The sequence below is a fragment of the Ischnura elegans genome, chromosome 5, assembly GCF_921293095.1.
Source record: "Ischnura elegans chromosome 5, ioIscEleg1.1, whole genome shotgun sequence".
Lineage (NCBI taxonomy): Eukaryota > Metazoa > Arthropoda > Insecta > Odonata > Coenagrionidae > Ischnura > Ischnura elegans.
Genome location: NC_060250.1, coordinates 7,904,171 through 8,032,128, shown reverse-complemented (window position 1 = coordinate 8,032,128; position 127,958 = coordinate 7,904,171). Strand labels below are relative to the sequence as shown.

Below are 127,958 nucleotides of genomic sequence, written 5' to 3'. Positions count from 1 at the left end.
TACTTAAATGACGTGACAAAATGATTGAATTGAATGAGAAAGGTGAGGTGCATGATGGATGAGTGTTTGAGTGGAAAATCGAATTAAGTGGCCTACACATTCTTTTGGTAATTGATATTAAAGAGAACTATTTTGTGCAAGTGCACATTTTATGGTATTTGCATCTGCATTGTACTAATTCTTGCAACAGTGAATTTAATTAGATGAATATAGTAAACATTGTGAGTATTTCTTCCTCTTGTGATCAATCATCTGAAGTCAAACTCTTAGTGCACAAAATATTTTGAGTGATTGGTACGAATAGGGCCTGTGTATTATTAGCAATATGCACCATAATTGTATAATCATGTAGAATTGTCATTGTGATCCAGTTTCTTTCTTTTATATTAAAGTGTTATTCATTTGTTTTCAAATACCTGTTTTCATTGAATCTGCCTCAACTTGGTATAAATGTGCAGGGATGCCGACTTACAAAAAATATTGGGGGGCCCAAACCAGGGATCTTGCCCCGGGAAATTTTATTGGTAGTTAGTTTTAAGTTTTTTTAAGCATTTTAGAAGAGTCATATGATCAACATTAGAACCCTGATAACTCGAAACTCAACATCTGAACACTCCAGGGAAAATCGACAAGTCTGGCACATTTTTTCCTAACACCCATAGCAAATTTTTGGGGGGGCTCGGGCCGCCCTCAGGCCCCATGTAGTCGGCACCTCTGTAAATGTGTTGAAGAACTTCCTGCTTCAACTACATAATTCCATGTCATGCCTTATTGCATGATTGACCTACTGAAAACTATGAATTCTCAAGTTAAAATCTCAATTATGAAATAACCAATATTTTTACATAGAAGCTAATTGCACCCATTTTTTTTTAAACAAAATGATATGTTTTGCACTGCTTGAGAAGGTGAAAAAAGACCATTTTTGTATTTTAAAATGGGGTCAAGTTTAAAATGGTTTTCCTTAAAATATGTGCAAACACATTTTAATACATGGCACATATATACGCAGGGGTCGATATAGGGAGTGGGGATCACAGGGGCCAAATTTTATCAAAAATTTTTCATTTTTATTAGTTGAATAGTTTTTTATCCTATGCATGGCTGTGAGTCCCAAACATGAGAGAATTTTGAGTTGGATTCATTGTGGCACTCCCTACTGTAAAAACACCCCTCTCCCCCAAGGAGGGAAGGTATTCCACACTCCCCAGACACGGGTCATGAGCCCCTACCTCTCCAAATTTGATGCGGAATCCACTCCTGCACATTTGAGAATGTTTGAATTTGAGAAGTGTTTAATCACTTGGAGAAAATGTATTTTTTTGTAAATCCTGAAGTAGATTTATCTGGAGTGGTACGTTGTAGAATATTGCTCGTGATCACGTTGGTATTCAAAAATCATTAATGATTCTGGTGAATGACAAAATAACTGACTGACCTAAATCTTTGTATGAGTTTAGTGAAACCATGATTGGTGGCCTGCACCTGCCTAGTGTACGTATTTTGACAACTATGCCTCTGCAAACCAGGCTAATCAATGCCCAACATGTCTTCACTAAACTGATATGATTACGTTCTATCAGCCATTTTTTAAATCTTATGTGGGCTTTGTAGAAGAAATTATGGACACTTTGCTGAAACCGACACAATGAAGGGCAATATTCTCCAACTCCTGGAGAAAGTGTATTTCAGAAAATATTATAAATAAAGTTTTTCTTCTGAAGTAAATTTCCAAAATCTATGACATGCATAGAAAACTGTCTAATATAAAATTTGATTTCATGCATGAGATAAATTTTTAGGAAAACTTTTTTCAAAGAAATTTGATAAATCCCAGAAAATGGCATACCTTGTGTATATCCCATTGTTAAAAATTCCATTTTCAGTGTTTAAAAATTTTGCATGCAAAGTAAACCAAAGACAGTTTTAATATAAAATTTTATTTTAATCTCGTAAGTTATTGATTTCTATGTGATGACAGTGAATGATGCACAGCCATAGTGCTTCCCTATTCGTTTCACAGTTAGGCCCACGTCCTTTCGCTCTAATGAGGTGGTAGCCCTGTTCAGTGGCACAGCGAGGGGGGGGGGTTTTGAGGGCTAAAACTTCCCCCCCCCCCCCCAGAGCTCAGAGAAAATTTTAAGTTTAATCCATTTTACTTAATGGAGGTGTATTACTTATAGAATAGTGTTAGGTTTAATCAAATATCTCTCATAAAGCGGTAAAACTAGTCATTTTGAACCATTAATCTTAAAAATTTTCTGGTGGAGGCCCCCCCCCCCCCCCATCATCCTACTTACCCTTGCGGGTATGCAATACCCCACACACCCCAAAGTGTTAGTTGCTTCTAAAACCCCCCCCTAGCCTTAATTCTTGGCTCCGCCCCTGGCCCTGTTCTCTTCCTACCCTGCTTACCTAATATTTTATCCTTTCCTCCATTGCTGCCTTATCCACTCTGCCTGTCTCCCAAATATCTCTTTCATAAGTTGCCCACCATGCCTATAACTCCTGTTCCTATCTGTCCAGTTCACTTTCTCCATTCTCTTCCACATCTCAAATGCCCTCTTTTCTTATCCTACTGCTGCAGTGTCCACATTTCTGTACCGTAAAGTGCTGCTTCACCTCACATCAAACTCTTTATTTGCCTTTTCTTAAACCTTTTCCTGCCTGCACCTACAGTTGGAAAACATTTTACAAGCTACGAGTAGCATGAGAATATTTTAAACTTCTCTTAGGAGATGTCTTTCTTGGGGTGAGTCACCTTGGTATTTTCGTCCCTCAAATTTGGGACCCGTCTCAATGGGGTGCCCATACCTTACCCCAATCACTGGACTACACCCTCTATCCCTTTCATAGAACAAATTCACAGTCAACTTATTGCGTTACCAGTATTTTTTTCAACCAAATATTGCAAATGATAAGATTTTAATGAGTTTCTAGTGTTAATAACCACAAGGTTAGTGAATAAAAGGTTATAAGGTTGTAAGGGCATAAGTCTGTTATTTTTAATGCTAAAATTTCATTTAAATATTGCTTATGTGCAGAAAAAATTGAAGAATCCATTACAATGTATAAAAAAATGTAGCATGCAACGAAATATCTCATCGAAAAACTATTGACAATCTAACCACTTCCCAATAGATTCTTACAGTGAGGTTAAGATCAGAGGGTCGGGCTTAATTGCCGAGGAGTGGCCCTAAGGACTCGCTAAGCTGGGTCTCAGGCCGGGCCTGAATGCATCAGACAATTGCTATGTCAGCGGACACTTCCCTTCATTCACGTCGGCTATAACTGATATATGGTTGTGTTGAAACATCCGCAACAGCCATACCCGACGTTAGGGCTTCTGTGTATGAAAATGCCCATTGGCTCCACCCGACATTTGGCGCGAAAGGGTTTAACTCTCACTTTATCATCCTCTCATCAACTGTCTCCTTTTCACAAACGCCTCATTTCACAAGACAATGCTTTTCCTCAAGTTCTTATTGCCGATTCTTGGTTTATTCTGGTTGGCTTTCTATCAACTCGAATCATGCCCAGTATGTACATGAAATATGTAGATATTAATTTTTTTATATAATTTGGCTTTTCTTTGGACTTGATTTATGCATTAAAAATATTGTGTTAAAAATTGAACATGTGATGTGCTGTTAAAAGATTTCTCACCCACAGTTAAGAAAGTCACTTTTTTTATCCAGCTCGTTCGGGCTTTTAAATGATTTTTGGATACAAAAGTAAGATTCAAGTAAGTTGATCATACTTCAAGTAAAAAGACAATAAATCTAAGTAGAATACAACCTGTAATACTTTCTTTATTAGAGTATCACTGCTGAATCCTTTCCCTCAATAAGCTTCCTCAGATTATTTCCCTCTCTCCGTGCCTATTTAGTTTTGGCCCTCTTTGTGGATTTAGCTGTGCAAACATATTGTACATATTTTGAGTCCCAAGTAAGTAAATTAAGCAATGATATATTGTGGAATTAAATATTATTTAATGAATTAACTATGTAAAATCCAGAGTGCCATAAGTCATTACATCCCAATCTTGGAAATAGGTGTTCTTTATTGCAATTTAAACTGGTGATATTTTTGTGAATGGAGATATTACTTCAGCTTGAAGTTTTAGTTGAATGAGATCTATGAGAAAGTGGTTTATACCTTCACACTTGACAATAATTCAGCAAATTCTTTACCACCTGAGATATTGTGATTATCTCAGTGAAAATATTATACAATTGGTTTCACAGATAATATTTGTTTTCATTTAAAGATTTCTCATCTTTGTACATTTTTATCTTTGTAGAAACATATGTACTTTGTTATCTTATGCTCTACTTGTGGGATTCCAAATTTATGAGCACACTGATAACAGTTGTGTAATAGCTCAGATAACATCATGTCTAATCTTAATCCCTATCCAAAATTTTCTCAAGCTTCTCTGCTTTATCTGGTAAGGTGATATCCTCATTATCAGATAATATGCTGTTGTTTGTTGCAGAACGGAATTTAGATATTGCAGCACAGAAGGTGAAGACTGCAATGTAGTATTTAATGGCTTCTGATGATGAATTCTGCTGTATTTAATTATATTCTTCAAATCAGCACTGAACATAATTTGTTTTTAGTGGTGGTACATAAATCTTAATGCACTTTGGATCTAATATCATTAATTGGACTTTATGGTTACACTAAGTATTAATTCCATGAACAATTGATGGTAACTGACTCCAGCACCAGTGCTTGTTGAATATGTATATACTTTGGTGGTATTTAATCAATGCGTTATTCCTTGTGAATCCTCTCAGTTGGAATCTCTTTTAATTACGTATTTAGTTATTCGTGTGTCTGAACTTGGGGAGTTTGGTCATCTGGTGTGTGGAGCACTTGGCTGTTGATATCTAGAGGGTCTAGAGTTCAAATCATGGGTGAAGCCTTTGGAATCGTTGCAGTGAGAAGTGGCACAGGCAAAGGGTCTGCCGTCCTTCCCTTCCCCACCACCTTGAATGTGTATGGCATTTGCAGTGGCATCAGCTCCAACCTCACCCAATCAAACCAATCTTGAGGATCAATCACTGAGTGGCAGGGTTTATGCAAGTCGGAGAAATAGAAATCAGGACTGAAATTCTGGGAAAATATCAGGAAAATTATATTCTGGTCAGGCAGAAACTCAAGAAGTACACCAATTAGTTATAGATCATGGTTGAATGCTTGTAGCATTGTTGCATTAGACCAGTGAGGTGGGTATTTTGTTACCTACTTGACTTTACTTCACAATACAGAATGAGTTAATCAGCAAACTTAATACATATGGTATAAAGGAAAGCCACACAATTTGTTAAAAAGTACTGGGAGATTAATCTAGGAACCCCCGAAGCCACACAAGTGCTAGGCTGCGATTGGTGGAGCTTTTAAACACAGGTATTTTTCAGAGCTACATACAGATCATCTTAGAACTTAAATAAGTTTCTAAGTCTGGAAGAAATGATAAAATAGGAGAGATATTTTGCCTTCTGGATAGGTATAGGAATTTGTTTCTCCCCAGAACTATGAAGGACTCCAATAAATTCTAAGTTGGACTCAGTAGTCCAACTACTCCAAAACCCACCTTTTCTTCTATTTTCTTTGCAAAGACCTGATATCCTAGCTAACACACCCACCTCACAATTATCAAGGTGACATGGAGAGCAGTGTGTACGTAGATGTACACTGTGCTGCATTTTTCCTTGAATCCATATACATACCTACATATATGGCTGATGTGCCACTGATATAAATTCAGGGTAATTTAAAAAGTTGGGACTGGAAATGAGGGATAAATCAGGGAAGTTGAAAATGGAAAGTCAGTATGTATCCTGAGTAAGCAATCCAAACAAGGTCATTCGTAGGGCACATTAGGTAGATTGATGGGTCATATTCAGAATATTGACTCATTAAAGTGCTCAGGTATTGAGTGCTTCCTTTTAGCAGATTAAATCATTTGTAAGAACAAATTTGGTGCTTGGGATTTTTGCTCCCAAATTTAGAAACTAGATAGCCTTATCAGTTGTTGAAATGGGAATGCCCGATGTAAGGTATCTATATGATTGCACAATGTCGACACAGCCCAGTTGTCTGGGTTTCAAATCATACGCAATGGTATTTCACTTCTTCAGAGCAACATATGTCCATTAAACAATGAACTTTTTTCTGATATCTATTCACAAATGAAAATCTGTATGAATAAATGAAAACAACCTATGTAATTTTCATACAAATTTGAAACAAAAAATTCTGTGAAAATTAAGGTTGCTTTTATTCATTCCACATGAATTTTCACTGAGGGAAAGCCAAATCAATCGAAAACCTGTCTTTGTAGTGACACAAAATTAAGCATCAGATGGTGTTTTAAACTTTTCTAGTATAATATATAGATAGTATCCATTCTTTGTTTCACAACCCCTTGGTCTTCTTTTTCAACGGCGTTCCCTGTAGAATGTGCCAGCTTTAATAATTATTTAGAGAAGCACATCTAGGGGTGATGAAGAATCTGAGCTTTTCCCAGTGAATAGCATGGATGAAAGCTTCTCGGGTTTCCAACCGGGTCAGGGTCTTCATTATGAGACTTTCCCAACATCCTCAGGGCTGATGATCTGCTGGCTGGTGATCATCATCAGCCCTGAGGATGTTGGGAAAGCCTCCCAACGAAACGTCGGCCCACACAAAGCAGACCCTGATCCGGTTGGAAACCCGAGAAGCTTTCATCCACATCTAGGGGTGTTTGGTTATTGTTTTTTTTATTCCATATTTTTAATCATCATGAAGGATGTATGATACCAGGCATATTTTGTGGATGGAAACGGAATTAATGCTTACTCTGGTGAGTGATGGAGGAAAAATATGGAAAAGGAGGATTAGGCTGCGAGAAGCTGGGGTATTTTCAATCTCGAGATTACCCATAATGGAAGTGAAATGAATTGGGTTAAAAAAAGCAGCTCATTTATCAATGATTCTGATAAGACACTGATAATCTGCAAAAGGTTTTTTTCAGTAAGATCTTATCAATCCTTTATAAAGGTTCGGTTATCTGCCTAGACATTTGTCCTACTCAGTGATTGATCATGGCGTCCATTACTCTTTTGGTGGTTCTTCTAATTTCTCTGGTCTCTGTAGCTGGTGAGATGCTTATTCACATATTTAATATTTTATTTTTGCTCCAGGATAACAATAAAATATAGCCATTGGGCTTGCAAATGTAAATTCCTTTGAGAAATTTATCCAGTCTTAATTGCTGAAGCCTTAAAAAATCAAAATTGGGGGTAGTATTTCTAATGCCTTCCTCAACCAATTTTGTAAATGATTTGTCTTTGTCTTGCCATGAATTAAATTGTAGTGCCTCAGAGTAGCGGCAATGAGGAGTGGGGCTATGTTGAAGTACGCCCTGGGGCGAACATGTTTTGGTGGTTGTACAAAACAACTGCTGGTCGATCTAGCAAGGAAGTGAGAGCACCCACCGATCGTCCGTTAGTTATATGGCTTCAAGGAGGTCCTGGAGCAGGCTCAACTGGATATGGGAATTTCCAGGAAATTGGTCCAATGGATGAATTCTTCAGGCCACGCAATTCCTCATGGGTAAGTTTGACTTACTTTTCATGTGCTGTTTTTTTTATACATATTTGGTACCAAAGTCAATTACAAATACTTTTCTAAGCAATGATTGGGCATTCATTAATTTTCTTCATTTTAGGTCAACTATGTAAACGTTTTATTCATTGATAATCCTGTTGGTACCGGGTACAGTTATGTCACTAGTTCTGATCTTTACACTACAAATAATGCTGAAATAGCTGCAGATCTTTTGAGCTTCATGAAAGAGTTTCTGAGCAAGAATCCTGAGTGGCAAAATGTTCCCTTATACATATTTTCCGAGTCTTATGGAGGAAAGATGGCTGCTGAATTTGGTTTAAGTCTGTATAAGGTTAGTTCATGTGCATCATTAATTTGCTTGCATCTGAATATATATTTCTTCCTCCTTTCTAATTTTCTCCTGGGCAAAAAGAGGAGACAATATTCTGAGCAATGCAGTATTTTTAGGTGATATTATCCTGCCAAAAATAAAATGTATTTTATTCATATTCTCATTGTATGGATAATCCCATTATATTATTAATTATGTATATGACTTGCATATCATCTAATTTTTTTCACTAATAAAATTGATATCCCTCCTCCTAATTTTCTACTATGGATGCACAGGTAGAGGTGTTAATACTTGTTCTTCCTTGAAGAGGGATATTACAATAGAAAAGAATAAACCTGGAAATAATCACAAGTGATGAATCTTGCATCAGGAATTTAGGTAGTTTTCATTCGAAGACAACTGAGTTTATATATTGTTGCATTTGTGATTATTTATTTGATTCATAGTATGACATGTTTTTCTTATTGGGTGACTTGAAGAAAGGATGTCAGGCTGGAATGATTTATTCTTGAGTAAGCAAGATAAACTCTCCTCCAGATGTGTACACTGTGGAGAAACCTGTCCTTGAGTTTGATGTCGCAGAATCTAATTTTAAATTTCAGGCAAAGCAAGCAGGTGAAATACAGGTCAACATAAAAGGTGTGACCTTAGGTGACTCCTGGATTTCACCCATTGACTCAGTCATGACCTGGGCTCCATTTTTGCTGAACTGTGTAAGTGCGATGTTTTTTAAATCTATGTATCTATACTTGTTCAAATTTTTCATCTATCCATGCACACCTTTTGATGCTAAAATAAAACAAATTCCATTCTACTTCTTAGGGAGTAGTTGATCAAAATGGATATGAAGCTATAAACAGTGCTGCAGAATCGACAAAAAATGATGTTGAACAACAAAACTGGGAGCAAGCCACTAATGATTGGAGCTACACTGAATCTGTTGTATTGCAAGAAACAGATAATGTCGACTTCTACAACATTTTGTATAAAATCCCTGCCTCTGCTCTGAGGAAAAATAAAATGGCACCAAAAATGATGACTAGAAAGGATTATGAAAGTAACTATCTACTGGAATGATGGCAGGCTTCCCAGCATATTGTATAGCGGAAGGATACTCGGGATTTCCACCGGGTCAGATTCTCCATCATCGCAGACATTTGGATGAACGAGTGGAAACATCGGCTGTGATGGAGAACCTTACCTAATGGAAATCCAGAGTAACCTTCCATGATAACTATCTTCTGCAAATTATCTACAGACTAAATTGTTGGGTCACAAACCTAATCCAGAGTATGCGAGCATAAGTTGCCCCTCTGAACTTCTGTTTCCTTGACTTTTTCGTATCAACCAAAATTCTTTCATTTGCATCACTAATTTCTATGATAACTCTGCAGTAATGAGCCGACAAATTCATTTCCCTATGGAGGTTGTAATTTTAAACTTTATTGGTAAAATAATATAATTCAATAATAATAAAACTGATTATTTTTGGTTCCACTAATATAAATGTAATATATTTAAGTACCTATTAGATTTATATTTTTGGAAAATTGCCAGTTTTATTATTATTTCAGTTCCCTACACTCATTCGCTTGGTTTTCATGACAACTACCTACCTTTCGTGATTTCTATCTTTAGGTGATTTTGGTGAATATTGAGGTGCGTTTGTTGATGTTAAGATGAGCTTGCATCTAAAGTTGATGCTTTTCCTTAAAGTTTATTTCTGCTGTGGTAAAAACCACTCTTTGTATCCATTTTTTCTCTATTGAATTTTTCTATAATACACATATCACTTTTTAAGAGAAAAAATTATTTATAACTCTTGCGTGTACTTGTAATAATTTCAATTCCTCACTCAATCCTTCTAATTTTAAGAATCGATTTAATTTTCAGGCTTATTATTCCAAAATCATGTGAGAAAGAGTGCTAATGATCAACTTGATAACATAATGAATGGACAAATCAGGGAAAAGCTGGGCATTCCATCAGGCGTGTACTGGGGTGGACAATCGGGTGATGTCTTCTCTGCCTTGTACGGTGACTTCATGAGGCCCGTTACTTCTGTTGGTGAGTGAGACATTTATTTTTCCATAATTAATGTGATAAGTTTATTTTGCGCCACCTGTGAAAAATAATATTACTGATAGTGCATTCGATAATGGCTTTTTATTTACATTACAGTCGAGGAGTTATTGGACACCACGAATTTGCAAGTGGCTGTTCTTACTGGACAACTAGACTTAATAGTTGACACTCCAGGTAAGATCAGTGCTGTTAAATGTTACGGCAAACTCTTGTTGTAACCGACTAACTAAACTACTTTTTTGATGAACTATCAAGAAATTGCTTATTAAGTGCCATCAATATCATTTTTATTTCCTTGAAACTGTGGCTGATGTAATGCGTCATTTCTGAGGAAGCTAAATTGACTTATGGCAATGCAGAACATTGAAATAAACGCTAACTCATCTCAAATTTTCAACCATTTGTCAGTCTTTGTCGGGAAGGAGGCAGTTGGGACCTGAACGGATGAGTGGGGGCAGAGGCAGCTGGGATGAGGGCAGCCAGGGAGAGGGAGGTGGGGCAAGGGAAATTAGATTAGGTACATTGTTAGCAGTGCAGATGGGGGATGGAATTGGAGGAAGCGGAAACGTAAGAAATTTTTGGAAAGTGATTGGGTAATGAGAATAACACAGCTTTTGCGATGGCATGCAGTGGGTGCAGTTTTGGGTCGGGTGGTGAATGCTGAGGACAGTTTGGTGGTTTTTAGAATGGGAGAGAGATTTGGTGGCCATCATAAGGCTAAGCATGGGCAATGAGGGAACGTGTTTGCAGTAGTGAGGTTCTTGGAAAGAAGAGGAAAGAGGCTTTTGATAATTCTATTCCATGACTGCACACCAGGGAAGTCGTTGGTGGAAAGTGAGAGGTTGGTGAGATTTTTTGAGTATGTAGGATTTGTGAAGGATTTTATTATGCAGATGATGGTCAGGATATCCTCGTCGAAGAAGAGATTTTTAGAAAATTTTCCAGGAATTCAGGATCATTAGAGATTCCTTGTTCTCACATGGAAAGAGAGTGAGGAAGGGCTCATTTAGTGTGAGATGACAGATGAGTGTGAGAGACAGATGACAGCTAATGTTGTAAAAGTGTTGAGTTTTTGATTTTCCAGGGAAATCGAAACGTCTAGAAATATAACTCAGGGAGGGAATGATGGAAGGTGAAGTCATTGAGTGCTGTAATGAACGAGTCTGATAAGTATCCTACATGAGGCCAAAGAAAGAAAATGTTGTCAACAAAGCAAAGTTGGGATAAGGGTCAAAGTTGGTGGCTGGATTGGAAAGATTTTTCCTGAAAGCCAAAAAATAAATTTGCATTCAAAGGGCTGAATCTACTTCCCATGGCACAGCCTTTAGCCTGTAGATAGTCTTTGTCATTGAAAAGGAAGGCATTTTTGTGAGGATGATATGAAAAAGATCAATTGAAAAGTCAGGGTTAGGTATCCGAGGTGGTGGTTGATTGTCTTGAAAGTGCCAAATGAGGCCTTTGCTGTGAGGTATAGAAGTATGTAAGGATTTTACATCAATGGTGGCCAATATGGCATTTTTTTCAATGGGGAGAGAGGTAAAGAGAAGTCAATTGAGAAAATTATAGGTACCTATCTTTATGTAAGACGGAAGGTAGTGTTCAAGAGGGTAATGGTCAGACTTCCCTATTCTTGCCCTGCCTTCTTCATTGGCTTAACAACCACTTCACTCGAAGTCCAGACCAACCACCCCCTTACACCCCCTGTGGTTTTCAAATCGGAAACATGAGAATCTTATACGTAATTAGTTGAAATCAGTAAGAGCATTTGAGGCAGAGTATTAGTCTAGAACCAATCCAATTTCTCTTTCCATTCCTGCAGTCTCACGCCCAACCCATTCGGTTGAAAAAAATTAATTTCCAATTAGGTAGTTCAGTTTTCTCTGATATCAGCTTAGTGCCCACTCCCAGTTAAAGTTGTCTCAAAAATGGTTTTATTGCCATATTCTCTCTTGGCATTGAAAAATATTTCTTTAAACTGCAATTTGTGATTATGTATTTAATTTTCAGGAACTTTAAAATGGGTCAATAACCTGCAGTGGTCTGGAAGTGGAAGCTGGCAGTCTGCCTCCCGGAATCCTGTTGTAGCTGGAGGTTATATTGAGGGATTTTCAAAGAAATATGACCAGTTGTCTATGTATTGGGTGCTTCGTGCTGGTCACATGGTTAGTTCAAAATCAGATGTGTATTCCCTTTGTGATGTGTACCTAATTTCTGTGTTTTTATCTTAGCTTATTATTTTCGTTGAAAATGATTTCCTAATTAGGGCTGGGTTTCTAGCCAAGCAGTATTACCTCCAACTCATTCATTTTTCTGCGCATGCATGCATTTTATTCTCCATCTCACGTCGTCCCCCCCCTCGACTCTTTTCTAGTGGCCCGTGGTTTCGTCACATCCTTTCCATTGTACATAATGTACTTCAAACCACCTCTTTGTCCTCAAACACTGTCACTAGCCATTTCTTAGACTCCTCATTTCATATCTTCAGAGAAATGATAGTCCGTAAGCCAAATGAAAAAGAAATTATGTAATATCTTGTTGTATCTGCCTATGGTAGTCGACAATGAGGAGAATACTGCGGTGTCAACTTGACAGGAGAAGCCTGCCTCAAATAGGAGATAAATTGGCGACCAACCTGTTCATGTCTAGGAGTAATGGAAAGTCACAGAGATGGGAAATGCCTTGATTATTCTAAAATCCAAAGAAAAGGAAAGGGAGGAAAAATTGAAAAGGCAGCAAGACTACGTCTTTGTTACATCCCAATGTTTTTCAATTATGTATCTAAATAATTTGTAGCCTTTTCTTTTAATTATTTTTTCTATCTAAAACTGGTGTAATTATAAGGCAAGAGTTTTAGCATCCCAATTTCAAGGATAAACACCATTGCCAGGGGTATGATTGAAGTACTACCAATGGCAGTTAATGGAGGGACAGCATTGTTTTCATAACTTTGAGCTCTACAGAAGGTGGAGTTTCTATACTAGAATAGATTGATTCCTAAAATTATCCCAAAGAATTTTTTTGGAGTTTACAGGGATGCTTGAGGGTTGACTGCTGGCTGAAAATAAATTTGGTGCTATAAGCTTCAGAATCACATACTCTTTTGTATGGACATTATAGATATGCTTTTGCAGTTGTTACCTAGCCAGAGTAAAATATTCACTAACATATTATAGAAATGAATAAAATATATACTTATCACAAAATCCTCTTTCAGATTCCCACAGACAACCCGAATGGCGGCATTGAGGTTCTGCGTCAAATTACTAAGTTTGCCTAAGTATGTGAATAAATTATTGTATAAAAATTAAAATGAATCCCGAATAGTAGTCCTGGAACTAATTATTTACTTTTTACCTGAATTTCTTTCCCAAATATGTACCTAGTTGTTTTGAATTAAATTTTAAATTACTAGAATATTATAATAAAAAAACAACAGTTAGTACGAATGTTTTCACAGTGGTGGTTGGACTATTGGCTGCTACTCTGAATGGGGAATTGCTATTCACTCAAGTTTGGAATTCCTCGGTTCTTTACGTACGTGGTGAATACCTATGAATTTCAATTGGTTCCATTAAGCAAATTGTGTCGTAGGCTTTCATTACATATATGCCCTGAAAAGTACCCTTTACGATTGTTTCAAGATAAGAAAATAATACCGTAAATTGATCACAAAAGTTTTAATTTTTGGAATGAAAATATGAAAACGTTTCCATTACATACGCCTCATAATGGCTTAATAGATTGTCTATGTAGCCCTGGGCCATGACCACTTCATAGACAATTTACAGACTCTGCATTTCTCTTAAATACTAAACATAGACAATCTACAGACCACTTCATGTGGTTATGGCCTGTAGTGGACTCTTTCACCAACTTTTCCAAAATATTGTCGACTTTGTTTCAGTGTGAAAAAGAAGAAGAATTGTATATTTCTGCTTTACAATCCATCACCTACTTCTTGAGTCATTCATGATGAAAAATTGATGGCCTTAACCCTTTCACTGGTATCTGGTATAGAAGGCATCAAGAACTCTTCCCCCCCCCCCCCCCCCACCCCCCCAAAATGCTTTCTCATGAGGCGACTGCTGGACATATATTTCCTTAGGAGACAACTAGCCTAGGGCTACTTACCCTCTGCATTTCTCTTAAATACTAAAAGTTGTGGACTTCATCTGGATCAGGGTCTCAAATTCAACATTTTCTCAAGATCAGATAATATCAAATGTGTATGTACTACCATCAGTGCCCTAAAGTAAAAATTTTCTATTAAAAAAATCAGGCAGATATCAGAAACAAATCAAAATAACTATGTACAGCTGTTTTCAAGAAAACCAATGATGACCATAAATTTCATCATAATGCAACTGAAAGTTGCAATTAATTTAATGAAATTTATGGTTTCCTGATGCGTGGAAATTAGAAAAATAATTGCCAGCATAGTATCATAAATAAATGCTAGCACATGACTCTTGCACCTCCTTGGGGAAAATTCTAAGTGCCTGCTTCAGGAGGACTAAGAATTCAATTGATAGTGAATGAATGTATGAAACTGTTACCGGGGTAGCTTAAAGGAAGTCGCTTCCTTTCAATGAAATACAACACTATTAATATTTATTACAAATAGTAATTATGAGTGATTATAAATGGTTACTCAAAATTGCTATGCATTTAGTTTTACCCCTTATTTTAGCAATTTTTATTACAAAACTTTACATTTTGTAATTGAAAATGTCTGTAAGCTGGATTTTTAGAGGCATTTTGAATTGTTGATTGTGAAAATATTTTATGCAATGACTAAGTATATTACTGTCTCCACCCATTCACCTCTCCTTGAAAACCATCCAACCACAACCTTTGTCCCTTCAGCCTACCTCTCCACCCTGGCTCCACACGCTACTCAACGTTGTTAACTTCATAACAAGTCACCTTCCATTTCCCTCTTTCATCCCACCCCCCCCCCCTCACCCCGTTCATCATCTCCCGTCTTACCCCATTTCATCTTTACATACCCGACCGCCACAGGATTATGCAATCAGAAAATGGCACTGACAGTCAACACCTAGTGGCTCTGTCAATATTATACTAAGTGTGGAGTAAACTATTGAGTTTCATTGCAATAGTGGATTTACCCAGATTCAGTGTGCTTTATGAATATTTACAATGCCTCTGCCTATCTAGGACATGTACTTCTCATGAGTAGGGTCTATGGCTACAGTGTGTTAATCTACCATATCAGGAGCTAGTCAGGCAGTAACCTTCATTTCCTCATGCTTCTCATAAATAGTATAAAAATTAAAAATCCATAGTTCGTGAGATATATGCCTGAATAATTAATACAAAGTCATGACAAAAAGAAGCAGTAGATAAAAATATGAGAATCAACATCTTTTACTTCAATAATCATGTAAAAATATATCACAATCTTTTCATAAAATACACAAACTGGAGGTAAAATGCCATTTTGAAGGACAGAAGTATTAAGTCATAGTTGGAGGTTCTTCTTCATCCGAGTCAAATTCCACATTTGGATCTTTCGCCCACTTTTCACTATCCTTGTCCCAAATCCACCCAGCCCTGGAGGAGAAAACACAGCAATCAGTGAATCCAAGATTACATATATCACCTTTAAAGTCACACGATTACTTGAACACAAATTCAAGGAGTTTCAATACAAAGGATACACGAAAGGATTCTAAACTTAGGATTTTAATTAAACCCTAGGTATTTTATTCAGCAGTTCATTCCAGTGTGATTTCAAACACAGCAGTTTGGACAAGAGACAAGCCATTTTTTTAAATATTAGAAACACCTGCTGCCGAGGCAGGAAAATGTTTTTGCATTCATTTTACTATGAAAATATAAAATCATTAACTAATAAAAAAAAACTATCCACTAAACACATCTTATAACTTTACAGGTTTGTTAAGTCCTTACTTTAAATTTTAATCTCCTTGAAGAGAACGTTCAGTTGCATTGAAACTAAAATGATACTTCTTTCAGAAATTGAACCCCAAAATAAAAGATCATATTTATAACCTTTAAAATACACGAGGCTGTCCCTCACTCATCATAGTTCTTGGATTAATTTGGCTGAGAGGGAGGGGTGAAAACTTGGTCAGTGAAAGGAAAGGAAAAATCACAAGAAAACCATGTACCAGGCAAAACACATATGTAGTACTTAGAGAATGTTGATTAATCTTTAGTTGTTGGATATCCATTGTCAATGGTTTCCCTTTATTTAATGCTAATCCATTTAAATTAGCATGCCCATACAGCCATGTCAGGCACTGAGTGGAGCATTTTTCGTAGGCCTGAATGGGCATGCTAAATATTTTGGGTTAATACTACGAAGAAGAGTAAAAGTTGTCTCTCAGGCATCGCCTGATTTTCAAAGTATTGTTTATTCACAGAGAAAACGTTAACACGTGTTAACTCTGGGAAGGAAGACATTGTGGGTGACTAAAAGCTAACAAATCTCAACCTTTACAAAATCACAAGGATCACTTTAGATGAAAATATTATACTCACATGGTCAGCTTTAAAGTATGCTCTGCAATTGCTGATTGGTGTGAAAAATCTTGAACTTGCTTAGAATCACCGCTAGTGGCAGAAGTATTTAATGTTAACGGCGATTTTACCGGAGCAGGCTCCCTTTCATCAACACACAAACCGAGTCCTGCATAACATAAAAAGGAATAATATGAAGAACTATACTTTCTTCCATTCCAAATCAACCATTAATTCTTTGACATTCACAGTAACTTCCATTTCCATCTCCAAAAAGCTCAAGCCCAATTCAAGAACGCATCAGGCATTTGGAAGAAGAGACAAATTCTTTTGTTTATTGAGAACAGTAAATACTGGAGAAGAAATACCATTTCATCCAGAGTGATAAACATTTAAGTAATTTCCACCATAAAAGTGAAACTAACTCAAAATATAATAAACAAACATTTTTACATGGCATTAAACACAAAGCTGATACATTGGTACCTTGAGTGTAAAAGTGCAAAACGTGAAATATAGTGATCAAACACGAAATAGTTAAAATTTTCATTTTCATCACAATATTGATATTTTGTTCTAGCAAATATGTTGACGGATGCTCCATTCTCTTGGAAGCTTCCCCTCACCATTGCCTTCAATGAAAATCATTTTCCCAACAGTGCAGTTGCCATCTTCAAGCTGATAAGATTCAACCAATGTACACCAGCACTGCTCCCTGATCGACTCATCATTTTTTCCCCATGTAATGTACCAAATAGAAGTGACTGCCACGCAGATTGCTCAGTGTGAGCAGTCTTTTGAGCTGCTACTTGCCTGAGCAGTGATTGCTCATAGATGGGAGATCAAATATTAGTTATAGGAGGACAAGGGTTGCTAGATGATTCAAAAGCTCCTATATAGAGCTCCTTCAACTTTCCCATTCAGGGAGGACATGCTACAAAGTGGCTCACAGCGAGAGGTCCGTGTGCTCACTCTCTTCGAATGCATCCATTCTCTCTCATTGGCAGGATTAACTTGTGTAGCCACTTCTCCATATAAGAGCGCCATCTCATGATTGTGGATATCATATCCATCCTCTCAGTATACAATTTGATGCCTGAATAACATCCAATATAGGTATTAAACTACTGGCATGCTAACACAAGGGATGACATTTGCATAGAATATATGTACTTGATTTACATAGATATGCTTACCCCTGTAGAAACACCATGTATAATACAATGGTAGACTTGGCATTACGTACAATATCTCTGAAGAGGGAGCATTTCTGTGGAATCCAATCACACATAATTTATGCATATTTTATCCCTTGTGCTAGCTTGGTGATAGTCATCATATCTAGGTACTTACCAAGAATCATTCATATAACTTCTGTAATATGAAAAAAAGAGCAAAAGTTCTCCTTCAACATTATTGAAAGAAGCTCGTTTGTGCGGGAGTGGCCAGACAAATTATTCTGGTCAACACAGAGAAAATAGGCACCAAATGAGGTACAGCAGACTCACGGTTATCCGGCTGTGGTTTATCTGGACTGCGGATTATCTGTGCACAATTTTCACTCTCCCTCAATTTTTTCTCCGATCTTTATTTTTAAAAATTGGATGCAAAATCATCGGAATTACGGCATTAATGCTAGGATGCTTATAGTTTCCATTAGAATCCCCTATTCGTAAAACGGAAGCGTTCACGTGCTAGCTGCATTCACGGGAGCACCGTGTTTCCGTTTTCCAAGCCTCGCAGTGCGCGCCCGTGCTCCTTGATCACGGATACACAGCACGCAGCAGTTGCGACCCGGCCAACTTGCGTGAGACACATGCGTATGTGGTGTGGTGCCTAATAGTGAAGTTTTCAACGTCAAGCAGAAGTTTTGAAGCATTCCTGCAAACCACTTTTCCATATTCGTGATCACACAGCCACAGATGTGTGGTTTTCAAAACCAGACCATACATTAGGCTTTAATAATATGAGTACAACCATGTTATCGCCGCTGAAAAGATCGCAAACTGGCGAAGAAGGCTCTCAATGAGTCCGGGAAGCACTCTTAAATAACAGAATAACTGCATAAATAGTAATTATAGTTTGTTTTACATAAATTATGAAAATAACAAGAGTTTGGATTATTCGTACCATCTCTCCCCATTACTAGCTGGATAATCGGGAGTGTACTATGTATACATACAAGACAAGGTCCTGATTTATTTGAAACCTTATTTAATGGAGCATATTTCCAATTGTTTTCAAGAACTTTGAGCAGGACAAGAAAGTGGGACATTAAATAAGGTTTCAAATGCCGCAAACCGCATTAAAAAATATGTATTCTTGACCGAGATACATATTTAAAAAAGAGTGAAAATCGTATTTTTGATCTAGCCGGCCCTGGTGGGCATCTAGCGGGCTGGAAATGTGGGGAGGTTTGTCCTATTTGATCCCAAATCGCATACCCCAAGTACGGGAAAAATCCGGGAGGGGGGACTTTTCACCTTCTTATCCGGCTATGCTCTTTCCATAAGAAGCTCAAAACAAAATGAAAGCAAAAAGAAGCATTCCAAAGGACTCACCTTGTTCATGAGGAGGTAGGATGCAACCCTCTCTCATCCTCTCAACCAGTTTACTAAATGGTTTTTTCCTTTGAAGCCCTTTGAGGTAACGTCTCACTTCAGAATGTGCCGAAGGAGATTGAGAGGCTTCACTATTTTCAATCACCAAAGCTGCGACAAGAAATGAACTCATCAAAGTACTAAAATCACTGAATAATTTTTAAACATTACATGTACTTCACTTTTCATAATTTTTAAATCCATATTTGGAAATTTTTGATTAGGAAAAATATTCTTAAAATAAAAGTCAAGATTTATTTAATAGACACGCCTAAGGTCCGTCTGTATATTTTGGATATGTACTTGTCAATTCAGAACAATTGAGAAAAGTTCATGGTTATTATAATTTTTCTCAACATTATGGTATTTTCATGTTCTGAAGATCAACCGAGAGAATTTCTTAAGATTTTCAATCAGCATGGAAAGATGAACGTTTTTGAAATTTGATTCCAGTAAAAGTGATTTCTTGGACTCGTGTAACTGGCATATCATGATTGATACTACTGATTTTCATGAATGAGATATTATTAAATTTTTACTGGTTTTGTGAGTTTGCAAGTTTATTTTATCATTAAATATATTTTCCGATTTACACTAGAGAGCAGTATGTAGCAGTACAATCTATACAGCAAAATTTGATGAACAAATTGTCGTTAGACTTGTTACATATTTTTATGCGCATAAGGCTACTTCAAAGAGTCTCCATGTGACTAGAATACCACTCCAGTTCACACAAGAAGTACGTAATACAAATGAGCTCAATGGCTGCATCAATTTCAATTAAAAACTTAATTATTGGCAATTTTGTTATTGCAAAGGTTAATGAACAAGTGTTACCAGAAATTCACATCCGGTCCAGACTGCCAATCATATGCATCAGCTCAAAAACTGTTCATTCCTAAAAATAAACTCTTTTGACAATTTACATTTCTGAGCATGTCAGTGTCTATTTCAGAGCAGTTTTCAACATCCAAAGCTTTCATTTCCAGAGTTTCTGAGAACATAGTGGTTGTGGGATGATGAGGTACTCAAGTTTTAAAAATTAATTAAATGGTTTCTTTTATGCCAAGCAGGCAAAATGTCACAACATTCCTTCCTTGGCATACAATAAATGCATTGTTTCTAGTGACAAATTTAAAGTGACTTATGATGCTAGTGGTAATATAGTTCACGATCTTGAAGTGGTGTTTTTTGTCATAAAAAGTGTACCTGGTGCCATAAGAGCAACTGAATCTTCTACAGCAGAGAGAACATGTTTTAGAGTTGGGTTTCAGGAGACGACAATTTAACCTAAAACAATGTAAAAACAGATCGAAATGGATGAATTTAATGAAATAGTTCATTTATCAAAATTTATGAACATTTTTTTACTAATTTTTTTTACATTAATTTATTAAAATGGACAAGTTCCAAGAATTGGCCATCAGTGTTGAACTTGAAACACTCACGCACGTGCAAAAAGCTAAATTTTGTTAGAGGTTTCTTCCAGTTTTGACTTAAAAAGGCAGTCAATATGCCCCTCATATCCCAAACACTGGAATTGGTATGAAAGGGAGGCCAAAACATACATAAACTGGTCTTGTAACTCAACAATTAACGTCGCCGGATAAAATTCGAGCCCTTAGAGACAGATGGAGTCTCTGTTGGGTCCCTCTTTAAGCACCTCATAGCACAGAAGGACCCCTGTCACCAAGAGAGACTCCATCTGCATCATGAGGTGCTTGACCCTGACTCTTGGTGGCCTCAGCCCGATGCCTCCTTGTCACCTCCTCTCACGGCTGTGACCGACATCCTCGTTAGGGCTCCCCACCACCTCCAAATATTGCCCTTCCTCTCTGCCCAGCATCTATCAGCTTTTCTCTGGGCCCTTCTCCCAATGTTGTGTTTTTTTATTTGGCTTAGTTTTTGATGCTGCTTAGGATTTCTTGGCTTCCACAGTCCAACAGGACCTCACCAAAGCTCACTCCACACGCCCGTTTGAATCGGATAACTCAACCTTGAAGTTGGACGCATTCAAGTGCAACAGATCACTCATTACCGTATGGATTGAAATTAGGACACAAATCTTTAATACACGCTCAACTGGAAATGTTTTGGAAATGGTGTGAATCATTTGAATTTTTCCAACAACCAATCTCAGTGATTTGGAGTGCATTACTAACAGGGATCACCTTAGGGCTCCACTCACCCCCACCCGACATGCAATTGGCAGAAAAATGGTATTAGCCCTTGGATGGTGCAATACTGGTGGGTGACCATAAGCCATATTTTAATTAAATATCACTTCTGTTCAGACCAGAAGGAGCATGTTATTGCTTGATAACCACACAGATTTACGTGAACAATGTGTCACTGAAATTTTGACATTGGGGGAATTTTGATAGCTTTCAATCTTGCTGTATGACTGGTGGTGAAATTCATATAAATTTCTACGAGAAAAAACTTTGGGCTCCCAAATGGGGAATCGAACCATGGACCTTTGGCTTTCTTGGTCACTGCAAAGCTATCCAAAAGTTCCTTAATTTCCATCGCAATTGACTGACGGTCATGGTGGCGCGTGTTTGGTCCTTGCAGTCAATCAATGACGACAACACAAGCGAATATCGAAGCCACTACCAAAGATTAACCCCATTTGGGTGTTAATGACATGCTTTGATTTAGGTGGCTGAGATAAACGTAGTTCAATATGACCATGTGCATGGCAATATATGGCAAATTAAAAAATTCAATATGAAATCACTAATTTAAGTATATATCTCTAACTTCCGGGCCATTTCATCTCAAATCAGGCAGATAGTGCAAAATCATGTCAGGTGACCATCACCGATTTCTCTGAAATTTATATATGTGAAATCAGTATCCTTATGATGAATAATGATGCCTTTATCTCAGCTCAGAACCGAACCGTTATAAAGTTACCGTCCTTTGAACATTGCAGTGTCAGGCCTCGGAGTAAAAAATGAAAAATCACATAAATGGTGATTACTAAGGAACCATGGCCTGTAATGCAGTGGTTATTGTTTCATTTTGAAGAGAATTCATTTATGCACATTATGGCATAACTTGCAAGTCATTTGAAGCAGTAATAAACAAATAGGACTTGTTTAAACAATAAAAATTAGTCATTATTTAACAATTTATTACTAAAAAAGGCCACCTTTTATTTTCTTTAAAATTTCTCAGGGGGTAGTTTAAATGTTCTACTTTCAATAAAAAAATAAAAAAAGGTAGTATTTTTATACTTTTTGTTTTAAGGCATGTCAAAGTTAGGCATGTTTTCGACCCTTTTACACCAAGATTGCATACCTTCAAGGGGATAAAAATGAAGTTTCATTCTACTTAGCATTCATAACAGTGAAAAGTTCATATCTGAATGATTGGTTACATCTATTGAGTGAAAGCAAGTTCAATCTTGTTTACTTCCATGGCATCCAATGTGTGCAAACACCCACTGCTACCGGCTGGAAACTGTGAATGAGTCTCAATTTGCACAGAGTATTTTTCAATGGCACTTTACATAAGTCTTCTACTTTGGGCCACGTGGAACAATTCGATGGACCTTGTGGATGTATAAACAAGACACTAATGTCATTCTCTTCTAAACACACATCCTAAACAAGTCCTATTTGTTTATTACTGCTTCAAATGACTTGCAAGTTATGCCATAATGTGCATAAATGAATTCTCTTCAAAATGAAACAATAACCACTGCATTACAGGCCATGGTTCCTTAGTAATCACCATTTATGTGATTTTTCATTTTTTACTCCGAGGCCTGACACTGCAATGTTCAAAGGACGGTAACTTTATAACGGTTCGGTTCTGAGCTGAGATAAAGGCATCATTATTCATCATAAGGATACTGCTTTCACATATATAAATTTCAGAGAAATCGGTGATGGTCACCAGACACCCCTCTGCCTGATTTGAGATGAAATCCCCCTTCCATCAATTTATGCAGCACATCCTGTGATATCTAATAAAGAGACATCGTGGCCGAGACACTCCATGAAAAAATCAAGAGAATGGAACCAAAGTCACCAAAATAATACCACAAGATATTGAAACAATGCAACATAGATTAGGGTGGATTTAAAACAAAGATTCTATGAAACCGCACCACAATATTAATTCAGTCAGAAATCTTTTACACAATATATTCCAAGGACTACAGATGTTTCATTACCTGAACTGATACCTGGAAGCTTCGGTGACTCTAAAACCATTCTCCTTTGCATAGCCAGAGGAATTTTCTGGTTTCTCTTTTTGGCACAGCTTGAGTACGGGGATGCTGTGAGTAGAGGATGAGAATTTGGACTACCATGGTCCAACGATGAGTCAGCATTCCCATCACTCATACCATCAACTACATTGCTCCTGAAGTGGGACGATAAAATTATAGCAAACGTATAAAATAGAGTTTTGTTTCCACCTTATCGTATCATACCATACTTACAAGCTGACACCTGGGTTCCTAGAGGCTGCTTTCAGTTCGAATAGCTGTGACGACTTCTGCATTTTCAACTGTAGTTCCCGCTTGTGAAGCAAGTATTTGCTCAACTCTACTTGGAAACAACGAAAGAGTCTGCAATTCGATACCGTAAACAGAAAACTATTATAACTTCATATGATTGCCATACCTGCTATGTGCCGCTTCCCTTTACGGTGAATCGATAACATATTGATATTGTCGAAAATAGGTCGGTGCACACACACAACGCATGTAAGTCTGCAAAAAAGGCCATTAATAACGCACCACTAAATGAATCACTAATGACAAAATTGACCTAAAAAAAACACGATTTCCATTACCTGCCATTGCTCAATAAGCGAGCTTCGTCCTCAGGAATTTGTTGCGCTAAGATTTCGCTAACGCGGCGGAACTGTAAAACGTAAACAGAACAAGAAATAGAAATATTTATGGGCGTACTAACATACACGATGGAGAAGCCGCATTTCTTACCTTAAGATTTCTCAGCAAAGATGTATCAATGGTATCCCTTTTGAATGACATTTTGATTTCAAATTATACATGCAGAGAAGAACTGTACCTTTCGAAGTTCACTAATAAATATTTCTTAGGATATCAAATGAGGCCTGAATAAGAGCTTATCTTGGATCAAAAAGCACCTAAAACATTTTTCAGGTATTGAAATTCTTTTAAAACAAATAACAGCTTTTTCAAACGTACCGTCAGATCTAACTTGGTTCAACGCGCATTATTTTAACCCATGAAAGGTCATCCCACGCCCAGGGAAATAGCGACAAAATTATGCTAACACCAGCTAACACGCTACATATTCGCGCTCCGCAATTCCGCGCTGCCACAAAGTTCTCATACAAACAACTTTCGACTTTCTAGTTTTCATAACAACAATAGTTAGAATAACGAAAACACGGCTTTGGCTGGTTCAAATAGTGTTGTGAGTCAAATTTAATTGGTTTTTGCCATGTCATTGCTAATATGTTGGCTTTTTTACAATTGAAAATGGCAATATTAACCTAATATATTCATAGCATTCGGGTGTCTGCCCGTGGTTCTCCAGAGAAATGCTTTTGAAACTTAATTAGTTAATCCAATTAAGACGTTCGATGGGTGTTAACCCAAGTGTTCGTTTTATTTTCATAAAATGGCATGCGCGAATTCTATGACTGTTAGTACGTCAGCTGCCCAAGATGGTGTTAAATATATTGAACAGTATGCTGACAAAGTTCTCGATTTTAGTTCGCACTATGGTAGCGAAGGAAGTGTATCTTACACAGCGTATAACTTAACTGGGAAACCAAGCAAATTTCCCGACTATGGAGACTTTCCTCAGACCTTTGTTATGGTAAGCAACTCATTAATATTCTTCCTTTTCCAATTTATCATTTTTATGTTTCTTGAACTAATAATGGTCGTTGCTAGAGGACTTATGGGCGCTGGTGGGACGAGGCACCTTCGGGCACAAAGAAATTTATGCCTCAGACATTTGGGAGCATCGATGGTCGTGATTATGTTGGTCAGTTTTCAAAATATATCAATGCTTTGACTGTCCTCTAAAAGGGTCGAAAATAATTACATGCATTTTTTCCATCTCATGTCCATTTCAGATCTCTATTTCGAAGAGCCAGTGTATCCTCGGAAAGTCAGTATATTTGAAACTTATAATCCAGGCTCTGTTGTTAGAATATGGGCATTATCAACCATTGGCTCTTGGCACACATTATGGGAGGGTGAACCACAGCTTATTGGTCACACACCAAGAAAGTTCTCGCCTGTGGAGAAAGCATTCAACTTCATGTCCAAGTATGTATAACATTTAACAAATGGCTCCATCGAAGTTGCATAAGATAATTATTATGGCTTATTTTTGGCATTCATGAAGGTGCCTCAAAATATAATAACTAGCAACATTGCCAATACTCACAAGCCAATGATCAGATATAATACAGGGATGTAAGGATGCCGTTAATGCTATACCCTGAAAAATTATGTCTACTGGGGCAACTTAATGTTGAATTATTCTTGTTTTCACAGGATGTCCCCTCCAAGCTTTAACCTTGAAAAATAATAGGTACATTCAAGTTTACAAAGATTTTTTTTATGAATAAAAATTTTGTAAGTGAAAACCACCCATATATTTCCAGGATGAAGCATTATGGCTTCTAATTCATCTCACCTGATGTCTTGAATTGAAATGGCATCTTGTGATGGAGCATTACGTGGTAGTAATTAAGTCCATATGTGGAATATTTGTAAGGAAGTTTCTTTTCCAATGGAAGTCAATATCACCTGAGTGTCACCACCCAACAGCAAAATTGAGGACTTCATATTTACGGGTACATTGCTAAGTCATTACCCTCTATCATATTCTTTTCTGAGTTTTATTGGGGTGTCAATTTTCTCTCACTTCTATTGGCACTTTTTCTTCCTACAAATTTGAAAAACATGGATCACTTTCTGCAGAGTTTATTTAACCTAGTAGGTACATGTTTCAACTCATTGTTCAAAAGTCAGCCTCACTATTCTTTCATCGAATGCTAGTCCCACCACTTCTATCCCTTTACCCATTGTTGGCACTTAGATTTTTTCCTTACTCCATCTCTTACAACAACAATGCTTAGTAATAAGTTAACATAATGATTAGAAAATTAGTTGTGGGGTCAAGAATAAAATATGGTTAGGTTAACACGTTCAGCGCTGCTTCGGTCATAATGACCTGAACATGCACTTCGTCTCCACGCCGCTTCGGTCATTATGACCGAAGAATTAGCCTTTCTTTTGGCTGATCATAGCACGCTGTTGGTCACAGCTACTTCGGCAATGTGTATTTGACATGAGCAGCATGGCGTGCGTGGCCAAATGCACACAAAGACTCAAATGGAAAGGATCCAAGTATTAAAACGAAATAAAATAGAAAAACACGTCCACGCAATTGGCGAATTCGTCTAAAAGTCCACAGCAGGGAACGTGTTAAGTAATTCATTTTAAAGAAGGACTCCCCATTATATTTTTTATTTAAATATGTATGAAAAATTATTCAAATGACGCAGTATCAATGCATGTTGCAACTATTTCCTTGTGCATGATTCTTCATTTTCCTCATTTGAGGGGGTAGCTGAGTCCCCCTTACCTGCATCCCTGCCTCGTTATGATTCTAAAATCCCATACCCCCTCTCCCATCCCTCTCCTCCTCCCCTTTAACAATCCCTTTTCTGCTTCTCGTCTGGGAATGGTGTTTTGTGACCTTCCCCTCTCGCTTCCTTTAGTTGGGTATGTAACCAGTAGCATAAGAATCAGGAGCACGTCCCCTTTGCTGCATAATCACCTGATCACACTCGTAGCTTATTTGGTTAACCCTTTTGGAAATCCTCTGTTAAGCGTGATGTAACTCTTAGCATATGACTGGAGGATACATGCTCAAATCCTAGGCTAGCAAATGATTTTCTTGCCTAGAATTTCCTCTCTAGATGCTTATATCTTTGCTCCCATGTGGATGACAGTGTTGAAAGTAAAATTTGTTCAAATTCACCTACATATTGATTTAGTGCAGCTCTAAAGAGAAGTGAGAGAACAAAATATTCCAATTATTTTACATTTGATTGCTGTCGTGTGCAAAGAATATAGAATGTTTGGCATTATGTTTCAAACCATGAATAATTATACACTCATCATAATCTCTAACTACCAACAGAATATATTATTATTTTTTGTGATAAACTTGGCCTGTGTATTAGTCAGCTCATCACCTTTGACCTAACTTGATTTCTTATGGATGGAGTATCTGATAGTGGAGATAAAATTTCCTTTCCAAGGCAGTGGCGGATACATATGGGAGGCACGGGGGCACTGGAAATTGTGCAATTTGGAAGTAATGATGTGCTCATCTCCTTTAGGGTTATGCCTGCCTTATCAACTACATTCATTCCATGTATTATTCACTTTAAAATGAAGAAATATGAGGAGTTCTCATTAATTGCCTTGGGGAAAAATTCTCCTGGACCAGAAATCAAACCACGTATGTTTGGTACACAGTAAGAATAACTTTGATAAGTATTACAAGACAACCTATGTTACAATGAGCCTATTATTCAAAGTGATAAGAAAATTCCATTAAGTCATCCCCAAGACAACAGTTAAAAGATGTTAGACCTTTGTGGTCTACCATGGATGGCAACACTAGGGAGAATGGGCTTCAAAGAAGTCTATTCAAAGGTCTGTTGTTCACGACTATGCACTTGACAGGATTGAAATATGTATGAGAAGCATTAAAAAAATGTCTGTTGTTGCCTAGCAATAAATTCACTGAGGCAGAGACCTAATCTTTTGTGCCACAATGTAGACTTGTGACTTAAAGACTTTGTCGCGACCCGACCCCGGGGTAAGCCGGGACTCGAATCCAAACGAGTGTAACATGGGCTCTTGCCCTTGGCGTCGGGTATCATTGATAGCACATCGATTGCATTTTATTAAAAAGAAAAAGGAACTGTACCTTTAGTTGCGGCTTGTGGCACCAAAAAAACCCTCGGAGAGGCAGGAGATGGCTGGATACTGGGTGGCGGCTACCAACGGACTGGCAAATGCTGGCCTAGCTGTGGACAGGGCGCAAGGAATTTCCCAAGTTCCCGAAGGGGGAAGGGAATGTGAATTTTGAATTTTGCAAGTACGGAAAATTGTCGCCCACCAGAAGGGCCTGAGAGCAAGGAACGAAGAGAGTGAAAGCAAAAGCAAGAGAGCCCGTGAAGCGGGCACTGACGAGCCAAGTAGGCGAGAGACAAGAGTTTAAGATAATCACGACGTGCAAAATCACACCTTCCGTGAACGAAACTTCACCCCGAAGTAGAAGAAGACCAACCAACCCCTATTCTTTACGGTTTTACCTTTATATAGTGTCTCCCGAATGACGTAGAGACGTTCAAAAAGTCAAGGTGGGGGTATTTCGCTGAAAGATATCTTTTAAACTAAACTCCCCTTCTCGGAAGGTTAGAACCCGCGATTAGGACTCCTACATTGTTAGAGCGTTAGTCGCCGCGTTAGAGCGTTCTATTAATGGTGTTTATTCTTATTTGCCAGTCCTTCGGTCATCGCCTTCCTTCTCCCTCCTCCCAGATCTTTCATTTTATGACAAACAGGGCTGTTTGTGCAGCGTCCTCTGCCTCGCAAACAGCCCTGTCCTTTGCGAAATATTTTGTAAATGGCCTCCGAATTTCAGGCCATTACAACTTGAATCATATGACAATTGATTCCCGAGATGGCCAACTAAGCTGTCCCATCTTCTCCAAGGTTTTTAGAAGACTTCTATTTTCTCCCACTCTTCTCAGCACTTCCTCATTGCTTACTCGGTCGATTAATTTTACCTTCATTGTTCTTTGGTAGCTCCACTTTTCAAATGCTTCCACTCTTGACTTCTCTTCTGCTGTCAACATCCAAGCCTCACTTCCATAAAGAAACATGCTCCATATGTAGTATCTGATGAATTGTTTCCTTACTTCTTGTATCTTCAGGTGTAGGAAGATAAAGAATTCTCCTTTTTATGAATAGTGAGAGCAATCTCTGAATCAGCTATGATTCTGGCGACAATGTAGGAGTCCTAGCTCTCATGATCACACCATGCTCTAAATCTTGAAGTCTATAGCATTATTGGTCTTGTGTTAGGTCAAGCATCGAATGATTCAAGCTTTTATGTACACATGTTTGGTAGATGGCAATCGACGATTCCTTTGGATGATGACGATGGATTATTGGTGTAACGTGTGTGACTGCCAATTGATAGTCTGTGGGTCAAATCCATGTCAGGTGGAATGACGTTTTCTTGGAAAATTTCCTTCTTTAGTTTGTATGCGTGACAAGATTTATTGGATAATTGAATGAAAGATACAAGAATATGTTAGAAAGGTGACTTTTACTATTTTTTCATTTTCTCTGGTGTGAAGTACCTATGTACTCCTTTAATTTTTTCCTGTAATTGCTTCCGTTTAGGATCATTAAATTGGAATTTGACCAGTCTCAGCACGACTATTATCCAGAAATAGATGCAGTACTATTGGTTGGAACAAGAGAACCTATTGGATTTTACAAGGATGATGATCTAAGCCATGATAATTCTTTAATGCAACAGATTCTGAGTTTAAAAATTAACGAGATCCCTCAGGTATGTGCTTTTGTTGCACTGGTGATTAGTTTTCATCCTAGTACTTCTTTATAAGGAATACTTTTAAGGTACTGGTAAGTGTTATGCATGTATTCATATTCCCTATTTTTTATTTATGTACGTATGCATTCATATTCCTTATTTGGTAATCTTGATTTGCCAGTTGTGGAAAGTTGGCTCAATCAAAATTTAATGTATCCAGAGGGAGCCAATCCTTATTTTCTAAGGTGCCTTGCTGTGGCTTTTTTTCTGGAAACAAATAGTTATATCTGGAAAAATTTTCCAACACAATTCAGTGTTATGTTGGCACCAAATCATTGTTGTCTTTTATTAGCATTATTCATAGTTTTGTTAATGTGACTAAAAAAGTGAGATTGAAGTTGGTTCATTATTGTCCAGTGTTAGGATTGGGTAGGATAATTAAATAATTAACACATGGCGCTGTATAGGTGTGAAATCTTCATTTGAAAAACCGGAAGTGGAAACTTATACAGACAAACAAAAGAAGCACACAAATAAAATAGAAACAGCTGAAACACACTGTGCAAACAGAACTTGGCACGAGTTTAAATCAAGATTACTAATTCCAACACGCCACCTTAATCTAGATAAACGTAACATTAACATTCAAGCCTTCTCAATTAAACACAAGCCAGTCAAACATTTGCACAACTTGGCACTACTCAATCCTTTGGTTAAACAATCAGCTACCATCTCCTCAGTAGGCACATATTTTAAAACAATGTCCTTCCGTTGCACTGCATCACGCACAAAATGATGCTTGATGTCTATATGTTTCGTCCGAGGATGATTCATTGCATTATTAGCAATAAACTGAGCCGACTGGTTGTCACCGTACAATGCTCTTTTAAGCTTACAAACTTTCCCTTCTAAACCCTTAGTAACAGACCCTTCAGGCTGAACCATGTAAATATCTTCACTCAGTTTTCCATTCCAGAAAGCAGTAACAACATCCCAATGAACAATTACCCAATGAAATTTGACAGCCATTGCAAACAAAACCCGGATTGTAGAATGTCTTACTACAGGCGAGAAAGTTTCCCCATAATCAACACCATATTTTTGTGTACATCCCTTAGCTACTAGTCTTGCCTTGAACCTAGTTACTCGGCCATCACAATCCCTCTTCTTATTAAATACCCATTTACACTGAATTGCCTTTAGCCCAGAAGGTAAATCAACTAATGACCATGCATCATTCAATTTTAACGCTTGAAGTTCCTCATGCATTGCCTTCTTCCACTCAGAACTTTCACTGCATGATAATGCCTCAGTTACAGTTCTAGGCACCTCAGCATCACAAGCAACTTGAAACAAAATATAATCAGAAAAATCCTTTTGATACCTGTTCCTCAATGGATACTTCCTCTCAACTTCCACACCCCCTTCACCACTTGGAGTCTCTGATATGCCTGCACCATCAGGTGAAGTCTCTGGAATTGTTGCATCATCACTGCCCTCATTGGTGGTTGATTCTGCAGCTTGTGATCCCTCCATTTGGATCACGGTGTCATCGCCTTCTCGTACGCCTTCCCCACAGCTTCCTGTGTCAAGAGACAAATCTGTCGCAGATGGTATCCACTGCTGGTGCTCAGTGTCTCTCACAATACTGCTACTTGGGAAACGATTCTCGATGAAAATCACATCACGAGCGCGAGTCAGCTTATGTAGGTTCTCAGCATCTACTAGACGATAGCCATTTTCATGCACACTGTACCCAACAAAAATCATTTCCTTGGCCTTTGGATCAAGTTTCTTACGGCTTTCTTGTGGTATGTGTACAAAAGCTGCACATCCAAACACCCTTAAATGACTTAGAGACACTTTCATCCCTGTCCACACTTCCTCCGGGGTCTTCTCAGGAACAGCCATGGTTGGAAGCCGATTTTTCAAGTAAACAGCTGTACCTACAGCCTCCGCCCAAAGACACCTACTCAATCCAGCATCTTGGAGGAGAGTACGAGCCATTTCCATGATAGATCGATTCGCCTTCTCAGCAACACCATTCTGTTGGGGTGTATACGGCACAGTCCTTTGGTGTTTTATTCCACACTTCAGCAAATACCTCTTAAATTCTTCATTACAGTATTCACTTCCATTATCAGTGCGTAGATGAACTATGCTCTCTCCGGTCTCATTCTCCACTGCAGCCTTAAATTCACAGAATTTGAGGAATGCTTCACTTTTCCTCTTCAAAAAGTATACAAAGCACTTCCTGGTGAAATCATCTATCATTGTCATGAAGTACCTTGCCCCTCCATATGAATCAACTTGCATTGGCCCGCATAAATCAGAGTGCACAAGGTCCAGTTTTCTCATTCCTCTGGGTCCCTTTCCTCTAAAAGGAGCTTTGAACATTTTACCCTTAATACATGAAATACAAGGGTGGTCAGTCTCACTATCAACGTAATTCAGACCATCTGCCAGACCTTTCCGTAAGAGATTCATACTTTTACTATTGACGTGACCAAGCCTCTTGTGCCACAATTGCTGTGAATCCTCACTGCTCGTGAGGTTAGCCTTCTCTCCCAACTCCTTTGCCTTCTCACATTTACTAGGAGGCTTGCCCTTTCCAACTGACTTGACATCGAGTCTGTACAGGCCCCCGGTATCTGTTGCTGAAGCCACTATATCACCTTTGATTTGAGCAGTTTTTCGAAGGATTAAGCACTTGCCTTCCGTAAAAACTACAGAAAACCCATTTGCAACCATTTTGCTAACTGACAACAAGTTAGTCGTCAATCCCGGCACAAATATAACATCGGCTATTTCCTTTATATCGGACTCAGAGCAAAGTTCCACTTTGATTTTGCCACTACCACCACTGCGTACCACTTGATTATTCGCCACTTTGACCTCCAACCCACTCGAGTCTTCGGAAAAACCACAAAACCAATCCTTCCTTGGAGACATGTGCGCCGTCGCGCCACTGTCCACATACCAATCGCCAGGATTTACGCTTACAGACAGAGCTGTCAGAAGACATCCACCCTTTTTCTCACTTGTTTGGTCCGTCTGGGATGGTTTCTTTGGACAGTTTGTCGATTTGTGCCCCGGTTGGTGACACCGGTAACACTTGAGCACGAAGGGTTTCCTTTTCTTTTCTTTGCAGACAGAGTACATGGCCGTCTCCTCCGACTCCGCACTTGTCGACCCTTTCCTGCTCCACTCCTGAAGCAATTTTCTCTTAACGAGCTCAGTGGTTATCTCCATTCCTGAGTTATCAAGAGCCATAATCATGGGGCTGTAGTCGGCAGTCAGTCCACTCAAAAGAATAGAAGCCAGCCAATCGTCAGTCACTTTGGCGTCTATGTCCGCCAGTTGCTGTGACAAGGACATTACATTGGCTATATACTGCTCCATATTCTTAAAGTTCTCTAGCCGACACTGCCACAGGGACCTTTGAAGACTGATCCTTCTGCCCCATCCCTTGTCCTCGTACGCTTTGCATAAGTTATCCCAAGCTTCTTTCGCCGTTTTCGCGCTCCTGACGTGGGCATAACAGCTCGGCTCCACTAAAAGACAAATTGCTGCCTTTGCCTTCCGATCCTTCTTAGGATTTACAGTAGATACATCGCCACCTTCAGGCTCAATGCACTCCCACAAGTCTTGGTGCTCCAGATAATTGCTCACTTGGAACTTCCAATCCTGGTAGTCACTCATGCCGGTCAATTTCTTTATGACTCCTGAAACTGCACTCCCACCTGCACTTCTGCTGCCGTCATCAGCCATATCACCCTTTTTTTTTTTTTTTAGTAACTACAGCAAACAAAAAAAAGGCCACGAACTAAAAGTAAAATTCGAGAATGGCACCATGCGGTCCGTAGCGATATACATACAAGTCACTTTTCCACGAAGATAACAATCGACCTGCTATTTAACTTCGTTAGTAACAATCCCATCACAAAATGAATTAATTCACGCGACTGCTGGGCCCATAACCTGTTAGGATTGGGTAGGATAATTAAATAATTAACACATGGCGCTGTATAGGTGTGAAATCTTCATTTGAAAAACCGGAAGTGGAAACTTATACAGACAAACAAAAGAAGCACACAAATAAAATAGAAACAGCTGAAACACACTGTGCAAACAGAACTTGGCACGAGTTTAAATCAAGATTACTAATTCCAACATCCAGAATGACAATGATTTTATTTTCTGCATGTAAAATTTCCTCATCAAAACTGTGGCTGTGACTGCATTCAAGATGCTTAGGGAAGATAGATGATTGATAACCAGTTGCATACCATTGCCAGCACGCTTCTTGATACATCTAATTGAAAATTTCCATCCTGTTTGACCAATAGTCCTATTGTTACAAAAGTTGCATTTTAATGAGTACACACCACTTTTGTCCATGCCTAATTTATAAAGTATATTTTTTGTGAAATGAAGGTTTTCCAAAATTCATGGAATTGTAGGAAGATATGTAGATTGAAATTCTTCGCTGAAATGGCTTTCAGTAACTTGTTCTTCAGTATTCCTAAAATTGGCAGCTTACATAACCACAATCTTTTACTGTTAATGATAAGCCATTTTTTCCATGTGTCAAGCCACGAAGTTTTCAAACATTGCCTGTTTTGTGGGTGCAATAAGACAGTACAAACGGTTATATGATAGGTCAAAAAAGGCAATTCATTCATATACGTACATCAACTTGGGCACCCACCTCCCTACATGTGTCATTGTTTTCTGTTCACACATTAGTTATTGTCTATCTTTCATTGAATAGCTAAGGGTTCTAGTCTATGTTGTTGAGGAGCTGAAATTTCATTATTCATTGCACTTATAATCTTCTGCATTATTGTTTTTTTTTCCTCTCTTAATATCTTAATTTATATTTCCATGCTGAACAAATGCACTTATCTTGTTGAAGTAACCCTTCCTCCAAAACTTGTATTAAACATGTGTAATACAAACATAAAAGAATATAATTTATCAGAAAGCATTAAAGTGATGAACTCTATTGCAATTGTGTCGTAGTTAACGTAGATGAAGTTTTATATTCATTTGCATTGTAAGGAAGTTTTATTTAATGACCGCATTTGATGGTAATGGGGCATTAATGGTACATAAAGACCAAAAACAATGGTAGGTATAGGTACTTATTTGTTGACATAATAGGGTGGTTTCCTATTATTTTTTTATTGCCTAAATCGAAAGATTATTACTCCTGGAGTACGTATTTCACGCTTTTAGATTTTTTAATGACGATATGTATTTTTCGCGATTAAATGAAAAGTGAAAAAGTTCATTCATACTTATGCGTCGCGCGAAAACGCGACGCATAAGCATGAATGCCGGGAAATCTCTCCGTACGACGTATTTCTGGTTCCCGCTGCCGCCCTGTGAGGTGACCTTGAGGCGAGGCTTAGCGCTGATACGACGCAGGCTGCTAGCGGGTAGCTGAGTACCCTGCTGGCTGGTAGCGCTTGGCTTAAATAAGGGTTATTAATACCTTATCAAACGAAGAAAACTTTCCGACCTTAGCCAGTTTTAATAGGTGATTATTGAGACATGTTTCCCTGAGCTCTGCGCCTCATGCATGCATTGGTAACCTCAGATGATGTATAACTCCTATCTTCTCCTATAGAAACTAGGTCCCTGTGACGTCACGTGGAGTGGCATCGCATGGGCGCCAATCTGGCCCTTTTCAAATGAGGATAAAAATGGACCATTGCCATTCGTCTAAACCGGTATTTCTAAAACGAAATAATTTGTATATTATGAATACACTAATGGTGGGTAACGAATCGCAATCAATGCCTTTCGTTTTCTTTGATGAAGGAAATTACCCTATTATGTGTAACACAATGATTAGAAAAACGTGGTTAAAAGATGGGACGAGCATCTAATGTTTTTACTTCCACAAATATTTTTTAACCAAAATTAGCCAAATCGGTATAGCCATTTTCGAGTTTTAGCGAGAAGAACAAACTGCAATTGATTTATGTGTACATAGTTAGGCACGAAGCAGGTGCGTGCTGGGCCGCCGGGACATATCCCGGTGCGCCCTCCAGCCCTGAAATCTTGAAACCTATTGTCCAAATGAAACAGTTTCTGAAGGAATTCAAGATACTGTGGCACCCCACTTCTACCATTCTGTCTCTTTCAACTCTTTAAATGCAAACTTGGAAAGGGTAATTCGATGGGTCTCAACCGTGCGGCCACTTAAAGAGTGAAACAAGGGCAGCTTCTCTTGACAGGATACACGGACCTCAAGCTAAAGTAAGGGAGCTAAACGCTCTGCTCCTTATCTCGCGACACATACACGACTGCTGTAACATGCATGGTCAATTTTTTAGCATAAACCCTAAGAGAATAGAATAGAATTTATTCTCCAAAGACCATACAAACATGTGTAGATCTGGGATTCGTCATTTACAAATACAGAAAATATTAACCCAATACAAAAAATGAAATATATACACATAGACACATTTTAATACAAGTACTTTAGTAAACTATCCAGCAATTTTCAAACAAATACATACCAGGTCAAGATATAATTAATGCAAGTTATGTGTGCTGCATAAATTCGTCGACTGAGTAGAAGATATTTATTTTTAAATATTGATTAAGTGCATACTTGAATGAACTTTTCGATTCACAGTTTTTTATTTCAGAGGGTAACTTGCTAAATAGTATAAGGCCCATATTTTTCGGTCCTAGTGCAGTATGTCTAGTCCTGACATAGGTTTGGTGTAGGTTTGTAGCACTTCTGGTGTTATAACTGTGATAGAAGTCATTTCGGCTATAACTGGAGAGATTCAGTTTAGCACAGGTGATTGCAGCATATATATAGACACAAGGAAGAGGCAGGATGCAAAGTTTTTAAAAAGAGGGCGACATGGCACATTGAAGGGTGCATTGCACATAAGCCGAACAACTCTTTTATGTATTTTAAATATAACATTAAGAGACCCCTAAGATCCAATATTTTCAACAAATAAAGTATGTGCCTTAATAAAAAAATGGTGCATATGTTCCATCTATGAAAAATCAGAAGCTGAAGACCTGACGGGGTTGGAAACCCATTAACACTTAACCTCACATGTCATGCAGTTTTTATTTTGTGTAGTCAGTTGCCACTATGTATTGTGTCGGACATCAGTCTGTACTTTGTTGAGGTCCTTACACTCCCTCTTCCCCTTTGGACGTCTCTCAGCCCCTCCCCTCCAATTCTCTCAGTGAAAAAATATCCCCTAAACAGAATTAGATTGCTCACTTACCTACTGAATTAAGTGTTTTGGACCTTTCCAAATGTAAAATCATTGCTAATGAATAGTTTTATTGACTTCTTACAGCAACAATAGTTCCATAAATGTTATGTGTTCACCATGTAAAACATTGTGATGAATATTTTGTCTACCAAAAAATAAAGTCTCTATGTTATGGTATTTTATTGATCTAAAATGTTCCTTCCCCTTTCCCTTCTTCCCCCCCCCCCCAAAGTCTTCTTAAGTTGGTGGATTGCATGCAGCTATTGTTCTAAAACTTATTGAATTATTTACAGGTGGATCTGTCTTCCAACTTCTCCAGCTTTCTTCAAGATGAATTTCCCAAGATTCTTAAAGATTCGGGAGAAAATTCTTCCTCAATGCTTAACATGCCTGATGATCCATTCAGAGCCCTTCCGGTAATCCACTTAACTTTAATTTTTTAAATGTATGCATAATTCTTTTATGAACACTCTTCATTGGAATATTTGAGGCTTGCTTACTTTCATTTCCTTCAAAGTCACTTTTAAACTATAACCTGCGTGCAACTGTAAGAGCCAAAGGTCTCTGTATGCCACAAAAGAAAGTATGTAGTGAGGTTCAAATGGAGTTGAGCTGAATCTCAACCAGTCATGTTCAAGTATCACCTGCTTAAGATGTTGCGCTCAACCAGTTCTATTTTGTCTTTTTTCATGGTGTGTAAATATTTTAAAACTTTGGGTGCATATATACTCTGGAGGAGCCCATTTATTATGAGAGGTGTTGAGGGAGTTAGGACAAGTTTTAGCCAATCTCATCAGGGAAGAGGGTATAGTCTGAGGTTTCAGGCGAGATGGAGTGGAAACGTGACATAATGAAAATGAAAAAGCAGGAGCAATTTCCACAATTTTACATTTATTAATACGACCGGTTTCGCTTTTCAGCATCATCAGGTACAAAAATATCTTAAAATATCAGCGCACTTGATATTTTTGTACCTGATGATGCTGAAAAGCGAAACCGGTCGTATTAATAAATGTAAAATTGTGGAAATTGCTCCTGCTTTTTCATTTTCATTAGGGAAGAGGGTCTTGGCAGATATCAAGGTATTTTTTTAAATTGTGAGAAAATTTGTTTAAGTTAGGTCAAACATGTTTCTGCATTAAAATATGGCTAAATCCAGTACAAAATGTTGACTGTAGCAATGTGAATTCCATTAAGTAGTGCATCAGCCTCTTGATTGCTAAATGTGCGATTCAAAGAAGCTTGCCAGATTCAAGCCAGGTGACAGTGACTTACAGACAGCTCCTGCTGTGCTTACGCTCCTAAATGTTTAATTACATACTGGATGGGTCAGTCATAGCCACCAATCATTTGAAATAACCTGTGAAGATTGTTATGATGCTTGCAAGAAAAGACACATCTACAAGACAAAGAATCAATGAAGTTGCGTAATGCAGTGAAACAGAGATTTCTGGAAAAGGAAGTCTTGATGCTGCATGTAAAGCATGAGATCAAGTATGGTTCTAGTACATAATAATAATAATTTATTCACTGAAGGCAATACAATTGCATAGTTTCGTCAAGTGGAATACATTACATAAAGCATAAAAACACAAACAAATGATGGCAATAGAACACAGTATGTACACAAATGACAATTAAAGATATATCAGGACAATATTTAAATCAGTGGTAAAGGCATAATATATGTATATAAATAATATAGTTACCCTTACTCATTTAAGTTTTTCCTTACATAGAGCATAAAATTCATCAATAGAATACAGAGGTTTTTTTATTAAAAATGCTGATTTTCTTAATATTTTGAGGGAGTGAATTGTGGAGTTTGGCTCCTTTGTAATACATAATCTTAATCTCTAGTCTTAACTAATGTCAAATAAAAATAATTTGTGAGGCTCGGGCAGTGAAAGTAGAGTGGAAGCATTCAAAATGTGGTGCTACAGAGAAATGATGAGGATCAAATGGACTATCTGGGTAGGAAAGGATGAGTAGGCAAGAAGAGAAGCCTCATAATAACCTTGATAAGAAGATGAAACAGCCTAATCGGCAATATCTTGAGGCATGATGGACTGATGAAGACAATCATCGAGGGACAAGTGGATGGCAAGAACAGGAAAGGAAGATCTTGAATAAAATATATGGAACAGGTAAAGAAGGATGTGAAGGAGAAGAATTACGCAGATATGTAGAAAGGTTAGCTGAATGGAGAGCTTCATCAAACCACTCTATTGTTGGCCAGTGAAAATGATGATTTTGAAATTAATTCAACGTAATCAAGCACAGAATGAAGTACATATTCATCTTAAAAATGTGCATTTTCAGAAGGCTCACGTTTGATTGATTTATGGTCTTTGTGACTTCGGAAAAAAAACAACAGAGGCACGGGCTGATGGACGGCCAAGATTGGTTTTCTGAAATCTGCGACGTAGTTACTTTTGACGTAGTTATTATCCTATAACTCTGAGATTCCCCCGATGATTGTTGGATCTCTTGGGAAGAGTAACACTATTTGTCAGTCGTATTTTGCCTTTCTTATTTTCCACGGCTGAAATTCTCCTACGTAACCTCTGCGAGAGCTTTCAAACAAAACGGTTCATGAGTTGGGTAAGAATTGCATGCGACGGTGCATTCGAAGAGAGAATCGGAACTCTTTCCACCCTTATGGAGTGTTGCATTCACTGAAGATATTATTTAAAATTTCGAATCCAGATCCAATGTCTTCCGCGACTTTGGATCTGAGGTAACTGATCCGACCATCCCTAATTATTAACTTAAGAAACAAATTCACACTTATATCTTATATTCATCTTGAAAATAACATGGCAAGCAATATAATGGAAAATATTCCGTGTAAGTTGACAATAGCTTCCAATCTGGGGGAAAACCGCTGATTATTTGTTTGAAATAAATAACCCCATACAGCTTCAGTGCCTAGACAAAGAGTCAAGGGAATGGGTGTAGGGGGATAGAATTAGGAGACCACCCCCCCTGTTAGATGACACCTGAAGATGTAACTATATTACGAAGCCAGGGCCGTGCCCATATTAATATAATAGTGAACCTGACAAAGTTTTATTCCTTTATTTCCAATAAGGAGAGGTTTCACAAAGTCAAGCCTGAAGTTCTCACTGATATGAATTAACGAAAATCAATTGTCATGTGATCATTAATATGAAATAATTAACAGGTTAAATTTGATTTGCTAGCTGGAGCACCTATTGATTTTTCTCTTCATATCCACAGGCTACTAAATTCCAAATCTACATATTTCTATCTTTATTACATTCATTGGAAACTGCAGGTGATGCAGAAAATAATGAGTAAAAAGCAAAATATATTTATGAATATGAGTACTCTCAAAAAGTTTTCATTGGGTAAAAGGAGTGCGCATATAGGCAAGCCAAAAATAGTGTTGAAGGATAACCCAAAGTATGTATGTATTATGAAAGGCAGAGTGGAAAGGAAAACTTGGCGAATTTCAGTCAGAGCAAAGAAGAAGATTTCTTTATTTAGATGTTCTGTATCCCTAAATGCCTCTCCCTAAATTAAAAAAGAGTCAAAGTCTTATTAGTCCCAATCTCCCGGAAGCTATTTCAATGATTTTCAGCTAATGAGAAATTTCTAAATTGATGATATTCCTCTACACCTGTAAATTAAACCATTAAAATCATTTTACTCATTGGTGAGTAAAAATATTTCCGAGAGAAACTTTTCAAATGTGTATAGGTTACGTAAGAAAGGTAAGTTTGCTAGCCATTTTTACTCAAATGAAAGCAGTGATTCGGAAGACTCAAGACCATAACAACACAAATTTCATGCAAATAATTAGATCCTTGGTGCATGAAAACCTGTTGTGTGGGTAAAATGCTGCAGTTTTGCCAATACGAACAGTTGTGTCTGCAAGGGAGGAAGTAAGCATCATTGCATGGGATTAGGGTTGGGGATGTAGGCAGGGGACTTAATGAGCATCTACTTGACAAATATGTATGTATTCCAATGGTTGGTTCATTGAATGTCAGCTAATTGGTACCTACTCTGCCCTTTTATGTATCTGTCAGTGAAGTTAATACTCTATTCATACTCCAGCCGTTAAATTTTGTGTGAGCATTTTTTGGAATAGTAATTGCATTATCATTTTTCATATTTATTATTCACGTTACAAATTTGAATTCAATTTTTACTTTTTCTTTGATGAATGAAATTATAATTTGTTTTTCCACAGAATTTTTATTAAAACACCTCCACAGTTAATGCCATCTTATTTAATTCATCCTAAATGTTCAGCAAATTCCATAAAGTACCTATCGCCAGAAACCACCAAGTCAATTTTTACTGTTTATCTATTTTAGATAGCTGTTTAGTTCTTAAGCATTCTTATCACTAACCTAGTTTATCATTTACAATATGTACCTCATTAATGAGCAATATTGAACAACCTCTTTGTTTGACTTTTGTAGCATGAAACCATGATAAAAATATTTGGATATCTGGATTTGAAGTCACTATGCAGATGCTCACAAGTTAACAGCCATTTTCATAATGCTTCAATGGACCCATTTTTGTACATTGAAATAAGTTTGAAGGTATGTATTGAATAATAGTAACAATATAATAATGCATTTATTCTACAGCAATTATGTATATGTAAAAGTTACAATGATATAAGAATTATCGTAAAAAATATAAGCTCCCATGTCCATGTGCTGTGCACACTTGTCATTATGCACAAGGATTCATTATTTGTCAAGGATATCATTAACACTACTGCATGGAAAATCTAATAAATATTTTTAATCTTGAAAAAGTGGACATAATTTTATTTTTCATTATTTTCTGTGGTCCATGATTATATAGACATGTGCCCATTGTGTGAAGACCTTTGGATCATACAGTATTGGTGAAAGTAAGTGGTGCACCACATGGATTGTTTTGGTTCGTTTCTAGTTACAGTAGTCTTATATTTCTCCTGGATTGCCTCTGAGTAAAGATATCATAATCACATATTACCGTCAAATTATTCTTGCTCCGATAAGTGAATAGTTGTGGCATTAATGAGTTTGAGTACCAATGTATGTATTCTGTGAATACATTTTTACTATCTTAATGTATTGTATTGATAATTTAGATCTGTATACTTTCTGACTAGTCCCATATGTATGTGTAATCACATCCTGGTATTAGTAAAATTTATTATTGTTATGTCTTCCAAATTATTTGAAGAAATCCCAATAATATTGATTAATTAAATGCTGTGATAAGATATGTACTCTCATATCAGACATTGTAGAACAGCCCTATGCAGTCTTTTTTTATTTAAGATTCTGGTCCTTCATGAATTTAAGAAATCTGTTTTATGATATGCCTAGGAAAAAAATGCTCATGGACTCATAAATAAATTGTTTTTGTACTTACCATGAGCAAAATCTGAACTGTGGTAAGATTCATCAGTTTTTCACGTAAAATCCTTCATTTTATGTCAATCACAGAAAGGAGTCAACATGTTAGATTTTTCAATGGCTTTAAATTTCTGAGTTTGCTGTTTTAGTAAATCCTTGAAGTTGATCTCATCATAATATTTGTAAAATGTTGAATGTATTCTTGATATTTTTTTCATTCCAGCCATATTGGTATTGTGTATCTGATAAAGCCCTCACTTCTCTCCAGAGTCGATTTAATTTCATTCAAAAATTGGACCTCTCTTGGTGTGGGAATTATATGAAGATAAATCCTGATACATTTGTTGAGTGAGTACAATTCTCAGTACATAAATACCTGATGAAGTGGAAAGGATGTCTTTTCTTTGAACTCTGTCTTTTGCATCCATGCATAATTATAGTAATTGTAAAAAAATTTGGTGAATATTCTGTTTTTTATTTTGTAAGTACATACTAAATAATTTTCAATCAAGTGATTAAGATTTTCTGGGATTTAAATTGTAAAAATAATTCCATAGGAATAATGATGCACAGTGGGCCACAAAAGTAGATGTGCCTCTGATGATCCACCTCTCAGAGCTAGCGGAAACCAAGCACTTCAAATTCATTTTCCTCTGTGGACAACGCTTTCTTTTGAAAGCAAACTCAGCGAGAGTGTCATGAGGTGGATTGCAAATGAGAAGTAGTAGAGGGAAATTCAGGGATAAGAACATGAGTAAGGTTGCCCCAGTTTATTGGTTATTGCATAAAATTGGTACAATTCATATGAAGGAACTGATAGTTTTACTGCATAGGGACCTTTTGTATGACCTTACTCATATGCTTTGACTCTCCTAAAGGTGGAGCTCTGGATTTGAAGAATAAACTAATTATAAGAGCATTAAGAAATTAATCAGTCCAAAACATTGCTCTATTCTCACCTGTGTGTTACCTATTCCTGAAATTATGCTGTGACATTCGTCAGCTCTCTGCGTCTCTTAGAAGGACAAAAGTAGTGCATATTTGACAAGTGAACCAATGGTGTGGGTATGTTGCATTTGGGTTCCTTTGTAAAATCATTTACATTCAAATTGTCTGCAATCAAAAATATTTACTATAATGTTTACATTTATTCTAGTTGAAATTCTTAGTAGCTTTTCTCCTTTTTACAACTGTTGTCATGTAATACCATTTGCTATCAGTAGTCCCTTGGTTATATTTTTTCTTGTAATTTTTTTGACAGCAATGAATAAGTTTTCATGTTATAAATACAAAATTTGAGTCATAAGCCATGAAATTTCCCTACCAACTGCCAATCACCCAAAAGGTTATTTTAAATGGTAATTTTGTATGTCAAGAGGTAATCGAATACCTTTACCTATCATCATAAGTCAACAATCCTAAGATTGGTTTGACGCAGCTCTCCATTTCTCTCTCCTATCTGCTAATCTTTTCATAGCTACATATTTCTTCTCTTTTACATCCTTTATAACCTGTCCTATATAACTCATTCAGGGCCGTCCCTTGCCCTTTTTCCCTTCCACTTGTCCTTCAACGATTGTCTTCATCAGACCATCGTGCCTCAAAATGTGTCCAACTAAGTTGTCCCTTCTTCTGCATAAGGTTTTTAGGAGGTTTCTCTTTTCTCCCACTCTTCTTAGCCCTTCCTCGTTACTCACACGGTCAATCCATTTTATCTTCATCATTCTTCGGTAGCACCACATTTCGAATGCTTCCACTCTTGACTTCTCTGCTGCTGTCAACGTCCAAGCCTCGCTTCCATAGAGAAACATACTCCATATGTAGCATCTGATGAATTGTTTCCTTACTTCTATTTTCAGCTGTATAAAGATTTTTCTTTTTGTAGAAGGCCCTCTTCGCCTGCGCTATTCTACTGTGTATTTCTTTCTTGCTCCGTCCATCGCTGGTAATTCGGCTTCCCAGGTAAGAAAACTCGTTCACCTCTTCAAGCTTATGCTTTCCTAGGTTGATGTTTGTTTTAGCCTCCTCTCTTTTGCTGCAAACTAATATCTTAGTCTTCTTTTTGTTGATTTTCAGCTGATATCTGGCCATTGTCCTTTCCATCTTTGTCAACGTCTTCTTTAAATCCTTCTCTGTCTCGGCTATGACTGCTATGTCGTCAGCAAATCGCAGCATGCTAATTTTTTCTCTGTGGATATTGACACCCGAAGCTTTCTCCTTGATTTCATTGATGGCTTTCTCTATGTAAACATTAGAAATTAAAGGGGAAAGCGCACAACCTTGTCTCACCCCTTTTCTTATTCTTGCTTCTGCACCGTTTGGTCCACATTTGATCACAGCTACTTGGTTTTTATACAAACTATGAATAATTCTACGATCATTGTAGAGTACGCCAATTTCTTTCAGAATTCTAAGCATTGAATTCCATTCCACATTATCAAATGCCTTTTCTAAATCGACAAATGCTGTGTTGTCGGTATGAAAGTCGGTTTGTTTTTCTCCAATCTCTTCTCTATGATCATCCTAAGTGCCAAAATTGCTTCCCTTGTGCCCCTGCTTTTCCTAAATCCAAATTGGTCCTCATGCAGGAATTCTTCTGCTCTTCGTTCTATTCTCCTGTAAATGATTCTAGTCAGAATCTTCGACACATGTGTCGTCAGGCTTATGGTCCTAAATTCTTCGCACTTCTCAGCTCTCTTCTTTTTGGGTATGGGAATGATGGTGTTCTTCTCGAAGTCACTAGGTAAATCTCCTGTTGAGTACATATCGCAGATAGTTTTATACAGTTGAGTTAAGACCTTTTCTCCTGCATTTTTTATTAGCTCTGCTGGAATGTCATCTATTCCTGGGGCCTTATTCTTTCGCAGGTCTCTTATTGCAGCGTCAAATTCCGATCTTAAGATGCTTGCTCCAATGTCATCATTTTCAACTTCACTTTCCTCTTCGATAACTTATGAGCTAAGCTTGCTTCCGTTGTATAATTCCTTCAGGTATTCCTTCCATCTCTCGGCTTTGTCTTTGTTTTCAATTAGAATGTTTCCATTCTTGTCCCTTATGCTATTACATTTTGTGTTTCGTTCCTTGAAATGGTTCCTCACTATTCTATAGGCCGCTTCCACTTTCCCTTGTACGAGGTTATTTTGTACGTCCTCACATATGTTCCTCATCCACGCTTCTCTGGCTTTCCTCGCTTGGCGGCAAATCTCGTTCTTTATTCTCTTGTAGCAAGCCTGTCCTTCCTCAGTATTAGTATTCTTATACTTTCTCTGTTCTTCAATGAGGTCTAGGACTTCATCCGTGATCCATGGCTTTTTCTTAACACATTTTCTTCTCCCTAGAACTTCTTTAGCGGCCTCCTGAAACCCACTTTTTATGTTAGTCCAGTTATTCTCAACTGATTTTTCAGACTGATCTAATCCTATCTTGCGCTCCATTTCTTCTTGAAAGGCCTTTTGATTTTTTGGCTCCTTTAGTTTCTCTAATTGTCAGGCTTTCTTTGCTGATTTCTTCAATTTCTTGAATTTCAGATGGCATTTCATCATCACTAGATTATGATCACTGTCGATGTCTGCCCCCGGGTAGCTTTTACAGTCCTTTATCTGGTTCCTAAACCTATATCATGGGGAAATGGAGAGAATGTTCCAAGTAGACTATTTATGATCATCAAAGGCCATGGGTGGTGGAATACATTCGTAGGTTGTCAGTTCTAACATCTGTGCAACCAGGGATGCCGACTTACAAAAAATATTTAGGGGGCCCAAACTGGGGATCTTGCCCCGGGAAATTTTATAAGTAGTGAGTTTTACGTTTTTTTAAGCATTTTGGAAGTCATATGATCAACATTAGAACCCTGATAACTTGAATCTCAATATCTGGACACTCCGGGGAAAATAAACAGTCCTGACACATTTTTTCCTCACACCCATCGCAAATTTGTGAGGGGGCTCTCTCGGGCCCCCTAAAGCTCTATGGAGTCGGCACCACTGTGTGTGACCATGGCGAGCCTAAGAATGTGAGGATTGCTTGTACTTTTCATTTCTACATTTGTATCCAGCACTATCAGCACCCTTGTATCATTTCCATGCAATACCCCCTTGATGGGGTGGATCATATTCTTACTCCCAAATATCTACCGACCACTTCTCTTTCACATCATGCAAATCTACTTTTGTTATACATTTCAATGTATGTGTGTTAGTACCTAGCTGCATTGCAATATCATAAAAATATTAATATTTATTAATGGCGTTTAAAATTGAAATAGATCAAAGGTTTTATTATCTTTTTCCCAACTCATGACACTGTGCAGTAAACAGTTGAAAAAAATGGGGAGGAGGTTGTGGCTCATTTCACTTGAATTGCGATAAAATATATTTATGTGCTGTATTTTCCCCCATGCGAGCTTTCTCAGGTTAATAAGGATTAAATTGAGCTTCAGTATGTTTACACTAAGCAAATGTGTTAGCACATAGAGAATTAGTGGATACCTATGGTTCTTAGTGTACATAATTTGCATTTGTGTACATTCTCTAGGTTTATTGAAAATTGTGGAGGCAGTTTAACCAGTCTGCGGTTGAATTGCTGCAAATTTATCAACAATGCATGCCTGAAAAAAATTTCTGAAGTATGTAAGAACTTAAGAGGTAAGTTTTTAATGAAGGATTGCAATGCTCCATGGGCGAATACTTTAGTTTTAAATGAATTTCCTTATGTTCATCAAAACATCCTCTAATAAATCACTTTGTTAATGGATGGATGAGGATGGTTTCACCGCAATGACCAAAACCCAGCCTCTCAATTGCACTGTTCCCTCATGGTCTCCCCACCATAATAGGATCCTCCTCTTTTAGGGCTCATGGGATCCCATGGGATCCACATAGGATCCCTGGTTTTTTTTATAACTTGGTATTTTTCACAGGGCTGAAGCGACCCGCTTAGGGTGCGGTCCGTTGAATGCTACCAATGCTTCGGAGTGCCACCAAGCGGTCCGTTATTCGCTACGGAGCGCTACAGGTTAGGCTGTGACGTCACGGCAAACCTCATACACCCATTTCCCGCCTCGCTCCAGATGCTCCCCTGAAAACTTGGGTCAGCGGAGGAGCGAGTCAATTTTTGGCGGAAATTCGAAGGGAATGCACTGAGGCAATGGAGAGTTTACTCACGTTGCAGATGTTGGACACTGAATGTGAACACCTTTCACCTATGAAAGTGACTACGAAGTAACGGAGTAGACGCACTTACTAAATAGATGTAAATTTAATTGTGATTTAAATAAATATATAGCAAGAACTATCTATCCGCAAACATTCTCGTATCTCCCCCAAAATGAACTCAAATGTCTCTGGAAGCAGCCTTTACATACAAAAGGCAACAATAAATTATTAAAAGGGGCATGTAATATACGAAAGGATTGTAAGAACATATATCGACAAATCAACTCATGCCATAAATTAAAATCTGAAGAAAAATAGGATATACATGAAATGGATTAATGTTTTTTAATAGTCGTTAGCCATTATAAGTTAATATGTTTCAACTGAGAAAACAGTAGAGTACCTACTTTTTCCTTTACTAGGGTAATGAGTTTCATTTAGAAGGGTAGGCGAGGATTGGTGTGAGAAATACGGTCCAAAGTTTCTTCCTTTACTTTGTGGAACCTCGATATTGGAAAATAAAATTCATTTAAATGATATTCGAACACATTTATTAATATTCAATGATCATAATCACCTCAATTCGCAATTAAAACCATATCTTCGATTTCATAATCCCAGTTTGCCCGCCCTCACTCATTTCTGCCATCTTGACTTCGCTCCTGACCGGTCCGATAAGAAATTCTCGTAGCGAACGTAGCACGTATGGACCGGTGCTCCGGAGCACTTCCGTCTGTAGCGTCTGGTAGCGAAAGTAGCATTCATTGGACCGCACCATTAATGTTGCCTAGTTATGTTGGCAGGTGTACACACAAGTACTCAGAAAAACAATTGCATATGTACTCATAATTTCACTTAAAAATAATGAGAGCTTCAAATTTCCTGAGAAAATATCTCCAGAATAGTGTAGCCAGGTGTTGATCAAAGGGGACAAGGAAGAGTGTCAGATACATTTATTTCAGCAAACTAAGTGCCTCTCAACAGCAAGCTGAAGGAAAACCATTTACAACCGTATGTTGCAAGTACTCACTGAAGGAAATTTTTTTACAATCGAGGTTAGTTTTTATTGGTCAGGATAGGGCTCACCCTAGTTTAACCCACAAGTGTGTGAAATTCACATATTTAAGGTAGGTAAGGGGGGGGGGGCAGTTCCTTTCCCCGTGTCATGGTGAACTATGAGCATTGTTGGTTGGGGCTGTCTAAAGGCCTCCCCTGGGATTTGAAGCTGACACTTTTCAATCAGCAGCCAAGCACTCAACCTGCTAGGCTACCACATTACCTTCACATGATGATATCCCATAAAAATACTGTAAGTGTGAGCATTGTTCACACTATTGACAATCTCTTCCCGGAAAACAAGGAAAATATTCTTTTGAGGCTCGTCAAATATGAACGGGCCCCTAAGTTTATGTGACAAGGATTGGAACCAGGTCCATAAGCCTCTATTATTTGAATTCCTAGAGGAGACTTATAGAATGAACAGCATCCTGAAATTATGAGAATAAGATATAAATGGGGAAGAGGAAAAAAGCAGTGAATTCAGTAACAAGGAATTTTTGGTCGATGATAAGTGCAGAGAAGTTGGAATATATACAACAGGAAGTATATCAATGAGAACTACGTAATTCATTCACAGAGGACTGATCTTCCTTCGATGCAAATCTACAATGCTAACATGATCATGGATATCTGGTTGTGTTTTTTTTTGACCCTGGGGCACTGCTAAGATAGGGTGGACGAAGGTATGGAGATTAGGTAAGCCACTAGGGAAGTACAATGGGGAAGTTGCATGAAATTTTTTTCATCGAAATAATTCTTGATACTTACAGCAATTTTCACCAGGAATCCATTTTCACCAATGAAACTTCTCGTAAACCATTGATTTTATCATGAAATTCATTTAAAACAGTGAAATCCGTCTGCAAACGCGAAGTTAGCTTTAATTGTTGGTGACGTCATTTCTCCCGACGGCGTTTTCGTTTTGCGTGCACGGCCACAGAAGCTACAATGAAGTACTCGTTGAGTAAGTTAATATTTCGACATATTTTTAATCCGTGTTTTCTCTCAGACATTTTATGATGGTGTTTAGTAACGTCAAGCATATTTTATCCATTTTCTGTACTCATATAACAAGAATATATCGAACACATGCGAAATGGAAGACGGTTTCGTGAAAAGACTGTTGCGATAATCTCCCAAAGGTGGATTCCTTAATGATGGCATTATATTTTAAAAGTAACCCGGACTTTTTGGCTGCAGGATTTAAAGAAGTGAAGGCTTCGCGGTAAGTTTTTCTAGTTTATTAAGCCGTTACTGGACCAGCTGTTACGAGTACAGAAGTAGCCACTTGGCCTCCGTTGAAAATTTATGCATGAAATATTGATGCATCTAGTTAGTGCAAATATAGTTAATATGGTACGAGTTATGATTTTTTGCTTTCAGTATGATATCGGATAGTTGATTCAGTATGTTGTGAAATACTTTCTGTGCACAGATTTAAGGTAATTTTTCTGTACACATTATATTATGTACAGTTTTAAGGTGTGTTCTGTATGCATACTGTCTGAAGTGTGTGCAGGTTTTGACAGGTTATGTGCTTTTGGAGCCACTTTTATAATGGCTGTTTAACGATTAGCATAAGATAATACAGCTTTTAATGTTAGCTATGAAACTTCTATTAGATGACTACAAAATAATTATAAGCTATTTAGCAAACTTATGACAAAATTCAATCATTTATGTTAAATAGTATTAGGTGTGCAATCGTTGTTTTTTAAATGAAAAATACATCTTTATTTTTTAAAATGATTATAAATGTGTGCATTGGTTTTAAATGCATTCGAAGTATTTTCCGTCGCTTCCTACAAAATTTCCCCATCATTGAGGCAGAGCCCGAATATCGTTATGGTAGAAGTGATTGTTTTTTAAAGCTATCCTCTAATCCTACTTTTGTGCACCAAATGGTTATCAATGCAGGAATGAAGGACAAGCAACTTGTATTCTCTGACCTTTCTTACTACTCTCTCCACATGGATCCTAAAGCTTTCTATTTGCTTAGTTAGCTTAACTTCATCTTTAGTGCTCTTTACATTCTTGGAAACTCTTGGTGGTCTAATTAACTCTCAAATTTTACCTCTGAATGAGTGAGCAGTTAGTTCGAACGCGCGATCTACTTTTACCCCACAGTCTTTTGGAATTTGCTCAAGAAATCCCGTCTATGCGAATGACACTATCTATTGCCCGGTCACCATAACCCCTCGAAATGAAATTTTCTAAAGAAGAATCAAATGACTTATTTATTTTTTGGTTGAGTTTAGATAGAAATATTTGAGCTATAAACAGTTCATTAATTGTATAGCATTGTTAAAAATGATTCCTTTTGAAATAATTGCGTTTGAAAAACATTATTTCTATTTTTCTTCACTATCAGCAGTATAATGCAATGATTACTGTAAAAAACTATATTAAGAAACATCTTATTTTTGTCAACCCAAAAAACCAGATTTTTCAAAAGAGTAGCCATCGGAATAATGGAAGCAGAAAAATATCGTGCCGCTGTTGAGGGCGAGACATTGAGATCTTCTGAGCTAAAATATTGAAGAATTTGTTGTGTCTAATTTTCTTGAATATAACATTAACAGGTAGCCCAGTCTTTCCTGATAGCAAATTGACGATAAAATAATTTTTACAGTCTACTCTTAAATACAATGCTGCCTTTTTTTCCAAGAAAAACAGAGTATACTGAAGGTTTTTTTTTCTGAACACCAACAGTTTTTGATTCGGGTTTTAATTGGCAGGACTTTTCCTGAACTCGGCTTTCCATCACTTCCTCAGGTTGTATTTCCTCCTATGGCTCTAAGTCAGTTGATTGGAGGAGGTGGTGATTATGCATCAGTGAGTTTCTTACAAATTGTACACTCCTAGGTAGCAAATATGGTGTTGAGGTAGTTCAGTTGGAATACTATGCATGAGAATCAATTGATTTCGGAGAGGAGGGTAGCCTACTGTATGTACCCTTTAAGTATTATTATCATGATTAATAATTGATAAATTCAAAATATAAATAATTATAAGGCATCGGGTACTACGAGGGCCGTCAACCTACGCTAGCTCAGCAAAAACAGCATGCAAGCGACAGGCGGGTACTGTGCGAACAGGGCAACTGCACGCCCTCCGCACCACACGCTCAAGTCATTTCTCAGCATAATTCTGTTGTAATTACTTAAGGTAAAGTGATCTTCACGAACATATCCCGTCATTTTCGTCGACAGATCGTTCTTCCTCTTCATCGCCTTAACACACTTCTTCCTTCTCGCTTTATTATTCGACATAAGGACAAATATTTTATTAGAATTTCTTGATGTGTTTGAACACATAGGCACCAAGCAATATTTATTATTCGACATTATTAACAGCACTTCACGTAGGTAAACATACAGTCTTCCTGGCGTACGTATACCGCAACAATCTCCTAACTCCACGCCTCGGACGTTAGCAACTCTGTTTGGGGAGAAATGACGTCACTCCTCTTGGACACACTACTTTCGCTCGCTCCCCCCACTCCTTCACTTTGACCTTTAATATCATGAAAACTACCACTAGTATTGAAATTTCCCCCGGTAGATATTCTTTCCTAGAGGTTTAATACATTTTGACAGAGTTTTCAAAAAATGTGAAAATTCCCCATTGTAGGGTTGTTGTCCAATGGTGTTGATGCTGTCAGTATTGTTTTTTTAAGAAACGTCTTTTGACCGAGAAACATATTTGGTGTCAATGTATTTCCAAATACATAATCATTGCCCGTGGTACATAAATTGTATTCAAATTCTGAAAACTATATTGGTCCATAAATTTTCCTCAAAAGCAACTTTTAAACAATTGTTTTCATTTTTGAATGGCATACAATTTTATTTTGCTGTTATGCAGACTCTTTCTTCAAACTGAGTCCATTATTTTCAGACTCCAATATGTTCATAAAAGCTGACATTATATTTAAAATAGTATATTTAAATATCAGTAATTATGTACATTATATTTCTTACAGAGCTCAGTCTGCAGAATTGTGTGGGTGTTGATGATAGAGGATTTTCTTACTTGGCATCATTTTCAACCCTTTCCCATCTCAACTTCTATCGAAGCCCTATACAGTTGCCTCCCCTTTTGGAAATATTGAAGTCTTCTCCCCATTTGCAGCATTTGAATTTAGGTTTGTTTTAACTTTTCATTTATCATTTTCCTTGCAGATTGTATTAAATTAATGTTATAAAACTCATTGTTTACACATATTGATTTTTGTATTTGGGATTCGTGTGGTGTGGTGGCTTCCCACCTAAATTCCAACATGGGTATAGTTGTGGCAACTAAGTTTTCTCTTAACAACAGGCCAGACTCCAAATCATAGGATTCATTAGCCTTTTTTAATACTCCATGACGGTCCTTGCATTACCTCTTTTCTGTTCATAAATGCCTCCTTTGCTGAAGCAATTCGCTCCTTGAAATCCTCAGGCAGCGGCTACGTTTTTAAACGGTCTGCATGGTGAGTGCGGGGAAAACATTTTTCTATGTTTGACCAGATTTTCTTACCCCTGGCAGCCTTTCCTTAAGATTTTATTGCCATCCTTTCCACTGTTGCTTGAACTCGGCCCAACCTAGTGGCAGAGAGCACGAAGGCATCTTTTTTTAGGACTGGGCACCCCTCACCACGGGGAGTGCTACTCGGATTATCCCTTCTCCGAGAGAGAAAGAGCTCCCTGCTCTCCACGGTGCATTTACGATGAAAACAATTCCAATGAATCCTTGCATTTCCTAGGAATTTATTTATCTTGCTGTTGTCCATTAGCCGGGGAAACTTATTTGAATGCATTGGTCTCTCTTTCTTATACATACTATCGGTGGTGTTTCCCTGAGTAATTACCAAGGACATATTATATGGACATATTTATGGTCTGTCGTCAGGGGGTAGGGTGGGCAGTCCTGGATTATGAGGGTCCACTACCTGCTAGACACACGCCCGGGGTCGATGGAAAAATATCTTCCCCACTCACGTCCCGCATACAGTGGCAGCAAAATTTTGACGCTCCCGCAGCTAAGGGATTATTGATGGGTCAATCAACGAATATGATGACCCAATAATTGAACTGCTCCTCTTGTTCCAGTAATCAGTTGTCTCTTTTACCCTGAGCCTCACATTCCTTGCTCACAATGCTTTACAAAACTGCATTATTTTGGTCATCTTGTGATCATTTTTGTGACGCATTATTTGCATCTGATTTATCACCGATGTTTAGTTGGGAATGACCTGCATTTTCATTAGTCTACCATGCATTGAACACTTTCAAGTTAACGATAGTTTGTCTTAAGACTAAATTCACCACCACTGACATCAATTGATGCCAACTGGACTTCATTCTGACATTAATTGACATCAGCCTGACTTGTCTCGATTCCGATGCAGGACTTCAGGGGAAGGCATTTCACAGCCTGGCCTGTTCCAGTAGATTCATAATGAAATGTGCCAACAAAATCCCATTTTAGGACATACCATCCCAGTAGCTGTCTCACTGCCGGAACCTATGTTTGCTACATCTAACAGAATAAATTATTCCAATAGAATTAATATTTTACTCTTGTAGTGGGTATTTTTTGAATTGGTGCAAGTTTGTTATTTAATGCTATATAAAATGTTTTTCTTTTTTCAATACAGGTTCATGTGATAGCATTTCCAATTTAGATGAAGTTGCTGTCACTATTTCAAGGCACAACAAAGAATTAATATCAATAGACTTTTGGAAGGGCAGCTCTTTGACAACCATTGGACTTCAAGCATTGTCTCAGTGTAAAATGCTACAGGAAGTGGATTTTGGATGGTGGTGAGAGTTAATTAAGCCTAATCAAATCATGTAGTTATACTTCATAAATGTAATTAGACATGATGCTGTGATTCTTTTTCTCCAGCTTTGGCATAGGTGTGCCTGGTGAAAGCCTTCGCAACTTGGCTTCCAATTGCCCACATTTGCGAAAGGTTTTTTTAGCAGCTGTGAGAGGAGTTTCAGATTTAGATATAAGTGCATTCCTACAATACTGCCCAGAAATACAACAACTTGATTTGCTTGGTGCGTGGGAGCTAACACCTGATATGTGCCTTCAGTAAGTTACTCTTACTATTTTGATTTTACGAGAAGTGCATTTCGCATCCCGCAAGGTGGTTATTTATGAGTCTTGGTAGTTTGCATTTGCTCAGAGGTGCTAATAGAAAAAACTAAATTATTATATTTATGGTACAGCCCAAATCTAATTTTACGTCGCTGGACATAAAATATCCCCATGCAACATGGTCTTACCGTGTCTCGAAGTGATGCTAATTAATGTAATAAACCCAAGAGAAATTCGTCTTTAGCTATTCTAATAAGTTATCTTTAAGTTATTTAGGATTATCTTTAAGCATCCCTGTGAAGATTCTGCCAAAAAAGTTAGGGTGATAAGAACTTTCAAAAAGGGTGACGGTTGAACTTACACACGCCTGCTATCTTATCTATCCAGCACACTTAAGTTCCTTCTATTTGCAGGTTACTCATGCATTGCAAGAAATTACGGTTGCTGGATGTCAGCTTTTGTGATAAAATTGAAAACTCCGACATAGCTCACTGGAAGAAGATATTTCCCCACGTCAGTCTAAAGAAGAGTTTTCAATTGCGGCGGCAGGACCATGGACAGAATTTGTAAAATTTGTCTTGGAGTTATATACATGCCATTAATATGGATTATTTGGAAAATTGTATTTTATTTTAAATAAAGTTTATCACTTTAATAACTGCTCATGACTCAGTACGTATCCATATCACACTTTTCCTTACGTTTTGAACCCAAGCGGGAAACCCGGGAATATATGACCCAACCAGCACTGAAATTCATGTTTACCGAATTTCCTACGTTATTTCACGTTATATTTCCATTGCAAGTAAAGATAAGCAGCAATACAAACTCAAATTTGATATCTAATACAAAGTTTTGTTTACATTTTAAATAGTCAACGATGAAATCAGTAGTTCAGATTTCAACGCGTGGGGGCAGCTGCGTAGCCTGTACGGAATCGTGGCGGACTGAGGTGCATCAACTCGTTTCGCGGTTATTTGCAAGTGTTAGTTGTGATTTGTGAAGTTAAGAAGATAGTGTAGTGCTTCTAGCTAGTATCAGTGTTGTTTTATCCAATAATTTCAATCTTGTAGAATCTGTAGTTATGGGTATGTTTCTTGTTAACGTGTGAGGTCATATCACAACAGTGTCATGGAAGCCATAACATTCGTTTCAAAATTGGTGACAGTTAGGTAGAACAGTGTTGAGAACATTATGTAGTGAGTGGTATGTTGCTGCTGAAGACTTCAGAATGTTTTGTAAGGTGGAATTTGGTATAATAGATTGATTTTAAGAACAAATGAAGGCATGGTATCACCCTCTAAGAAAGGAAAGCTGAAGTCGAAAGTGCGAGATAGTGAAGCTGGGCAAAGCAGACCTAGTACAACAGGTGAGATTTCCTTTAATATTTAGTTCTTAATGTGTAATACCTAAGAATCACATGAAAACTAACCTATAATGGGCTACTGAGTTGCAGGCGTTAAGCCCTCTTTGCAATAGTAGTTGTTGTACTTGTGGTCATGCAGTGTTGGCCATATATTTAAATTTACCGTGTTATTACCTTTTAGGTCATTGCATACTTAGAAGAGGATCTAAGCCTTTAGTTGGAAAGAAATTCTATTTGGATGTTAAGAACCATGTATTATCTTCGAGGTTGGAAGGAAATTTAAAATCTCTTGGAGCGGTTAGTCTTTCATTTAACTCACTAATTTTAACTGTGGTTAAGTTTGAGGTCTCAATTTATATGAGCAGTTGCTCAGCTGTACAGTGCCAGGTGTGTACTTGGGAATTCGCGACTATTAGCAGGCTGTGAATTATGAGACTAAGGAATTAATTACTTGTTTTCCCAAAGATTAGGTATATTCTTGTTGTGATTATTTCATTTGTAATATTGTTAGTCCATTTTAACTGCAATTACGGTTGGAATTGCGGTTTGAGTGATCAAGTCCTGATAGCAGTTAGCGTTACGTCGCCATTTGTTAAGCTACGTCCGACAACACTGCCCTCTTTTGTTTGGGCTGATAACCCCCCTAATAGAATGAGCCATTTTGTGTCAGAATTTAATTTATTGTCTTTGTCGGTCTGTGTACAAACAAAAGTTGTGATACGAAAATGGGATTTCAAAATTTAAGGCACCTGTCGAATATAATTATCAACGTGAAGTGTATCGGGTCTATTTTCATTCTTTGATTTTTTTTACGGAGGTAAATAACCCGGGGACTTGCATGCAATTATTTATCAAAACATTGTATGAGGTGCTGTGAAATAACGAATTCCGGTTGATTTCCCCGTTGCTGAGTAGTGGCATCTTTCCTCTCATTTTTACCATTTTGGATTACCATCGTTCAATTACCATCGCTTAGAAAGTTCCCGTTTCTCATTTTAGTTAATTGAGATCTTGGTGGAAATATTTTTTATTTCGTTCAATGTAATACTTACGTTATCTGGAGACTATAAATCACAGCGTTTATCATTAATAATAATTTATGCATGCTTCTAGGGGATAGAGGTTTTCCTCGTGAAGGAGGTGGATATTGTTGTGAGTGATCGCCCCGAGTGGACACAAGACGGAAAAGGTGCTGGTTGTAGTGGGGCTGGCGGCAGTGGAATTAATGGACCTCAAAGTGGATGCGGTAGCCTTACTCCGAGATTTTCTTCACTGTCTACTCCAGCGGGAGGAACAGGATCCGAGTCTCCTGCTACCGTCGATTCCCCAAGGGAGGCAGTGGGGAAGAGGCGAGTGGTAAGTGATAATTCAGAATTAACCTACTAAGCTTGTGTTGAGCAGGACGTTAGAAGTACGTTTGTTGCGAATGGGTGTATTGCTATGAATAAGGAGAGGTACAATGGCGGTCTTAGAGTATAACTATTATGCAAGAAAATTCATGCTCTAATTACGTTAATTAAGTCATGATGGTGGTATTTTTTGCTGTAAGTTATAGGGCTATAAGAACTTTGCTGTTTCATTCAACAGCAATGAGAGAATTTTCATGAAGTAAGAAATGACTGAATCTATCTGATTTTCTCTACAGTAGTTCCTAGCTCTTGCTCGCCCTAGTCATAATATTTCACTAACCTCAATGTCGAAATGGAATAAGGATCATTCTCAAATGACCAAATTGGATATATGTGCAAACTTAAGCAATTTTTTTGTGTGAGGAAATGGGGAAAATTAAGAATAATGGTCTTATGCCTGGAAGAGGTGCCAGAATTATTAGTTCATATTTAAATTTAGTAAATGAATATCTTGGTTGCTATGCAATATCAATTTTGAAATGTGTAACTGAATCTCAAGAAGATTTGTTGTGGAGTCATTTTATTTTTTCCTAAAAATAGATTATGGTAATTATGCACTTTCCGGGCACCTGTCTTTTTGCAATTTTTTTTCGTCCAATACATTCATTACAGTGTCCTGTTTACGAAAATGATAATTTTTTGTGGCGGAAAAGCCGGCAAATTACCTAAAAAGCGAAAAAATCGGAGAAAAAAAATTCCGTATAAAGTGGTCATTTGAGTACTCAAAATGTTTGTAATATTAAAGCAAACACAGTCGTGCAAATATTTTTCAAATCGAATGTAAAATAAGCTCATTATTACGAATTACAAGCTGGAACTACTTTCTGGTACTGCACCGCACGCAGCGATTCCTCGCGTACACCGCGAAATGCGAATAAGCCGAGGTGGGTTTGGGTTGGGTCAGGGCAAGGTTTTCACATAGGAATCACTGTATTTCGGACTTGTGTGTAGATTCTTGGGTAAAATTTTACAAGAGGTACAATCCGGATTTTGCCATCAAACCTTCACTTTCCTATTGTATTGTTACCTATCCCTCGAGCTGGTCCAATGCATAACAAAGGGGAGGTAGAAGTGGGTAAATCACTTTCCGGGCACATGTACGGGCTGGTCAACTAGAAAAAAATATCCCTCGAGCTGGTCCAGTTGGTAGGGTGGGAGGTGTTTGCGCCAGGAATCAATGTCACCACGTTAATCAGGAGGCAAAAATACTATAGGAAAGTGAAGGTTTGAAGGCGAAGTCCGGATTGTACCTCTTGTAAAGTAATACCGATTCTTGACATTTCGACCAGTCCACATAATTTTGCTAATGCCACCATTAACCCGTCTGTCGGAGATAGTCTACACATAAATAAGAAAGAAGCCGCCGTGCACTACCCAACCCACCCCCATGGTCCGTCGACCGCACACTGATTTAGCCAAGAATCGCTACGCGCAGTGCATAACCAGAAAGTAGTTCCAGTTTGTAATGCGTGATAATGAGCTTATTTTACATTTGATTTAAAAAATATTTGCACAACTGTGTTTGCTATAATATTAAAAACATTTTGAGTACCCAAATGACCTCTTTATATGGAGTTTTTTTTCTCCGATTTTTTCGCTTTTTAGGTAATTTGCCGGCTTTTCCGCCACAAAAAATCGCAAAAAGTCGGGTGCCCGGAAAGTGCATAAATACCTAGATTATTAACACATTCATTTAGAAATTCGGACCTTAATGTTCATGGGATATTATTTTGTATGATTAATTGTTGATAAAATTTGTGAGAATGAATCAGACTTCCTAAGCAACACTTCTTATCACAAGTTACCCTGGTCAGTTATTAATGACATCAAACGGCAGATGTATGCTAAAGTAAATAGAATGATCATAATTATCTATAGTAATGTAAGTTTGCTCCACTGTGGTCATGTTAGAAATATAGCAAGGTCTATGAATCTGGGTATTGCAAAGTTTTCTATACATGTATAGTTCTATTGGGTTGGACATCTAAGGCTACCCTTTTCCACAAGGTGACCCACGCGCAAGATACCTGTCACGGCTTTATTGAGAGACTAGTAAAAATCTACTGCACCAGTTTCTTTAACTTTAAATGCATTGTACCATGTACTGAATGAATAATTGCAGACTTTACTTGAATCAATGAAAATGCGTGAATTTTATTTTCCAAGAAGTTATTAATTTATTTATGAATGTGAAATTGAAGCCTTCAATTTTATACAAAGGGTATATATCTATAAATTGTACAAGAAATAGATGTGGTAATGTGAGGATTATTGTTGGCCTTCTTGATGGACCTGTATATATTTTGATTTTTGTATCTACGATCATCTGAATCATGCTTTGTTAATATGTATGAGTTCTATCATACTTTTGGAAATTCTTAATTTCACATAATTTGCATTTATAACTGTCTGTAACTTTTAATTTATAAGTATGCTAGAAATTCACTACATTAAGTCTAAAACAACTCTCAGTGTTCTAGTGTTATAAGTAACCATAAAAAAATTTTCTGTCTCAGAAAACAAGGGCTGAGGCAATGCTCGTCAGTGCCAGACAGCAGAAGCAGCAAACAACTATTGATCCTTTGGAAAACGCAAGGTCTTGGAAGATTCCAATTTGGCCTGTTGAGAACGTATGTCTGTTTCTTTTAAATTCTTTGATCTTTGATCGCTTTGAACCTTCGTATTTAAAAGTGCTGCCAATTCCTTGTACTTTTGCTTCTTTAGGTCTTCAAATGGATTAAAAAGATTCAGGGAAGTTTACTTCTGAGGCGTCCTGAAAACCGAGGAAGGCCTGGCAGGCCCTCAAATAAATTCAAAGAGTTGAGGACTCCCTTTGTGAAGCTTGAGACCCTTGACGTGTATGTATAATTGAAGATGATAGTTTGTTTTGATTTTTTGTGTATGGAAAGCTCACGTAATCTTTTCCTTAAACAGAGAGAGTCGTCCATCTTTTAAAGAGCTCCAAGAGTGGCCTGAAATTAACCTAGACTGCCCTACTGGGGGTTGCCCTTTCAGTGTCTCCAAACCATCAGTTAGCAAGAAACTTCCCGAGCCTCAAGAAAAAGAGCCTGAGGACAGGAAAGATGAGTCCTCCAGCAGTACTGGGTCACCTAGCAAAGAGGAACCAAAAAGGTAAATCATCCATATTTTATTATGCATGAATGTAAGTAGAACAGTGTTAAAAGTAAGAAGAATGTCTTCGTAAATTGTAATCATGCTTGAGCTAACTCATGATTTTGGCTTGTTTTGGAAACATACGAGCCAGTGGCTGTGGTGCCAGAGTTATGTAATATGCTGTCAGTATTACGCAGTACACAAAGAGACCGCTCAATTGATAGCTTTGTTGTCGTGGTACCTACTGCTACCCTTGAACAGCAATAGCAGAAGCAACAGAAAGGGATAATTTGTGTCTGCAAGGTGGCAACTGTTGATTTTAGGAAATAGTGGAGATCGCCCTAAAGATTCAAAATATGAGTGTGATGTGAAAATGGCAGGTAGTTTATGAATTAATTCCTAAATGGATGAAATATTTGTCTGTTGACCTCAAAAATGAGGTGTATCAATGGTAGCCAGAATAATTTTTCAGAAGTATCTGTTATACTTTTCTAGATAATGGCATCCTGGCCATTTGAATTTTTGGAATTACCACTGAATATACATTTATCATGCGTAGTTTCATGTATGTTTTCTTCCATCAAGTGTTAAATTTGAATAAACTTTCACAAGCTGCATTGCCAATTAAATGTGGGAGCATTGATGCAGTCTCTGCTTTGAGTTGATGTATATTCTCTTGCGTGTACCTTGAGTCTAGCGATTCACCATTTGCACAATAAATTATTTGAGTGGTGTTCAGTTGCGTAATTGGGAGTAAAACTCACTCTTTATCTGAGACTTATATCCAACCGGATATGCATGTTGTATAGTATTGCAAATTATAAACAAAAGGTATTTAAATTGCATTCTGGAACTTGACTTACTTCCTAACTGAGTAGAAGTTATTTTCTGCACAACTGTTTGGTAACATCTATAATCAGTCCATGTATTCAGTACAAAAATAAGGTAATGTGAGTGAATAAACGGGGTGAAATATCGTGTGAATTGTACATATGTAGCTTAGAAAAGCCTGTAAGCAAGGTCTTTAAATTTTCAATCTATTTAATCTTTTTGTGGGTGGGAATCTCTTTGGCTGCATACATTCTCCCAGTGGAGATGGAAGTATTGTCAATATTTTCATGTGTATCTCTCTGTGTAATCCAAATGAATTTCCAAGAATGAAATAAAGGGATTGTTTGGGCCTTCATTAAGTTCCCCAACAGGTAGACTTTTCTTGATTCATTCTGCTGAACACAAATGAGGAGTAACTGAGTAAAAGTGACAGTTTCTGGTTACAATTAAGTTTGAGGTATTTTTTACTTGGGATTCATTGCTTTGTGAAAGTACTTCCCTTTATGACCGCACCAACTGTCATGTGCCAAGAACTGAGTGTGTGAATTTGTGAACGTGCATAGCTCTTCTAAGGTCCCAACCAAAAGCAATGTGTTAAACTTGTATTTTAAGGAGATGCATATTCAATAGATTCTCCTGTGTGACTGTGGATAGATTTCAGTTGCAGGCATGGTGGTATTAGTAAGAAGAGTGTCATGGACATAAGCGATTCTCTAGCTTGAAGAGTATTAACTGATGGTTAATTTCAATCGTGTCAGGCGAAACATGATGGAACTCCTTCATGATGAATTGAAAAAGGAAAGACAATGGCAGGTTCCACAAATAATTTCTACACAAATAAATATGATGGTTAATTTTGTTGGAACATACTGGGTTATAGTAGCTATCGATGGCAGGAAGTAGGTAGTGATGCTTAAGTCTATTTGGCTCTTTAAGAGATTGGATTTACATGTCATGTTATCAGAGTTTACTTTGTATACTGTAATCTATAATGTAGATATAAGAATCATGTACAGGATAATCCATCTCTTGTGTCTCATTGAATTCAAAACAACTTTGAATCCCTAGAAGGCTTGGTTGTGCTTGCCCTATCTTCCTCATCGGAGTAAGTGAGATCAGGTTCTTCAAATTCACTTTTCATTTTCAAGAATATTTTCACTTTTCATTCACCAATATGCCATGAAATTAATATTTCTATGTGTTGATGTCAACCATAGCTATGCTCATTGTGAAATTTAGGAGTTTTATGAAAATGCAGAGAAATTCTTTGGTAGCTGTGCATGCCATTCAGTCATGCTTAGGTTCAGAAACCCTCATTTAACCTAGTAGAATCCACTTGTGTGAACAGCTCTTTTGGGAGAGTGTTCCCTTACGAGGGTGTTTGGTTCCACTCTCATTGTCATCGCCTCAATGCAACCTACCCCCACCCACACATAATGCAATTCTTTGCTTTCATTGAAATTTCATCAGAGATATACTCCAGAGAAAAGAAGTAGGTATTGCAAAGCTGTTACAGTGGACTCTTGTTATTACAAACAACCTTAGTACAAAGTTCTTGTTATTACGAAGCAAATTTTTGGTCCCAGCGAAACCAATCCAATACATGGCAAACAAAACGTTATTACGAAATTATGAACATCAATCCTGGTCCTGCCGGCCACAAAAGGAACTTTATAGCGAAGTTCCATGCATAAGCAACTGCATTTAGGTGGATATACACTATGCTACGTTTAAGGTCTTCTAGTACAGTGTGCGCAAAAGTATCAATTATGCTTCTTTCTTCAGTAGTAGATACTTCAGTATGCACGAAACATGATATGATTAGCTTCATTCCTGTGGAATCATGGCGACCCACTCATTACCGCTTGTAAATTGGACGTAAATTAAGTCCTCTTCTTATGAATACAAGATTTACGACCTTTCAGAGGTACAAAAATTGGAAAAGTTCCTGCGTGCCCAAAATTTCAAATGCCCTGAATAGCTTTAAGAGGTAAAGATTCCTAAAAGAAACGTTCATACAACCTTCCTTTGTTATTATGAATCTCCGGTTTTCCGGTCCCTGGAAACCTTTCGATTTGGCCGATGCGACGCGGTGTGGCGTAAAGAAACTTGCACTTGGGCATAATCTGAACGAAGCATCACTTAATCTGATGTGGCGTCGGGAACTGTTCAGCGTTTCACCCCTTCTTCCTTCCCGTGGACAGTGATATTTTTAGGCTCCGGCTGTGCCGCACACCCAGCTAGATCAGTTCATCACAATAGTGAGTTCATGCACTATTGTAATGCAGTTTTGCATCCTGCAGGATAGCCACACTTCTTGATGCCTTGAATAGCTTTAAGAAGTAAAGATTCCTAAAAGAAACGTTCATATGACCTTCATTAATATGAATCTCCGGTTTTTCGGTTCCTTGAAATTCGTAATAATGAGAGTCTACTGTACCAGATCGTTGAATCGACATCGATGATAGCCATCCCCATGTCGTCAAATGGGCTCGGGGATATCTAAATACAATGTAATAAGATGGTTTTCCACAGAGAAAAAATTCTCCCACCCACCATCGCGTCAGGGGAAACACTTCCTCTGTTATTTTACAGTTCATGTGTAGAAACTGACTTTGGAAAGGATTACTGTATAGGAGTCTACTGTATGTGATTTCTATTGTGTCATATATTTATGCATATCATTTTCTGGGAAATAATTGTGAACAACATGGCTAGCTTCCACTGCCACTTCTTCAATTCCTTGAGATACAGTGGACCTCAAAGGCATGGGTGAACTAAAATTTATATGCTGAGGCGATGATTTGACAGATTTTGCTAAAATATGCCTTTAATTTTTTTGCAATACTTAGTTGTCATATTATTATTATAGTATTCTACTGATTAATGTAGTTTTCCATGGAGTACTAAAGAAGTGATCTGGGAGCCTACCTTTCCTTATAGCGCTGCCTTCTTCAATTCACTGTAAGGCCTACTCCCTTTCAATCTACCTAAAAATCCTATTCTTTTCCTTCCCCTCCCTCTTTTCCCTAACATTCTACCCTCTAACACCGTTCTCAGCATCACCTCCACGCTCACCATCGTGCTCAAGGTGTAAAAGCTTTTGGGACAGAAAAAATAGTTTATTTATAGGGAAAATTTGTGAAAGGTGAAAAGATTTATGAATTGAATTTTTTAAGCCCAGTAGTCATAGGCTTAAAAAAATTGTTGAATAAATTAAAGAAAGATGTATTACCAATACAACTTCCCATTGATTTAAAATTTAACATGCTAACCACCACGCTGGTCATAGAGACTGGCCACGAAGCGGCTTAGTCCCAGGGTATTTCTTGTGTGAATGGTGAAGGTTGAATCAGTCATTTTTTCTGTCCCTCAGAGTGAAAGCTCTAGTGATATGTTTTCAGCAGTCAAAAGAGTCGTTGCTCGACCCTTCATTTTTTTAATCACTCTGTCATTCCCATCATCATCCCTTTTTCCATTGCTTATTCTGTCACTTTCCATATTTACCTATGTCATTCAATTGAACGCCAAGCCTGGCATTACAACCACTGTTAAGGCCGTTTTACATGGTACACGGAATTGTGCAGTTAGCCCCTGTTCTAATTTCGTTCATGCATTCGTGCAATTCCACACCATTTTAGAAATTAATGCAGCTCTAACCTGCGCAATTCCGTGTACCGTGTAAAACGGCATTTAGAGGCTGTGTGTTCTGATATATTGATGGATGGTGCTAGCTTTGGTTTCAGTTATGGAAAGAAGGACATGGTGAGTGATGTAAAAAGGGATGGAAAGCCCATCCTTCGTTCTTCCCTCTTCTCGAAATCATTTTCCATCATGGAAGCAGTAATTTTTGTCGCCATCAGTGGAGCGAACACTGCAGCTGTCCCTTCGAAGGGCAGGGAAAAAGATCCCGTGATTATGGATTTACTGGGAGTGATATCTTTGGCATTAACTATGTCTGAAGTTGTCACTTTGACCAAATTGCTTCAAAATATAGTGAAATTCGTTTTAGATTCATTATAACGATCTATATGTGACATGAATCTGTATTACCTAACTGGAAAAAACACCGGTGTTGTCATAGGAAATGTGTACCATGACACCATCGTGCTCAAGGTGTAAAAGCTTTTGGGACAGAAAAAATAGTTTATTTATAGGGAAAATTTGTGAAAGGTGAAAAGTTTTATGAATTGATGGTCTCACTGTAATTATATATTTGGGTATTAATTTGTATGCGTAGCTACACTACTGGGTAATGGTGGGCTGGGAACTCTTGCACTTGGCACACCATTCCGCGAATAGGTCAGCTATGTATGCTTGCTCTAAGACCACTGCTCTCATTTGGCATGAGCCTCAGAATCTGGAGAACAGCAGTTACTGACATCACTATCTCCATTGTGTATCTTTGTCAGTAAAAACTTGTTAGGTAATCATTTAAAAACTATTTGGAAATGCAGTTGATATATTTTGTTAAGTCTGGATAATATTTTTGCATGCATGTACTTATAAAATAATACTATTGGATGGGAAGATAATTTCTAATTAATTGGCTATAGTAATTATTTTAATTAGAGATGTGCGAACAGTATCCGCGAATACTCGAAGGCTAGAAAGTATTCGATATTTGAGGTCTCGAATAGTTATGCGAAAAGTACCACCTCGAATATTTTGAAATTCGCGTCGTATGCTGTTGCACACACGTCGTTGGTAGTTGACTTGGAAAAATGTTGAGAACTCTAAAAGAGTTCGACATGGGGAACCTAAATTGATCCGGGTGAAAAAATCCAAAAATCCCCGGTTTCCCCCACCAGGGAAACCTCAGTGCCGTGGGATGGTAACTACGTAGCACAATTCCCAAAATCCGCTTCCCATTCCATCCATCAGCCCTCGGCCCCTCCTCCGACGCTTTTCTCCTCTTCGAAATCAAACAAAAGCCCCCAGCTCGCGCAGGTTTCGTATAAATGAGAGGAAGTGTTTGTCATGTGTCATTTATGGCTAAAAAGCACAGGCACTTAGTTTGAATAGTTTTCCAGGAGATGAAACTATCATAGGGAGAAACTCAGTGCCGTGGGATAGTGCATTGGCGCATTTCCCACAATCTACTATCCCCCTCCATTCAGCACTCGCCTCACCCACTCTGACGCTTTCCTCTTCTCCGAAATCAAACAAAAAGGTCCTCGCTCGCGCAGGGATCGTATTACGAAGACCTTAGCTTCGAAAAAAATATCAAGTTAAACGAGGACTGTAAAGACGTGTCTCACGCCCCCCTTTTCTAACCCACTGACCTTTTTCTGCCCTGACCTGACCTGCTTCGAAGATCCCCATTTCCGGAGGTCAAATGCTGCATGAGTACCGTGGGATAGTTACATTAGCGCGTTTCCCAAGATCCGCTATCCCCCTCCATTCAGCACTAGCCCCCCCTCTGAGGCTTTCCTCTTCTTTGAAATAAAAAAAAAGGTCCCAGCTCGCGCAGGGTCATATTATGAAGACCTTAGCGTCGAAAAAAATATCAAGTTACTCGAGAACAAAAGAAATCTGTTTTGCACCCCCCCCCCCCCCTTTTCTCACCCACTGAACTTTTTCAGCCTGCCTGCTTCTAAGTTTCCAGTTTCTGGAGGTCAACTGCTGCATGAATCACCTATTAGCCCAAAAGGTGTCTAACAATGACTTTCGGCAATTGATATTACACCTTTGTTGGATTGAAATATTAGTAACATGCGCGTAATTTAAAAAAGAACAAGACCAAACGTGACACATTTCTGATTTTATTTAAGCATTTTACGTGAGGAAATAAATGTCAAAATAGGGCGGAGACTTGGCATTCTGGCAAGACTCGATATGAGCAGCAGAGCTTCTCGGAAGTTGATGCGGTATTTTTTTCTGAAATCATGTATCAAGTTACAATTTATGAGTGGTGCTATAACTCTTTATTGTTACAGTCCCAGATGAGGGGATATTTTCTCAGGATATTTGGTTTCTCCATGATGGCAATTCCAATTCATCTTCTTATCTCGTGAGAACTCCCAAAGATGGACTGAAAATAATTAATGAAAATCTGGTGGAGAAGAGCTTGTATTTTGCAAAATGCCTCAGATTGTCAGCTAGCACTTGGCAGCAGTAGTGGGGGTGAAGCGATGTTAGTTGAATTAATTATATGCCTAATTGTCTCCATAAAATTAAAATATGCCATAAATCAGCTAAATTCCTGTTCGAATCCTTTAAAGGAAATCAAAATTACTCCCCAAAATCTTGTGTTGCCTGCTGCATATGCAACCGGGTCAAACATTCCAGCATTCATCGTTTAGTATTCGAGGTATTCGAATATTCGAGCAATGATTTAATATTCGAATTCGATATTCGAATTTGAGAAATCTGCTATTCGACCCATCTCTAATTTTAATAAATTACATGATATCTATCTTCTTCTATAAATGATCACCGAGATGAATTCTTGAATCAGGATTTGAAGCCTACTCCTTTTACAGTGTATGTCTATGGTGTACTTACGATTTACTATAATGTATGCAATAACATGGCTTACATTCACCAAATTTCCAAAAAGTATATTTTGTTGTTTCCTAGTCTAGGAAAGTATAAGTTTTAATCTTGGCATTTTTATGATAACTTAGCAATTGCTGTATCAGATTAAATTCCATGTCGTGGTTGTCAGTGGCATATTTAAATTCTTTTTTCAACTGACTGTAAATCTTGGTAACTTCATCAATATTTAGATCCTGGTGACATTTCTGTACCTTCTATTTTTGTTAAAATTACTCATACTACTTGGTTCTTTAGTTTCAGTTTGTCTTTCTCTAACATGGTAGTGTACGCTTTTTGGTGGGTAAGAGAACATGCAATGGCTACATATGATAATTTTTTTCTTTTAGAATAGAGTAATAGAAACCGCTTCCATTGTTTTTCTGGTTAAGGTTTAAGTAATATTGGTGGCAGTTATTCTTTTACCCTTAATTTTTCAGCAGGGGTAAAGGAAATGATTAATAAATTCTTGAATAATTCAAAGTAATTTGAAGTAGTTTTAGTGCCTGTTATAGTTTGTTGTGACTTTATTTTATATTTCATTATTTACGAGTATGTGCTTTTTATTTTTATCATTCGTTCAAGTATTTGAGGGGATGATACCTACATCACTCTGTGTTTTTCTTTTGAACCCTTGTTTGTGAATTTTTGACAGTTTTTGCTGTTAAAGCAGCTTGTTTGGGTGCATGTATGGAGGCATGATTGTTGTGCAGCTTAAGTTGTCAACCTCTGTTGTTTCTACTTTAATACTAGGGAGGTACGTGAACTGTGTATCTTTTAGGATGACCCGCAAAGGAAGGCCAGGGAGGCCTCCGAAGGAGGGATTGCGGCCAGCCGCTGGAGCAGCTGGATATTGTGAGATTTGTCGGGGAGACTACTCAGACTTGGGGAAACACCTAAAAACTGAATCCCATGCCAAATTTGCTGGGAATGAGAAAAACTTTGTTTCTCTGGACAAACTAATAAGCAAAGGGCCGAATGTTGACGGTTTTCTCAAGATGAATGGCGTAAAAAACTGCAGGTTAGTGTTTCCTTAGCATTGCTTGGATGAATTTTTTTTGTCAGTACTTGTGTACCAATTGAGTTGAATATAGCATTTGAAAGAGGGATCCGATCCATAAACCTATGAGGTTATATTTTTTATACTTGTGCAAAGTAATTTGAACATACGGCCGTTAAAAAGCCAGCCAGTTGTTGAAGACCTTATATGTTGGTTAGGTAAATTGTGGTGAGGTCCGGGAGCATTAGCGGATACAGAAAAAACTCAAGGGGGAGGGGCACAAAAGATACCTTGAGTTACTTATTTCACATACAGCCGTGACGCAAATTTACTGTGAAATTTTTAACAATGATAAATAATCAAGTACATGCAAAGTTTAAGAAGGTTTTAACTAAAGTGATTATGTAAAAATGCAAGACAATGCCATCTTACGACATAAAAAAGTAGAAATTGTGATTCTGCAATTTTTGGCAATACGGGTTACAAGAGACTACTACGGGCGCATGCCCCCATCTGTATCCGCCACAGCCCAGGAGAAGCCCTTAATGTAACAGCTTCTGTTTACATTTGGTAATTGGATAAATTTTGATTAATATTAATTGATTTATTGAAAATACAAGAAGATTTTGTTGATACATTCATTAAATTGCAGAAGTAATCAATGTTGCATACTTCTGCTATCTATCCTTTCTTTTAAATTCTACCGTATAAGCGCGTGTAAGAGGCGCACCTTTTTTCCCAGAAATTGCAGCCGAAAATGAGGGTGCGCCTCTTACACAAACTTCTTATCTTTCCCCCTCCCCTTCACTGGTCGCAAGTCTAAGGGGAACTGAGTGGCCTTGGTTTTCAGTGTGAGTCATCTGTAATCCTAGGTCAAAAACAAGCGGCAGGCAGGGGAGTTTCTCCCTTAGTGACGTATTTTTAAGATGCTCCTGTTTGCTTTTCTTGTAAGCATCGCGCCGTCACGTCGGTACCCCAGAGGTGAACATGGAAAAGATCGCGCGGGGTTTTTCGCTCCGGAGGGCGCGCTAAATTTACTGCCACGAGTGGGCATCCCGCGGCATTTATACTGCATATAGTAATCGCTTATCAAACGTAGATAAAAGCGTATTTTTGAAGGACATACCTGGTTAATAGTCAATATCTGTCTTGCCGAGTAATATCCATTACGCTGAGGACCTGATTTTCCAAAAATCATCTTCAGACGCTAATATGAGGATGAATGCAACTGAAAATTATATGGGTGTCAAAACCTGCGCTTTAAAAAATTCGAACGAGTGTGTTCATTGTTGGACTAAATTGTGGATGGAAGGAATCAGAAATGCTTATAAGTGAAGAGCGCGGAAGGAGAGGTCCAGGGGAAGGAGCGCGATCCCTCCGTCTTCGAAGCAAGCAACGAAATACGGAGGGGAAGGAGCGCGCTCCCTCCCCTCCGTATTTCAAGCTACGAGGCTATGAGCGAAGGCAAGCGAAGGAGCACGGGAAGAACACGTCCGATCTTGCATGTGATGTCGTTGCCTTCAAAGCGAAGGGGCGAGGGCGCAGCAATGTGATATACGCAGTTTGCGTTGCCTAAAGTTTTCAGTCCATCTCGTCTTGTTTGAATGCGCTTATGCTACGCTTGTTTCTTCCGAAATTGTCCTGTTTGGACTATTTTGAATATTAGTAGCCTTGTTGTAACTATAAATCTTTGTGTCAAACAATTAGAGCTTAAAAAACTTAAATTCTGACAGATATGCGTCGCGTTAGATCTCTTTCTTTTTTTAAACCTCGTGCGTGTCATACAATTATTGAAAGCTATTGAGATATCTTCGGGCTCAGTAGATGACTCACCTAGCATTTGGCCTCCAGAAACTGGGAGATCGATCAAGGCCAGATGGTGAGACGGGGTAGGGATGAAACACGTTTCCATTGTTCCCCTGTAACTTGATGTTTTCCTATTTTCCTGTGGGGTCTCAGAAAGGAAAAAAAAAACGGCAGAGGCATTGGCTGAGTGAGGGCCGAGTGTGGTTCCGTTAAATCTACGACGTGGTTATTATCCTACGGCGATGAGATTACCCCGATTGTTGTCCAAGCTCTTGGGAAGGTTCATGCTATGTGCCTGTCGTGTTTTGCCTTGAAATTTTCCACGGCTGCAATTCTATTGCAATACTCCTGCGAGAGCATTTAAACAAAATTGTTCAAGAATAGGACAAGTGTCGTAGAGCAACGGCGTATGCAAAGAGAGGATCCGAACTCTTTCTACTCCCTCTTGTTCCGCTATTACCGCCGCAATTATCAAAATTTCCTCTTTCGATTAATATTGAAAGAGGAAAGATCGATAACTGTCGAAATTCCAGGCGTACGTCTACAACACCGCGCGATAGTATTAAAAAAATGCCGCAAAAATTTTTTCTTCATAGCTCCGATGCTCAAAATGGGGGTGCGCCTCTTACACACGCTTATACGGTAATTAACATTTTCCGCAGACAGCGGCCTTTGGATTTACATTTCTATTCCCTTTATGATTTTAACATAATTTTTATGCTTCATTTACTTGTTATCTTTCATGTTCCTATGTGTAGCGAGAATATTCCTTGCACTCTGATATTCTTCTTCACATATTATTGGAAGTACTAACACTCTCTCTTCTGATGAAATGGATATCATCATCAGTACTCACACCAATTGATATTAAATATTCAGTGGTTTTTGTAGACATTTGACAAAGTCAAATGCACAAAACCCATAATTTTTGTACCTTATTAACATCATTGTGCAACCAGTGTGACCAAGCATTCAAAATGTATGGACAGCAATCTAAGCCTCCAATGATTACTACGTTCCTGTGTTAGCTACGTAACAATATACATGTTTTTAAAAAAATGTTGGTTGTAATTTGGTGTGCAGTTTTATTATGTCCTGGGGAGAAGTTCCTGCATTCTCTCTCTCCCCCCCTTCCATGCCACCTTAGTGAAACTGTTCATTTTTTTTGTGATAGCTCCTCTAGTAAAGCTGGTATCTGATAAATTGACAGTTGTAGCCTCCCCTGGCTAACCCTTGCATCCGTATGCATATTAAAATTTCTATAATCACCCCTCTCTCTCTGCTTCATCCACCAATGTTGCAATTGGTTGTGCTGGTTCTCCTTTGAGTTGAAGGGAATGGCAATGAGAAGACCTCTCAGCTTCTTTCATGTATTATATCCTGAGTCACAAGTCTGACTTGACATCGACGACCTCTTAGCTCATTTGGCATCTAACATGTGATGCCCCTTGAGAGTTAGGGAGACTGGGACATATTCGCATGGCTTTAGATTTTTGTTTTTTTTTTTCTCTTGTACCAAACTCTGGTATGAGTTAAAGTGATTGTATGAGTTAAGTTATCGTCTCTACTAACTTAACCACTCATGTGGGGTCATATTTATTCAGGATTTAATACACCTTTAAAGAAGTAATAGTCACATGATTGGAAATAAATCTGGGTTTTAGGTACATGAAACTTAAACTATTTAAAGCTTTTCGTATTTATTTGTTGTTAAGGTTTAGTGGTCTAATATATAGTTTTACTGATAATATGCTTTTGCTGTCTTCAAAATTATATACTTCCAATCACAAATGCTCCCGACGTGTTGCAGAGCAGATGAGTCAAAATGCCAGACTATGATACATAATGGATTTATCCTGACACAAAACAGGCATGGAAAGAAAGAGAAGTACTTGATAAGATTACACCCATGTCTCGTATAGCGCAAGGGATGCGTTCCTTGGGGTCTTTGCACTATACGAATTTGCGTTATACGAGAGTGTTTTAACATTGGGAAGATAGGGATGAGTTCCTGGTAGCATAGGTCTTGGGTATTGAATTTCCTCTAAAACATCGATATTCCCATAAAAAGCCTTAGAAAACATTATTTATATAAATGTTTATAGTTTAAAACATCTTTAAAGATAGTATACACTCATTCAAAGACTTTAATTCACGTTAAAATAAATTCTTACGTGCTTTTGAAATTCCCTCCTGTCGTGCGGGTAGGCTAACATCTGCTATCTCAGGGGATCGTAATGCGTTGCCGGCAGTTGACAATTTTTCAAACTAGTCTAAAAACAACTATTATGTCACTCAGGCCCTTTTGTCGCTCATCGAAATGACAGGAAAATGCTACTTTGAATGTCATTTCATAGCTAGCGGAGTTTATGAATGATAAATCATTTTAATTTGAAGTCCTCCGAGTCATTAGCAGCTACGTGAAACAGCCTTTAAATGCCTTGAAACCTGACCCAGGTTTTCCTTCCCTGAAAATGAATGAACGAGATTGCATTCTTTTCCAAAATAATATCGTCTCGTCAACACTAAAAACTGGTTGAGGGGGAAAGGAGCCACTTTCAATCACAGCTTGGAGTTCATCAGAAAATGTTGCGGTGACTGCGCTATCAACACTTGCAGATTCACCTGATATCGCCGCACTGAAAATACCTGCTTGCTGTTTAAATTCTGGAACCAACCGGAGCTTTCACTAAATGTCTCGGAGCAATTACCACTCTCGTCTTTTTGTACTGATTCACGATGAACTTTCCGTATATGTAGACCGCTTGGTTGAAGTTGGTGCGGCTGAGGTCACTGATGTTTTAACTTCGTCTTTATTCAGAATAAGGCATCGTGCGCTTAAACTTCCGCGCAATATCGCTTTGACGTTCTCCATTTTCAAAGCAATTGACCCATATCAATTTCTCTTCAAGGTTTATGGTTTTTCTTGATAAATTCTTGATTTTTCTACCCGTATTCCTATTTTTTGCCATTTTCTCTTGGTTTTTACTGCGCATAGCTCTATTGAAATCACCTTCTTCTGCTGAACTGAATTCTTGAGACGCAGAGGGCCTATGACTGCGGGGAGGGAACGAAGCTATTGTGTTTGAGACTCTATAGCGGACCCTCTTGTATGTTGATGCTATTCATGCGCAACTCGGCCACCACTCCATTTCTCCCCCGTGAATACCGATGACCTTGAAGGCTTTAGCGTAGACCCTCCACCTGGAAGTCAATCGCCCGATAACCTATGACGGCAAAAATTACGTCTCAACCTCAACCAGTATTGCTTAAAAAAAACTCATTTCCACTAGCCTCACGCTTAATTAATGATCTAAATAAACTCATTCTGTTAAGGAGACAAGATAAATTACTTCGGTAGGCCGGCTATCTGGATCCAATGACGAGTAATACTTTTGGCCAGTGCACAGCAATGGATTTCGATTAATATATAAACAAAAAAGAAGATTTGAGGCAAGCAATAATATTAATATGCGTAAAATGATAGAAATTTCGTGTGTACTTAGCGCAAGTTCACGTTTTATCACGAGAGCGTTTAAGATTTTTGATTAGGCTACACTGTGTTGCAATGGTTCCCCGAGGAACGAATTTGCGCTATATCGAAATTGTGCTAATCGAAATTGCGCTATACGAGACATGGGTGTACATTGGATGCAAATTGTTAAAATATTTAACCGAATATAAGTTTTATTCATTAAAAAATCACTCTGGTATTATAGTCCCTACACGTCCAATTAACAAATTAGAAAAGTCCTTGTTGTAGATGAAAGTAAACCTACTGATATCAAAGAAGGAATGGCATTTGTTTCAAAGTTATTTTACAAAATAATTTTGTTCTTATCGTGGGAAAGGGTGCACGGGGTGTAAATGATGCCCCATGATTCTTCTTTGACACATTGTATGTCCATCGCTGCATCTTCAGTGTTGTTAGTTTTTATACCTTCAAGTCTCATACATTTTTACAAAGTACTGCCAGTATCCCATAAAGTTTTTATTCTGCTTTGGGAATGGAATGAGTTAAAGTGTCCTTGGGTGTCACCTACACTCCACGCACCCTTCCACGTTCCTCTACCGAGACATAGGACTTCCCCTGAGCTTTTGTCTTACGAGTGCTATTAATTTCTCTTCTCTTTTAGCATGTAGAACGCAACATTCAGCATGTTTAATGAGATATGTCATGCCTTGAAACCTAAAGTTGTAAAGTTAACATCAAATATGTTACCGAATGTCAAATAACCGGCATAGAAAACTTCAGTTGACTATTTTTCTCCTATTATCAATATCATTCCAAGGAAAGAGAAAATTTTTTCGTGTTGTGCACCCTCTCCCGGGTTAACTTTGGGTGGTGGTTAGTTGGACGGTTGAAGTCTGGCATTTGGGTAAACAGAGGGCTTAGAAAAATGTTTGACCAAGGGCTGGTCTGTTTTTTAACCGTAACCTACAATGAAGCTGCATTTTTTATTATGATGACTGGCAGATGGCATCTGATACAATGTGCTGCAGTGAAGGTGACCATGTGCATTCAATAAGAGCTTGCAAATAAACCCATCATGAGTCTGACCCTGTGAAATTAAGGAGCTGGTAGTGTTAGATTGCATATGGTCGCTGCTATTTATGATTACAATTGCCAAAGGTGGCATCACTATCAGTGTGTTATTGGCTTGTGTGACGTGTTGATGACTTGTGTTTTTTCTTTAATTTCTTTAAGCATTTCGGTTAGTTTAAACGTTAGTTAGGGTGAAACATGTTCTTGTTGTCCTCGGACATCAAGGAGGTTGTAGGTAAATATACTGGAGGGGGCACCACTGGTTCTGAGTGTTGAGCGCATAGTGGCAGGAATTGGGGTGCTTGGGTAGGATAGCCAAATATTCGGTCATGGTCATTGTTACGTTAAAATAAACTGTCGCAAACGAACACAGTAAACTTTTTTTCTATCATAATGGGAAGGCTTCGTGAAAATATGCCTCGAATATCTTTTCACAAGGAAAAATTATTGTCAATCACCAGAGTTCCACTGTGCAACTAGCTTATCTGAAAATAACATTTTTCAAGTGTAAAATATCCATTTCCCTGCACTTCTACTGGTAATTATTAATAAGATTGCAGCCAATGGAAATTTTACGATAGTAGACTGGTCACAATAATAGTACGAAAGTATGTTCATGACGATATATTGTCACCACGATACGAGTATATGGACAGTTTAATATACGCAGAAGTATGACGAACGATCGGAAAACTCTGACGACAATCAAGAAGTAATTGTTGCATTTTCATTTTATGAATCAGAGGTGATATAAGGAATAAGAGTACTTGTTTATGTACGCACACTGTTGGAGAAAATTGTCAAACCAAGATGGTGTGATATTTACGACCTCCTTGTGGGACGTTCCCTGAAAGTGAACACACATATGCATGAACTACGATGAAATTTTATTCCGGACAAAATTAATTTATGAATAGCATTTTGTAAGCCACTTGAGCTCAAACAGCTTTATTTACACAATCACCTTTCCAATACTTTAAATTTTAGCCTCCTGGTATCAAACACTTATTTTTGAAATTACAAATTCAAAGCTGCTGTCAGCAGTTTCAGTGTAAGATTTGAAATTGGTATGGTTCCTCCTGATTGAGTGGGTTACAAAGTGAGTGATTTGTTGGGCCAAGTAGGCAAGACAATGTTGCAATAGGGATTGACAGATTGTATGTGGAAGTGAATGGGCTTCCAGTCCCAGGGAGGGGAGGAGGAAAAGAGGGGAGGTTGAAATTATGGGAGGGAGTGGGCATCTGGTGGATAGTTAGCAGTTTAGCGTGAGTGGATGCATTCATTTGGGTGCAAGAGATATGTGAGGAAACTTGCGAGCAGAGTCAGTGTAGGCGCTTGGCACAAATAGTATGGCTGGAGTGGATTTTAGTACTGATTTATTCTTGTCCAAATGGTTTGAAAGGTGTTAATGTTCTTTGTTGCTAGGTTTGGGGTATGACATTTGTTGTACCTTGGATATGTGCAGTGTTTGAATGGTAAGGAAATTGAAGCTGAAGAATGATGCTTGTACTATTGCGGGTGATGTTTTCAGTTAAATTCTCCTGCAAATGTCTTCAGGCCCCATATATTTCTAGAATCTCTTGGTGAAAAGGAATAATCTGTGGGCAGTCTAGTTGAAGATGCGTCTATAACACAGTTTAGTGTAGGTATTTGCCTATATAAGATGATTGAAACTGGAATTATGCATAGCACAGAGCTTCTAGAGGCACTTGATCTTGCACCTTTGTCTTCCTTATCTATACTAAGGTGTAGTGAATGCTGGAGATATTGATAACTGTCATTTTATTGTGCTAATGGTCGCTAGCATTATGAAAATGGTTTTAATCGATATATATGTTTAATTTACAGTGAACTCTTTGGAACCAGGCGGTCTACGAGGAGTGGTGTCAACATACATCGTGCTTGGTCCATTGATAATTCTCTTTCAATCTGGAAACCAGATGACAAGGATGATATGCAGGATACCAATGAGAAGAAGGATGAATGTGAAAAGGATGATGTTCCTAGAAGAATGCTAGTTCCTAATGGCCATCATAACAACATTCAGAAAAATCTAGACAATCATTTTATGCAATCTCCTAAAAGATCTCGTCTCAGATTATCTGTGGATGAGAGAGTGACCAAATACGGTAGAAAGGATCAAAATGTTGAGGTAATTATTTTTATTTAAACTTTCATAGAGTCAGAGATTTTATTAGTTAATTTGGCTGATGTTGTGCTATTATTTCCCTGAAAATTATTTTTAAGTTGAATTTCAACTTTCTTTCGCTTCCATTCTTCTTTAAGTTGCTCAGTTGTTATCACAAAGTATGACAAATGCTTCTGAGGTGGTGGTTGAGTAGAAATTAGGTATAAAATGGATAGATAGATGATATTTATCCATTCCACTTGACCAATTATAATGTCAAACCTCTGAAAAATGATCTATTTAAAATGTGTATCTAATGGTTTTATTCAAAATTTAATTCTTCCTAATCAAAATCATTTTAATTCCTAGGTGTAATGTAAACTTAGCTAAATTAACTCCACATTCTCTTCATAGACTTCAGGTTTTGTATTAAAATTAATCTTTATGGAGGGAATCTTAAAAGGTCCACTAAGCAATTAATAACTTGAATGATGTAATGATGAAGCCTTGATCAAACAATTTTGGAAACTCCTCTTCATTCATACATGGGTTATTGACATTCATTTATAGAAGTACTGATAGAATATTAGTAGTACTTATCTGGAACAGTGCTAATTGGAGCATCATATCAAATGATGGTTTAATATATAAGAGTTAATGCGGAATTGAGAGAGTTAAAGGACTACAGGAGGAGTGTTAAACTGCAGTGGGGTCTCAAAATGTTAGCATCTATAATCTGGAACAGTGCTACTTGGATCATCATTGTTGTGTGTGGGTGTGATAGAAAATGACGGATAGACATTTATGATTGAAAAAAGATATAATATTTTGAGCTCATTGTATTAGCTGGCCAAACCAGTAAAAGGCATGCTTTGGTTATGCATTTTATGGTACAGCAGACTCCCAATTATCCTGCTGCAGTTTATCAGTGTTTGCGGATTGTCCGTGTACGAGTTCAAACTCCTTCGATGTTTTCCACGATCTTATAAAAATTCGAGTTGGACTTGAAAGCGCAAGGATAAATGCATTTTAATGCAAGGCTACACCTCCCTTACTATTTCTACTTGGATAGTCTTCATAAAAAGGAATTATTTTATTTATCTGCTGATGAGGAATATTTCAAGGTTTCTAGGACATCTGATTGGGCATTGCAGACCACGGTCTGTGGCAGGGGAAAAATCTTGATTAATTTTAGAAGATTTTTCTGTTGTTAACCTATCATAAGTTAAGAAAAAATGTTATCTATCATTTAATGTATATTTCATATCATAAATGCGTAATTAGTGCCGTAGCCTCGCACGCGGTTGAATATGGCCCACGGGAACCAGAGATTTTGTTGCACTCGGGCATGTTTATGCTGTGATTGGTCCAGCTCAAACTAGAGAAGAAGGGAATAGTTGAAGCGAAGGCAGTGGGGGTAGTGGAAGTAGAAAATTCGAGGAATCGTGCGAGATGGAGTGGAATTGATTCATAATGAAACAATGACTTGCAATTTTCCACAATAATAAATTTACTTCGACTCGAGTTTCGATGTTACTACATCATTTTCAAGGTACAACTGAGAGAGGAGAAATGGTTTGGAAAGTCCTCAAGGAGGTGGCTGGAATGGGTAGAAGTGGAAAGCGTGGGGGGGGGGGGGAGGAGGGGAGAGTGGAAAAAACAGGAGGAGGTAAAAAGGTTGGAAATTAAAGGGTTTTTTTCCAGGGTTAACAAAATTTGGGCATAGAGACGAAAGCATTTAAGTACACGTGGCGGTCTTCTTATCTTCGGGTGTTGTTTCCGAGGGCCATCGGTGAATGGTGTGGAAGGGGGAAGACGTCTTCTGTGCCTGTAGGCTGATTAGTAGGGCCCTCGAGGACGCGTTCTTCTGAGGGTGGGTAGGTGGGGTAGGTAATGTTCACGTTTAAGTTCTTTTTGTGTACTGTGCCCGAGAGCGTCAATTATGGTTCTTTATTCAGTTTACACACAACATTATATAATAAGCTTCATTCCTATGGAGTCATGGTGACCCACTCATTACCGCTCGTAAATTGGACGTATAGTTAGTCCCCTTCCTACGCACATTCAATTTACGAATTTTAAGAGATACGAGCATTCAAAATTTTCAAATATCGAATTTTGCTCCTTTCGATATCCCGATACTATGCAGTGTGGCGTAGAGGAACTCTCACTGTGGGCACAATCTGAATAAAGTATCCTTGAATCCGTTGTGAATTTAGGAACTTTTCGGTGTTGCGCCCGTTCTTCGTCACCACGGGGAGCTATTCGTGAGTTAGCATATAATTGTAATGCAGTGTTGCATTCTGCAGGGTAACCGTACTCCTCGATTCCTTGCATACAGTTCGGCCAGTGAGAGTTGTCCGATGACGGCACAAAAGGAAATTCAAGTGAATTTGGATATATTATCGATACCTTTGGAATTGCAATGGGTTCTCCAAATATTAAATTTTGCCCATTGAAGTATATTAATGTATAGCAATTCAATTGAGAAATACTTTTTATTGGCCATTGCCTTTAAACAAAAGTATGCAATTCAATCTCCCATTCCGACTCAAGGGTTCTCCTGGACAATTCTGTGGAGCATTAACGTTCTTCATGGTCCACAGCATTGTCTTCTTTCACTGAAAGATCATCTGGTAATGTTGTCACTTCATGTGGGACCACCAGAGGATAAGAAATGTCAGGATTTGATGTCATCCGTAGTCTATACAAAAAGTCTTAGCTTGTGGCTTGCCTAAACACTAATCTGGTTTGATTTTCATGATATCTTCTGATTTATACAGTTAAAGATGGTTAATCCGGCATGCTTGGGGGCAGACACATTCCGTATTAATGATGTTTCCAGTAAATAGAACCATAAGTGATAAGAAATTGTGAATATTAACTCTTAAATTTAATATAAGTAGTTGCAGCTTATAAGTGTGGAGAAAGAGTGTATTTTGGCAAAACTGCTTAACAACTTGGCATTAACTTCGTAAACAATTTTGAACCAGTCTTACGACCAACTTGAGATTTTAACCCTTTCACTGCTGTGGACGTACCTAGTACGTCCGCACGGCAGACTGCTGTGGACGTACTTTTTCTTCCTTATTGTTTTCATTGCACTCCTGCTAATCATGCAATCAAGTACGTCTTTGAACCGTGTTTCTGCGATGAAAAATAACGGTTTTGTTAACTTCGCTAAAATGGCCATTTTTCCGGTTGTCCGCAGCCACGTTTCTAGAAAAGTTAACAAAATCGTTATTTTTCATCGTAGAAACACGGTAAAAAGACATGCTTGATTGGCAGGATTGCGATGAAAACAATCATTTTTTGATGATTGGATTGAGTGATTGATTTTCAAATTGCAGTCAGAGTGGTCCCTTTTCGGGAGGTAGGCCCCCCTGGGGCTGGTCGGGTCGAAGAGACGGTCCTGCGTGGGTGAGCTCGTCAAGGATAGGGCCGCGGATTAGCGACCCTTCGGAGGGTGTACCACACCCATCCTGGAAGTACCTGCTCCATGGGCCCAGGAAACGCATTTTAACATTTTTGCCGCATGTGAGGAGAAGGTTTTCGGATATTGAACAGCAGCGAAAGGGTTAATGCAGGGTGGCCTTTCTCTCCTTGGAACTGGTTATCTGAATCCCAAGTTTCAAGCACAGACTATTATGCTATTATGAAGGACTAATAATGTTTTGAGAATGTCTATTTGTGAAAAGAGATTGACATATTTGTTATAAAAACTCCTGATAGGTTCTGGTGCTTGAAGCAACTGGGTATTTCACTTGTGGATTTTCAAAAAAAGATAAAATTCTGATTAGCAAAGATTGCTTTGACCTGGGAAAGCTGCATCTGAAGGAGTGTGTTTTAAACAAAATGTTTTGAACTGCTGCAAAATGAGTGCTCGTTGGTAGAAGACATTGAATTCCTCTTAATGACAGTTGGATCTTGGTGAATGAAAAAGTAGGCAATCATATGTCCAGGAGGAAAGTAAACAATGTTCATTCGTGCACCGCACATTTTTTATATAACTGCTTGTCTTCTTGAATAGATTCTAAGTCATTTTGGGTGTGCGGCGCGCACAATGTAAAATTCACCCTCTTCCATTCCTCTCCTATGCCCAGAAAGTAAGAGGATTAGACATCGCATTTTGGCATTCTGTTGAGTGAAATCACCACATCTCTGTATCCCAAATCACAAAATGAAATATTTTGCTGAAGAAAATGGAAAATTAGTTTACTAGCTCTTGCAGGATTAGCGTGAAGGCAGCCAGGCTCTGAGATGGCAATTAAACTGCTTAGGTAACCGTGATTTAGGAAATGCGACTAGAAAAAATTTTTTTTTTTTTCAAACTCGGGAAAACCTGTTATTTAGGTCATTCCGTTATTTAGATTTCTGTATTATCGATCTTTCACTGTATTTGCGAAGGCACCTTTGGTAAGCTGTTCAATTGGTAGAAAGGCTTGCTTTATGATTCTTGCTGCATTTGTTCCAACTTTGTAATAATAATATTATGGATAAAGTTATTCAACCAGTTTAACTTTGTTAATGCAATACTTTGAGGAAAAGGCATTTATTTTATGTCACTTGGTTTCAGCTCTTAACATTATTGGGAAGCAGGTTATGAGAAACTGCTTACCTCATATTTTGTTCCTTAACATTAAAATGACTGCGCATGACCTAAGAAAAACTACAGAGGTACAAAAAGGTGAAAATGGTGGTTGAACATTCTGTGTTCGAGTGTTATGTATGCATTTTGTCATCGTCCTGGCTGGAGGGTTTGCATTAGAGTGTAATTGGTGCTTATTAAGGTTTTTCCATTGTTTACCTTACTGCATTTTTCATTGATATCCCTTTGACTGTTTTACCTCTGGTTTCAAGTCAGGGAAATTTCAAAAAATTTTAACTGGAAATCAAGGAAATGGAGAATAGGTATTAGTCGTGGGACTGACTGTCATTTGGTCTTTCTGCTTTCACCCAGGATATACCCTCTATTTTGGACCTGATTTCTACCCCATTTAGTCTTTCTAAAAGTTGGACTGCATTTTTGGGGAAGTTCGTAAACTGTCCTGCATTGATGTTTTGAGCCATTTCAGAAGTCACCTCATTGTGGTTATGACAGGAGTAACTCCTATCTGTGCCATTGTATTCATGCTTGGATTCTCCTTTTTGTATTGGCCACTTGGCATGTCCTGATTGTAATATATTTCAATTCAATAGTCAATCTATTTTTTACTCTTTGGTGTTATTTTGCCAAGAGGTGGCCTCCCCAGGGAAATAAGGAAATTCCTGTCAGGGGGATGAAAAATATGTGTGGAACAGTCATATTTTTGCTGTGAAAGTCAAATGGTGCAATTGCCTAATATTAATTTTAGAAGAAATATGTAGCTATGAAAAGTTTAGCGGATAGAAAAGAGAATTAAAGAGCTGCATCAAACCAATCATTGGATTGTTGACTAATGGTAATGATTATTTTATCTTTATTATTTGAACTTGACTGCATGCTAATTACATTTTTCACAATTTTCAGTGGTAAAACAATTTTATATCCAACGAATTGTCCAGTCTCATTTATAATGAACTAGCTGATCTGGCAAACTTCGTACCGCCTTATAATCAATTAGCAATTAAGTTACACCATTTTAAAATCAAGTGGGGCTGTAATGATTTTTATTATTTTGGACTTATTATAATAAATTAAGAAAGAATTCGACGAAACTACAAACATAATCACTACAATGGCTTTTTGGATATTTTCTTTTATCATCAATTATATATTATCATCAATAATTAATCATTTACATTACTTTAATCAATATACATTATTATCAATTATAATCAATAAACATACAGGTAGACCGGGGCACATATATGCGGATTTATTTCAATGAGTTTTTTAATTTTTGTGACTTGGCTTAGGAAATTTTAGACATCTTGGTTTTATGAAGCAGTTAATAAAGTCTAAATTTTATTCATTCAGTTGTTGGTCTATTTTCATTTGTCACTGTGAAAAATATTTATAGGTCCAAGTCCAATACCCCTTTCTTGGGGAAAGTTTATGCAACGCTAGACCAATGCTTGACTAATGCTCAATATCTTGTGAAAATAGCCCCAAGAGATCAGCATTAATATGTCATGATCTGTGGTGCACTAGTTAGGAAAACTCAGTTTGGAAAAGTGCACTGCATAAACGTGCCTGATGTGTCAACAGGGCCAGGTCTACCGTGCACATTTGTCCTGTATTCTTTCTGATACAGCAGTTTTTGTTTTGTTATCAGGTGGAAGAACAAATAAAGCGGATGGTTTACCAAAACTTGAACATGCAACATGTATGAGAAAAACATGGCATTTCTAGATTCGGGGCGCAAACACTCACCTTTTGATTTGATAATTGCCATTGCAACACAACTTGGAAATTGAATTCATTTTAACTCAAAGGGCATATTGGTTGGGATCATGGGAATCCTCAAAACGAGAACTTCCTCATCTTTGAATTTTCCTTTGAGTACAGTCACGTGAATCACATTGATCATCTGTTTTTTTAATCAATAAATGCATTCCATTAAACTCTGTTAGTTCGTTAAGGTTTCGAAGCATCATGAACACCGTAGCTACCTTCTGTTGTAAATTGTCCCGTGGTACGCCATGCACATCCAAGGACTTGAAAAATTCAGATGGATAGATGGTGACTTTGTCTTTGTTTGTTACACAGTCAATAGATTTTAATTAATGCAGGGTACTAACTATTTGATCCTGATTTACCAACTTTCAGTCATCCACATCTTCGTTCGTAGCCGCCAAAAATTGCTCGCTCAGTCAACCATTTGTGATTTTTGTGGTTATGAGTCATGTTCGTGAACATATTGTTGATTAGTTCATCTTTTGATGCTATGAAATTGCAAAACTTGCGAGGCATTGAATTCAATCCGCTCGATTCGTCAACGGGTACACAGCCATTACTGTTAGGCAAACAATTGCTTGAAGATTTGTTTGCACTCACGGTAGATGCGTGTTTGTTGACAGCTCAATTTGAGCTGGGCTTAGCTTGAATTAAATGATTTTAATATTATTTTCATATTTTAAATGTTTTTACTATTGAAATGTTATAAATGTACTTAAGAAGCTAAGTTATTACATTGGTTAAAACAAATCATCCAGTTTTGACCTACTTGATAGCTTTTGCAGTGATTACCAACTCCTAAAAACATACCCCTAAGATCAAGAGTTATTTTTCTGTGAACTTTTACTATTTTTGTATATTTATTCTGTTATCCGGGGCTGAGACGAATCCAAGAAACCAAATATCATTCGAATTGGTTCATCCTTTCTTATAAATGGTGTAACTAACATGATTTTTGACTGTTTTATATATGTACATATATTGATGGTATCAGTGACCTTCCTGCAAATTTAAACTCATTAAATAATTAATCTTATGTGTGCAAGCATTTTCAATGGGGTGTCATGGGACTGGTTCTGTAACACAATTGGTAAAATTCTTTTCATACAGTTAGTTTACCTCATTATATTTTATTGCTGATCACTGTTTATCACTATATTATTGTTAGCAGCACTGAATCATATTTTCACTTCTGAAATGATTAAATATTCCATAAAATGCATGCATAATATGAAGCTGGCAGAAAGGTTAGGCAAGAAGCTGGATTGTAGACATTGAGAATAAAATGTTCATATCTCTTCCTTTGCATGCATCTTTGCTTACTGGTTGAAAATTTAAAGATGATAACCTAAATGTGGAAAACATATTTTAGCTGGAAAGAGTTTTTTTCAATTACTAACTACATATTAGGATAAGTATAAAAGTAGTAAAATATTATTACCTTTCTAATGTTGGCACTATAATATTCATATCTCATCAAGTAATAAATGGTGTGATTTGACAACATGACCTTTGGCTTGCTCAGGAATTGCTTATTCTAGTTTTTGATATTGCGACCATTTACCACATGAAACATTGGTGTGTACACCAGAGATAACTTAAATTTCTTTCTAATAGGTATTTCACAGCTTCTTGATATTTCCATGGTAACTGCAAAATGCATAGCATAAAATGTTTGCATAGCTATTGATAGGTGATTGAGCTCTATGGTCTTTGGGTAAAAGACTCTCAACCTAATCTCCTAGGGTTCATCTCAAAGTATTGCAGATTCCTCTTGAAACACCTTGTATTTATGAAATGAATTGTGAATTCCCGTTGGCAATTATAAGGCAATATGTTTAGCTGGGAGTTTTGGTTTGACACAATATTAGAAAGCAATGATTCAGTGCTGGGGCAGAATTGGTCGAAGATATATGCCAGTATGTCAAATGCAAGTTGTCCAGCTACATGCATTATCTATTTAGGCATGTTTGTCTAAACTTATCTTATTAAACACACAAATGATGTGTATTCTCGCAGAGATGATATTGATCAGGCACATGATTTTTTCATTGAGGATATCAGAACTTGATGGTATTATGATGAGATGGGATCAGCAGATTGCCTTAGGTTCCTTCTTTAATTATATGAATGTTATTGATAGGATTTTCATTTCTCCTCTCTTAATGAGGAGACTTTTGGGGATATCATTTTTTACTTGTTTTGGGATTACGTTAAGAGTAAACTGGGGTACATTTTTATTAAAGTGATTTTAATGTGCTTGTGTGTGTTTCTTCATGATTACAGGTGGTCTGCAATGGTTTTCCTGAGAGTCTGTCTCTTTCCCCAGTATTAAAACCTACCATCAAGGCAGAACCAGATTCAAGTGTTAGGAAGACCACGCCCAATGCGAAAGAGTCTTTAAGTGGCCAGCAGACCAAGGACACTGGCCACCACCTAAGGTCCCGTCTTGTCCCTACATCTGAGGATAATGCCAATCCCCTTGAACTTCAGCCCCGTAATCGACGGTGTCGAAGTCAAGCTGAAGAGAATTTAGACTTGGGTGATGTGCTGTTGAATTCCGCAAATAAGGATTCATCTGAAAATATGAGGAGCAGTGGGAGATTGTGTTTAGATAGTGGCTGCCAATTGGCATCATCACCACTAGTAGGGAACAGTAAAGTTGGGGTGGTAGTCAGGCGTAAGCGCCTATCTGTTGAGGAAAGGCTTTTGGAAGACAATAAAGGTCAATATGGTAAGGAACTCATTCCTGCAAAGCTACGGTCCAGCGGTTACTTCACTGTTAAAAAAGAAACTCAAGATGAGAGTGCTTCAGCTTCTTCGGCACCCATGCCAGTTGTGGATACCTCAGAAAATAAGAATGATCCTGGTTGTAATGGAACAGTGCCTGAAACAGAAAATGTTGTTAAACCAAAAAGAACAAAGAGGACAGAGCTTAGTCTGCTTAGTGTTGAAGCAGAGAGTTTCATGTTTGGTGAGACAGCATCAAGGGATGCAGAAAATTGTGTGCCTAGTGGGGTGGTTAAGTCTGAGCGTCTGGGACCTGTTGTAGAATTAAGGGATTTCAGACTTGTAAATAAGGGTTCTAAGGGCGAGGCATTTAATCAAAATTTTAAGACTGGCATTGCCAAAGAGAGGAAAGATCTAGGAATGCTGACCGATGTCAGATTTAAGTGTGAAACACCACATTGTGATGGTAGTTCTTTGGCTTGCGATGATAATGATGGAGGTAACCATTCTGACGATTGTATACATAGGAGAAAGAGACGAACTCATGCTGAAGTTTTTATGAATGACAATCTTGATTATTATAAGTTTGAAATTTCAGATCAACGCTTACCGTGTGGGGAAGCAGGGGATGGTGGGGAAGGTGAAGTCGGGCAAGGTCTTTCTGACCTACCTTTTGTTGAGGGTGTTAAGGGGAAAGAAGGCAATTCGCCTGTAATACAGGGTGAAAATTGTGAAAGTAATTCTGTGAAAGATTCAGAGGAAATATGTAAGACTGTAGCTGCTGATGAGGTCAAGAGCGTCAAGTTCTCATTTGAGAGTATCCCGTTCAGTGAGCCCTGGTATCAAACCTATCAGCGACAAGATGAGGGTGAGGAAATTCACTTTACGTCATTTAGTGAATCGTCTCCCTTAGCACCATTTTTACTACCATCTGATTCTCATGTTGACATAATGGGAAAATTTGGGCTGAAAAGATCAGGCTATCAGAGGAAAAGAACTGCAGGTGGAAAAAATGCCCGGAAATCACCCAGGTGCCATGCTTCTACTCTAGCCATCATGTCAAGTCTGATGGCCAAGAGAAGGAAGGATGGCAAATTACTGAAAACCCCCACTCCTGAGAAAGCTCTTGTAGTTCAAGTACCTGTTCCTCCTAGTTCAGATTTTAAATCAGAGTCTGATAAGGATTTGCGGGACATAGCCAAGAAAATTGAGGTAATGCTTGATGTAGAATGGAAGGATGATGACCAGACTGAGGAGTCTTCACCTGCCGATCTTCAGCCTGAAAAACCTGTTACAGTTCAATTGGATGATGTGGAGTTAGAATTGAAGCATTTAATTGGGGAGGAGGAGTTGATTAATTATGCAGTGAATGATGCAGTACCTGATGTAGTTTCTCTCCTTGATAGTTTTCCAGATTGTGAATGTGTAGATATATCTGAAGAAGAAAAGAGTGCTATAAATGAGGCTTATGAAAGGGGTATACAAGAAATGAGTGAAAAAAGTGTATCAGCAGTAGTTACAAAAGTTAAGGGTTCTCCAGGAAGGCCCCGTAAACAGCGTATAATCGAAGAGGTGGAAGAAAACAAAGACAATTTAGATTGCGATTCTGCATCTGAATCAGTGTCAACCTGTGGCACTGTATCTGAGGTTGGCAGTCATAGTTGTGTAATATCTAGAAAGAAAAAGAGGAGGAATAGGACAGGGTGGCCACGGCAAATACCTAAAAAGAGGAAAGTGGAATTTACCGTTGCTGGTGAGGTAGCATCAGGAAGTGAGCAGACTTCAGATCCCCCACTTCTATATGTTCCCGTTACACCAAGACGCCGTGGAAGGCCACGGAAATATCCTCCTAAGGAGAGTCAAACTCCTCCTTCTAAGGTTGAAAGCAATCCTTCTAGCGCAAGTGATGACAAGGATCTGCATAAAGTTATTAAGAAATCTACTAGGCAATCGAGTAAAGATTTAGTGTTACCTTGTGCATCTGGCAGTGAAAAAATAAGTGAAGGACCAGCTCCTAAAGAAAGTTGCAAGGTAATGGTGGCTGAAAACATTAAATCAAACAGTTCCCCTAATTATTCTTTTAAAAGTGAATGTGCTAGTAATAACAGACTTACAATGTCAAGCCCTGAGGGTGGGATGAAGAAGTTTTCACCATTGGGAAGACGTTCCAAGTTATTGAATGCAAATAGAAGGGAATCTCCGCGTAAGGTAAAACCTCAACCTGGTACTAAATGGGATGTGTGGTCAATACGTAAGAGAAAATGATAATTTGTTGTTACATTCATCTTGGTTCCTTTATTTTATTGCAACCATTGACAATATTTAAATAATTCCAAAGTAAGGGTGCCTGTATAAATATTTTAAAGTGTATTTCCAAAGTTCGTCCATGTTCATTTATTATTTACTATTTGTTTGTATTTAAATTTTCATCCTTTTATCTATTGTAAGGATATTCCTTGTAATGATAACTGGCTTGTGTTCCTGATCAGATTTGTTATATTTTTACACTGTATAATAATAAATGAGTCTGACTTTTGTACAAAGTTAATTTCCAAATACTGCCACAGGAATACAAGTGTACCATCCAGTATACTAGACACATTTCTATGTATCTAGTTTGCAACTAGCCTTAAATTAAAAATAATAAATGAAATATTTGTACTTTTACTTGAGTTTTATTTGCTAATGATTACCATCACATTTCGAAAACCTCTAATGCCTGGAATGGAGTTAATTATCATTGGTTAACGGGAACAAATGCTTCGATTAAATGAATCCATTATGTGATTTGCATCGAGATTGTTGAGTAACCAATGAATGAAGGTATGTGTGGTCACGTGACCCGGCGAAAGACAGCCGAAGATCGCAAGTGACAGGACGTGAAATTGTCCTCGGAGTAGAGTAGTTGCGCAGGAGGGGCAGCACAAGTGGTGAACGTCAATGGATGTTTGGTTGTGTTTGAATGTGTCAAATTAACAACATATCATTATCTTGCGTAAATTGTAGTAAGAATTTCTATCATCTACATGACAAAATGTCCGGTCAGGCAGCGCAGCGGGTTAGAAAATCATCACCGTGTTCGTCAAAGCAAGGCCCATTGAGAGCTACACTGCCCATGTCTTCGTTAATGAGACAAGGAAGCAATTTAAGAAAAAGTAAAAGTAACAGCCCCACGCTGTCGCCAACTTCATCATGGAAAACTCGAATTTCACCAGATTCGGTATTATCTGGTCAAAGAAGTCCCGGATCATTGAGTTACAGAGGTAGGTTGGCCTTTCCTCGTACTATTTTTTTCGCCGTGAATGAGAAATATTCACTTTTTGGTAGAGTTTTCGTGTTAGGATGTTCCTAACTTATTTGTTTTTGCCTATGTATTCTTATTTACTAAGAATTTCCTATTTCTATTCGTAGCACGAAAAGGTACAGAGGTATACAATGCGAGGGGATCTAATGTCACAAAATGTATTTTATGCCAAGCTACGTAATTGTAAATGTTGAAACTTCGCAAAGAGAATAATGCAATTGAATGGTGACGGTTTTGTTGTGGCTTTTTCCGCATAAAACCTTTTAGGTGAGAAAGCGATTTTCGGCCTATGTGATCATGGCTCTCATTCGTATTTTGTTGTTTTGGTGAGCATTGTGGAAGAGGTAGGATGATTAATTATAGAAATTCAATTTTCTGCTTATTATTTCAAGTGAAATTTGTACTTTGTTGCAATCATATTCCTAAACGCGTGGATATCTCGACACTTTGAGCCTAGGGTCGCGGCAATGGTGACGATGCTAAGTGAAGTTCGTCTGCTGTAGATTATGTTTTTCGTCTGTGGCTAAACACTGACACACATTTTAAGATTTTCTGCTTGCACTGCGGAAAATACATTTCTATCACTTCAATTTGGTGATGCTGGTGTTTGTCAATAAGTTATGGATTCGCGTAGAGTTTGCTTCTTGTATTAAAATGAATTTAGGACGATTTCTGATTTTGTTACAGGAAAATCGAAAACCTTGAACAGTCGTACAGGAAATGGATACAATAGTGGAAGCAGCAGCGGTGGGGGGTCAAGTTGTGTGGGTGTGATTTCGGCAGGAGGAAGCACTGGTTGTATAATCAGGAGAACAGCCTCTCTTGATACCATTTACCTTAAAGGACAATGGCCCAGAGATAGTTTCTACATGTATTGTGGCCATTTACTTGTTGATAAAGCTACGCAGGTATTTGAAATTTTGACATTTTGACTTAATAAGCTCATGAAATCTGGTATCTTTAGTGAAAGGTAGTTTAGTTTGGTGAAACTGTGCTTTTATTGTGAGTGTCACATGTATGACAGATGACTCTTTCCTAGCTCGAACTCTGATGTGGTATTCAGGCATGCATTTATTCCTCCTGTTTTAAAAGTTCACATCAAGATGGCTGTAATGTCTTTTCTGTGGTGATTGAGCTAACATACATGCTGCTGCATGCCATTAATATTTTGCATTATATATTTTTCAGACCACCGAAGAATGGAGCAGTGAACAGAGGAAACCCCACAGATATTTGGACTCTTGTGGCAACGAAGATAAAGTGGAGAAGTATTTCAGGCATAGGTAATTATTAACTTTCAAGCATGGTAACTATGGCTTTTCTTAGTGGCAATGTATTTCGTCTTGGAGTTTGTGCAATTTATGTGGATGTTAGGGCCTTAATGATAACACCTATGCAATTATATTAAAGTTAAAATTAGGTTGTCAAGAAACCCAAGTGCACATCTATTGGGTCAAGTATTTCTAATGAACTGAATTGGTACCATATCATCAGTGTTAGTCTATTTTACTAGAACGTGTGTAGTCTTTTAATGAAAAGGTGGGTGATCCATCTTAAGTGGCCTTGAATATTGACAAAATATCATACTTATCAAAAGAAAGAAAGTTATATTGAAGATGGAAAGTAAAATTTATGATATTTGAATACCATCAAGAAAAAATCATTTTTAAGGCCTAAACTTTGTAAAAGTTTTACCTCATTTTTGATAAGGTTGGATGATTATATAAGAGGTGGTTGGGTCATTATAGTAGCTCAAGCTTAGAAGGATGTAGGTATGTATTAAGTTTCATGTTCTCTTGAATATATTATGGGAACTTACCATGAGGGTTAACATTACAAGAGCTTTTACAACAAAGTAAAAGACTCACTTTTATAAAAGTACAAAAATAACTTTATAAAACAGTAATAATCCCGAATCCTTATACCTGTTCCCCTCCTCTTCAGCCTAACTCCGTTCCTGGGAATTCCACCCCTTGCCCCTCTCCTCATATGGCTGTGTTTTTGAGACTTTTAGTAATAATTTTGTGTGTGACTGTTTATTCTGTCTTCTGTGTATTTGTACCAGACAATAACCTGCCACGTCAAAGACCTCCATCATTGTTTTACATATCTGGTAATTTCACTATTATTATTGGGCCAGTACCCTGCTTGTCAAGGCCATGGCTTTGGTTTTTTTTATTCCCACATGACCCTCATACAATAATTTTGGCATATGCTGTTTGTTCTTTTTTCGTGATCAAAGAACACTTATTCCTTATCTTCTTGAATGTTATTTCTAATTTTACGATACTGACTTAGTTCACACTTTTTAAATTGCTTCCTAGACCAACTGACTTTACAGAAATTCATAATGTTTTTCAAGAACTTGTCCCTTGCAGTTTCAGGTTTACATTCCAACTCCCTCTTTTCACTCATGTGCAATTGATCACTCACACCAATTACCTGTAGAAACTCTGTCAAACTAGGTTCTTCATGGACATCATCTTCACAAAATGGTCTGTGGAGGGGGTCTGTAATATACCTATATTTGTATGGTAATTACCTTACGTCTATGTCATATTTCAATAATTTTATCCTCATCCAGTAGAGAAATAGAGTTGTATTAAATACTAATGATAAATCAGAAGTTATGATCTTCATTCATTAATGGTTGAATTATATGTATAAAAAGGTTAATTGATATGCAGGAGTGTGTGTCCTAAACAACTTGCATGATATAGGGTGATTTTTCAATGGGTATGGGTAAAGAGTCTTTCACACTGACCCAAAATCACAATTTGTTAAAAGAATTTGGAGGGAAAGGTAATTTAGAAGGGAAAGAGAGTCCGACTCATTCAGCCATTCTCTCATGAGTTTAAAACCAGCGACCACAAAAGATGCTGCCTCTTTTTCATGAGGTGGTGATGTCATTGTATTTAATCATGTTGCTTATTCAAGGAGAATGGCTTATTGAGAAAAGGAATCACTCAAAAGAGTTTGCAAACAATTTGAGACTGAGGAGTAGTGGAGAAGTGTTGACCTGTTCAATAGGAATATGCCTCATCATCCACTTATTGATGAATGTGTTAACAACTGTTGATTTTTCCTACCACCTCACATTTTGATAATTTTTCCAGTATATAGTCACAACCTTATTTAAGAAACATCCAAAATATTTTTTCCTGATACCAATACTTATAAGATATGAGAATTTTTATGTACCAAGTCACAAAAGAAATTTATGCCTGATGGTCAAATTGTACCTACCAACCATTTTTACATTACAATGTATTAGAACAGAAATTAGAAAGCCATAGCAATCAAACTTTCAAATACTGTAGTCAGATAACTCTAGTTTTTAGAAATCATGTTACAAATATATTTCCACGGTTGAGCGTTTTCTGTTATTAACATTATAACACGGCTGTTTTTGATATTTTCTTCAAAAGTCACATTTTCATATCCAGATAAAAATAACATTTTATATGGTAAAGCTATCCAAATTAGAAGGACAATTGACCACAATATTCACTTTTGAGCAGGTATAGAATTTGAAACAATTTAGGGCATATTTTTTTTATACATTTACTGAAAACCAGGTCTATGTACTGTAATGTTTTAAGAGTTATTTAAAAAAAAATTTCTGGATTGCAGGTTACAGCGTACAACCAACAAAGATGGCGTTGCCAGTGGGACAAACAGTGGTGGTGGTACAAGCACCAGCACCGGAAGCGGAGGAAGGGAGAGGTCGAATAATCCTGTGCATGGCGATCATTCTGTTTTGTCTTCAACGCAAATCTCATCTCTCTGTGGAACCACAAACTCTTCACCTGCTGCCTCCATTGTGCCTATGCTGCAGCAACACACAAAGGTTTGTCCAGCTTCCCTCTCATTTCCTCATCTTTCATCTCAATCTTAGGACTGTTGGGTCTATGGTGGCTTAGTGGTTAGAGCTCACGGCTACCTACCAAAGAGTCTGGGGATCAAAAAGTGCCTTTGGAGTACCCAAATGAAAGTGCAGGGTGCCTCAGGGATAGAAACTGGCACCCTTAACCTGAAGGTGTGAATTTCACATGCCTGCAGCTTAGTTTGAGATGAGATCTGCCTTCATCTGTCCAAACCTACATTTTGAGTTGAAGCACTGAGCACGTAAAAGCCATTGTGTAAATTTGGATTGTGATTTTTTTAATTATCATTAACGCTTAGGCTATTGTTAATATACAGTTTCCTCTATATATTCTGTCAAACGAGAAACATAAGCACCATTAACAACTACCCAGTTTTAATTGATCTTATAATTATATAATTATAGATGACTAATAGTTTTATTATCAGGTCTCCTTTCTCCATAATTCTTCTTTGAATGCCATTTCTCAGCCTACTAACATTCCTGGTTTTTCAGCATTTGCTGTTGCAGCGTGATTGCGTGTACCAACTTTATGTATGGTTTGAGATGTATGAAAAAATGTAATTTTACGTATGTTTTAACATATGTATCTTGCAGTTCCAGCTGTGTGCTGTCTGATGGGCAATTTCATTCCTGAAATTCAGCAATAATATTTTTTTACTTTTTCAGTCTTTCTTTCAACCTCTTCTTCCTATTCCATGTTTTCCTTCTTAGCTAATATCAAATGGCAAAGAACGTTTTTGCAGAAATCAACCTCTTCCATTTTATTTTCTGTACATTCTTTGCTTAGTACAGTGAAACCTCTCTTAAACAAAACTCAAGGGCCAAAATTTGCCATTTCGTTGATTGGAAGTTTGTTCCCCGGAGGTGATTTGCAAGTTACATCAACCTAGGGGCACAAAAGTTGAAGCATGTCTGCATACGTTGTCTTCATTCTACCTTCGCATTCTTCAATATCTTGGAAAAATAATGCTGATTCCTTCAAGTACAAAGAAAATCGCAGGCAATAGACCACATTTAGGAAGCCTCAGTTCGTATTATTCCATCACTTCATGCGCTTTTTAATGGGTTTTCAAAAATGTATGCAGCATTGTGATGAGTGTGAGAGGTGATCCTTTTATTCTCAATATGAAATACGGTTTACAGTACGCGGTTTACATTGAAAAATTATGAATTAGATAGATTTTACCATTACTAATATAAATTTAAGTCAACAGTGCCAATTATAGCTTCATCCCCATGCAATGCGTCCCCATCATTTCCACCCCACTCCAGATAGACAACTGCATATAAGGAAGCAGTTTGAAAGGACTCATGCAGAAGTTCTCGAAGTAAAATAAGTTGCGATCTTGAAAAATGGGTTTTCGAGAAATTATTTCTGCAATTATCTGTTCGATAATTAAATTTGAGTCTACTTTGGTGAACTCATCAAACGATGAGTATTCATGTCTTTAGAGAGACACTGCCAGAATTCACAGATGCCATTACTCTCCATTGTATGGTTGTAGGTTTCACTGTTGACTGCAAACCTGGCTTTGGCAAAATAATAGTACATGGTGACTAGTGTGACACACTTCCAAGCTTCGCGAAGCCTCTGCATTACCTGCAAAATGGCCCTCTTCAACTTTTGCCAATCCCTTACATCCATTTGGAAAATAAAAAACTCCACTAAAATGCTACGGTAATGCCGCTTCGTTGCAGAAATGATCTCTCGGTCGAGAGGTTGCAACTTTGCTGGTGCAGTTAAGTGGGAAGGAAATGGTACACATGTTTGTTATTGCAAGTCCTATATTGGGGGCCATGCAGTGATCGAGGAAGAAATCTATTTTCCCCCATGAGTGCATCAACTCCTGCCAACCACCACGGAAATAATCCCACCGTCATTCATGAGTTTTTGCTGCTACCACAGGAGTAAGTCATCGCTCTAACATTCTTAAAGCAGCGGAGTTTTGCATACTTCCCCACCAAAAGTGGAGGCAACTAATCCAAGCCATCACTATTGGTGCACAGGAGTACCATGAATCGTTCTTTGCTCATTTATCCCACGTGGCATGACTATTCCTTGAGAGAGTATGGTCTGGAAGCAAATTATAAAAAAATGCTTCGTCACCTTTAAATATGTCCTTAGAATTGTTGCCCTCTCCAATTATAAAATGCAACTTCTCTCTTCAACTCCCACAACATTAGGATTCACAGGAGCCTCCTCCCCACAAATTCACAATGTCAGGTTCCACTGCCTTTAAAATTTTTGTAGCTACCCATTGGATGCCGTGAAGCTATCCATTCCCAACTTCAGGGCCTCCATTATTGCTTGCTCCTGCACAAGAAAGATAACATCTGGAACAGTGGGTAAATGTTGACTTTCATCACTTAAGCGTGAATATTTTTTTATTTTCGAGAATTTATTTAAGAATGCGGCGAAGGCAAAAATTTCTCCTAGTTCTGAGATGATATTGAAATAAACTAGGAAAATGGAACAAGAGTTTTTGCTGGGTTATGTTCAAGGTAATTAAGAGTGGCAAGTGTTGGCTTTCATCTTATAGGGTGCACATTGTATCTTACGTAATTTAAAGAAAATCTGCAAACGGCTCGTTGATGAATGTGGCAATATGAAGTCGTAATAACGTTAGCATTGTTAATCCTCAGTATTTTTGTGTCGGAGTGAAGACTTCCAGAGCAGTTGAACATGCCTCTCGTTTTCCCTTCCTGGTGCATGGGTCAATTTGTCTGATGACAGTTTTTACTCTGTTATGAGTCATGTCTTCAATCCTAGTGGGAGATAATCCTTCCACTTCGATCAAGGCCAAAGTGGAAGGATTATCTCCTTCTAGTAGACCACACCATAGTAGACACTTGAACACAAGAATATGGAGCCTATCTGATATCGCTTCTGTACTTTCCCTCTGGTATCTGTTTGAGTGGCTCATGAGAAATTTTACAACCCCTTTTGTACCTAGGTAATTAATTGATTCCTGCTTAACTCATTAATAATTACCTATGTTTTTTAAATGCCAGCATTTTTTTCTTTGTATTTATTAAATATTTTTGCAGGCTGAAATTGCTCTTTCTTATGTTTCTGTTCTTTTTTAAGTTTATAAGATTGAAACAGCTGAAAGGACTTGCATGGAAAAAGTAAAGGTTTTATTTTCAACTCCACATTTTTATTTTGGAATTTTTGAATGATGCAGTAATGTCATTTTTAACAAAGAGTTCATTGTTTTCCTTTGTCCACTCTTCAACAGCATCCGTCCATTTGGCATATGATGAGCGTTTCTACTCTCTTAAACTGCGGTTAATGGAGACTATTTGATTGGGCTGCCACCTGGGTAGTGGGAGGGAAGGTGCAGTCCTTTGTATAGTGTATGTGCTGGAGCAACTGAGGGTGAGATGGCGTCCCAGAATTGGTGAAGACTCTCCCTTCCCTTTGTGTCATCCTCTCGTACAGTCAAGGTATCACTAGACCCCTTTGTGGCCGTTTCCTATCATTGTTAAGGTAGGTACAGATCAGGGAATAGCTTGTTTGAATGAGTAGAGCAGGTTCCCATTCTAATCATTCCTGAAACGAAGCCTTTCTCTTTAACGAACAGTTTAATGCTGTTGCATCCATAAATTCATCTACACTTGTGGGAAAACTCTTTTGTGGAAGAGTCATTTGCCTCTATGGAATTTTTCCGTGGACGTACACTTGTGTGTGACTCCCTAATTGTGTGGAACTGGCTTGTCTGGATTTATTTCCTTGAACTATCAACGTCTATGGTTAATGCCTTATCTTCTGAAGTTCTGGCTTAAGCATTGTGACTTTAGGGCCCACAATCATCCTGTGTAGTGGCATTGCATTCGTGGCTTCAAATACCTTGGCCTTGTTCTCTAAGGACAACATAACTCAGAAGAGGAATGAGATGGCTTTATAGTTATAGAGTCCTTTTAAATTTAAATGGTTTTACATTTCTTTTAAGTGATTGGCACGTGGTGCAAATTTGGGATATTTGGGTTTGAATCTTGTACAATGGTTTACTTTATACAGGCTGAAAATCAAATAATAATAGTGTAAGTTGTATGGAATGAAAAAGCTACGAAAAGGGATAGTTTGAGCAGGGACCCTTTTAAATTTTAAGTTTGCTGCTGGCTAGTATGCAGTTGCTTAAATTGCTAGGCTAGTATACAGTTGCACCGTAAATGACTCATTGCCTCAAAGAAGTAAGCACCATCTCCATAAGTCCAATTGGCTTGGCCCATCACTGGTCACTCAGAGACTTGTGCATTGTGCTCATGGCTTAAGAATGTTTATGCATTGGTAGTAATTTGTGCATAAGCAATCCTTCGAAGAAAGTCAATACGTGTGTTGTCCTTTGTGCTTAAACAATCATGTAATGAAAGTTGCATTCCTGAGTTAGCATTTTGAGCCATATATTTCTTTTTGATTTGTTCTTTCAAAGCCAAAGTTTTCTTTGTACAGTAAAACCTCTATGTAGTGAACCTCGTTATATCATAAACCTCCATACATCATACCACCCCTACGGTCCCGTCTGATTTACATGTAAATTTATAGGCAAACCTCTATGTAGTGAACCTCTTTATATCGTAAAACCTCCGCTTATCATACCAAGGAGATACCGAGACGGCCTAACTACCTCTGCAAATCGTACCGAGACAACAAGAGACCATTAATGCAGCCGTGATTACCTACATCGAATGACATTTTCAGCAATGAATGTTTCACTCTTTTTTTTCTTATATACCTTTAATATGCTGTTATTTTCACGTTAACCATTAGTTGTGGCCATTTTGTTCCATATGAGAGCATACCTTAGAGTAAATAAGAAAAAGATATCAAACTATCCTAATCATTTTAAGTGACTGTTGAATTGAGAAAGATCACATAATTTTCTCCCGAATCTTAGTAAAAATCATGCGATAGCACTCGCTTTCTGTAATTATTAAATAGTAAATATATGTTCACTGATGTATGCATGTTTGTTTAAACACATAAATATAATGGTATAAAAGACAGTAGTGCCTTTCATTTCCAAAGGATATGAAAAAATGGTGCCTATCACTGAAACCTCTCTAGTGAACCTCCATGCATCAAATTGCCCAAATTTTGGTCCCCTCCATTACGATGTAAAGAGGTTTTACTGTAATTCATTCGTAAGAGTCACAAAAATCCTTTTCCTTGTTGGGCTCTCTAGTATTGGGAGGTTAGTGAGTCAGGTGGATGCAGATTTAATCACCTGGGAAAATAGGAAGGGATTACTTTCACCTAGCGTGTATTAAGCAACAGGGGGTCAAATCAGTAGTTTATGGCTTGACTTTGTGCAATTACCTCGTTTGGAAATGAAAGTACTTTGTGACTTTCACATGAATATGTTACTGGTATCATCGTTTGTGGCATCCAAAAAAAACTTAAGAAATTTCATATGTTTAATACTAACCAACCGATTTTGTCTCAGTGGGACATATTCTGGTTTCCAGAGGATGTTGTGCAGTGTTTTATATGAATTTTTCCGAGTTTCTTATTTTTTTAAATCATAAGGGGCTGCTCTGTCATGTTTCTGACTTCTATGATGTACAATTTTGTTTCGGAATTCTCTTAAAAACAACTCAGGAGTCTTTGCTGAAATGAAAGAATTATGTGGATTTGAGAGTGTGCTTGAATTAAAGATGTTGATATAAATTTCGATATGTATTAACATTTGTCTATATACATATTGAGTATCATTACACATTACATAATAAACTAATATGTATTGTAGAAAGGTTATGGACTGATTGTTAGTGAATGTGCACGTTGATGGTTGTGATGTAGAATTTGCTCTGTGGGAGCTTATTTTATTTGAAAAGTGAGTGTGTGATGCATTATTGTGCATTATTGTATTACTATTAGTGATGGGTCGGTTCGATTCCTCGATTCTTCGATTCCTCGATTCTCGGCCAAGAACCGGAATCGAAAATGAGTACTTGCCAAGGTGAAAAATCGATTCCGATTCCAGTAGTACTTCAAACTACAAATTTATATACGACCGCGTTTCCAACAGTCATGTTCGCGCCACGTAATCGTAATAACAAAACACGTTATCTTCTAGGGATGTGCGAGTATTTGAAAGTTCGAGTCGAGTAGTTGGTACTCGACTCGAGCGTTTTTAGAAGCATTACTAATGTCGAGTACTCGACTCGAGCGTTTCTAGAAGCATTACTAATGTCGAGTCGAGTAGTTAAGGTTACAGCGCTTTCGAGGCTAGCAGGTCCAGCAATCTGCTGACAGGAAGCGCTATCATGAAACTCATGTTATAATACAATTTTTAAAGCCGATAAGTCATTCTAATGCCTTGGCCTGGTAGTTTCAGCTTGCCAAATACACTATAGTTGTCGACGTGGGCGCCGAATACCTTTACGCCAGCCGCGGCGGCCGATCGTATTCCGACCCGGCGCACACTGGTCCGAAATCGGAAAAAGCTGGAATGAAGTCCAAAATTACCTTTTTGGCGATAGAGACTTGAACTTGGCGTAAATACTCATAAATTATTACCAGATATAAATGTATATGCCATTTTACATAAATAAGGCCCTTAGTGATGATACAGTGGCCCAAACATGACCAACTTTTCAAAACCACGCGCGATCTCATTTTTCCTCGAAAATCTTTGAATTTATCGAGGTGTTGTTGCGTTGGTATGATTTTTATGGAATAAAAAACGCAATATTCCTTTGACCTGGTGCCTACACGCCGCGGAACTCTTGAGACCGATTTTTCAAGTTTTTTAAAACTTTAGTCTTGAAAATCGTCATTTAAAGCACGGATAATCGTCTTCATTGACCTAACACACTAAACTGAGTAGTTAAAAAGGATTATGCATGGATCGACTCGATCGTTTAGTGCATTACTCGAGTGAAATTACTAAGGATTGGATATTTTTCAGAACCATCCTATACATAAGAAATATGGCTCGGGTATTGAAGAAAAGTGAACAGATTAAGTCGGTTTGCTTAAGAGAGAGAAAAATTAATGGAATTCTTGAAGAACTTGAATTCCATGAAGATTCAAGATCCATTAAAACGTTGATATAATTTTTAATAGAAATTCCAAAGTTTCCGAAATCTTGCAATTTTTGTTGGAAAGTACTTACCACGTCACACAGGTGTGTAGCAAAAGGCAATTTTCTGCAGGCAGTAATACTGTAACATGGAGACGTCAAAACCTGAATAGTTGGAACCCATAGAATAATTGGTTTTTCTGCTTGAGAGTTTGAAAGGACCAAATATTACATGACTCATATACGTTGTATGTTATCTTTATTATAGCTGTGAAAATTACTATACTCAGGGCTCTCCCTTGTAATTTGGATACATATATCACTTAAATGGTTAACATATTACTTGGGGTTAATTAATTTCAACTGTGCCTATGGAACTATTGAAGACAAATTAATTTTCATTCATCTCCTACTTCTGAAAATAACCATCAACGATCCTCATTATATTTTGCTTCTTACATTAGGCTATTCATCATAGAAAATTGGAGTAGAATATATTGTAGTATGCATTGCTGTATTGCCTAGTTCAGAAATTATCATACTCGACTCGTCACTCGCAAGTAATTTTTAACTCGACTCAAGATCAAGAAGTGCTACTCAGACTTCCCTATTATCTTTCGAAGGAGAAAATTCAGACTAGGGAGCCTGTGACAGGTATATGGTTAAGATAGAGTGATGCATTTGGAAAAGTACCCTAAGTTACCATAGCAAACACTGTTGAAGCTGAAGTGGAAGCTTATTTATCAGAGATGAATGTAACACCAAATTCCTACCCTGGGAAATACTGGAAGACTTGTATATCGTACTCAAGGCAGAAAGTATTAGCAAAAATGTTTCTTGCCATGCCGCCATTCACTGTGTTCAGTGAAAGACTATTTAGTTCGGCAGGAAAAATATGTGATGTAAAACGCAACAGGCTTTATCCTGACAGAGTGAAGATGCTTTGCTTTCTGAGCAAAAATTTAAAGTCTGTAAAGGAGACTAATTTTGTGAGACATTATTGATAATGATAAGATATTTTCAATAAAAAAATAGATATTAAAGGAGATACTTTTATTTTAAATTTAAACATGAGAGCCAATATTCTAAAGTAATACCTATGAGGTAACACCACTTATCAGGTATGTTCTGTTTTGAAATTTAGGTATTATATTTTAATTACATAGTGATGATATGAAAGATGCGTTTGTCAACTGATTCTTTCAAGGAGTAATAATTTTTTAAGTGGTTATCTTGTTGCCAGGAATTAAGTGATATTTTTCATGGAGCCCCTGGCATCAGAATCGATGGAATCGGTATCGGTAGAATCGGAATCGAAATGTCAGAATCGGAATCGGGATCGGAATCGATAAAATTTTGGAATCGACCCATCACTAATTACTATGTTATTCATATACCACTAATTTTGCTTCCTTTATTGAACATGAATGAAGTTTGTGAACGACATCCATCTGTGAACATTAAACATTCAGATTGCCATCAACATCATTTTACAAGCAAATTTGACATTAGCATTTCCTCTTTCTGTGTTTTGTGATTTCATGTCGAGGGATTCTTCTATTTTTCTTAGAGTGAGGCAGGTAGTGGGCTGTACTTCAATACCAAAGGGCCTTCTTCCTCAATATCATAGGGTATCCTTTCTTAACAATCATCTCTTTGAATGAACTTGCTGGTTGTCGGCTGTGATTTCCTCAAGACTTAGATTTATGTGCATTTAGTGAATCTAAAATGGAATGGGTGGGTGCCTTCAATGGACATGGGTGCCTGTGCAAGGAGGGATTTTCTTTTGTGGTATAAGAATTTGAAAAAAAATTTTAATCTCGAGTGAGATTCTATCCAAGATTCAAAATTTTCTTCCTTATTCTATATTTTTCCTCTAGAATACTGCTCACTTCTATTTCTCTGTAAAAAATATTCTATCCATATCAAAAGTCATCCATTTATTAATGGTACCTTTGGGGCAAAGATTGTTGCTTGCCGCGAGCCTTTAATGGTATGTGCTCTTGCAAGAGTGGTTTTCATTTTTAATGTGGAAGTTGGTCAGTTTAAGCAAAGAAAAAATTAACATATTAGCACACACCAACCCTTGTAGTCATCGTATCTCTGCGTTTGTAATGACACTGCTAAAATACCTAAACGCCATTATGATGATAAAAAAATTGTCTCATGTCAATGATTGCTGCAATTATAATTAATGATAAACTTGACGCCGTATGATCACAATGAAGACAACAAAAAACAATGCCATGGCGAAGTCTTGAACCCTTATCCTTTTGTGGGAATCTTCCCCTGAAATCGTACACGCTACCACTACCCCAACCGACTCATTAAGAGCATGAGGATATTTTGGATTTATATATATGACTTGTGAAAAGTAACGCATGAAAATTAATTAATTACAGCCTAACTAAGGCCCTAATTGAAAAAGATGGAGCAAGGTACGTGGTATCCCCTTGTTAGCCTTAACGTCTCGCATTTCTATGGAGCGTTGAACCTGTCCTCCTTTTTCAAAAATTCAGTGACCATAAATACATCAAACTTTGGTACACCATTTATAAATCGTTGGAATTTTCCTTCTCCCAACCAAGATTATCTTATCTTGAACCCATCCTGGACAGCGAACCATTGCAACAACCAGCCAACATGGAAATAAGGCTAACATCCCATTATTCTAGTTGCGAAGGGCGAACGTTCCGGGTGGCGTGAATGCATGCGTAACGAATAAGTCTTGCAGCAAACGTCTGAAATAGGTTTATTAGTTTGACTCAGTTCTTACAAAAAAGTCTTGGCATGATAAACGGCATTGTGCCAAAATATACCCAGCGAAAAATAAATACCATCATCTATTTATTAAAGATTCAATGTGCTATTCGTACTACTCTTTCCAAACTTGAAGTTGACACGTAAATGAATATTAATATATTACGCAATGATGAAGTCATTTACTCAAAAGAGAAGCAGCCACATATATATTCTGAAGATATTTTATGACAGCAAAAAACGGATACCCTCAAATTCAGTAATTTTTCTATGCAATAATAGTGGTAGAACTAAACGGTGTAGAAGCTGCCTTGTGACGTCACGGCCAATATTCAACATGGACACCCGTTTTAGCAGCCTTTGAATTTTTCCATATTTCGGACGGTCATCTCGAATCAAGTATTCACTATTAGGATTTAAACTGTGGTTTTACGACAATATGTTATTCTGAAGTCTAATTTTAAAAATGTGTTTGGTGCATTTGAAACACTAGTGCACTTCCCTATTCGCTGGAAACATCGAAGAGTATTTCCAAAGCACGATGCTAATTAAAAGTGAGCTTTTATTCAGCCAACTCCGTCATTAACGTGCAACAAAGTTAGTGGGGAAAAGCTTTCAATGACGCAATATTCATTTACAGTTGCACACAATATGAGAGAACGAGAAAATGCAGCTTAATAAAATTTTCCGCCAGAAACATGTAAAAAATTACGCTATTAATATCGTGTGTCAACTTTTTCTTAACTTTTTCGCGGCGTTCACTGCCAACACTTAAAATTTCAATGCCGTTATGTGGGTTCCAAATAATTCTTTTCCGAAATAAAGATTTCTGCTTGAACTTCATTTTCTTTTAATTCCACAGATGGAAATGTCCAAACTTAAGGATACAATTTTTAAATAGTTGAAAGTCGGAGCTCGGGTGTGCATGCTGTATAACAAGTTGTATCATACAGGAATGAGCGCAACCACATCCATTGCTAGAACTGCAAATTTTCACGTTAATTGTTGACTTGGGATTTATAAGCGATTATTCTTCAGAAATAAATGAAAATTCCTTCGAGGAATGACAAAAATGGGTCACTTTGTTATTTTTAGCACATAAAAAACTCAATAACTATTCGATATTTTTTCTACCATAGGTTGGACGAGCGAATATCTACTTCTTTGCGCTCGCATTCGAAAATTAGCGTAATCATTTGAAATACGGTTATTGCTTACGTAAGTCGAGACATAGGTAACTCGGGGGATGCCTGTATAATGAATAAATAATTTCTGTTTAGGGAATTCAAAAAGTACATAGGATTAGAAATGTAACCCACTTAAAATATACTCTACAGTAGAATGCCAATCTACTGAACATATTTTCGAATGATTAATGATAATTGGACTTTGAAGTGGTATGTTGGAGAGAAAAATGGTTCGAATGCAAATTAGTGTCCACACACTCCCTAAGTAAGGCTCTTCTACTTTCTTTAGTGAATGAGTGCTGCGCGCTAGGCTTAGATTGCTTGAACAATTGAGAATGGATATCTTTAAGAGCGACACAGTGAACATAATATTAGAGCCACACTATATTTCCAGGTCCGATAGAAGCGATAATTTACGAGAGGTATTTTGTTGAACGGATAGATATGGGAATTTGTTTTTCCCCCGAACCATTAAGGACTTTAATAAACGCTAGTCCCAACCTCGTTAGAGCACTTCATTTTTTTTTTTTCAGTTGTAAACGGCTGGTTTCCTAACACCCCCCTGCCACACGCCTTATAGGCGGCTCGCGGGGTATTATGTAGATGTAGATGAGTGCTTAACAAGCTAGGTTTTAGGTGAATAAGATACAAAATAATCCTTAGTTTATACTTTTTATGTATTTCTGGGTAAACCGCACAGTTAATATTGGGTTTTAAGGTGTGGAAATTTAAAGATAAGTGCGAAAAAACATCATAAAGTGTGTAATTTGCTGTTTATTTGGCTCGTTATTCTGCATATTATATCAGTGTAGGTACATACATAAAACAATCATGTCATGGGTTGGCTACTTCCAGAAAGTACTGCCAATCCTGGGCAAGCACTTTTAAAATGAGCATAACTTATAGCCGTGGCATGTAGATTTTTGATTTTCTTCACGTTTGTCTTGAAAACATTTTTAAATACTCCATCTCAATTACTTGAAATATGTATTTTTTAAACAGTATTTTCATTATTTTTCATGTGAAAAGCCTCGTAAAATTGATGCCTGGTCTTTTGCAATTTTAGGACACCCAAAACTAGCATAATTATTGGAAAGTTGTCAAAATAAAGACAAGGGATTATATTAATAGATGTAATTTTTGAAACCCATGAAAATTTTTCAGTAATATCAGCAGCTACATAATCTGCAATATTTCTCAAGAAAAATGAAAAACATTCCAGCTAGCCATTTACAAAGAAATTTTGTCATGCTTGCATGTCTGTACATAGACAACAATGAATGCATGTGGCAATGGCATCTGTAATTGAGTGACGCATTTCAGTCATTATCTTAACTTGTTGGAGTACCAAGGGTGCTGATGGATTTTCTTTAATTAGCTAAAATTTTTATCTACAGCTTCTCAATGCATGGTAATCGTGCAGAATTGTACAATTAAGAATATTTTTAGTGGTTAAAATATTTTTTTACGAGCAAAAAATTAATTTGAAAAACGTAAATTATATCAAATAGCAAATTAATCGTGATTAATGGAAACATTTAATTATCAATTTGAGACTTAATCTAGTATAGGAGACAATTAATATTCAGCACTTCAAAATTGATGTATTAAGACTTATGGAATGTAGTTTTGGCAGTGAAAGACAGCATAGGATCCCACCGTGATTACTTCATTTCCTTGTATATATGTAGCTGAAATATATTTGTATGGGTTCTTATATTGGGAATGTTTTAGTGAGAAACTGGATGAAAACTTTATGATAGCAGTTCTATCTATGTCACTCAAAAAATCCAATTCATCAAAAAAGAGGGGAAGGTAGGGGATGGAAGGGGAAGATAGGGGATGGAAGGGGAAGATAGGGGATGGAAGGGGAAGGAAGTTGAATGCATACGTGCTGTGTTGTGGAGAGAAGTATCTGTTGCGTGTCTACTGAGCACTCCCATCAAATAAGCATCGGCATCAAAGAAGACAGTCTTTGAATTGGGTCAGAAATTCGATTCTGTAAATGGTGTTCTAGGGAGACAAATGTATATATCATGATGACGCACATCATCAGACTGATGATAGTGGTGTGGTCACTCATGTGATAATTTCACACCATGAGTTTGCAAACATTTTTCCACCAAATGGGACAACGACTTTCATGACCCATATTTGCATACATCAAAATAAAACTTAAAGAATTTCATGTATTTTTTCGCAAAATGTTGTACATTAGGTTTAAAAATTGAAAATTCGCACAAAATTTCACACTAAAAGCCAAATACTGTTAAGTTTTGTGAATAAAAAGTTATTCGCAAAATTTTGGTTAGTTTCACTAATGTTAAAATGGCAAATTTTAACTTATTAGGGCTTTAAACATCAAAATAACAACTTTCAGGCTCTCAAAAAACAATTACGAAAAAAACTTATTCGCGAAATTTCAGGGTCCATAAAAATGGGTGAATGTACGAATATGGATTTACATGTTTTGAGTGAAAGGGAAAAGGAAGTATAGAATAAATTGGTTCTATTCTTTTTTTGTAGGCCAGCTAAATACTTGGATCAAGTGATTTGAATAAGTATCTGCTAATTTGTCACCTAATGGCCACAATCCTCCCCCCCCAGCATGGAACCTCAACAAAAGGGTCGGAAAGGGATTAAAAGAGTCTTAGTTTTCCTTCTCTGCCCCTCTATAGTTACTGCAAAAATTAAAAGACTTACCCTGGGAATGGCTTTCACAGCCATGAGGTTAACAATATTTTATCTAGCTTTGTGTGAAACATAGTTTTGCCTCTTAAGAAAAAGTTTTCTCTACTATGAATACTATTTCTAGAAACTCGTCATCTATAGACATGGGAGTGCATGTAATGGAAGAACAGACAATTATAAATCCATAAAATTTATAGTGGTGTAGGCTCCATTTATGCACATGCAAAGCTCATGAAAATAAGAGCAAAAAGGGCAGCAGCATAATATTTTTTGTCAGAGTGGCAAGCGTTAGTAAAATTAGGGAAAGCCTGGAATTGTTGGGAAATTTCAATTGGAATTAAAGCGATGCAACCCTTCAAACTGGACTGGTATCTGGACAGTTTTTGCTGGGACTATGCACTCCAGATGTGTGTTCATATCTTTGAGGATTTCTCCGTCTCTTCGTTGTCAGGGCATTCCTATTCCGAGCATTTCGAAGCCGCTGGTGCCGCGCATGAGGAATTCGATTGAGGGCCTTAACCAGGAGATCGAGAGGCTGGTGCTGAAGGGGATGAGCAGTGGGGGGAGTGGGCGCGTGGGCAGCAGTGGGGGATCAAGCGGCATGGGGCTGGCTGGCGGAGGAGGGGGAGGGACCGGGGGCAGCGGACATGGTGGCTGCTCCTCTTCGCACGAGCTGGAAAGGGAGGAGGACAAGGTGAGATTGGCATGGCTACTATGAAAATTATCCATTTAGATCATTATCATCAAGTGCCATTAATTGGAGAAATGCCTTTTTGTTTACTAAAAGAATAGTGCTTGAACTGAATGAAATTACTCGACGAAACAGTGCCTCAAAGTGTGAATGCATTGCCTATAAGTCAAAGGTTATGAAGCACCCTCGAATGGGTACACCTTCTGGAAGGACGATAGATTTATAGATACTCCTTGCATTAGCTACCTTTAAATTTTTTTACCAGTGTTTACCAGTCCAAGACTTTACTTAGATTACACAGGTCAACAGTGGTTTTGGTGCCGGAGCTTTTAAAGCTGATTCCAAGTATGATTGGGGTGCTGAATCCAAATATGATATTAGTTTTTTCCTATCAGCTCTAGTTTTCAAGATACAGATATGTTGTTACTTACGTAAAAAAATTTTCAATATGATGATATTACATAAATGATAAAACCCACAAAATATAAAGACTTGATTTATTTATAGGAATGTTAAAGCACCTACAATTACAATAGTTTTACAATACAATTGAATACAAATAGTAACATTTTTCACTGAAATAAAACAATTTAAAGAAAAAAAAGACGTAAAAACGTCACTCAACACTACGGAAGCTCCTTTTCGCGATTTTCTTGCGTGCACTTTGTTAAAACAGTCTCGTTTTAAGCACCAGCAGTAATCTGCCATCATATATTTATCCCATATTCCTTGGTAGCGATCTTACACTGTTTTGATTTCCTGGTGAAATCATTCGCCTTGTTTTTCACTTGTGTCGCCTAAATTTTCAGGAAAACAGTCTAAGTGACTGTGTATAGTGAACTTTTATGCTAATATTACATCCAAGTGGTTTAAAGTTAGTGAACATATTGTTTACCAGCTCAAAATAATTCCTCTCGCTTGTGATTTCCCAGAAAAAAATTTATTACCTCAACAAATGAAAGCCAACTGTTTTTTTAAATCTCATTCAATGGCTTGACAAAAGCAGTTTTGTGGCCCATCTGTGTCTGATTTGTGGCCCATAAAAACTACCAGCTTTAAGTTTTTCTATACTTACTTATCTGCGGCATTTTTATTCTTATGTAGCCGAAGCATGGTCCATCCTTGTCAAGAACCTTTACAAATTGCTTCATTAAGCCTAGTTGAACATGAAGGGGCGGTAAGGTGATTTTTTCCCGTTCACCAAAGACTTAGCAATAATGTTTTTACCCAATAATTAAGTTTTCTCCTTTTGACCACTCCTTAATCCAGTGGTTTGTCTGTCCCTGCTAGCACAGAGGCACCAGAAACAAGGATATTTTGTGTTGCTAAATTGCTGCCCAAGAAGAAAGTTCACCAATTTTAAATCTACACAAATCACCTAGTGATGTCCCTAGTATTTTATCTTCTGTAAGGCCAATACTATTGTATCATATTCTTCTTTCATTTCAGTTGAATGAGCGATTGGTATTGAGCCAAACTTGTTAACATTGTGAAGAACACATTATAAACTACGCTTGGAGCTATCAATGAACAAACGCCAATCACTAGCTTCATATTGCGGTAGTCCCATTCCTTTCAGAAGACCTCTAACGTCTAAACAAAATGTAAGACTGTCTTCTTGAGTAAAGAGGGGTAGCAGATCCTTTTCAATTGTGGGATAAAAATTAATTTTTTGTACCTTGTTCCATTATATTCTTTTCATGCATCCTTGAAGCTAGTATTTCACATGCTTCCTTCGGTAAGTTCAATTCTCTAACAAGTTTGTTTAGTTCATCTTGATTGATGTTGAGGATTTGTTGGTACTGCCTCGTAGTCACTGTCGTCAATAGAATCAGGCTAATATTTATCCTCACATACATCTCGTACTGTCTGAAATATTAGGATCGGGATTTCTTCTGAATGGGGTACCGGGTGTCTAGCTGAAGGCAAATCTGGATATTTCCATTTGCGGCGATTGTTTCGATTAATTCCCGAAACATTTACCATGCAAAAATAACAGTCGTCAATATGGTTTGTAGGTTCTCTCCAAACCATTGTCACACCAAGCTTTAAAATTTTCCTTTTTCCTGTAGTTCAATACCGCTGATGTTCTGTACATGTTTTACACACAACATGCGGTGCCTACTTTTTACCTTGGTCACCAAGCTGAACACCAAAATATCCTAGGCATGCACGTTTCACAAAGTCGGTAATGTTTTTCCTATTTTCTTTTAAAGTATATTCCCCGCAAATGTAACAAAACACATCACAATGATTTACACAGCTTCTTCGAATTGAGCTCACTTTTAGAGGCTACTTTACAAAAACTTTGAGAATTTGACCATTTGTTTTCGGAAATCCCCTTACTGCTTACTTACTCCCGCCTCTCCATTTTCAAAGACACACTCTCTCTTTACCCTATCCCCCCTTTTTTACTCTTCTCCACCTCTCTGTGATTCTTCCCACGTGTCGTTATTCTACAGTTATGACTAAGGTCCTTTTCCACCGTGGGTTTCCCACATCCCTTAGTTGTATCTTTTCCCACTGCCTCAGCTCTGTGCGCCTGTCTCCCCCTTCTTCAAACACGCCAAATCCTCCCCAACCCCTTTCTCAAAGGTATAAAGGTGATTTTCAAAGTAAATACAGCAGAGTGATTATGAATTAGTTTATTTATAGATTGATTTAAATTTTTAGATTTTAGATTTAGATTTTCTGAAATATATCAAAAATTTGAAAGAATATAATCATAAAATGTACCGTATCTAAAAAAGTAGAGCTGTTACATAAAAACGTATATCATATTTGGATTCAGCACCACTAATATTGTTAATATCAGCTCAAAAACTCCCGGCACCAAAAAAAAAGTTTTTTTTTGTTGGCCTGTGTTATTCTTTACGGTATGTAAACTATTACGATTTTTTAATGTTTATTCTGTTATACGGGGCTGAGACTAATCCAAACAACCAAGTATCATTAAAATCAGTACAGCCCGAGTTATAAATGGTGTAACTGACACGATTTTCAACTTTGTCTTATATATAAGAGATAATAAATAGAATTAGTGCTTTCCCTTGGGCTACCACCTTGTTGCGGTGGAAAGGCGTGGGTGTTCCAGTGACCCCTGGAGCTGCATTTGCGGTGAACAGGAAGGATCATATGATTGGATCGTTTTGTAAGTGTTTGAAGAAATGGTTAGTTAAGAGTCTGTTTTGGAGTGTATTGCTTTACAAGGAAACATGGACCCTTAGGAAGGAGGACGAGAGAAGACTTCGAGACGTTCGAGATGCGGGTGTGGAGAAGAATGGAGAAGGTGAAGTGGACGGAGGGGAGGAGGGACGATGAAGTGCTGGACATGGTGGGTGAGGAGAGGCAGCTTATAAGTAAGATACGGAGGAGACAGAAGGAATGGATGGAGCAAGTTCTTAGCGGGAAGGGGATTTTGAAAACAGTGTTAGAGGGTAGAATGTTGTGTAAACAAGGGAGAGGAAGGAAAAGAATAGAATTTTTAGATAAAATGAAAGGGAGTCGGTCTTATTGTGAATTAAAGGAGGAAGTCCATGAAGAAACAGAAGTCTGCCCGAATACTACCCCTATGGAAACCTACCATAGCTCAGGCCTCCCACTGCAAACCGTGAAAACCTTAAAACCGTGAATAAGCCGTGAATATTGTCCACCGTGAAAAAACCTGGAAAAAGCCTTGAATTTCGTCATTAAACCTTAAAAAATCTCTCAAACTTGATTTTAGAACTACGATTGATATTTCAACGTCAGTCATGCCGAGACACTGTCCACGAATTTATCTGCACACGTATATTTGAAGCGCAATTATTAGTCCGTGTGCCATGATGACACATTGACCGTAAGTATGTACCAAACAAGACAGGTAACCAAAGTATCCATTAACCCTGGCAAAAATTCAGATACATACTTGTTAACTTCCCTCCCACCCTGCTCCCTCTATTTTCCCACTCACAACCTTTTTGCTGGAGCTGATTTTACAAACGATATGTGACTTCAGGAGAGAGAGCACGTTCATTGCTGCGTTTGCATTCACAGCATCTGTTGCGTTTGTTAAATTTTTAATTTACCTGCGGCCGATGATCGTTACACGATCAATATTTCTGCCTAAAATGGTTTATCTGAAAACCGTGAATTTGACGACATCTAGGCCGTGAAAACCTGGAAAAAGCCGTGAATTTTATACTTAAGTTTGAGTGGGAACCATGATAGGGTAATCGGTAGAATACAATAATAATTAATGGAATTGATAAAAATGTCTGTTAAATTTAAAATTAACCATGAATATTTTTTTGCAATAAGTTGGAATGGTATTTGCATGTTGTTTGTTTGCAGTACACCCACTGCCACGCTCCCACACCCGAGGGGCATCGAGCTCCGCTTGCTGATTTGCTTCGGTCGACCACTCGGTCGGTGAATACGCAGACTCCTGGGGGGAGAGAGTATGTGAGCTGCGTGATGGGCAGTGGCGGGGGTGGTGGCAGCAGCGGGGGTGGCCTTGGCTCGGAGGGAGTGGCTGGGGGAGGAGGGGGCAGCAGCTCACAGTCATCGGGCCCCCCATCCAGAGACTCCGTCTCTCCCCTCATCCCTGGCCAACTCGACATCTCAAGGCCCCCGAGCATTGATCACGCAGGTAAGTTCTCCTGACTTTCAGCACTGGGGTTGATGAGGTGGAAGTGTTCCATTAGCTTCAAAAGTGAGTGGAAAAAAATGGGAGACTACGTTGAAAAATAGGCAAAAGGCTTTTCAACGATGTGAAAATTAATAGCAATCAACAAATTTTTCTATTTGTAAAAAATATGAGAACCTTACTTTTGGTACAACCATCATACTCGTGAAGAACATGGGACAGACACTCGCTCATAGGAGACTGCCAATGAATGGATGCATTGGAATCACTGAGGAGGATGATTGGTCCTAGGTTTGTGGCTCTCATCACTGACAAGGGGAGACCAGGAACCTTTCTCCGCCTTTTTCAATGCCGTATTTTTTATGGCCTTTGGAATGGTGAACACATCCCTGAACTAGTAGTGGTTCCGTTGAATGGGCCTTAGTTTGGCTGTAATTAATCAATTTTCATGCGGTACTTTTCACAAGCTGCGTATACTTCCATGATATCGCACCACTCAGCAGGTGGGTGAGGTGGGGTAGTGGTAGCGTTTGAAGCTACCACCCAGGGGACCAGGGTTCGGGGCTTCGTGATAGCTGTATATTTTGTTGTCTTCATTGTGATCATACGGCGTCAACTTTTTCATTAATTTTAATTGCGATAAGTATAGACATAGAGACTATTTTTTTATCATCATAATGGTGTTTAGGTATTTAAGCAGTGTTATTTCAAACACGGAGATACAGCGACTACACTAGTAAGGGTTGGTGTGCGCCAAAATGTAAATTTTTTTGATAATGATGTGAAAACATTGAATCTGGTTGAGCACACTAAAAGTGTGGAAAATTACTACAGCTGTTTGAATTATCTTGTATGATGTGAGGCACGATTTGAAGGAAGTTCTTAATATTGGTAAAATTAGACATTGCAATGTCCAGTGGAAATATTGTTATGTCTAATTTTACTAAAGTTTGAATTATTACTATCCATGAATTTCCACAAAGTGGACACGTCGGCAATCAATCTGACTTTGGAAGGAAATTTAAAATTGCTATTTGGAACTTGGAAATTAGCTGGGGATTAAGAAAGGAAGTCTGTTTAAAGTAACAGTTGGCTCAATAATAGTTTGTAATTTCTAGTAAAAGTTTGTTTTTATTGCAATGCCATGGATATATGTACTCGGTGTATTATTTCAATGACGTTGCGGGCTTGACACCCAAAATGGAACTTTTTTTTTGATACAACAGCAATTTTAATCAAAACATTATGCATGCTTAGCAGACTTTTTAGTGTAGATAATGAAGATATTACATTGGATGATGGATCAAGTCTTGCGAGGCAGGATCATACTATCACCTTCCACCATTTTCATCTGCAGAAACAAATGTGATACGTTATTTCACACAACTTCCGCAAAACTTACAGGAACAATAAACATACACCAATGGAAGCATTTGAGACATTGAATAACCTTGTAATAGTTTCATCAGTTCTTGTTCACATTTTCAGCGAAAAATACCAAAATGATAGAATGATCACGTAAATGCACTGAGTTCATAGAAAAGCTGCTTCGTAGGTTGTGCATTGGGATATTGATTGACAGAGCAATGCTTTGCATGATTTTTATTCAGTACGGCACTTATAAATTGAATGGCGTGTTTGTTATTTAGGTAAGGAAATTTAGTGATGCAAAAAAAAACATCACTTTTTGTCTGGATTTATGCTTAAGTTGATTGGATAGAAATGTCCCCATTGGCACAGCAATCCTGTTCCTATATTCAATTGGGGTTGACAATAGATTTATTGGCTATTATTTGCTCCACCTCCGGTAAAGCAACAATTCGCTATAGCGAGTGGTAATTTTAGCACGGTGTGGTCTTGTTTTATTAAGGTTGCACTGTACATTGTTTTCATCCTCTTTTATAAATAATTTGCTTATAAATATGAATATATAATAACAACCAATGAACTTGAGGTTTTACCTCAAGCCTTTTGTGGATACACATTATGTATTTTCATGCATTCTGTTGTGTTGCAATTGGTATAACCTTCAGTCTTTTTAAGTCAATAGTAACTTAAATGCTTAGAAAAATATCAAAACGAAGAAAAGATAACCATAAATCACAGAAAAAACAATGACTCAATCATTTCACTTTCAGGCTCAAATGGGCAACGATGCTTGTGTGGTAGATGACTCGATGGTAGTTACAAGTATACAGTGCAACCTCGATAAAGCGACACCCTGTGATGCTCCAATAAACACTCGCTATAATGAATTGTCGCTTTACCGGAGGTGGATCAAATAATAGCCAATAAACCTATTGTCAACACTTATATACGAACAGGGTTGGTGTGGTGACTGAGATATTTCCTATACAATAAACGTATGCATAAATCCTGATGGAAGGTGATGTTTTTTTGCATCACATTATTTCCTTACCTTAATAACAAACTTAATTACAAGTACACTTTATTGCCTATTGTCAACACTTATATAGGAACAAGAAATTTGTGGGGATGAAGATAATTCTATCTGAGAAACTGAAGGATGAATTCAGAAAGAATGTGATGTTTTTTGCATCACTAAATTTTCTTACCTAAACAAAAAACTAGCCGTTCAAATTATAAGCCAACTGAAAAACTGAATGAAAATCATGTAAATCATTGCTTTGTCAATCATTTTTCCGATGCACAACTGACCAAGCCACACTTTTCTTCGCACTGACAGTACTTACGTGATCAATCCATTAATATGGTATTTGTTAACTGAAAATTCAAAGAATTATTGATAATGCTGTATCCCGGTTGTGTCCTTCATCCAATGTTTCCGTTGGTTTTTGTTTGGTTATGGTAATTGTACCTGTGCGTTTTGTTGAAGGTAGGTGATAAATCATATCGCATTTGTTTCTGCAGGCGAAAATGGTAGAAGGTGGTGGAATGACCTTGCCTCGGAAAACTTTCTCTTTTATCAAGTGCATGTATCTGCATTATTGACGTAAAAAAATTTGCTAATCATGCAAAATAATGCTATTATAACAGCTGTTGTTTCACAATAATAAAGTTCTATTTTAGGTGTTCTGCCCGCGATGTTATTGATATAATATATTGAGTGCATCCACTGCAATATGAACGATTTCAATCAAAATTAGCTATGGTACAAAAGATATTAACTTGAAAGTGTTTCGCGAAATATATTACGCTAATATAATGCCGATGTCAATTCAGTAATACAAAAGTAAGCTGCAAGACACAACGGGTAATATAAGATGCATGGGAAATAATATGTAACAATATGAAATGAAAAGCATATTTATTTGATGAACCCTATGGACAACAAATCTTATTAGTATAAATTTATTAATTTAACATTCTCATTCTCTCATGACTGTGAAACATTAAAAAGGATGTAGAAGTTTTGAAATAAAATTAAAGCGCACCATTAACTTTTTACAGACGCCCTTGCTAACAGCATATTACCTGCATCTAGAATTGGAAACGAATTATAATTTGCAAAATTCCTCATAAATTATAAAATTAACTGAAGAAAATGTCCAACATTAATAAACAAAATATATTATTCAAATAAACTTGTTAGAGACAATAAACTTGCCGTTATTTCAATCCCCCACGACTTGGGAACTCACTTAGACTCAATCACAAAATCAAATATGTAGTAATAACAGTGAGTCCTTGTTCTACGTCACCCCGGTTAAGTTCATTTTGCGACAACGTCACGAAAATTTTGAGATCGTCATTCGATTATCACACCTTCGCTTCGCGATAACGTCAAGTCTTTTAAATTTCGCACGAGGAAAAAGGCAAAGTGGCAGGCGTTACAGGTTGTTCGTTTCATGGGCGGTAATACAGTCAGTCTATACAAAGTGTAAAACGGTGTGTATATTGTTAATTGCGATTACGGTTTTAGCAAATTTTAGCATCAGAGACATTTCCACGAAAATGTGCAAGAGAGCATGGTTCACATTAATTTTGGTTCCTGTTGCTGCGACGATGTTTCAGTGATGATGATGCCCGCCCGCTTCAACTTGCATTTAAAACCATCTCTTCGATTTCATAATCCCAGTTTGCCTGCCCTCATTAATTTCCGCCATTTTCATTTCGCTCCTGACCGGTCTGAAAAGAAATTCTCGTAGCGAACGTAGTGCCTTTGAACCGGTGCCATGGAAGAAGGAGGGGCTTCTTCCATGCCGGTGCCCCGGAGCACCGTCTGTAGCGTCTGGTAGTGGAAGTAGCATTCATTGGACTGCACCCCATAGTGAAACCGAAAAGCAAATGCGGGTAAATACAAAAAAGGAGGTTTTACGTCACTGCTGCTATTGTCGTCAATTAAGACAGGAATTCGTATTTATGCCATAGTTTGGCATTCCCATTGTAAAAAATGCCCCAGATACGATACGCTAAAATTTTTTCACATAGGAATTGTGAGGTCTAGGAGCCGATATTCACTTTTTACAGTGTTTTTTATGGGACATAATGCTTCGATTAACGTCATTTTGTTTATCGTCACATTTTTCAGGAATGGTAAGTGATGTTAAACGAGGACTCACTGTACACATTTAATTTCAACAAAAATTAATTTAAAAAAGAGTCCAGCATTGCTTGCTTCAATTTTCTTTTCGTTGCACGCATTACATACTTCTCAACAGCAGTAAATGAACCAATATCGTCTGCTGAGGCACTGCTTGCCCTGTACACGTCATTGATTACTTCAAGGGCCTTTAATACATCGTATTTTGGTGGGAGAGCAACAGCACTGTCCTCCAGATCCTCTGAATCAGAGCTCGATTCAACATGTCCTCCAAATTATTATCAAGCTCGATTTCATCATCTTGATGAGCTGAAAAACCAGCATGTTTAAAGCATGAGGCTATTGCATCAGCTGATATTTTGTCCCAGCTACAAACAACAGCATGCATTGCATTCAAAATATTCCACTTCATCTTTTTGAAGTTTTTTAATTCCAGTTGCCTGACTACAAAATTCACAAGCAAAGTTCTATAATTATGCTTCAACAATTTTATTATTCCTTGGTCGAGTGGCTGCAGTACACTAGTGGCATTAGGTGGCAAAAAAAAGTTCTGTATTTCTAAGGTCGATTTTTGGGTGGGCCGGGCAGTTATCCACAAATAAGACGACCTTCCTATTTTTACCTCCTATTCTTGCGTCGAACACCCTTAGCCACTGAGCAAAAAGTCCGGAAGTCATTCATGCTTTGGAATTATTCTCATATGTGCATGGAAGATTCTTGATCCCTGTAAAACAGCGAGGCCGACCCCACTTCCCAATAACCATTGGTTTTATTTTATCTGATCCGTCCATATTGGTACACAGAAGAACTGTTAATCGCTCCTTGCTCCTCTTGCCACCTTTGCAAAAATCACCCCTTACTGCAAGGGTTTTGTCAGGGAGTAGATTATAAAACAGTGCAGTTTCATCTGCGTTATATACATCTCGCAGGGAATACTTCTTGAGATATTCCACTAGTATTGGAGTCCACTCTTCCATGGCCTCGGGATTCTCAGCGCATGCTTCGCCACTAATTTTATGAAGGGATATACCCTCTCGCGCTTTAAATCGGCCAAACTTCCGAGCACTTGAAGTTTTCTATTCTTAATCTGTCGCTAAAATACTCCGCCTTAGCCATTAACCATTCACGGAAGTTCCTGAAGATCGAATTTGGCAAAACCATTCAAACAAAGCGTCTTCCAACTCTTTATGCTCACCATTCCTTAAGCGCTTCTGCTGCAATGGTTTGCCCTCCCACACCACGGCAGACCTAATCTTATCTTTGTTTTTTAAAAGGTTGAACAGCGAAGAGGAAGATAAATTATGTCTCCTGGCCACTTCACATTTGGACAACACGCCACTCTTGCACTGATCTATTATTTTGATTTTATCTCTTAGATTAAGTGTTCTCTGTGTTTGAGCCATGGTGTCTGCCTTTCAAATCCTCTCTCCTTACACGACTCACTGATGTGCGGGTGTGTTGTCGACTGCCTCCTACCGCTCGAGGAGCAAAAGAAGATCGAGCATTCGCGCATGTAAATGCCAAAATATTTTCACCAAAATTAACTACTTATTTATCGAACGACAGTTTACCACATAAATTTGAGACTGAGCACTCCATTAACTTCATTTCTAACAGATCGCTAGCAATTACAGAGATTAAGGAGTCTTGATGACAGTTTTTCCGGCGGTTAAACCCTCGCTATCGCGAGAGCCAATGCCGAAGGGGCCTTGTAAAAACAGATTTCTTTACATGCTAATCATAAGGTCAGTTGTCGGTGCATCCGCGAACTCTCGTAATAGCGGGGGTCTCGCAATAATCCATACTCGCTTTACCATGGTTCCACTGTACCTCATTCTGACTTTTATTATTTTAAGAATTAGTAAATAAAAAGCAAACATAGTAGGAAAAATTGAAAGAAAAAAGCCCTCCATCAACGTTTAAAAAAAATAGAGAAGTACGAGGGAGCACCATGCCATTGTCAAGCTGTCGCTAGAGCTCTAACTTCAATCCTTGTGGTGCTGTATCCCTCATCAGGAAGCTTAATATAACTCATGCTCTATTTTTAACAGGAAAAAAGGAAGTTAAAACTTTGGATTGAGCACTACATTTTGTAGAATGACAGAACATAGTTGAAAGGTTAGCTAATTGAGAAATAACTTTATGATATAATGACAAAAGCCTTGATCAGAATGGTTTGAGAATCTTTCTTCCATCATACATATAATGTATTATTGACAATATTTAGTGATAAAAGTTTTAATTGAAGGATTTTCGGTGTAGAAACACTATAAACTGGTGGCAGAATACATTTCTGGTTGAGGCAAAAAGTATCTTGTGCAGCAATCTCAAGGTATCGTGGAATTATCGGGAGTATTAATGTGGAACTGGAGAGTGTTAAACTGGTATAGGGGCTAAAAATATAAGCATGTTTTATGCGAAACAGCACTAATCAGAACAGTTGATTGAAGAGAGTGTTGATGAGGAAGTGGGTGGAAGCAAACTGAAGTAAGGGTGGCTAATATTCATTTGAGTACAAATCAGATCAGTGGATTGAGTTGGGGAGGATGACAAGAAAAACTATGAAATGAACAGACAGAACAGAAATTATGTATATGTTAAACAACGTCAGACTTCACTTTGTGGAAATTATTTATATTCATAATTATACATTCGTAATAATAATAATATATTTATTTATTTTCTGTGGCAAAGCAACCTAAGAAATACAATACATTTACATTAAAATATATCAGTCGGCACTAGTGAATACAAATAATAATATTATAGATGTGCACATTTACATTACATATGATATTATTTAATAGTGTTCAAGAATATACAATATACAAAGGTGGGAAAGACTTTTACAAAGAAAATTTGTACTCATGTACTAAACTTTATAATTTGTGCAACATGCGGCTTAGTAGTGAAATATGTTGTACAAATATTAAAGTGTGGTAGAAAAATCTTAATATATTTTTTAATGTAATGAAAATTAATGATTATAAAAAATTTCACAATAATTGTGGACAGAAAAATTCTGTTTGTCATGCAAGGCCATTTTCAGGAGGTCCGAGTTATCTTCCTGTAATTCTCGTGTGACTGCATTTGAAGCAGGTTGTTATCCTTGCTACTTCCACTTTATTTTGCTTTTATGCCATAGGGTCATTCCATTTCCTTTAAATGGACACCTAGCAGGAATTGCAATGGGTGATTGAATTAAATTAAATTTTTTTATCTAAATTGTAAGAATGACCTCTCAATTTTTTATATACCGCATAAGCGCATGTAAGAGGCGCACCTTTTTTCCCAGAAATTGCAGCCGAAAATGAGGGTGCGCCTCTTACACAAACTTCTTATCTTCCCCCCCTCCCCTTTACCGGTCGCAAGTCCAAGGGGAACTTAGTGGCCTTGGTTTGCAGTGTGAGTCAGTCATCTGTAATCCTCTGTCAAAAACAAGCGGCAGGCAGGGGAGTTTCTCCCTTAGTGACGTATTTTTAAAATGCTCCTGTTTGCTTTTCTTGTAAGCATCGCGCCGTCACGTCGGTACCCCAGAGGTGAATATGGAAAAGATCGCGCAAGGTTTTTCGCTCCGGAGGGCGTGATAAATTTACTGCCACGAGTGGGCATCCCGCGGCATTTATACTGCCTATAGTAATCGCTTATCAAATGTAGAGAAACGCGTAGTTTTGAAGGACATACCTGGTTAATAGTCAATATCTGTCTTGCCGAGTAATTTCCATTACGCTGAGGACCTGATTTTCCAAAAATCATCTTCAGACGCTAATATGAGGATGAATGCAACTGAAAATTATATGGGTGTCAAAACCTGCGCTTTAAAAAATTCGAACGAGTGTGTTCATTGTTGGACTAAATTGTGGATGGAAGGAATCAGAAATGCTTATAAGTGAAGAGCGCGGAAGGAGAGGTCCAGGGGAAGGAGCGCGATCGATTCGAAGCAAGCAACGAAATATGGAGGGGAAGGAGCGCGCTCCCTCCCCTCCGTATTTCAAGCTACGAGGCTATGAGCGAAGGAGCACGGGAAGAACACGTCCGATCTTGCATGTGATGTCGTTGCCTTCAAAGCGAAGGGGCGAAGGCGCAGCAATGTGATATACGCAGTTTGCGTTGCCTAAAGTTTTCAGTCCATCTCGTCTTGTTTGAATGCGCTTATGCTACGCTTGTTTCTTCCGAAATTGTCCTGTTTGGACTATTTTGAATATTAGTAGCCTTGTTGTAACTATAAATCTTTGTGTCAAACAATTAGAGCTTAAAAAACTTAAATTCTGACAGATATGCGTCGCGTTAGATCTCTTTCTTTTTTTAAACCTCGTGCGTGTCATACAATTATTGAAAGCTATCGAGATATCTTCGGGCTCAGTAGATGACTCACCTAGCATTTGGCCTCCAGAAACTGGGAGATCGATCAAGGCCAGATGGTGAGACGGGGTAGGGATGAAACACGTTTCCATTGTTCCCCTGTAACTTGATATTTTCCTGTGGAGTCTCGGAAAGGAAAAAAACGACAGAGGCATTGGCTGATGGAGGGCCTGGGGATGGAGGGTGTGGTTCCGTCAAATCTATGACGTGGTTATTATCCTATGGCGCTGAGATTGCCCCGATTGTTGTTCAAGCTCTTGGGAAGGTTCATGCTATGTGCCTGTCGTGTTTTGCCTTAAAATTTTCCACGGCTGCAATTCTATTGCAATACTCCTGCGAGAGCATTTGAATAAAATTTTTTGTGAATAGGGCAAGCATCGTAGAGCGATGGGGTATGCGAAGAGAGGATGGGAACTCTCATGCCGCTCCCTCTCCCCTCCTACTCCCTCTCATGCCGCTATTACCGCCGCAGTTATCAAAATTTCCTTTTTCAATTAGTACTGAAAGAAGAAATTTCGATAACTGTCGAAATTCCAGGCATACGTCTGCAACACCGGGCGATAGTATAAAAAAAATGCCGTAAAATTTTTTTCTTCATAGCTTCGATGCTCAAAATAGGGGTGCGCCTCTTACACACGCTTATACGGTAATATGATTGATAGTATAAGATATCATTGGTAAAAAATTTAAAGTTTAAAAATTAACATCATTTAATGTTTACATTTTTCATGTTTAACAATAAATTGTTTGAACTATTAAATATTGAAACCAATATTTTGGTTAACTTTCTAGATATGTCACAGAATCTAAAGTAAGATTAAGCCTTCAACCACCTTTTTTCATTGATTCCCTTCTGTAAAATGTGGCGATGAAAATGTTTGGCAAGTGAAAACTGCCAATTGAAAATAACCACCTTACGACTGTATTTGCTAATTGATTCAAATGGTATTTCTTCATATGTGGTGTACATTTTCTACAATTATCATCAACATCAGAGAGGTCAGGGATCAACTCCATTCCTAATGTTTGTATACTTTTAATGGTTTTCTCTCTCAAATTTGATCTGATCATAATTCTTCATACGTGGTGTATGTACATATTTTTTAAATTTTTTTACAAGTAGGTTTTATTATTCAAGCATTTTCCTTTGATTTTGACGGCAGTGTTTGTATTTCTGTTTGTGTTGCAGGGTTAAGAGGTGGTAGCCGTGGATCCAGTCCGGATCAAGAAGCTGGCAAGTTTGGCACATCACCTCACATAAACAAATTCCTGGCACGGGAGCCTCCCGATGGCTGCGAGAAGGTCAACCTGAAATTTGTTGAGGACACCAGGTAATTGACAATTTCTGTTGTTATTAACTTCATTATTTTACGGTGCTTCATAAATAATATGGGCAACTTTACCCTCATAAATCATTTAATACAATCAGTTTCACTTTTTTCACTGTAAAAAGCATAACCGGTGGTATTATTATTTCAAGTGTAGTCATCTCGCCTAGTGTCTCTTTCTCAATTGTTTTCATTCGCAGTATTTTAATTTTAATAACCAGGATCATAGAGAATTCCTAAATTTTGCCTGTGACTTAATTACTTTTTAAGTCTGTCATTTTGCAAACAAATGTTGCCAATTTAATGCCAGTGTCAGCAAAAATCGGATTTGTTTGAAGGGAGGAAGTGAACCAATGGTGAATGATAGACAGGCAAATGGTGGATGGAGTTTGTTGTGTTTGCTACTCATTTACATGTCGCACACAACTACCTAGTGCCATTTCAAGGGTAGTCTTCCATCATTGATGGTGGATGTATTGATGGAGCAGACTTTGTTTGATATAAAACTGCCTTTTGATTGAGTAATCCAACTAATTATGAAGCAAAAGCATTTTTACCAAAAATTCCCTTCCGTGGATGGGGTGGGGGGGGTTCATTCAGGGTCTGACGCCATTGCATTGCATTGCGAGAAGACGCTCACGTTGGACTCGTTGTTTCAGGAGGCCAATGATTGACCTGAGTAAGATGGACTACTGCCCACTCAAGCCGTGCGTCACGTTCCAGCTGAAGCCCAGCCTTGGCTCGGCCTTCCACCCCCTCTCTTCCACCTCCTCCTCCTCCTCCCTGCACACGCCGTCTTCCAGTGGCCCCTCGACGTCATCCGCTGGCGCCAGGGAAGGGGACGACGATCGGGGAGGCGACGACGACGACGACGCCAACGGCGCTGAGGCGGCAGCCGCCCAGGTGGACTCTCCGGGAGCGGCAGCCGCAGGGGTGGAGCAGCCCGGGGTGTGATGATGGCGTTGCCTTGCCACCCCAATGTCTTCGTCGTCACCCCTCTGCTCTCCCCTCCCTCTCCCCCACCGCACTCCCCCCCTCAACCCCCCTCTGCAGTTCGCAATCATACAGAGATGAATGGGTTCTCGATTGAGTGTTTGAATCAATTTTTTGAGTGTGATGCGATGGATGAGTGTGTGCGACATGATATGAGTGTGGGTATTTGCGACTGAAATTTTTTTTAATGCGTTGGGATGGAAGTGTGGAAGGCACTGCAGGAAGCCTTGTTGTTTTAATTTTTGTATGATCTCTCTCCCCACCATTTTTCTTCCTTGCTACGAACCCTTTACTGATTCATATATCTCCCATTTGATCTCTGAATCACCTTCTCGGAGATTGTCTGCATTTAATTTCCTTCATATACTAGGGGTGCATTTACTTTCTGAGAATGATTATATTTGAATATGAGTAATAGTTTTTAGTTGTTTTAAAAACAATCTAACAGCTCAATCTTAAGGAAAGGAAGATGATCTACACAATATGAATGTGTAACTTCCCAATATTATAAACTTGGTTATGAGGAAATTATTTTTAGAAATAATATTACTTAATGGTTGATGATTGATTTCCATAGTGTGATAAATATATGGAACATTTCTTTTCTTGCAAAATGCAAGCTTTAACTTTAAGCATTGTTTATTTCTTGTGATAATTTCTAAATGTCTTTCCAAAGGATAAAAAGAAAGGATGTTGATTGTCATTTTAATTTCTAAGTGGTTGAAAAAGACCTACCGAAATAGAAATTTTTATATATTATTTTCTTATTCTATCATGTGTTGAAATGCTACCTTGAAGTACTAAAGCTGCCTCGGAATGTGAATATTTGTAACATTTCCTCAGCAACCAAGTCTGTATTGTTTTTCAGGGTAACATGAACTTTTTCATTGTTAGGGAAATGTATAAGCTTTGAGGGAGGGAGGAAGGCATTTTTGTATTTGTGTGCGTATGCGTGTGTGAGCATGCACTTGTGCAGGATAGGCGAGAACCCCTGCAACGATATGTGCAAGTGGCTTTTTTATAGCAAATGAACCATATTTTTTGCATAAGTTTGGGAACTAAATGAAAAATGAAAAGTAAAAAAATATTTTAATACAGAACCCATGCTAAACTTATGCAAAAAGGAATTGTTTCTGTAATCAATAGCCAACTTTTGAGTCAACAGTGGTACTTGTAGCAGAGGTTGATCATTAGCTTAATAGCATGTGGCCCCAGTTACTGGCCACAAAAGCAGCAGGACCTTGAACCCCTGTCCCCACCTAACCCTCTCCCCCACCTCCAACGCCTCCTCCTCCTCCTCCGTTTTACTTCTGGACATACAAAAAAAATCAAATCTTACGCTTGATCTGTGTCAATGGAAAAAATTTGTAACAACAACGATTATACAATGATTCTGTGTTTTGGAATGCTACGTAATGAGCAGATTCCCCTGTTAGAGACACATTGGAGAAAGTGCTTGTGTCTTTAATCTTTGGAAGAAAGTTTTTAAGTTGAAACTTTAATTTGTGATAAGGACTAAGCACTATGGAATGATATCTTTTGCTAATATTACAAAACCACAGTGTGTTTCAATGTTTCAACAATTTATTACTTAGTATTGGCACAAGAAGTGTTTTTTGAGGACATGAAAAAAATTTTCACACCCTGTTACCACATATTGTGTGTTTGCCTTTTGGGTGAAATGGGTAAATCATATCCAATGCATTTAGCTCATGTGTGAAAAAGCCATAGGAACTAATATTGAAGTATACCAAAGTATCAGGATTTACATAGCAGAGCTGAGCGCTATAACAATAAGTTTGGTAGAATTTTACCGGACAAGTAGATACATTGTTTTTATTTTTTTTGCCTTTTCGGTGGCAACCTCTCTTTAACTTTGGACCAGAATCACAGTGCTCCTCGACATGATTTTCCTGCGACTCAGCGTGGAGCATCAACCCAGTTTGGATGCTGTTCCTGCTCGAGAAGTGTTCCGTAAATGTTTTATTCTGTATGTTGAAGCATGATTCATGTACTTCTGAAGTCATCACCAGCATATAGTGCACCTTGAACAATTTTTTGTACAATTCAAGTTTGTGACACACTGAAAGTTTCACAATTGACTGAATATCAAAATTATGGCTCAACATTAGATCGCGTCATTCGTTTCTCGTTGTGGAAATTGCCAATAATCAGAGACTTAAAGTGAGCTGGGGAGAAGGGTGTGCCTTCGCCCCCAAGGTGATAGGGCACTCCCGTCTTATCTTTTTCCAGGTTTATAAAATGTAAGCATGTATTGCCATGGAGCCACAACAACAAATTTGAAGTGTACCTTGATTTTGCAATTGGTAAACTGCAAAGTTTTATTTTTCACGTCTTACCTGAACTCTTTGTCGCCCAATCATGGAACCCCTCTTCCGTCCCTAAAAAAAAAGAAAACTGTTGGGTGTGTCATAAGAGAATTGTGCAAGGAAAGGAGGGAGGATGTTTTGACCAATATAGTGAGTTCTCCAAGTGTGACTGCCTTTTTGTAATTCCTGAGAAGGAGTTGGGTTCATGACATTTGGAAGTGGTTGGGGAGATGGAACAGAGTTCGTAATGGTAAGGAAAAGGAAATTGTAGTAGAACTGATTGGTGTGGCAGACTTTTGTCCACACCAATATGACTGTATTACAATGGTGTCTTTGTACTGATATATTTGGTGAGCTAATGAGTTTATAATGCTAGGGAAACGGTTGAAATTAAGATAAAAATAAAGATCTCGGATTTGTATGTACAACGTATGGAATTTTGCAATTAAAAAAGAAAGACTTTTTGTGTGAGTATGACTAAAATGTTTGTGGAGAATGACAATACTAGTTACCTGTCTTACTCAGATGGGTATAATTTCTCCTCTGCATAATGGGGATCCTATTCTCAGCATGATTATATACCTGTGTTTTTTGTATTCCCTGAATAAATGCAATAATAATTGACAATGATAGAATTAATTTTTATACTCCTTAGGGGTGAAGGTGTTTACAAAATATTTGAAATGATACACAATTATTCCATTTGAATTATGACTATGGTTCGCAGATATTACCCAAGAACCGTCTTTGCAGTTTTGATTGTATCACTAGCACTGTTATAATTATAATTTCCATGTTGGCAAAGTTAGCTGATAGGCAGCACTATTTCATTTCTGATGTGCTGTTGTGTAATGTTGTGTTGAGTGTTAATCACGAACTGATACTACAGTCACCAATTACATTTCACGCTGGAGACTTTCACATTCTAATGAAGCTCACTCGAAAGTGACTTTACAGCTTCTCCATTTGCATCTGTTAGCATACTAGTTAATTCATTCATCTTATAATCGTAAAAATAGAATAGTGCAAAGCCATCCTCAAGAAAATCATAAATGGTTGGAATATTGCTTATGGTTTTACTTTACATTAAAACTTGTCGCAATGCACCTTAAAATATTTAAGAATGGTATGAGCAAATTTTAAAATTGATAAGGAAGAACAATATAAGAGTGAAGAATATATTTACTGGTCATCATATGAAAATTATGCCACATTCCTACTTACTGCTTTAGGTGTTAATATCTATCTGATATGCCAATAATTTTTTTTCCATTTATTCTTTTTTTAAATCAGAAAAGTAAGAGGTTGTGTGTTATTTTCCACTATACTGTGACCACTGTAATAAATCATTGGTCTGTTCAAAATTCAGCCTATCACTGAAGGCCTAATGTACATACCAGTGGGCTAATGTGGAGTTACTGGACGGACTTAATGAGACAAAGTTGGTGGCCTTCCTTTTACGCTAGGTAATAATTTTAACTGTTTCCATGTGTATTTTATTCGTGATTAGTTTTCATTGATTAACTGAAAATGTGAGAAGATTCCATTGAAAGGTGCATTCTTTGCTTTTGCCACTTTAGTGTAAATTCTATTCCATTTTAATTAACAAGTTCTTCAAACATTGACCAAAGGAATGGGATTTCTACGGTAAGTCTACGGTAACCGA

General features: G+C 37.8%; 5 protein-coding genes and 1 long non-coding RNA gene across 12 annotated transcripts; 4 read left to right on the top strand and 2 right to left on the bottom strand.

Annotated features, from left to right (window-relative positions):
- Positions 1-7,041: 7,041 nt before the first annotated feature.
- LOC124158475 (retinoid-inducible serine carboxypeptidase-like) lies at positions 7,042-13,368 on the top strand. The gene is made up of 9 exons (XM_046533595.1): positions 7,042-7,152; positions 7,370-7,608; positions 7,724-7,954; positions 8,560-8,670; positions 8,780-9,014; positions 9,851-10,024; positions 10,139-10,216; positions 12,050-12,204; positions 13,257-13,368. Exons 1-9 carry the CDS (start codon positions 7,098-7,100, stop codon positions 13,317-13,319), a joined length of 1,341 nt encoding a protein of 446 aa, XP_046389551.1. The 5' UTR covers positions 7,042-7,097; the 3' UTR covers positions 13,320-13,368.
- A 2,044-nt stretch (positions 13,369-15,412) lies between these two features.
- Positions 15,413-24,419, bottom strand: LOC124158473 (sodium channel modifier 1-like). 2 transcript variants are annotated; one of them, XM_046533593.1, is made up of 8 exons: positions 24,113-24,419; positions 23,962-24,032; positions 23,790-23,878; positions 23,606-23,711; positions 23,336-23,526; positions 19,111-19,260; positions 16,571-16,718; positions 15,413-15,616 (listed from the first exon to the last, which is right to left on the bottom strand). In XM_046533593.1, exons 1-8 carry the CDS (start codon positions 24,161-24,163, stop codon positions 15,520-15,522), a joined length of 903 nt encoding a protein of 300 aa, XP_046389549.1. In that variant the 5' UTR covers positions 24,164-24,419; the 3' UTR covers positions 15,413-15,519. The 2 variants fall into 2 exon arrangements, with proteins under 2 accessions (XP_046389549.1, XP_046389550.1); XM_046533594.1 differs by lacking the exon at positions 23,790-23,878 and having other exon boundaries at positions 23,606-23,734; positions 24,113-24,409.
- A 101-nt stretch (positions 24,420-24,520) lies between these two features.
- Positions 24,521-55,386, top strand: LOC124158471 (F-box/LRR-repeat protein 4). Of its 2 annotated transcripts, XM_046533589.1 has the most exons (12): positions 24,521-24,980; positions 25,058-25,151; positions 25,243-25,438; positions 29,612-29,783; positions 37,324-37,446; positions 41,488-41,613; positions 42,650-42,774; positions 46,960-47,069; positions 52,624-52,785; positions 54,283-54,448; positions 54,534-54,725; positions 55,145-55,386. In XM_046533589.1, exons 1-12 carry the CDS (start codon positions 24,780-24,782, stop codon positions 55,299-55,301), a joined length of 1,824 nt encoding a protein of 607 aa, XP_046389545.1. In that variant the 5' UTR covers positions 24,521-24,779; the 3' UTR covers positions 55,302-55,386. The 2 variants fall into 2 exon arrangements, with proteins under 2 accessions (XP_046389545.1, XP_046389546.1); XM_046533590.1 differs by lacking the exon at positions 52,624-52,785.
- Positions 55,387-55,631: 245 nt separating this feature from the next.
- On the top strand, positions 55,632-89,244 carry LOC124158470. Of its 5 annotated transcripts, none has more exons than XM_046533585.1 (9): positions 55,632-56,100; positions 56,279-56,394; positions 57,211-57,453; positions 60,023-60,136; positions 60,231-60,364; positions 60,522-60,638; positions 68,770-69,009; positions 77,189-77,492; positions 86,134-89,244. In XM_046533585.1, the coding sequence occupies exons 1-9, from the start codon at positions 56,019-56,021 to the stop codon at positions 88,840-88,842; spliced, it is 4,059 nt and encodes a 1,352-aa protein (XP_046389541.1). In that variant the 5' UTR covers positions 55,632-56,018; the 3' UTR covers positions 88,843-89,244. The 5 variants fall into 5 exon arrangements, with proteins under 5 accessions (XP_046389541.1, XP_046389540.1, XP_046389542.1 ...); XM_046533584.1 differs by having other exon boundaries at positions 55,633-56,100; positions 60,441-60,638; XM_046533586.1 differs by lacking the exon at positions 68,770-69,009 and having other exon boundaries at positions 55,633-56,100; positions 60,441-60,638.
- LOC124158474 lies at positions 84,517-86,127 on the bottom strand. The gene is made up of 3 exons (XR_006864804.1): positions 85,289-86,127; positions 84,967-85,195; positions 84,517-84,849 (listed from the first exon to the last, which is right to left on the bottom strand). It is a non-coding gene; the product is annotated as an uncharacterized LOC124158474 (long non-coding RNA).
- A 199-nt stretch (positions 89,245-89,443) lies between the features above and the next one.
- LOC124158472 (protein FAM117B-like) lies at positions 89,444-126,919 on the top strand. Its single transcript, XM_046533592.1, has 8 exons — positions 89,444-89,840; positions 90,569-90,789; positions 91,070-91,164; positions 93,515-93,731; positions 107,888-108,130; positions 112,460-112,757; positions 122,831-122,972; positions 123,629-126,919. Exons 1-8 carry the CDS (start codon positions 89,540-89,542, stop codon positions 123,921-123,923), a joined length of 1,812 nt encoding a protein of 603 aa, XP_046389548.1. The 5' UTR covers positions 89,444-89,539; the 3' UTR covers positions 123,924-126,919.
- Positions 126,920-127,958: the final 1,039 nt, after the last annotated feature.

Excerpts from the sequence above, each read along its gene's own strand:
- LOC124158472 (XM_046533592.1), top strand. The coding sequence starts at position 89,540 with ATGTGTCAAATTAACAACATATCATTATCTTGCGTAAATTGTAGTAAG. Across the intron at positions 89,841-90,568 it reads CGGATCATTGAGTTACAGAG|GAAAATCGAAAACCTTGAAC; the intron begins GTAGGTTGGCCT and ends ATTTTGTTACAG. Across the intron at positions 90,790-91,069 it reads TTGTTGATAAAGCTACGCAG|ACCACCGAAGAATGGAGCAG; the intron begins GTATTTGAAATT and ends TATATTTTTCAG.
- LOC124158470 (XM_046533584.1), top strand. The coding sequence starts at position 56,019 with ATGGTATCACCCTCTAAGAAAGGAAAGCTGAAGTCGAAAGTGCGAGAT. Across the intron at positions 60,365-60,440 it reads AAGCTTGAGACCCTTGACGT|AGAGAGTCGTCCATCTTTTA; the intron begins GTATGTATAATT and ends TTCCTTAAACAG. Across the intron at positions 77,493-86,133 it reads GAAAGGATCAAAATGTTGAG|GTGGTCTGCAATGGTTTTCC; the intron begins GTAATTATTTTT and ends TCATGATTACAG.
- LOC124158475 (XM_046533595.1), top strand. The coding sequence starts at position 7,098 with ATGGCGTCCATTACTCTTTTGGTGGTTCTTCTAATTTCTCTGGTCTCT. Across the intron at positions 7,153-7,369 it reads TTCTCTGGTCTCTGTAGCTG|TGCCTCAGAGTAGCGGCAAT; the intron begins GTGAGATGCTTA and ends ATTAAATTGTAG. Across the intron at positions 7,955-8,559 it reads TTGGTTTAAGTCTGTATAAG|GCAAAGCAAGCAGGTGAAAT; the intron begins GTTAGTTCATGT and ends TTTAAATTTCAG.
- LOC124158473 (XM_046533593.1), bottom strand. The coding sequence starts at position 24,163 with ATGTCATTCAAAAGGGATACCATTGATACATCTTTGCTGAGAAATCTT. Across the intron at positions 24,033-24,112 it reads CTTTGCTGAGAAATCTTAAG|TTCCGCCGCGTTAGCGAAAT; the intron begins GTAAGAAATGCG and ends TACGTTTTACAG. Across the intron at positions 23,879-23,961 it reads CGCTTATTGAGCAATGGCAG|ACTTACATGCGTTGTGTGTG; the intron begins GTAATGGAAATC and ends CCTTTTTTGCAG.
- LOC124158471 (XM_046533589.1), top strand. The coding sequence starts at position 24,780 with ATGGCATGCGCGAATTCTATGACTGTTAGTACGTCAGCTGCCCAAGAT. Across the intron at positions 24,981-25,057 it reads TTCCTCAGACCTTTGTTATG|AGGACTTATGGGCGCTGGTG; the intron begins GTAAGCAACTCA and ends GGTCGTTGCTAG. Across the intron at positions 47,070-52,623 it reads AGTATGTAAGAACTTAAGAG|AGCTCAGTCTGCAGAATTGT; the intron begins GTAAGTTTTTAA and ends TATTTCTTACAG.